The sequence below is a fragment of the Dromiciops gliroides genome, chromosome 5 (assembly GCF_019393635.1).
Source record: "Dromiciops gliroides isolate mDroGli1 chromosome 5, mDroGli1.pri, whole genome shotgun sequence".
NCBI classification, from domain to species: domain Eukaryota; kingdom Metazoa; phylum Chordata; class Mammalia; order Microbiotheria; family Microbiotheriidae; genus Dromiciops; species Dromiciops gliroides.
In genome coordinates this window covers 271,933,849-272,043,468 of record NC_057865.1, presented here as the reverse complement: position 1 = coordinate 272,043,468, position 109,620 = coordinate 271,933,849, and the positions used below count along the sequence as shown (strand labels likewise).

General features: G+C 40.9%; 2 protein-coding genes across 8 annotated transcripts; one reads left to right on the top strand and one right to left on the bottom strand.

Annotated features, from left to right (window-relative positions):
- Positions 1-2,570: 2,570 nt before the first annotated feature.
- Positions 2,571-86,482, bottom strand: VEZT (vezatin, adherens junctions transmembrane protein). Of its 7 annotated transcripts, XR_006353351.1 has the most exons (13): positions 86,347-86,482; positions 57,506-57,640; positions 53,440-53,526; positions 46,073-46,248; positions 44,071-44,346; positions 38,748-38,897; positions 33,529-33,676; positions 23,773-24,104; positions 22,014-22,207; positions 10,819-10,919; positions 8,939-9,146; positions 6,297-6,659; positions 5,550-5,685 (listed from the first exon to the last, which is right to left on the bottom strand). XR_006353351.1 is itself a non-coding variant. In XM_043968741.1 (12 exons), the coding sequence occupies exons 1-12, from the start codon at positions 86,380-86,382 to the stop codon at positions 5,099-5,101; spliced, it is 2,430 nt and encodes an 809-aa protein (XP_043824676.1). In that variant the 5' UTR covers positions 86,383-86,482; the 3' UTR covers positions 2,571-5,098. The 7 variants fall into 7 exon arrangements, 6 of the variants coding, with proteins under 6 accessions (XP_043824676.1, XP_043824677.1, XP_043824678.1 ...); XM_043968741.1 differs by lacking the exon at positions 6,297-6,659 and having other exon boundaries at positions 2,571-5,685; XM_043968742.1 differs by lacking the exon at positions 6,297-6,659 and having other exon boundaries at positions 2,571-5,685; positions 38,748-38,885.
- A 284-nt stretch (positions 86,483-86,766) lies between these two features.
- On the top strand, positions 86,767-101,075 carry LOC122729036 (FYVE, RhoGEF and PH domain-containing protein 6-like). The gene is made up of 2 exons (XM_043967703.1): positions 86,767-87,121; positions 98,608-101,075. Exons 1-2 carry the CDS (start codon positions 87,094-87,096, stop codon positions 101,073-101,075), a joined length of 2,496 nt encoding a protein of 831 aa, XP_043823638.1. The 5' UTR covers positions 86,767-87,093.
- Positions 101,076-109,620: the final 8,545 nt, after the last annotated feature.

The following is a 109,620-nucleotide window of genomic DNA, read 5'->3' as shown; positions in this document are numbered from 1 at the left end:
CTTAAGAATTAAGAACCTGTGTTCAAATCCCACTTCTAACTCCAGCTGTGTGACCCTGGCTGGGAACATCACTGACGGTCTCTTGACCTTCAGTTTCCTCATCTCTAAAATGGGAACGATAATAACTAAGTGTAGCACCTACTTCAGAGTTATAAAGCTTCAATGAGGTAATAAATGCAAAGTGCTCTGAAGAGTTTAAAGCAATATACAAAAATCAGGTATTGACATTCAGCTATGTTTTGAGAAGAATGGAATATATTTTAGAAAAAAATTTCTGTCTAAAATAGTTTAAAAAATCTGCGATTAAGGCAAAACCTCTGCTATGTAGACCATCTGGCTGCCTAGAATGACTCATTATTTTAGGGTTTCCATTAGACATACAATGCACTATATAATGCTTGTATTTATTTTTCCAAATGGATGGTCTACCTGTGGACACTAAGTAGAGATAGAATGACTTACACAAATGAAGACGCTTGTGGGTCTGTCTCATTAAGAACAAAGCATCTGACAAGAGTGCAATGTATCTGGATGTGTTTTACATACATATTTTATAAGGAAAAGCTCAGAGTTCTAGAACCTTGTTTTCAGAGCTAGCTTAAATAGTCACTTGTCCAAAAGTGGGCAAAGCGAGATAGCCTTTAAGGCTACGGCACAAATTGCCTTAGTGCCTGGGGCTGGTCTCTAAGATCATGAGATGATGTCACTCTGTATTGGTAGAGAGAATTTTTTCATCCAGGAGATCCCTATGCCAATGAAATCATAAGTCTAGTCTCTATCCATTTCCCTTATTCGGATATCTCACCTGTCTAGATTGCAGAAGAGAACTAGAAAGCAGAAAAGGGTTGGAAGTCAAAATGGATATCGGGAAGGCTCAAATCTATGCATTCAAGTTCACATTCTCCATTCAGCAGGGCTCATGTGTAGTGTATTTAGTTTTATTTAAAACACGATCCCAACGAGGTCCAGCATCTGGCTTCTGGTTCCACAGAAGAGCAGAAGCAATGTACTAGTATGTTGTGTGGGTGGGCTCCGCTGGAAGCCAGCAACAAATATTGACAAGTCACAAGCAGGAAGAACTGACACCAAGTTAGAAGACAACCACAAGATGCAGATACACATCCTCAGAAAGGACACTGGTCCTTTTGTGTTGGAACAACAACCAGGCACACCTCATTAACCTTTAATGCATATTATAGCACACTGTAGTAGCTGATGCCCCAAGTTATGGAGAAGATAAAGGTTTAACTCTGCTCCATATGCTCTGTTTGAGAAGATGGGGACACATGAAATACATCTTAGAAAGAGTTAACAAAAATAGCTCGAATAGATTTGATGCTTAAAAAGTCAATTGTCGGGGGCAGCTAGGTGGCGCAGTGGATAAAGCACCAGCCCTAGAGTCAGGAGGACCTGAGTTCAAATGCGGCCTCAGACACTTGACACTTACTAGCTGTGTGACCCTGGGCAAGTCACTTAACCCCAATTGCCTCACTAAAAAAAAAAAAGTCACTTGTCAATTATCTGAAAAATTTCCTCAAATATGAATAGCCTCATTCTCCAGTGATTAAGGATAAATGAGGAATACTGCCCTTAGGACAAGGAGAAGACAAGTAACTTCAACAAAGCTTGTGAGGTGTGGCTTCATTGTAATGATGAAATTATTTTGTGGGCCACTACTGACTTAAGCAAATCCTATTTGGCACAGAAAATATGTGTATGCTTACAAAATAAGTAAATTAGAAAAACAATTTTCTATAACTAGTACTCAGTTCTCATTAGGTCTCTATTTAACCCCCCAAAATGTGACTGCATGTCAAAGTAATGCATCTTATTTGTTTTTTTAGTTGCAATAACAATGACTTCAAAATTTTTGAGTTTAATTATTTCAACAGAGGTAGTGTGAAACTGGATTCAGAAACTATATTTTTGTGACTAGTTCATGTGACTAGTTCACACACACACACGTGTATATATCTGAAAGTCAGGCCTTCTAGTCTAGTTCAGTAACATCTGTATGCTAGACGTCCAGTTATAGTTTTAAAAGTTCTATTTCCTATAACTACATTCTGATGAAGTTAGACACTGTATACTATCATAACTCAAGTTTGAGAAAAGGAGTGTTTATCTCAGTTTATCCCATGGAGAATTTATCTCAGTGTTGGAAAACAGTAGAGAGATCGAGAAAAATCCTTTTTTGGTATTAAAATCTCAAATCTGGAATCTCTAAATGCCTGAAAGAATCATTAGTATTTTTTTTAATGTTTCCTATAACTGAAGATATCAGACTTAAGTCCAATGTTTAATTCTTAGAGAAGCAGAGATGTAATCATTAACACTTAGATTTGATGACTTCTTATTCTATAATTTCTATTTAAGAAATAAAGTGACTAGTCAAACAACATCATCTCATAAATTTAGGGTCTAAAAACATCTAGTGGGCATATAGGAATTGTAACTGACTTTTTTTGTTGGGCAAGAATGTTTTTTTTTTGTTTGGTTGGTTTTTTTTAGTGAGGCAATGGGGGTTAAGTGACTTGCCCAGGGTCACACAGCTAGTAAGTGTTAAGTGTCTGAGGCGGGATTTGAACTCAGGTACTCCTGACTCCAGGGCCAGTGCTTTATCCACTGCGCCACCTAGCCGCCCCAAGAATGTTTTTGAAATTTAGCAGAACAAGCTATCTAAATAATTTCTCCAATCAGAACCACATAAATGAAAGGCATAGGATAAAGTCTATTTTCTGTTTTTTGACAGTACAATCACAACTTGTATGATGAAATGGAAGAAGTGGTGTCTCTGGAGTGCAGGGAGTTGGGTTCCAAACCTGCCTCTGCCCCTTGCTTTGTGTGTGATTGTGGGCAAATTACATAACTGCTGTGGCCCCCAGTTTCCTCTATGCCGAACTGAGGGGGTTGGTCTAGGTGAGCTTGAAGAGTCCTTTCCATCTTTAAATCAATGATCCTTTGGTCTTAAGGGACTTATATTGTATAAGACTAGAAGAGAAGCTACCACCCTTCTTGATGGTAGTTACTGACAGATAAAAAGGTCTTCAAATAATTAGGACATGTACTTTTAGAGAAAAATCCAATTTATTAAAAGAATAATTTATATTGCGACAAAGATGCTACTGATTCTAATGGAGTCATTGTATAATCTAAACATCTGCCCCTTTCGTTTATAGCTTGTTACAGATACACTCTGTGGCCAAGATTTCTCTTTAGTTTTAGGGAGACTGAAGAAATGCCATGTCTGTAAAAACTGTTGGGATATCTTTGTAGCAAAAGAGTCACCTTGTTGAGCCAGGAGGTGTAGAAGTCTAAGTTTTCTCCCTTCTATCCCTCTCTCCCAATCGAGGCAAACAATCACTGGGTAAGGGATGATGGTCTAATGTCCCTCCCCAATAATTTTAGCACCTGTAGTGGCTAATGGACTAGCTGGGAACCAAATAACAGAACAAAGATAACTAGCCAAAATGCTTCTGTTGTTCTAGTCTATATGGTCTATGTAGGGGATATATGGTAAAGTGAAACGGTATTACTATTAAATCTTCAGAGAAGCATAATCACCGACTACTACCAGAGAAGATGACATTCACATGTAACTGAAATGATTTCAAAAGATGAAAGATCAATCTTGGAAACTGTGCAGAAGAATAAAGAAAATTAAGAAAATCAAATAACCTTCCAAGACCCAATATCATGGTTGCAACAAATAACATTTTCACATGAAAATTGTTAACGGTGAATAAAAAAGGGCCAAGTAGGAAAGTTAGCAACCCTTGATTAAATTTTCTGAGAATATTCCACACTGAAAACAAAACCACGTCTAGGCAAACATCAGAGGAAATGGGCAGTAACATTAAGGACGTGTTTCCTAAAGCGATCCTTTTCTAATACCTTGTACCACAAGGAAACAAATGCTGCTCACAAGAGGATGACAAACATTAAAAACTAAGAGAAAAAAGCCAATAGTTTATATGGGAATATATGATGACACAATACATAGAAGGCATTTTTCTCTTAAATTTCATTAAATATTTTTAAGAAAATGCAGCAGGCTCCCAGATATACAGTCACAGTAATTTCCTGATAGGTCCTAGAATTTTGGCCAAAACAAACATTTTACTCTTCCTAAAAGTATAAAGGATCTCAACCATCTGCGTAGAACAGTATGATGACTTTTGAAAACAATCAGCTTCACTTAAACAGTTAAGTAGCAGAATCTGAATGTGTAATTTTATGAAACCCAAAGATAATCTACACTATATCATAATGCCTTTTAACCTAGGGAATAACCAAACTGGATTGTGTTGTTCTTTTGATAGCCAACAGAAAGCAAATTTGATAACCAAAAGAAAGGAAATTAAAGAAATAACATACACCAAGAGAAAAATCAAAAGGTTTTTCACCTAAATGTTACACTAAAAAACCCACAAAAGGTCATTAACCCACCTGACAATTTGCTAATCAATACACACACAAATAAAGAAACATGGACAATCACAAAGGTGGAACTCTAGTTATCTTGGAACTAATTTTCCAACCCCAAACCCTAGGACACATAAATTATATGGATAGTTGGATATTTTTATTTAAACCTATACTCTTGTTCTAGGATTGTAATGAACTAAAGCAATTACAGATGACTTTCCATGAACACACACGTACTACAGTTACTAAGTGCAAAGGTAGTAATAAAGTGGTGGAGAAGGCATCATAACAAATACTCATGTTCTTTTAGTGTGATTCCAATTACCTTTTTCAATCGCAAATTCAGGCCCAGAAATAGGAAGTACACGTTTTGTATTAAAAGTGATAAACTGACAAAATCTTGAAATTGTCTCCATAGTATCAGTCAATGTCATAATAATAAAATAGCAGTTTCCTCTAGGGAGACATATCCCCACATATGCAAGAAAATGGAAACATTCTCCCAATGCGCCATTTAAGAGTAAATAATTTAGATCAGTTTTTCCAACTATGAATTTCTCTGTGAAGCCTTATAAAGTAAACTCCTTACATTCACCATCCCTTTTAATGGAACACTTTAAACTTCTTTATCCAGCTAAGAAACTAAGACAATGTTTCATAAGTGCTGAGATTATATTCCTTTATTTTCTACATTTGTTTCTTTGTTCTTGCTTTCTTCTACCTCGTTTTCCGTTTCTCCTCTCGTTTGCTGTTCTCCTTCTTCATCTTCCTCCTCTATCTCACTATCTTCAAAAGTCTGTTCCTCCATGTTGGTAAACGTGAGAGACCTTGCAGCCACTTGCGCAGCAAGACCAGAAGTGATGCTGAAATCTGGTGCTGGGTGGAGGCGAGCCAGCCTCTCTCGGATGGAGGCCTGTAAAGAGTCACTGAGTGCCGGCTGAAGTGTCTCCACGCCACCCTTGGTGGTGTGCTCAGGCCCATCTTCACTCTCGCATTGGTAACATATTCTTTCTTCAGCCTCTGCCAAACAGCCTGCCTTCACGGCATTGTCTTTATTTGGACAGTCCGAAGGATTGTCACATAAATACTCAGTCCTACTTATTTCAGTGTCATTTGGGGTAGGGTTTAGTTCACTATTTCCCGCTTCGGGGTCACCTTCCCCTTTAGGACCATCCTTTTTCTTATTTGAATTCACAGATGATTCTGAAATATTTATGGGTTCCAATGGTTCTACAGGAGACAAGGGTTTCATCACAGCTTAAAAGAAAAAAAAAGAAAAAATAACTAAGGCAATCTCTTAATGATTGAGGGATTGGGTCTACTAAATGCAAGATCTCAATCTGGATTATAACAAACTTCTCTCAAACAACAAAAAAATCCAAGTTAAGCAAAATCAGGAATACTTAGTGAAATGGTGAAAATTATAAAGCCAGAAACCTTTATAAGCAACATATAAGGAATAGAAAAAGAAATGAACTAAGCAGATGACTAGGATTTTAGAGAGATTAGAGATACGATGTTGCTCAATGCTGAAAATATCCGAAACTAGATTCTCATTGTTTAGAAATAAATAGCATGGCTTTTCCTAATTATGGATCAGAAACAGGCTTGATAGAATAATTTGGAAAACACTAATCTCTCAAATGAACGTATGTTTTGTACTAAAACACAGCGTGGTAAAGATGCAAACAGATAAGCCAGTGACCTGACAAACCCCTGATGAAAACAAAGCATGTGTATGCACGGCACTAAATCCTGCCCTGCTCGTTTTAAACCAATGAAAAACAGAAATATTAACGAAAGAAAATCTGCATTCAAGATCAGCCACTGTACAAAACACAATGCATAGATATGATGGATATCCATACGGCAGGAGAAGTTGTCCTTGCAAGGGAAATGTAGTTTTATTTAGCCCCTCTCGATGTTAGTAGGTAGTGGGTCCCATTGCCAGCAACGGGGAGCTTGCCAGGCAGTCTGTCCTCCCAGCAGGAGGGGGTTAGTACAATACGATCTAATGAAGCATGGCTGAAGACAAAAACAATGTGCTTCTTGAAGAACTGGAGTCTGTTAACTTTTTTTTTTTTTTTTTGCAAAGCAAGTGTCCATTTTCAAAAAAACAATCCCTAAGCTGCAGTCGTTTCACTAGAGTAGCAGCAACAACATAGACAAAAATGGCAACAGCAGGCTCCCGGGGTGGAATTTCCCTTTCTAATTCCATTCGGACTTTACCCCTGTAAGCAGAGATGAAAATAACTCTGGAAGATGCGCAGAAATTTTTCATGGGAAAGCAATTTATGGTACTAGCAGGTTGTTGTTTTTCTATTTCCATTACTATTTGTTTCCATATGCTAAACAAAAGAATGTTATACTTTCAAATGCAAATAAACATCAACAGCACATGCTTAAAAATGACAATCTTATTGCTAGGTCTTTTCCCATTATGGCAGCAAGATAATACAAGCTAAAAAAAGTTCCAAAACGCCCAAGAAAAAGCTGATGGAAGGTGAGGTGCTAAGCTGTTTTTAGACTTCATGGAGGTTTTCGTGACACACCTGAATTAGCCAGTTCCAGCCCGTACCATTTTGTTAGGCTATTGAACTGCTCATTGTGACCTTTTCCACAATGCTAGTGGGAGCGGTGAGGAAGGTCGCTTCAGACAATCTTGTCTTTTAAATTACCGAGAAGATGGAAGGCATCTGACAATATCAAACTCCATCTCGGAGTCTCTCCCTTCTTCCTTCCTCTCTGCCAAAGCTAATCTTCCCACCCCAGAGGTGAGCCTACATAGTGTTTTCTAGTACCTCATTTCACCAATCATTCCTCTATTTTTAACCTCTCTCTGTGGGATCTTTTATTTACTAATAACTTCTCTTATTAACCTGGCCAGTCACCCCCTTAAATTACTGTTCTCTCCAATCAAATTTCTTGGAAAAAGTATAAACAGTGAGCACAGAACATTTCTGCTGTATTCACCTATTTTTCAAACCTGGCTTCCATCTCCCAACTCTATGTTGAATCCATCTGCTCTCTTGAAAGTCACCAATCATCACTTTATGGACTAACCCAGTGGCCCTCTAAGTGTGGTCTACTGACCCCTGGATGTCTCTGAGACCCTTTCAGGGGGTCTGCAAGGTCAAAACTCTTTATTAACTTTTTTTACTAAGCTTTTAATTAATTTTAAAAGTAAATTAATTTTTAATACTAAGACATTTTTTAAATATAGTCAACAATGATAGATATAATTCACATAAACAAAAGCATTTTGGGCCATTCTCAATAATTTTTAAGAGTATAAAGGGGTCCCAAGACCAAAAAGTTTGAGAACTGCTAGACCAACCCCATAAGCTTTTCTCAGACTTGATTCTCCTTTCATGTTCTGTACTATGAGCTCTGTGACATTAAGTATTTCTGGTACTTTTCCTACCCCTCAAGCTTATTTCCTGCAGGCTCTTTTCACCCCTAAATGCAGGTGCTCTTACAAGTTTGGCATTCAGTCCTCTTATCTTCTGTTTCATCCATTCCTATGGCTCCAACTCTCCTCTCAATGCAGGTCAGGTGATTCCACAGTCTATACCTCCAGCCTGAATCTCACTACATTTTCAATGATTTGCTAGACAATTTCACTTGGATATCCCACCAGCACACTTCAATCTCAACTTACCCCAAACTGAACTGCACCATATTTCTGCAAGACCTGCTTCCCCTCCCATAGCCTGGAAACCTGGAAAGTGGTAGTGTTATTGGTGGACACGGAAAATACAGGAGGGGGACTTGAGTGGACTTTTCATTCAGTATGGGGAATCTCCATGGCTCAGAGAAGGTGACAATTTTCAGATTCTCCATAAATATAAGTAGGGAAGTGTCCTTTCTGCCTCTCCAAACATTCTTGGGAAAATCTCAGCTGTAGACAGGATGCTCTGTTATGAGGCTACAAGAATACATTTCTTCAGTTTTGGTTGGGGAAGAAAAAGGGATAAAGTCAATTCTCTTACAGCTCCAGCTTGCAAAGGAGGGTGTAGGGAGGGTATGGATGGAGGCCCCTGACTACAGGTTGCTGGCATTAAGCACACAGGTGACTTCAGAGATCTGATCTCAACTCTTTTTGTTTTGATGGTAAATGAGATTAAAGACCATGTATCTTATACTACAAACGGTTACCTTAACACATGGAAATTTTATGGGATTCAAGACCTCATCCTCATGCCTATAGCTGAAAATGAAGTTATAGCATTTAAAAATCTACAATTCAATGCCTGACTCCTCAACCAAATAATTTCTTAAGTATGAGAGTAATTAGTGAAAACATGTCAACTTGGATTACATATGCAATTATGCAATAACTGTTTTTTTTTAAACTGGGCATTGCAGTACTGCTCATGTATATACATACTGGTAAACCATCAAACTAAGGTCATATTATCATCAAAAAGACTACAGTTTAATAAAGAGACTATGGCATAGGAAAAAAAAGTTTGACAAACTTAAATAACTTTTAAAATTGAAAACTTACCATGATCACTAAAGAGAAGCTGCTTCCATTTTTGCCTCTCCGATTCTGAGGCTTTAAATCCTAACACTGATTTTAATTCCTGTAATACTCTTTTAGATTCTTCCCGCTCCCGTTTCTGCCTCTCTCTGTCTTCTTGGGACAAATAATAAAAGTCTTCCCTTCTGAAATCGCTGTCCATGTCTGTATCATCCACATAAGCTTCTAATTCCTGCAAATATACACAAATGCACTTTACACCAAGGGAGCATTTTTGTTATTCCAAGTAAGCATTTTTTGGTACTCTCATTTAACTTCAATTTTGTGTTTAAAAAGATAGCCATTTAAGTGGACTGATGTCAAGTGAAGTGAGCAGAACCAGGAGAACGTTGTACACAGTAACAGGAACATTGTGTGATGATCAACTGGGAGAGACTTAGCTCTTCTCAGCAACACAATGATCCGAGACAATTCCAAAGGACTCATGATGGGAAATGCTCTCCACATCCAGACAAAAGAACTATGGAGTCTGAATGCAGATTGAACCAGACTGTTTCTACTTTTTCTTTTCTTTTTTGAAGTTTTCCCCTTTTGTTCTGATTCTTCTTTTGCTACATGACTAACGCAGAAATATGTTTACTATACATATATCGTACTGTATCAGATTGCTTTCTGTCTTGGGGAGGGGGGAGGGAGTAAAATTTGAAACTCGAAATCTTATAAGAACAAATATTGAAAACTATCTTTACATGTAATTGGAAAAATAATAAAATACTTTGAAAATTATAAAATAAAATAAAAAGATAGCCATCTGAGAATACTGAGGGTTTGTTTTGAAGTTCTGATCATTAAGAAACCATTTGGGGGGGCAGCTAGGTGGCACAGTGAATAGAGCACCGGCCCTGGAGTCAGGAGTACATGAGTTCAAATCCGGCCTCAGACACTTAACACTTTACTAGCTGTGTGACCCTGGGCAAGTCACTTAACCCCAATTGCCTCACCCAAAAAAAAAAATGCAAAAGAAACCATTTGGGGGAGGATAATATTTAGCATTTTAACAGCCTTAGTTGTGTTCCTCAGCTTTGATGTCACCTTAGAGGCTGGCTGAAGGTCACCAACACTAACTACATAATCGCCAAGCAGTATGACAAAAGCTGGAAAGCACTTGGGGAATTGGTTACCTTTGGGAACTTGAGAGCTTTCCCCCCACAACCCATCTTTAAAACTTTAAAGATTCATTAGGAGGAATGCCAATTACATTCATGAAAAAAAATTAAATCATTGATTTTACACTTAACATTAAATGTAATCATAAATATATTTTTATCTAATGATGTTCCATTTTTTTTTTTTTAAGTGAGGCAATGGGGGTTAAGTGACTTGCCCAGGGTCACACAGCTTGTAAGTGTCAAGTGTCTGAGGCCGGATCTGAACTCAGGTACTCCTGACTCCAGGGCCGGTGCTCTATCCACTGCGCCATCTAGCTGCCCCGTTCCATTATTTTTTAGGACTTCTTTGAAAATGGCTTTTAAAAAGACAGAGCTGTTGAGCTGAAGACTTAAGTTCAAAGAAGTAACAGCTAATTATATTGGCACAGTAAGCTCGATGCGCTCTGTGGGAATTCTGGAGCTCAACAAAGGATCAGTCCAGCCCAGCTCCTACCACTGCAGGAGCCCAGCCTTGGGGCACTGAGGTCATCGACTTGCCTGTGGCCACTGAGCCTATAGGTGATAGACACAGAGGCTACATCCAGGTACTCCTGCCTCCAAAACCAGTGCTGTACTCAGGACACCCAGCACCGCTCTGTGGTAATGACACGGTTTTAACAGCTGTGATGGGGCAGAAATGGATTCTGGCTTTCTACACTCAGGCTCTTAATGAGCACAGATGTCTTTGTTTCTTACCTGCTCTTCAGGTATTGGGTCCTTGTCCTCGATATGCAGTGCAGGTTGTGGCAAAGGTACTGTGGTACACTGTGGGGTTTCACATGCTACTTCAGGTTTGCCTTCAGAAGGGCACATGAGGAAAAGAAATAGGTCATTTGGAATCTGGGTCACCTCTAATGACAAACAGACTCGGGGCATTTCTATGGATCAAAATTCACCTTCCCCCAAACACCAAGGATTTGGAAACTGTCAACCCATGCATTGTGTATGGGAGTTTTTCTTCTTTCATATTTGATGGAACACCTGCAGGCTCAAACATTCAACACTGTTTAGAAAAATCATCAGCACAACATTTAAAATATTTATTCCTATGGAATCAAAGTGCTAGAAAAAAGGATTCTGCTTCACGTTTCTTCCCATAGGCCAAAGCACCCTTCCTCCAGTAACTACATGGATTGGTGATTTCAGAAGCCCTCTCTCTACTAATGCAAATAGCAATCCTCTATGTCTTCTCATTTGGGCAATTCTGGCCCATAAGTTAATATCTGAAAAATGTTTAGCACAACACCTGGTACATAGTAGGTGCTTAATAAATGCATATTCCTTCCCCTTTCTTATTTCTAGCCTCTCAGAGGATATAGCCAACCTACTGGAGAACATTTTTTGGTGCTTTAAATTATCTTGGGAGAGATCAATGAGTTCCATTGATTGTTGTCTTTTATTAATAATACATGAACCTCAACCCTCTTTTCATTCCATTAGAATTTCATACAATGTCTCTTTAGTGCTTTCAAAAGAAAATGAAGGAAACGGGGCAAACTTCTGGGAGGATGGGAAGGTATGGAAGGACTGTAATCTGCATATTGCAACAGACTGCAAGGACTGCAATCTGCAGTCTGTTCAAGTGAATTTCCAAATTGATGAGGTCACAGATCCCTTGGTACATTTACAACAGCTACCACATAAATGAGTCAAAGAGAACAAGTTGCCAGCTATAGAAGCCCACCTTGTACCTTTTCTTCACTGTCCTTTGGGGAGGCTGCTTGTTAGTTCAATGTTTCTAATTTCCTTGATTCCCAACAACAGGACTAGGTCCCACATTATACCGGTGTTAAAAGAGATGTACTTCGGGGCAGCTAGGTGGCACAGTGGATAGAACACCGGCCCTGGAGTCAGGAGTACCTGAGTTCAAATCTGGCCTCAGACACTTAACACTTACTAGCTGTGTGACCCTGGGCAAGTCACTTAACCCCAATTGCCTCACTAAAAAAAAAAAAAAAAGAGATGTACTTCATCAACTGGGGAATGGCTGAACGACTTATGATATATGAATGGGATGGAATACTATTATGTAGTAAGAAGTGATGATGGGGATGGTTCCAGAAAAACCTAGAAGACTTCTATGAGCTGATGCAAAGTGAGGTGAGCAGAACCAGGAGAACAATTTATACAGTAACAGCAATATTCTAAAGATAATCCATTCTGAAAGGCTTAGAAACTCTGATCCACATAATGAGCAATACAATGACCGATCACAATTCCAAAGGACTGATCCATGCTGTCCGTTTAGAGAGAACGGGCAGTCTCAGAGGACTAATTAAAGCATGTTCTAATCTTCCTTCCTATTTATCGTCCTTCCTTCCTTCTTAGACATGGACAAAGAGGAACTTTGTTTTGCATGATTATTAAAAAAAAAGGGCTGGGCTTTTACAGTGGGGAGCAGCTCCTGGCCACAGCGATCAAGTGATCGCTGAGCAGTTTTCTAAATGCTGGAAACCTAACTGCTCTTAGCTCACTACACATCTGCAGGCTGAAGAATCATATACAGATCAACATACATATTCAAATATGCAAACAAAACATGGATAATATAGAAATGTTTTGCATGATTTCACATGTACAACGGATATATTGCTTGCCTTCTCAAAGGGCAGGGGATGGGCAAGAGGGAAGGAAACAATCTGGAACTGAACATTTTTTAAAAGTGGATATTAAAAAATAAGCACAAAGCACAAAAGAGAAGAAATCTGCAAACAGGAGTCAAAAAATACTGTACATGAAATTGTAAACTTTAAAAATGCACACACACAAACTTACAAAGTAGTAAAAAAAATCATCCTGTTACTATGAGCTTTGGGAATCTGATCTAACAAGCACTTTGCCTATGATGTTCAAGAATAAGTGCTAGGGATACAAGAACAAATAAACAGGGCCGATCTTTGTTCTCAAAGACCTTACAGTCTATTAGGGGAAAGCCACATACACAGGTAAGTATATACCCTGCGAGAAAAAGTATTAATCAATATCTTGGGGGGAGGATTGAGTGCTCTCCTCTTCTTTCTTAGTCCTCCTGCCCCCCCCACCCCCCCAAGGTCCGGTTCTCTTTGTAATGCCTTTATTTTATTTTATTTTTGCGGGGCAATGAGGGTTAAGTGACTTGCTCAAGGTCACACAGCTAATAAGTGTCAAGTGTCTGAGGCTGGATTTGAACTCAGGTCCTCCTGAATCCAGGGCTGGTGCTTTATCCATTGCGCCACCTAGCTGCTCCCTGGTTCTCTTTGAAAATAAGGTTACACTGAATCTCTTCATCCTGGTCAAGCCCATCCAACCTTTCCAAGGTTTGCATCAGTTCGGCTAAATCTTCCTGTGCTCTATATTGATCACATTCATAACTTCCTACATCACAGTAATTTTTCCGCTGCACTGACAAAATGGAGTCTTCATCGGCAAAAAGCCTGTTGATTCTCTTCTCCAGCTTTCCCTCAGATACCCTTGGTTGGTGCCCTGACCATTTTCATGAAGGTCTCCCATCTTCAATGCTGAAGAACAGGTCTGCACTGGAAAAAGCAGCTAGCTACCGTGTACGAGTGAGGAAAAACTGGTGTCTTCTTGGTCTTTTTTTTTTTTTTTGTATGAGGAAGGAAAGAGGGATCAAGCATCATCTGTGCTATTTTCTACTGTTTTGGAATCACCCCCGTTTTGAGACATTTTGAAAACCAATGCCTGAATGTCTTTGACACTGTGTTTCCTCCAGCATGGATTTCTTCTGTATTTATTTATGTCTGGCTGCTTTTTCTAGTATGTTCATCTTCAGCATCAAAGCTGCTTCCCTCCTGCAGTATATTAGTCACTGAGGTAGGATAGTCATAATGTGGCAGATCGCTACTGGCAAGCTTTTTTGCTTTTGCTTTTGTTTTTTTAATTTTAATTTTTTCCCAATCTTAATAGTATTTAATTTTAGTTTTTTAGTTTCAGACTTGTTCATTTTAATGCTTATATTACATCCCTTTCTTTCTTTCTTTCTTTCTTTCTTTCTTTCTTTCTTTCTTTCTTTCTTTCTTTCTTTCTTTCTTTTTTGTGGGGCAATGAGGGTTAAGTGACTTGTTCAGGGTCACACAGCTAGTAAGTGTCAAGTGTATGATGCTGGATCTGAACTCAGGTCCTCCTGAATCCAGGGCTGGTGCTTTAACCACTGCGCCACCTTATTTTATTATTTTTTAAACTACAAAACAGAGGCCTACTAAAACACTTTGCTAAAGGCCAAACTAAGACTTTTTTAAAAGTAAAGGGATGGGGGTGGCTAGGTGGCGCAGTGGTTAAAGCACCAGCCCTGAATTCAGGAGTACCTGAGTTCAAATCCAGCCTCAGACACTTGACACTTACTAGCTGTGTGACCCTGGGCAAGTCACTTAACCCCCATTGCCCTGCAAAAAAAAAAAAAAAAGTAAAGGGATATGAATATACTGATTCATGAAAACTGGGAAGAGAGAACATATGCCTAATGAAAATTCCAAAGTCACAGGACCTCAGATTTAGGATTCCACCAGAATTTTATAGAAATGTCTTACATAACCTTCTTTATCTGAATGCCAGTGAATTTCAGACCGTAGCAATAGCAGAACAAAATGACTTAGGTAAAAATGTTCTTCCAAATCTACCTTAAATGTGACGCTCTGATCCTTTATCCAGAAAGTAAATAGTATGTTCAGATGCTTTACTGATTAATACTTTCCAAACAGAAATAAGGTATGCTTGCACTGATTAAACTAGCTTGATTAATCCTGAATGCAGGATCTAGCATCTTATAAGAGGGTAGTTTCAGAAATGTTTCTTACTATATATCATTAGTAACTAATTATACACACTTTCACAGAAAAGGTGACAAATTCCCAACTTCCCACTACTCTCTCACAAGAATTAGGAAGCAGATTTGGGAAGAAGCTTTTAGGAAATATTCAAGACCAACTTATTTACGTGGAATCCAGCATAAATGACCCAAAGAAAGAGACAATGCAGAGAGATTCACTTGGTCTCAAGTTTACTTTTCTATGTTTCATCTTTAATACTTACAGACTGAGCTATGATCGTTTGAGCTTCCTTGAAGATATAACAAAAAACAAAGGAATGATGACCTCTAAGTATATACATGATCCAACATGTTAGTATTTCAGATTACATTTTAATTCTCTTCTGCCAACATTAGCTGGTCCGTCTAGCACTTCTTGAAAAGGTTGGTTGTTTCCCATGTGTCATTGAGAGAGAACAAAAAGGGAACTGATTCTACTTAACTTTTTGATAATGAGAAATATACCACTCCCTGGGGATATTTTGACGGCAAATCACCTCTGAGGGAACTACATATGAAAACTCCCAACTGAGCTCATTCTGAGGTAACATAAGTCGGGGTAAAGAAGATGGTAACAAAAGGCTCCAGTCATATTTTCGGCAGTGCTAAAAGTGCTTTGTCTTAGTAATAAAACAACCTACTTGACCTATAATGTTTCATATTTGAGTTACTCATTATAGGTCAAGCAGGTTATTTCCAACACTGAATACAACCTTTTGCTCCACTGCTGAATTACATATAATGTTTGTAGAAATTACCAATAAAAAGTAAGTAATGAAAAAGCTACGAGGTAAAAAAGGCATAACGTTAATAAGGCAGAAAATAGTTAAAAATATAAATTGTCTATACACATACAATGAGTGGGGCCTACCAGGGTAAAGAGAAATTCTTCTTCTACTGATTTAAAGTTAAATGCAAAATGGAAAAACACTACTATCTGTAAAATCTCTCTTATACCAGATATTCTCTAAATAACTGAGTAACACTGCCATTTTTCTAGTAAAAATTTGGAAATATTTAAGAATATCTTGACAATAAAAATATTTGAAATTTCTGACTTGATGTGGTAAAACAGAGCATGTTAGCTTCTTGGGGCAGGGGACATTATTTATTCATCTTTGCTCCTAGGAGAATACCTTTCTGAAACGGGCATTCAGTAGACATTTGTTGCTTTAATGTGATTTTAGCAGTACAAACACAATATGTTTACTGAAGTAGGAGACCCATCAGCATAAATGTGCAATATTAAGCAGGAAGTAAGGGGGGGCAGCTAGGTGGCGCAGTGGATAAAGCACTGGCCGTGGATTCAGGAGGACCTGAGTTGAAATCTGGCCTCAGACACTTGACACTTACTAGCTGTGTGACCCTGGGCAAGTCACTTAACCCCCATTGCCCCACCCCCCCAAAAAATGAGTAAAAAGAAAAAAAGGGAAGGGGAGGTGAGTTTTTATCTAATGCTGTAAAGAATGAGAAAATATGAGAAACAAGCATGTTTGACCATGAAAACACTAAAAGGGTTACCATAAAAACTTCCCAGTCTTCACTTTAGAAGACAGCAAAATATATAGATACTAATTAAAACTGATCCAAGTGCTCGAACATACTCTTTGTTTCAAAACTCTAAGATTAGATTGTATCAGAGAGAGTGTAAAAAATGTCTGCTAGGCTTCCAGGTTTATAGTTTAGGGAAAAAAATGCATACGTAAAAGATTGTAAATAAATGTTCTATTAAAATATATAGAAGAATTTCCTATAAAAAACGGTAACAATTTATAAGCCAATTTTCTTTGGTTCACCTCAGCAGTACTGGTGTCAAAACTATAAATAATAATTGAATATCTCAAACAAATAATTGGATATTTTCTGGACATTAAAGCTTAACATACAGTACTTTGAGTTATGCCAGATTTTAGGTTATATCTGTTTGTAACAAATTATTTCTGAGGGTTGATGGTATCACAGTAATTACAGGGTCTCTCCACCCCTATATGATTTCAGGGTCCTTTAGCACCCACTTATTACCAAACCTGTCTCCTGAACAACTTGTTAAAAGGCCTGAAATTCCCATCCCAAACTCAGGGAACATTTAATAAGCACTGGGGATAGGACCAAAAACACAAGAAACAACTTTATCCACAAGAAAAGTCACTTTTTAAGATGATTACATCTCTCTCTTCCCATCCTCACCCCCTGCCCCCAGATCAAAATGCTAACATTGACATGAATTCCTATCACACGAGTAGAAAGAGGGGGCCACAGCCTGGCGACACATGAAAGTGACGGAATGGAACTGCAGCTCAAGAAGCTGGGGGGGGGGGCACCTGAGAGTAGAAAGGGCAGAAGGGCACAAGATAGACACTCCCCATGGTCACAGTTTTGCTTAGGAATAGTCCTGAGTCAAATTCTGAGAAAAAGATGATGACTCCTCAAATCAGATACATTAAATTACTGGAGATAAGGAAAGGTTAGAGCACAGATAAATTTTTTTTTTCTAATACTGAACAATTTAGTAGTAGTAGTAGGCCTCCACCAGTCGAGGACAACCATGGATCAGCGCCTTGAAGAGCCACAGGCCACAGTGTGGCTGTGCAGTCCGATACGATAGGGGAGCCGCAGCTCCTGAGTGACTTATAACCGGTAACTGCCACATCCCGTGTTGTATCTACCCCATGAGGAGTAGCTGGAGTGTCCTCTCCAGGGAGCTGGCCTGGGTGGGTCAATATGGAGAACAAGCTGTTGCCCATGCAGTAGGTTTTCCCTCTCCGCGACATTGGTGGATCCAAAGGAGAGGCAGAGCCAATACGGTTTGGCACCAGTGCCACCACAGCAGTTGCCAGAGGGATGTGATGTCCAACATCCAACTGTCTAGGGGACTCCAACTCCTGATTTTTCCTCGGGGTTAACTCCCGAAGCCTTTCCCATATGTGGGTATAGCCACAAGGCAGTGGAGGTTTAAAATCAGGGTTTCCTTCCCTTTAGTAATTTAGTAATGTCATGGTAACATGCTTTTTACTATAATAAACTAAAGTGGATATTGAGTAATTGAGGAGATGAAGATGAAAATGTAGATGAGCCTGGAAAACCCATGGCTATATTTCACTCCATAGAATCTATTTCATTCAACAAGCAGTTGTTAAGTTCTTAAGGGAAGCTAGGTGGCGCCATAGTGCACAGAGAGGCCTGGAGTCAGGTCTTCAAGTTCAAATCTGACCTCAGACATTCACTGTGTCACCTGGGCAAGTCACTTCACCCGATTTGCCTCAGTTTCCTCTTCTATCAAATGAGCTGCAGAAGGAACTGGCAAACCAGTCCAGTGTCTTCGCCAAGAAAAACCCCAAATGGGGTCATGAGGAATCCGACATGATTGAAAATGACTGAACAGGGGGCAGCTAGATAGCGCAGTGGATAGAGCACCGGCCCTGGATTCAGGAGTACCTGAGTTCAAATCCGGCCTCAGACACTTAAGACTTACTAGCTGTGTGACCCTGGGCAAGTCACTTAACCCCAATCGCCTTAATTAAAAAAAAAAAAAAGAAAATGACTGAACAGAACACGGTGGCAAAAATGTTTTTCACTTTTTATATTATATAGTGATACTGCATATTATATATGGTTTATATAACATATTTTATGTTATATATTTATATTGTAGAAATAAAATGAATAAAAATGGTTTTCCAAAGGGAAAAGTAAAGGTTCCAATGTTATCTTTGGCCAAGTGAAGATAGATGAAAGAGTATACTGACTTAATACACCAAAGGCATTCTGGCTTCCACAAAATGTAATCAAAAGCTCCAGGACTAGGGTCAATCAATATATCTAATAGTGAAAATTTTTAGGCATGTTAAAAGATCTGAGCAAATGACAAACTTTTGCCTTAGAGGGAAAATGGTTTACTAATTCTATTTTGGATATAAACTAAAATAGTCACCTCGAAACATGCCAAGGTACTAGTTTCTTGTGACAAATTTATGACAGGTTTTCTGACTATAAACTTATTCAGTTTGGTGAAACATTAAATCTGGTGATACTGAATTACCTGCAGACAAAGTGATGATTAGCAGGAGATGACAAAACCCTGAGTAGTCTTAATAAGGGACTGAGATACGTGAGCCATCAGGGGCCACATGAGTCAGACCAAAATCTCCTACTAACCAAATACAAAAGAGAGAATCTTGATGAGTCATCCTAAAAGTAAGTACAAATCAATCACATCTTAAAAAATGAAAATAGTCAAATTTAAAAGGCAAGGCTTCAATACTTTAATGGATCCATGATCTCATCTGTGTGGATACTCCCTCCTCTGTGTACTTCTTATCTAGGCCTTTTTGTAAATACTTCACAGGCTAGCCATGTAACACATACCGGTGGGCTTCACGTGGTCCTTTTTGGTATTTTGTGGCTACCCTCACTCTTACTACCTAACCAACCTAGCTCCTTTTCTAGTTTACAAAAAAAAGAATTCTGAATGGCTGGCAGAAATAAACAGAAAATAGCACTAATTACACGTTAGATTTGAGTAGATGTGGCTGATGTGGTCTGGGAATGTTGTCTTGAGCTATTTTTCCCCCTTTAAAATAATGTTTCTCTTTTCTAAGTCTTTTACCACCAAGGGGTGGTAAAGAGATCACAAGTCTATAAAATATAATAATTTAGATTCCTACAAGGCATTTCTAAACAATTTCTTTCTTAAACATCATTTAAATAGCCAAAGTTAACATATCCAAAGAAAAACCTCACTCAGAAAGCCTCTCACCTCCAATTACTGAGCCTTTTATATACAGACTCATTAGGGAACTAGAAATCTCTGAGAACACAAAAAAGGCATGTCAAGAGAACCTAATGCTTCCTTCCTAAGTTTGGAGAGGCTTATCACCAGAAGGTTGGGCATTAAGTGATGAATTTTTTGTTGTTGTTGACTGAAACTAAGAAATTGAGAAGTTATGATTTGTGTCAATGGGAAGAACCATGTTAGTGAAAATTAGAGTATTGATAATGTACACACACACACACACACACACACACACACACACTCCTTTCACCTCCCTCAGATGAAGATGGAAATATGTACTACATTTTTACTGTGGAAGGGGTCAGAGAAAAAAATTATTTATGGTAGAAAAGCAGCTTGACATAGTTCTGAGGATAGAAGAGAAAAGAACCCTCAGATAAATGTACTGGAAGGACCTCTTTGAAAATATGTCAAAGGTACAAGTGGGGAATGGGTATGAAGCATCCTTGTTCATCCATCCACTCACATACAAATTTTTTCTGGATTTTAAGGGCTAGAGATGAGAAAATAGAAATCATACAAGTGTTTGGGAATATGAGGAAATTACATATTGTTTGTTATATCTGACTTAACTGTGGACTTTGGTTTTTTTAATCCTGAATTTGACATAGGACACTACTTCTGAGGAGCCCCTGATCTGAGGTTATTTAAGATTTAAGAGATGAGGGGGCGGCTAGGTGGTGCAGTGGATAAAGCACTGGCCCTGGATTCAGGAGTACCTGAGTTCAAATCCGGCCTCAGACACTTGACACTTATTAGCTGTGTGATCTTGAGCAAGTCGCTTAACCCTCATTGCCCCACAAAAAAAAAAAAAAGATTTAAGAGATGAGAGGAAAAGAAAAATGAGAGATTAGAAGAATGAGAAGACACAGTAGCTGCCTGGAGAGGCTGATGACAGAGATTATCTTCTGCTGCCTCAAAGAAACAAGTGAGAGGAGAATCAGAAGGCATGAATAGAGAGAGCTGCCTGAAACCTGGCTGACTGTGGGTGCTTGGAGCTCCCTGGAAGAGTTCTGTAAATGACAGGAGTCAAGCAAAATCCTGCTGCTGAGCTGGATTTAATGGCCTTTAGCCACCTCTGTAGTCAGAGAGAAGGGAAATTCCTTATGGACCTGACTCTAGCACCCTTTCCATCCTGAGGGAGAAACCCCTTTGAGCCCCATAGAACAGATCTGGGTTAGTAACTGCTTGTAACTGAAAAAGCTTAACTTCAGCACCCATCCAGGGAAACAGACCCAGAGACTTAGAGGCCCCAGGCTCAGGGCTGCTGCTGCTTTTCTAAGTAAGCTCAACACTGCATCAGTCACTCAAGAACAGAGAAGGAGCTTTTCCAGCGGGAGAGCAGAGAGGGTTAGAAGAACACTTGGTATAGACCAAAAGGACGACCAACATTCAGGCTTGCAGCCCAGAGCTGTGAGTAGTTCCAGGCACGGGGGCTTCCCTGCTCATCGAGGACTCCTTATCCTTCATGGATAGGATGTGAACTGGGGGAAGGGTGTGACGAAGGCTTGTGATTCTTGCTTCTGTCTTGTGTTTAGTGTGTGGCCTGTTATTACTGATCCCGCTTTCTTAGTCAGGGCTTTCTGTGTAAATGAGCACACTGCGGAGGACTCAGCAGCCACAGTGGCCAGTAGTAGCATATGTCTTCTCTACCCCAACAAAGATCACCCTCAGTATTAGCAGAGCCGAATTGTGTTAGTGGCTGATCCCCAACTCCGGCTTCATCCCTAACGCAGTCAAGTCCCTGACATCTGCCAGCACGAATGCACCCTGGAGTAAGGTGACTAGCCCACAGAGAGAGAAAGGAGACCCAGGTGCTATCATTAGACATCATGTCCAGAGACCATGTTGTCAGAGTGAGTGGGTCAGTACATAAGCAGGCTAAAAGTTTATATGTAGACATGTATATAGATGTATGTACACACTCTATCTATAAAAGAAGGTATATACTTATTGGCCTTGTCATTTTTGAATGCCTCCTTGTAGGGAGAAGGCAAAGATCACATCTTTATATATTCTGTTTGGTTATATCATAATTAAGTGCTCGATAATATTAAATGAGGCTCTTACCCTAATCTATCACTATGTAAAAACCCTTTAGTCAAATTTTTGTCTGCATTGATGACATCACATACATAGGGCAAATTCAACACTGTGGAAAACCAGGAAAATCTACGAAGTCAGCTTCAGCCTGAATCCAGTAAACTAAACTACATATCTGAGGGATGGAAGCAGCGTTAAATAAACAAGACGGCCTGCCTACCAAGCGTTTGCCAGGGAACCTCGCAAACATACCTTTTTTATCTGAATTTCTTCGTACCAGTTTATCTACTTGAGAAAGAGCCTCTTCCCAGCAACTGTTGCTAGCTTGAACTCGAGGCTGGAGCAACTTTAACTTCTGCTCCAGGACTTGATAGGCCTCTGATGCTAGTGCATGTGCTTCCTTCATACCAACAAGCTTTTCAAGTTCATCCTCCAGAATTATAACCCTAGGTAAGAAAAGAAAGCAGAAACAAGTATGTAAACAGGTATGTAAAAGTTTACAAGCACGTAAAAATTGTTCAAAAAGTGTATTCACAAAGTTAAGCAGCACTGCATTGTGTATGACAGTAATCATGATTCTAATATAATCCTATGTTAGCATATATGGTCACAAATGGTCATAACTTTTGGTGATTCAGTACACCCTTCATTAAAAATGCCTACACTCAGGGCAGCTAGGTGGCGCAGTGGATAGAGCACCGGCCCTGAAGTCAGGAGTTCCTGAGTTCAAATCCGGCCTCAGACACTTAACACTTACTAGCTGTGTGACCCTGGGCAAGTCACTTAACCCCGATTGCCTCACTAAAAAAAAAACAAAACAAACAAAACAAAAATGCCTACACTCATAGAGTTCCCTAATGTTGTGTGTGCACTGAAATTTGTGGGGTTTTGTGTGTGTGTGTTTTTTAAAGCAGGGAGAATGTTTCTCTGTCTTGAGACAGAATCTTATTGCCCAGCTTGAAGTTTATAAAGAGGTTTTCAGTTAACTGAAGGTATATATAAAGGGCATGCAAAATTCCACTATGAATGTCAGAGTATCAGTGTTTCTGTGCCAAGCAGAAGACCAGAAAATGCCAACTAGGGGTCCCATACCTCATTCATCTTTGAAGTTTGAAATCAGGTAGGTACTTTTAAAGAAAAGTAGTGTAACGATTGGAATGCCGCCACCTGCTGGAGACTTACTGTAGAAGAGTTCCACCCATGAAGCGAAGGTCTTTGAGGGCAAGACCAGGAGTCTTTTCTTTGGCGTCAGGAAGTGACATTGGGTAGTGGGAGGAAGAAGGAAGAGACTGGCGCTCGCTCTGGGGCTCTTTCCTTTGGACTCTGGTGGAGAGCGGAGCTAGAAATGTGCTCTCCCTTTAATAGATAGGAATCTAGGCCTTTTTCTCTCTCTTTACCAAATTCTTATTCTCCTTAATAAATGCTTAAAAGTCTAACTCTTGCTAAAGCTTATAATTTATTGGCGACCACTCATTAGATATTTTAGACAGTTTAGCTAGAATTTTAGCCCTTAATAGTAGTGAGAAGCTGTTAAATGCTTGAAATAATTCCTTGTTCTGTAATAAAATCCATTCCTTTAAAATGCTAGGAGGGTTTTCTTTTTTTAATAAGTTGAGATTTCAAATCACTTTGCCACAGCGAATTATTTTCTGAATTTGTGGGTGCCAATTTAACGAGCTTAATTTAAAACAGCTAGAAGAATGCTGTTTCCCCTCTTCACTCTTACCTCGTGCAAATTCTCCAATACTGTGTCATTTGTATTATCTGTCATTGTGCCACGTTCCTTCCTAGTCTATCCATTAAAATTAGGCAAGCACCGCTGATGGATGACCCAAAACAGAACAAAATCCTATTTCCCCTCCTACATTTGAGATCATAAACCATCTTTCAGGAACTTGGTTTCAACTTTGCATTCTTCTTTTCTCTAGCCTCTAAGACAAGCTCAAAGCGAAAAAGCCTGTGAATCTTGGACGAGGCCCCTCCCCCCCCTCCTGCAACCCCTGGTACTCACTCATTCAGCAATGCTTTCAGATGGAGCTGGAGGCTGCGCACTGCTGTGTGAAGACTGTTCAGTTCTTTTGATTTCTGCTTCGTTTTTGACAAACGTTGTGCCTCGGACCGATGCTGAGTTTCAAAATATCTATAGAACTCATAGCTGCGCTTCAGTTCTTCCAAACAGGCAGCATGTGCATGAGGTAGACCTTGAGTCACATCATACAGGACACGATGAGAGGAAAGAGTAGGTGTGAGGAAGGGCCCCCGGGGGGCATTCACAGTCGACAGGAGCAGTGCCAGCCTTCGGAAGAACTCTGAACTCTGTCCTACCCAGAGCTGGAACAAAACCTAAAGGAAAGGAGAAAGGGGCTGGATCCAATTTCTTAAAGTGCTCCATGACCAGAGAAAACCTGAATTCAGTTTGCCTTTGATGGGACATTTTTCTGTCTCTGTAAAGAGGGTGACAATTGCACGATTAGCCCTAAAATGGGGCAAAACAATTTTATAGTCCATTCTATAACCATGGCACTTAGGAAATTCTGATGAGAGCACAGCAGGTACCAAGGACACTTTATAACTCTTAGCTCCCACCCCTTAGATCATCTCTGGATACAGGCCATCACTGAGCATAGTCTTTAAGCAAATCAGGGGAGGTGGGAGTCATACTGACCCATCCAGAAAGTCACAAGATTTCTCTTAGACTTCTCCAAATGTACACTTGAGGGGAACAAATCTTTCTTTAAAAGGCACTAAAGTTGCTATGAAAACACCTGTATAATCACTGGGCCAAACTCTCTTCAGGGGAAGCAGGGAGGACCAAAAAAAGTGAAACGTGATGCATGGTGAAAGAGAATGTCTTTATTCCTTCCTCGGCTGGGGCAGACTGGCTGGCATCATACTTGTTTGTTCATTTTTGACAGGTTAATACAGATATTTGGGAAGAGCAGGTCCAAGCAGACATACGGAGAAAGGCAAAAAGAAAAGGGTGACAGGAAGGAGGAATGAATAATGTCCTTATTCCTTTCCCCAACATTGTTTGAGATGAAGTTGAATTTCTTTTGTTTCAATTCACCTGTTTTCCTAAGCAACATTCACATTAATTATGCCATTTTCAAAGGTACAAACACCTGGAAGGGCAGAACAGAAATCTAAGATAACATGATGAGTCAGAGGGACAGGGATCCAGAGAGGAGAGAGAGGGGAGTGATAGACACAGGGCAAGGTGGCAGGAAGTACTAGCTTAAGTATTAGTGAAGAGTACTGGAGTTAATTAACATCAGTGGAAACAAAAGGGATGAGTGTTCACACTTCTGGGCAGAAAGAAGAAACTGATGGGGAATTCAGGAAAACATCAGGAGCTGAGTATGGAGGCACAATTCATAAGCAGAGGATCATAGGTCCACAGACTTAAATCTGGAAGGGGCCTCAAATAACATTCAGTCCAATTGCCTCATTTTACAGATGAGGAAACTGAGACCCAGGGAGAAGTGACATGCCTTTGGTCTCAAAGGCAACCAGTCGCAGAGCTAAGATTTGAGCCCAAGTCCTATGATCCGATGATGCATTCCTCTGCGTTACACAAGGCCCAAGAGACAAAGCCAGTGGAACAGAAGGCTTTGGAGAGATAATGAAGATGCAGAGGAAGGTAGGAAGCACCAAGAAAACTAACAGTGAGTGGTGCGGGGCATGCCGAGAGCAGAGGAATCACAGAGGGCTTCAGAAAGGAGTGTAAGAGCTCGTGAGGGAGTCTGGGGGTGCTGGAAGAGAGGAGCTTTAATTTATTAGCTTGTTCTTCTATCACCTGGTGCCTAAAAAAGAACAAATGAGTCACCGGGTTAAGAGGTCATGGCGATAGCTATTAACGGATAACTTACCCAGAACAGCTCTGGATTAATGCCACTACCCTTAAAAGCTTGAGTAAACAACTCGATGAAGAGTCCTAAAAGTTTGAAACAACTATAGGTCTCAGTATTCCTTTAAATACCATTATCAATTGAACTGCCACAGTATTTCCACTTTAAGAGAGAACAGAAGCAAGAAATATTGCAGAAGAGGGAACAAAAGACCTTAACTGACTGGCAAGGGGGTGGGAGAGAGATGCCAACTGCAAGGAAGGAGTAGAGATCCATTTAGCTGACATGGAGCATGTGAACTACATCTAAAAAGGCAGGCTGGGGCCCAGTCTGGAAGGTTTTTTACATGGCAAGTCAAGGAGTTAGTAGTTCATCCTAGAAGTAGGAGGGAGACACTAGAGATTCTTGGCAGTGAAACGGCCTGGTGAGACGCTAGTGTCTAAGGCATACTACCTACCTACAAATCTGGCATGTTACACAATCAGGAAACAACATAGAGACCCTGGGAGAAAAAAGGGAGCAGTGGAATCCCATAGAACTGGATGGAAGCTGAGACATCATGGGCTCCCAGACTGTTTTTTTTTTTTGAATATTCTGCACTGCCAAGACAGAAGGCTGCCCTAGCAAACACTCATCACATTTATCAGGTATGATTTTGTCAACTGATTCTCAAAAGAAAAGAATGACAGAAAACCTCATATTTATTGTTTTCCAGAGTGAGAGTCCGTAAGTTAGACTAGGAAGGGGAGGCAGGAAATGTGCAGCTGGACACAAGAAGCCAAGCCAAGAGCCTGCCATGGGCTTTCCTGAGAAGAAACATGGGACCTGTAACATAAAAAAGGAAGTTCAGGCCATGTAGGCGTTGAAGGTCCACCTCTAGGCACCCCTCCCCCCCAAAAAAAGATCCTTTGCCATGTTTACTTGTTAAGCATCAGATGGTTGTGTCTCAGTTTTTCCATTTTAATCCGGCAGATCTTCCGAGGGAAAAGATTTCCTTGTGAAGATGACATGTTCTGGATACAGCTGCTGTCACTGGCAGCTCACAAACTCTTCTCACCTGCTGTGGATAACTGCTTCTTCTTTTCTTTTTTTTAATTTTTGGTGAGGCAATTGGGGTTAAGTGACTTGCCCAGGGTCACACAGCTAGTAAGTGTTAAGTATCTGAGGCTTGATTTGAACTCAGGTCCTCCTGATCCAGGGCCGGTGCTCTATCTGCTGCGCCACCTAGCTGCCCTGGATAACTGCTTCTTTTGGTGCAGTGTCTTTTACAAAACGCAATCAGAGCTTAGGTTTATCTGCTCACTTCCAGCATGAAGAGGAGGGCCAAGGATATGGATATTATTCAAATCAACTTGGCCTAAAACATAATGAAAAATAGGTGAGATGAAGGGTGTATGATAGCAAGAGAGGCGTGGCGGAGATACCTTACACATCACAGTCCACAAATGAGATGCTGACCACGTGAGGACAGGGAAGACGAACACTGTGATAGGTCAGATGAAACTGGAGCTTAACAGGCAAAAACAAAAAATGGAAGGAGTCTAAACTCTTTATTTACATCGGAGGCAGGAAGCTAACAAGAGAATTAGGGGGACCATTTGACGGTCAAAATCGGAAAGGTACTGAAGGGTAAAAAGGAGAAAGTCAATGAATTCTTTTCTTTGATTTTTGTTAAACTGCGGAGGAGGATAGGACGATCCTTCCCCTTCCATTTCCCTCACGTTTTGCTATTAGGGGAATGAGAATAAATCCAGGTAAACTTCCCTTTTCATGATGGGACAGCTAGGTGGCACAGTGGGCAGAATCCTGGGCCTGGAGTCAGGAAGACCTAAGTTCAAACTCAGGCTCAGACACTCACTAGTTGGATGACCTGGAGCCAGTCAATTCACCATCTGCTTCAGTTTCCTCATCCGTCAAATGAGCCGGAGAAGGAAATGGCCAACCGTTCCAGTATCTTTGCCAAGAAAACTCCAAAAGGGGACATGACTGAAAAATGACTAAGCAAAATTATAAATGTGCAAGGATCTGATTTTATCAGACCCCAGTCCTGGCTGTTGATGCTGAAGGTCTCAGATTACATCCACATCTGGCCACAGCAGAAAGGTAAATTGGGCGACTCAAGTGCCAAGGCTTTGGGGCTGCTCTACAGCGGTCCCTCTCTCCTCAACAATCTATGTCAGGGGATGCACTATCTGCTCCATAGCCAAAGCAGCAAGCCACCTTCTTCAGGCTACCCATACAGGCTTCTTCTTACATTCCGACTACGTCTGGATGTGATACAGCAACTGTGTGCATTTCAAAAGCACATGGAGGGCAACTAGTGGTGCAGTGGATAGAGCACCAGCCCTGGATTCAGGAGGACTTGAGTTCAAATCCAGCCTCAGACACTTGACACTTACTAGCTGTGTGACCCTGGGCAAGTCACTTAATCCCAATTGCCTCACCAAAACAAAACAAAACAAAACAAAACAAACAAAAAAAAGCACATGGAAATGAAATTCTTCCCACAGAGGAAAAACATATAAGTTCTAGACCTGACATGTTATACACGGTATGTGTTTATATTAAACATATATAAATAAATTCAAAAGTGAGGTAGCAAGATTGCTGGTTGAAATATATGACCTGGTAATTTTGTTAAGAGGACTACTGATGTACTAATATAACTCCAATTCCCAAGGAGACCAAAAGAAATTCTGGTATAGGGTCCTATCAGCATGGAGAAATATTAAGAGTGAGGTCTCCTGAGTTGTGCCTATTAACAGTGTTTCATGACCCCACCTATCTGTCATCACAGGCCCAGGGGAGGAAATGCCCACTTCTATGAGATCATAGGTTCATTTGAGTAAGTGAATGCTAGAAGCCGGAGGCAGGATGGAAATAGAGGCAGACCAGGGAGAGAGGGCCTGGCTGCAGCTGTCAGAAGTCTATTCCCAAGAACCACCCGTTCCCAGGACCCTCTGATCCTAGGGAACCAGGGACTTTTCTCCTTATGCCTCTGTGCCCCCTCAGTCCCACCTGGTCTCCCTCAAATCCTATTTCCTGTCTCAGAGTAATCCTTTGGTGGGCAGCAATGAGGGAGAAACAGGCAGAATCTACAGATCGTATCACTCTGGGTATGTGCCTAAAGAATGTATGTTTCTTTGAAAATTCTTTTCAGCATTACAAGAAATAAGGGCTACAATTGTATGTGTAATTAAAAACCACAGATGTTAACAACGTTTATAGATACTAGCCAAATAGCAAAAGAAAAAAAGCTGCCAAGACCTATCCAGTTCTGTAAAAGCATACCAATCATGGTCATTTCTAGGAATACTTTGGCCGATGAATCTCCCTCACGTGTCGTTATGACGTTGTGGCTACCAATGCTTCCTGAGCAAAAAGCAAACTCTTCATGACGGGCATTTAAGGCCCAGCACAGTGTGGCACCATCCACCCTCTCTGGTCTTTTCATGATATCTTTTGCTTCACAGACTTGACTCTCCAGCCAAGTCAGGCTCCAAGTTGGGTACAAGGCCCACCCTGGGCGGGCATCTGGGTCTCTGTTCAAGCTGCTCCCTCTTTTTCTTTGCCTGGTGAGTTCCTGCAGTCAACTCTGGAAGCTCAGCTTACATATCACTTCTTCCACAGAGCTTTCTCTGATCCTTTTAGATAGTTAATGTCCCCCAACCACCCCAGAGCTCACACAACAGGTGGCTTATAACTCTGAGAGGAGATGCCATATGTGATTTTGTATTATAGTAGTATACAATCCACACATATCACCTTCTCCCAGAAGGCTGACCATCTCATCTAAACTTTCTCTCTCCCCCAGCCTAGGACTGTACCATGTATGGAGAAGACATTTCATGTTTGCTGATTTGAATGAACATTTTCAATTCTGTCTTATGTTTCGTTTGTGAATAATAAAATCCTACTCTACTGCCTGATTGTGGTTGGGAGATGACCCTCAGTTCTCACAGGGCACACCAATGAAATAAAGGCTGTGGCAGACCCAAGTGACACAGGAAGGCTCTGACCATGGGCCTGAGGATGGACTGACCGTGAGTCTGCTGTCCAAAGGGGAGACGAGCTCTATTCAAAGAAGTCATCACTTCTTGTTTGGCTGCCAGATGATGAATACTTCTGGTCAAAAAAACTCAGAAATACGGTCTACTAAACCCATAAGCTTCTCTCCCTTCTTTGAATGACCAGAATTACAAGGAACTGCCTCCTTCTTATGTGGACAAATTTAACTGCTGAAACGAGCAGAGGAAGGCAGAAAAACCCCAGAGAAAAGCCTGGCACATAGCACGCACTATGCAAATGCACATTCCCTTCTCCCTCTTCCCCTGATCTGTGTAAATGGACAGAACACAAATGGGGACTCAGGAGCTATAGTTCTAAGTAGCAGATGCATATTTCCACCACACCAGTGTTACCTAGGACCCTGATCGTGAGGTGTTACTACATGGCAGCAACCCTGAAGAACCATCCTAATCTGCGGGAGTAGGTGGAGGTGGGGTAAGTGAGCCAGCTCCAGCCAGGAACAAAGAGAGCTTGGAGAGAAGTGGGGAGAAGAGTAAAGACAAAGCGCCATACTCCCTATACCCAGTATAGAGTTAGTGTCTGTATCCTCCCCTTAGTCATTAATAGGAAGCTTCCTCATAATTGTGATGTTTCCTGCATCATCTGTCATGTATTAGCTAGACTGTAAGCTCCTTGAGGGCAGAATCTACGTCTTCTATTCCTACACATTCAGTGGAGGGCGGCTGTATTAACTACCTATTATTGAAGACGTCTGTTCAGTGTATCATGAGGAAAATAAACACGCCACACAAATGAGTTTAAATAAGCCAGGCCCACTCAGCCAGCACCTTTGGCCAGACACATGGAGGAAGTGAGAATACTGAAGCACATTGATTAGAAAGACGTCTACTTCCTTCAGAAAGAAAGAAGGAAAAGCCACGAGAAAGGTAAGATGCCCTAGCAGGTTATTTCTCTGTTGCCACCTGAGGAAAAGGACAAAGAAAAGGCAGGAGGGGCAGCTAGGTGGTGCAGTGGATAGAGCACCGGCCCTGGAGTCAGAAGTACCTGAGTTCAAATCTGGCCTCAGACACTTAACACTTACTAGCTGTGTGACCCTGGGCAAGTCACTTAACCCCAATTGCCTCACTTAAAAAAAAAAGAAAGAAAGAAAGAAAGAAAGAAAGAAAGAAAGAAAGAAAGAAAGAAAGAAAGAAAGAAAGAAAGAAAGAAAAGGCAGGAACAGGCAGAGAATCAGAGAAGGCTGCACCTCTCTCTTTCCCCTGACTGACTCCTCCTTAGGCATATGAGAGAGCTACAAAAGCAACAGAAACAACTCTTGAAATAGTAGAGAGGAGCCTTACTACCAAGCTGGTCTAAAATTTGGAGATTCAGCATAAGCAAGATAAGGTTGAACAGGTAAGGCATCTCCTCACCAAAACCTATTGAGAGAAATGAAATAGTGTCACACCAGAAAAATTATAGAAAGGAGGCCTCAAAGCTGAGAAAAGAGTCCTGCAGGCAACTGGGGTAAATTATAGAAGGGGTTTCAAGGCCAGCAGTCTAGCCAGTCCAAAGTGTGCCAAAGGATAAAGCTAGTTTGTACTGCACTTGCTTAATTAGCTTATGCATATTAACTGCCAACACCCCAAAGGCGGAGACTGCTGCCACTTTCAAACATGCAAAGTATGTAATGGGAGGGGGGACATGTTAAGGGGATATATATAGAGGCATTCTGGGAAGACTGTACACCTCTTAGTCCTCAACCAATGAGATGAAGCAGGGAGGACTATGCGTTAGACTTAGGGATAAAAAGAGTAATGTGCTGTGGCAAAGTGCACCACTTTTCTTTAGAGGGCATGCCCATTCTTAGGTGGCGCAGTGGATAAAGCACTGGCCCTGGATTCAGGAGTTCCTGAGTTCAAATCCAGCCTCAGACACTTGACACTTACTAGCTGTGTGACCCTGGGCAAGTCACTTAATCCCCATTGCCCCGCAAAAAAAAAAAAAAATATTAAAGCCTTCACATAGTCACCAAGATGGAAAGTCCTGTATATTTATGTCTAACACTATGTATGGGGTTGGCGTACGCTTGGTAAGGTCAAATTGGGCTTGGTAAGGAAGGTATCATTTTACTCTGAGATCTTGTATTACAATGTCATCTTTAAAGATTGTCTAATTTTTTAAAAAATACATGTTTTTTTAAAAAATTTTTTTGTTTGTTTAAAAAGGGAGGAAAAATGAACTTACTCTCTAAAACATACCTATGTAGTGAAGCCTTACTAGGTAAACTGAGCTGCTGGGATGGAGATATGCAAACTGCAGGTTCAACTATTGGGGGCGGGGTGTCAAAAAATTAGTATTTGAGAAGAGAAACAATGTCAGTGTTTATGTTATTGAGATGCAGATCTGAGGTACTTCTATCTGAAAAGGCCTCGCTAACCACATCCTTATTAACACCCAAGGAGGCCTGAGGCAGTCAAGGAGAGCATCTCTAGCAATAAGACCATGGACAAATCTTGTTTTGCTGCAACATTCTGACTGAATTCTGTTCTCTTTCTCAGATTTTTAAGCTCCTGGAGAGCAGGAATCACCTTCATTAAAAAAAAGAAATTTCTTGCACCAAAAGCCATGTATTCCTGATGACATTACTAAGAGGCACTGGCCTGTAAGTAAGCAAATGGGCTTGAGTCCTAGGTCAGCAAAATAAATGGAGGTCTTCAGCAAGCAAGTCCTTTCTTTGCTTCTCCGGTCTCAGCCAACTGACAAGATTTGTAATAAATGAATGGTTCTCAATTTTTTTTTTTTGGCATGGGCAGGGTACAATATTATTCTCTGTCATAAAGAATCCAAGCAAAGAATTGGGGAAGTGAAGATTCTTACACGCACATGGAATTTGCAATTATAAGTTTCATATCATTTGTAGTACACACATTTGAAAACCACTGCCCTAAATGAATTCTAATGTCTGTTCCCTCTGGCATGAACCCCCAGGACCTCCCAACCCCTGCTACTAATGACTACATGCAAACAATCTTTTAGGATCAGGAGATTGGATTAAATGACCTTTCAGATCTCCTTCAACTTTAAGAGTCTCTGGCGTTGGGGGCAGCTAGGTGGCACAGTGGATAAAGCACCGGCCTTGGATTCAGGAGGACCTGAGTTCAAATCCAACCTCAGACACTTGACACTTACTAGCTGTGTGAACCTGGGCAAGTCACTTAACCCCCGTTGCCCACCCAAAAAAAAAAAAAGAGTCTCTGGTGTTTGTAATGGTTTATCCTTAAAACTGGTTAAAAGTAAAAATAGATGTTGGAGGAAATCACATGAATAAATATAGTAACATCTATTTTAAGCCACCCCCCCTCAAATTAAGGGGTCTTTCTAAGTTCTTAAGGTTCACTGATATAAAGATGGAAGCTAAACTACCATAAAGTGATAGCAATATTAAAGTAAATTTTAAAAAAGAAAACAAAAGGGAGGGGAGAGGGAAGAAAGGTAGAATGAGATTTAGAGTATGTTTTTAAAAGTTCGAAAAGAAAATGGAACTTTAAATGTACATTACAAGAGCACTGAGGAGTACTGAGCTACTAATGCATATATTGTGGATATTAGCAAGTTTTCCACATCTACTGCCACTGCTCCTTCTGGTTTGATATTAGGGGAATTAGATCAAATCCAGGTAAACTTCCCTTTAATGACGGGACAGCTAGGTGGCACAGTGGATAGATAGAACCCTGGGCCTGGAGTCAGGAAGACCTAAGTTCAAACTCAGGCTCAGACACTTTGTTATTATAGTGGGGGCATTTAAGAAGGTGAGCAGGTGCAACTTTTTTGTTTGAGAGACCCCGTGGCAGGCTATGTACATCTATCCGCGTGCCCAGCAAGCATCTTTTCCACAAGGGACAAATTACCTTCAGTGCAGGCAGGCTGAAGCCATCTGTTAGGTTATGGGCCTCTTCTTCTGACACCTGCTCTTCACTCAGTCCCAGGCCCAGCTCCTTAAAAGGTACCACACAGATGTAGTTGGTCACGTTGTCACTCTCCGAATTCAGAGGGTAGGTTAAGTGAGAGTTAAGGAAAACACCAACTGAGTCTCTGTACTAGGAGAACAGAAGAGGCGATGAAACATCTGGTCCCAAATTACCTTTAGCAGCCACTGTGTTTAACACTTTTTGAGAAGGGCAGTCTGACCTCAATAGATATTAGTCTGTAACACTAGTAGTTACTTGGAGTCTAAATAACAAGTAAAAAGGCCAGATAATTCACATGTTTAGCCGGATAAGCACTAAACACCCTCCTTTGGTCCCTTCCAGAGGAAATCTTCCTAAGATGTGTGGAACGTGGCCCTGACACAATGAACACATCACATACAATGAACATGCCCAGTGTTTCCTTGGGGACAGGAGAGATGTAGACCAGGTGGTATGGAGCCCAGGAGATACCTAGGCACTGGCTTTCTTGAAGAGTCCATGAGGACAGCATGATTCGGGGTCATCAGCATCTCTAATTAAAGCAAGTGAAGGATATGAAGCTGTGTGATTGTCAGGGCAGTCATATAACATGGCTGCCTGTAGAAAATTCTGAATGAATGCTGATTTAATGCTTTTCTACCCTTTCTCCAAGGGGTTACTCAACCTTCAGGAAAACCCTTCTCATCTTCCCTGTTAATAATATCCTCTAATTCAGCAGTAGCATTAAAATAATATTTTATTAAGGCACTGCTAACACAGAGTCCCATAGGAACCTGGCCAGCTTCTGATCACTTAACCAGTTAATTCCATGAGAGAGCATGAATTATCCTTCTTCATTTTAAGAATATGAGCCTGGGGGCAGCTAGGTGGGGCAGGATTCAGGAGGACCTGAGTTCAAATTCAGCCTCAGACACTTGACACTTACTAGCTGTGTGACCCTGGGCAAGTCATTTAACCCTCATTGCCCCAACTAAAAAAAAATGAGCCTGTGCGACCTCATCTCAATATTCATACTGAGCAGCAATAAGGGGTACTGGATAGAAGGAGTCTTGGGGTCAAGAACCCTGGGGCTCGGTCAGCTAGGTGGCTCAGTGGATAGAGCATCGGCCCTGGATTCAGAAGGACCTGAGTTCAAATCCGGCCTCAGACACTTAACACTTACTAGCTGTGTGACCCTGGGCAAGTCACTTAACCCCAATTGCCTCACAAAAAAAAAAAAAAAAAAGAACCCTGGGGTTCAAGTCTAGCCTCTGACCCACACAAACCGGACTGAAAGGAGATTTCATTGTGCTCCAGCACCAACGAAATCATGGATCCAGATCAAATTAAAACTCTCCAAGTTTATGCTTTCTTCATTCCTTGTCATCATCAGAACATACTTTTCCCAATTTTTTCTAAGCCTTTGATGTTTGGTTTGACAGAATTCCAAGGTTCAGTAACATCAAACATTTAAATATTTAATGTCAATTTGTATATAGTGCCTGAAGGTTGAATCAACTGAATGATGTGACATTTCATATTTTCACTAATACCCTGGTCCAAAGGCTGCATCAATGAGGCAGCAAGCACTGTTAGGGAGAATGACCATAACGCCACCAATAAAGCAAGCCATCCTTCCCTGCAACTGTACATCAACAGAAGAGCTTTACTATCTATCCTGTGGCTCTAAAATTACTTTTCACTGCAAGATACAAAAAGTAATAAAAGCAGTCAGAAAAAATGGATTTGTTCATTGACAGAATGCCTGAATGATGGAAAATGGAATCTGTATCAAGAGCTTGTACAGTGTAAGAGTCAAATGTACAATATTTTTAAAGGTTCTAAAGTGAATAAATTTTCTAATCCCTGTGGTTTTCTTTTATGTTATAATAAAATTTATTGATTATATTAATCTTTCTTTTTTCAAATTTCATTAACACTCATGTTATTTGTCACTCAAAGAAATATTAGAAAGATAAAAGTAAATAATTTAAAAAAATAATTTAAAAATGCCAATCATTAAAATTAAAAAAAAACATTTCTATTCAAAATTTTGATTTCCAAATTCTATTCCTCCCTTCTTCTTTTCCCTGCCCACTCCCTGAGACAGTAAACAATCAGATATAGGTGACACATGTGCAATTATGTAAACCATTTCCATGTTAGTAATTTTGTATGAGAAGACTCAAATAAAAGAAAGAAAAAAGAAAGTGGGAAATAATATGCTTCAGTCTGTATTGAATCACTATAAGTTCTTTTCTTGGAGGCAGAAAGCATGCTTCATCATCACTAAACTAGTTATATCTAGCTTTCCAGTACTATATCTTACTTACAAAGACCAAAGCTACTGTTCAGAAAATACACTGGCTCCATTCAAGCACATTAACTTACAAAAATCTTTGCAAATCTGCTAGAAATTGGAGCACTCTCTGTTCCTTTCATTGAGAAACCTTCACGGTCCAAGATGGATTGTTTGAATGGGAATGGGGAAGTGGGGGTGTACAACTTTATGTGATTCAATCTGTAAGGATTCTGACTGTGGGTGTCCTTACAGTATCTTAATGTAAGAGAACCACACAATCCCAGAATCTTACTGTTAGGAGATACTTCACATCATCTGGCCCCATCTGTAGCTCTGTGGCTGAATTCCTGTTATAAATCACATCTAAGGGGCAGCGAGGTAGCACAGTGGATAAAGCACTGGCCCTGGATTCAGGAGGACCTGAGTTCAAGTCTGGCCTCAGACACTTGACACTTACTAGATGTGTGATCCTGGGCAAGTCACTTAACTCCAATTGCCTCACCTCCCCCCCTCAAAAAAATCACATCTAAGTATTATTGACTTATTGGAAGTTCTCTTATTTTTGAGTTGTTTACCAATATCCATTTCTGCTTTCTTGTACAACTTTCCTACACCTTTTCTTCTGTTAAGGGAAGGCTGGGAATAAGAGCATAAGATGACTTCTATAACACACTCCTCTCTAGAGGAGACTGCTGTATGCCGACTTAGGTTTACAGGACTTGGATCCATTATGGCCTGTCTTGTCATGTACTCCTGGCTGGTCTACCTTATGGAGGGTATGCCATGTTGCACGTGACACTACCTGAAACAACGTGAACCCCCTTGAAGGCTACTTAGCTTGCCTTTGCCCTGAATTTCTCAAACAACTGTACCATCTTGTCTTGTCTTTCCCTCTTCTCTGTATTTGTTCTCTGTTACAGGGCCTGCTTCTCGTTGCCCCAGTTAAAAGATTCATTTGGCTGCTTCCATCATCTACCTTTTTTCCTCATCCATTAGATTCTCACAGTCAGTTCAGGCCAAACAGCTAGAGCACGGCTCCTTCTCTCCTGGCTAAACCAAGCAGTCCCATGTTCTGGAGTTCTCGATGCTCATGCTCAAAAGGCTCAAAAGGCCTTTACTTCTGTGTTGCAGTTTTCTTTCTTGCTTGCTTATGTTTTGTGGATGCTATTTCCTTTTTTATATCACCAGTGACTCCTCCCACAAAAGGACAGATGAGGATAATCAATCAAAGCAATGTGTAGGATTTTTCCCTGATGGTTGAGAGAGGAGGTTGAGACTGTGATATTATAGAAGCCTACAAGAGAAGTGTGCAATAACTTTCCACACTGAATTCCTGTTTTAAAATTTATGGTCTTTTTCTATGCTTACTGAAGGTAATGTGATGCAATGGAAAGAACCCTAAACTTGGAACCACAGGACATGAGTGCAAACCCTGGTTCTACTACGTGTATGATCTTAGAGAAGTCACTTATACTTCCTGGGCTTCAGTTTCCTCCTCTGTAAAACAAGGGGTTGGATAATATGACTTAATTCTCTTCTAGCTCCAGATCTATGATCTTTTGCATCACCTTCCCCTTTACTTAGTTGTCCTGTTTAATCCCATGCTTCAATATTTAGAAAACATCCTTATACCCAATGCTATAAATGGCCTCATTCCTCCCCTTTGCTTTTGAGGCACAGACTCTAATGTGGGCAACTTATCCCTTCTATTATCAGCCTGAGTGTTCTAGTGGTTCATTCTCTGATTTAATGATTTTATAATCATGAAATACGGCACCTGTTACTGCTACACAGATCATGAAAGGGAAGCTCACTTTTTTTTTTTTTTTTGGCAGGGCAATGAGGGTTAACTTCCAATAAGTCAATAATACTTAGATGTGATTTTTTTTTTTGGGGGGTGAAGCAATTGGGGTTAAGTGACTTGCCCAGGGTCACACAGCTAGTAAGTGTTAAGTGTCTGAGGCCGGATTTGAACTCAGGTACTCCTGACTCCAGGGCCGGTGCTCTATCCACTGCACCACCTAGCTGCCCCAGGGGAAGCTCACTTCTTAATGTCACCTCAATCACCAAGATGCCAGGTTCTGTAAGTGTGCCAAGAACTCAAACCCTAGCAGTACCAAGATCCTTCTGTCCTAGTCCCAGTCACCTCAAGCTTTGAGAGAGGGGATATGTTCTTCCTTCTAACACTGAATTAGGCAGTGAGGGCAGAAAGAAGGTGGCTCCTATTTCTAGACCTTGCCTCTCCTGCCAGCTCACTTTAGAATTCATCTTTAATTTTATAATAATCAAAGGGAAAATAAGCTTCAATACATAATTATTTAATATATGTATGTATAGGCATATATTTGTAACAATTGGAATGACGCCACCTGCTGGAGACTTACTGAAGCAAAGCTCTGCCATGAGGAGAAGGTGTCTGAGGGCAAGACATCTGGCTCTTTGGCATCAGGAAGTGACGTTTGCTTGTGGGAGGAAGAGGGGGCGAGGCTGGCACTCTCGCTTTTTTTCATCAGGACTCTGGTTGAGAGTGGAGCAAGAAATGCGCTCTCCCTTTAATAGATAGATGAATCTAGGCCTTTCTCTCTCTCTTTACCAAATTCTTATTCTCCTTAATAAATGCTTAAAAGTCTAACTCTTGCTAAAGCTTATAATTTATTGGCGACCACTCATTAGATATTTTAGACAGTATAACTAGAATTTTAGTCCCTTACATATTCTATACGTGTATATGTTATGTATGTATATATGTGTATATATGTATACACACACACATACACACACACACACAAGCCAACCTCTAGAGGACACACCTGAGTCACATATCAAGAATACCTAAACACAGACCTTGATGTTCATTGATACAGCTAGAAAAGGATATTTTTTCAGCATATAGAGGGTGGCTAGCCTCGCAGCTCGGAAGTTGGCTCTTACAGTTCGGTAGACAGCTTTCCGAAGGCCGATGAGATGCTGACTAGGATGCTGTCCGGCTTTGTTGAATGGGCAAGCAGCACTGACCCTGTCAAGCAAACTTGAAAAGTAAAATGTGATACAACTGTACAGATGTCCTAAAGTTTTTGTTCTAAATCTACAACAAATTAATTTTTAAAAAATCTTTCATTATCTCTTCATTTGAAACATAATTTAAAAACCCTCCCCATCCCAATGGGTTAAAAAAAAACCAATAAAAATCCATTTCATCAGCAAATTTTGTCTATAAAAGGAAAATGGCAGAAAATGAAACCCCTTGCGGCTGTGATCACTACAATGATAAAGGGATTCCAGCAAGTATGCAGTGGAAATCACCAAGCCACTTCAATAAGCATCTTTTTGCACATGCAATCTCACCATCTCTAAGATACAGGCACATGTCTGCAAGTATCTATTGTCTGTAAAGTTTCCAAACTTATCCATATCAAGAATACTTTGTGTTACTTCAGGACTTTGATAATTCGAAAGTGCTTGAAAAAGACCCAGAAATGGAAGTGAAAGGGTTACAGAAGTTATTGGTGACCTCTGTTCTTTAAGGAAACAGACTACCTTGTGAAAGCCTTAACCATATTTAGCACGTTTGTGACCTCTCTCCACATTTATATTCATTTATAGTTTTGCTCCTCTGCAGAGTGAAATACACTACAGAAACATTAAAAACAAAAGAAATGCCAAGTGGCAGGATAAATACTAGTTTAAAGGCAGGGTTAAAATATATACCAACGTGTTCTGAAAGGCATCAGCCTTTTCAATGACACAAGCAAGGAGGATGACAAAAGAACCAGTACACAATGAGGAATGCATTGTAAAGACATGTTAAGCACCCTACCATATCTCCAATACTCCTCCAACTTCTGAGGGGGAAAACACCTAATATCCTATGAAATTTAACACAGTTAAACACTATAATGGAACTTATGGTATATACTGCACTAGTTGGATGTACTTGTAGCTAAATCTTGCCTTTTCAGGTGATATATTTAGGTTTGAATCAATCAAAAACTTATATCCCTTTAGTCTATTTCAATTAGCCTATGGCATTATCAATAATGTAAAAATATTTTAAATCAAATTCAAAACTTTTCCCCAGCAAATCCAGGAGCCCATCATAAAACCAGAGCTGTTGAAAACAGGGATGTCTTTTTTTTTTTTTAAAGTGAGGCAATTGGGGTTAAGTGACTTGCCCAGGGTCACACAGCTAGTTAAGTATTAAATATATGAGGCCGGATTTGAACTCAGGTACTCCTGACTCCAGGGCTGATGCTCTATCCACTGTGCTATCTAGCTGCCCCCAGGGCTGTCATTTTTAAAAAGAAGATTTCAGGGTCACTAAGGAAAAAGCAGTTTTTGAAAATTCTTCAGAAACTGTTTTGGGGCAGCTATGTGGTGCAGTGGATAAAGCACCGGCCCTGGATTCAGGAGTACCTGAGTTCAAATCCGGCCTCAGACACTTAATACTTAACTAGCTGTGTGACCCTGGGCAAGTCACTTAACCTTCATTGCCCCACAAAAAAAAAAAATAGAAAACTACTGTTTTTCCGTTTTATCGTATCTTGTAGAGCCTGTTAGAAGGCAGAAGCACTGTCCATAAGGCTAATTCTTCCAAAGACCAGCTTGCTGGCAGGATGGCCAAATGCACAGGGGCAGCTAGAGGACAGCACAGTGCACCGACAACCAAATCTGGAGTCAGGCAGACCAGAGTTCAAATCTGCCTGTAGTCTGTTACTAGCTGTGTGACCCTGGGCCAGTCACCTCACCTCTGCCTACCTTAGTTTCCCCAACTGTAAGAGGGGAACAATACCAATAGCACCTACTTCTCAGGGCTGTTCTGAGGATTAAATGTGCTAACATAAGCCCTGTTTAAGTCCCTGAGGCAGCTGGGGGGCCCAGGGAATAGAGTGCTGCCTCATGTGGGACTCCAGTCAAAAACTTAACCTCATTGGGCCAGTTTCCTCATCTGTAAAATGGGGGCAATAATAGCAACGAGGTCGAATGAGAAAATAATCATAAAGCACCTGGCACACAAGAAGGTGCAACAGAAAAGTTAGTTTGGAGGGTGATGGGATTGGTGTGGTGCTGATTTCCTGCTTCTGGGGTCAGGATCTGACACTTTCTCCCTGTGTGACCTGTGGGCCTTGGTTTCCTCCTGTGTAACACAAAAGGGTTGGCCTGGGTGGCCCCTGGAGTCCCCTCCATGATCCTGTGAAATTTAGTCACAAATGTTGCCTTCAGGTGCCAAGTTTATCTGCATTTTCCCATAAGGTCTCAGCACAGCAGACACTTTCCATAGTCACACCAATAAACTAGTGTTCAAGTTTGGAATAAAGGTAAAGAATGTGTATGTGTATCTCCGTATGATCTCCAAGAACAAGAGAAGATGAAACAGAATCAAATGACTAAAGATGGTTGTTTGAAAAGACAAAGCCTAACTGGCCTGGAATCTGCCAGATTCTGAACTGGTTTGTAAGAAAAGGTGCAGCATTTCTTCCCAAGAGACCAATAATAGCTGAGAAATCACTCCATTCGGCTTAAATCTTGTCTGCAAGGAGCACAATATCGGTGCTCTGTAAATGTATTTGTTCAGTAACATCTGGAGATTTCGTCTCTTCTTGTCTGTCTATGACATTACAGACCAAATTTAAAGTAGCAACAACAGCTTTATTTCACTTAATACTTTTCCTTCGTCTAAATGAGATGATCAGATGAAATAATATTGTGTCTGGCACAAAATCAGTGCTATGTAAACGCTCATTCTCTCCTCCCTTACCTACACTATAACACTGACATCATTAACTAAGCATATTTTAGCATATAGCTTGGTGAATAAGCAGCCTACAGCCTCTGTTCCTTATAACAGGGTAGCAGATATTTAGTTAGTTATAAACATGTTTACCTTCAATAAGCAGGCATTAGTTACGGCGTGAGGTGGTAGCAGAGGCGGTTGGCTATACAGTATCTATCAACATTTGGAAAAGGTGATTTCTAACATGTCTTTCACAAGGAAGATAAAGTGTGTGACCAAGACAGTGAAACACTTACTATCTCAGTTCCCTAGAGCTAGCGAAAAGGTATCTTAGGACCAGAGATGAGCAGACACCTTCCTGATTTTCAAAAACAAGAAGATACCAGGGCTTGAAAACTATGGGCCCCGAGGCATACCTTGGATTCTGGGGTGGGGGGAGGGGAACCCTAGAAGAGATGAATAAAGAAAGAGCTGGTAAATATCCAGAAAGGAAAGTGAAAATCACAAAGAACTTCATGGCTTCATCAAGAACAGGGAAGGCCACACACACCTCATCATTCTGTTCTGGGAAGGTGATAAGTAGATAGCGGATGCGGGACTTATACTTTACCCAGATTTCAGCAAAGTTCCGGATGGAGCATCTCATGGTGTTCTTGAGGAAAAAGCAGAGAGATGAGCACCATGGGAGGGATCAGCTGGATGGCTGAATGGCCAGACTCTGGGCGACTGCCCCCAGAATAGGTGCATTGCCCTGTGCTGTTGAACTTTTTTTTTTAATTAATGATTGGGAGAGAGGCACAGATAAAAGATGGAGGGCAGTTGGGAGGGAACCCAATGCAATGGCTGTCACAGTCAGCTTCCAAAAGGGGCTTAACAAGCTGGAATACTGGATAGGGTGAAATCTAACAGGGACATGTATAAAATTCTTCTTCACTTTGGGTTCGTCTTCCCAAGATGGTTAGTTAGTCAGTGAGTAAACTAATGCTTATTAGGCACCAACTATGCTGTGCTTAGCCCTGGGGCTACAAAGAAAGGCCAAAGAGTCTGTGCTTTCACAGCTGCTGCCAACAGTTATGGACTGACGATACAGACAGGCAGGGAGGGGTGGGGGGGTGGGAGCTTCCGGGGGAAGGCACTAAGATGAAGCAGGACTGGGAAAGGCTTCTTGCAGAAAGCAGGACTTTAGCAGAGACTTAAACGAAGCCAGGAGGGTGGGGAATGCCCAGAGGCAGGAGGCAGAGCATCATGTGTGAGGAAGGGCCAGGTCAGTGGATCACAGAGTATCTGGAGTAGAGCAAGCTATGAAGGGCTCTGAAAGCAGGCAGGGATTCTATGTTTGCTCCTGGAGGTGAGAGGGAGCCACTGCAGTTTACTGACCAGGGGTGACCAGCACTTTGGGAAGGTCACTTTGGCAGTGAATGGCGGATGCACAGGAGTGGGGAGAGACTCGAGGCAGGCAGTACCCCCACAGCTACGGCAATGCTGCAGGGGTGAGGGGTAAGGGTCTGCATGAGCAGGGGAGGCATGATTAGCTCTCAGTCTGCCTGGAAAAGATCTGGGGCTTTTGAAGGATGGCGTGTTCCACAGAAGGCAGTGGTATGATGTAGCAGCCAGAAAGGCTGCTGGGACACATGGCTGCAAGGGGGCCACAGTCCTATTATGTTCCCTGCCGGCCACCAGTCTAGGAAAGGCTGGAGCCCCTGTAGGGGAGGCAAACATCCTGGTGAAGGGTCTTGATTCCATGCCATAGGAGGACCAGTCAAAGAAGCTGGACAATTCCATCCTCCAGAAGGACCTCATCACAGCCCAAGAGGTCTGAGGGGCCACTGCAGACAAGAGAGGGCAGCCTAGCTCTGCTGGGCCCAGAGGGGCAGAAGCAGGAGTAACAGAGGGAAACGGCAAAGAGGCAGACATCATCTTTATGTGAGCGAGTGGAAGACAGCGCCCCATGCTCTTCCGCCTCCTGTACATCTGTGACGAGGGGCATGGCCGCTGGCCTGGAATGCCACATGAGGCTCCTGCTCTACATGGTGCAGGGCTACGTGGCTGCTTAGGTCTCTTTCAACTCTAAAGTGCTGTAATTTTCCCTTTATAGAGTAGAAATCACAGTAATGATCTTATTCTTCAAATGCCCCTTAGGTAATGTTCACAGAATATTCTGGATCCTCAAATGAAATACAATGCATATACATGCAAAATATTATTCTACCATATAATTAAATTGCATAGTTAGCATATTTTGCAGTGGTTTTGATGTACAAGTGTAGATCCCTCCACTGTAAAATTTATGGAATTAATTCAGTAACTGATAAAAACGTTTCTTAATTTCTTCTAAATGATACAGGTTCTGTAGTCACCGCAATGGAACACAGAAATGAATACACTTTTCAGATTGTATGACAAATATCAATATTTATCTCTAAATGATCCAAAAGAGTTATTTATAAAAGGAAATGAAAAATGGACTCACAGGGTAAATCCTCTGGAAATGACTTCAGTCTCTTGAATGAGTCGTAAAGACTTTCTTACAAGGTTGGTAAAAGCACGGCTATTGGCTACTGTATCTTCTAGCTGGACGTTGTATTTCCTTAGAGTCATTTGTAATCTGGCTGTCCTCCACCAGCCCGCAGCTCTTATAACCAAGTAAACAATGAGAATTAGTGCCCACAGTGGCCACGAAGAGATGTCCCACCAAGCAGGAATCATAATGAAGAAACTAACGTAGCCTAGCAGCATTGAGACATCCCTAGGAACAGGCACAAAGAAAAGGGATGTGCATTAGGGAAAAGTAATAAAAAGTGAACAATAATGTTACCATTTCAATAGATGAAAATAATAATACAAGTTACCAGTTAGAAAAGAATAATATTTGACTTCTCTTTAAAATAACAAATAAAAATATTTAGTGAAGTATTTAGAATCAAAACAAGGGTAGTTGAGTATCAAAACATCTGAAGTTTTGTTTTTCCAGTCAGCAAAAGGACAGTAGGAACATGCTTCTTGAATAATTGAATTTTTTTTTTTTTAGTGAGGCAGTTGGGGTTAAGTGACTTGCCTAGGGTCACACAGCTAGTGAGTGTTAAGTGTCTGAGGCCGGATTTGAATTCAGGTACTCCTGACTCCAGGGCTGGTGCTCTATCCACTGTACCACCTAGCTGCCCCTGAATAATTGAATTTTTAAAAAGATTTTGATTCATCTCAAAAAATATACTGTTAGCTTTAAAAGCTAATTTCATCTTTTTAAAAATTAAAATGCTGGTTCAGGGAGGCTAACTTCCTTTTTCCAAATTTAGATTAAATTATTTCCCTATAAATGCATTTACTTAGAACAAATTCGCTTTAGATAATTAACATTTTTTCTAGTTAGAAATGATTTTCTTCAACTAAGTAGTTTTATTTTTTCCTCTCTCTTTTTTGTTTTGGTGGGGCAGTGAGGGTTAAGTGATTTGTCCAGGGTCACACAGCAAGTAAGTGTCAAGGGTCTGAGTCTGGATTTGAACTCAGGTTCTCCTGAATCCAGGGCCGGTGCTTTATCCACTGTGCCACCTAGCTGCCCCCTCAACTAAGTAGTTTTAAATAATTACTATAAGTATTCAAATTTTCTATTTTGGAGTCATCCTTATTCACTTTATATTCTGGCATTAATTTTTCAGTTCCATTTTGCTACTATCAAAGTAGAGTTCTGTATAGAAAACATATCATTCTTTTGACTAATCCCAGATTAAGTCAATGAAAGCTGGGATTAAAAGTACACCAGAAACATCTAAAGAAAAATGACCCCAAAGATAGTTGAGAGTCAGTTTTACTGTCCAGTCAGTTACACTTAAAAACCATTCTGAATAAATATTTACTCTAGTTCTCCCTCTCTAACTATATATAACCTGAATACTTCCAAGAATCAGTCACTTTCATAATGGTCTTAAAACTATCACCAAACCAACCAGTAACATTTGTATCATCAGATTTTCAACATGACTAAATACAATAATTGTTCGTAAAACTCACTTCCTTAATCCTATTCTTATCAAAGAGGACAAGGAGAACACTTTAACAATCTGAGTAACTGCCTAAAAGAGAGAGATGACTTATTGATGATGATGTTAGAATGACTAATCAGTTTGAACAAATTGTGTAATTTGATTTTAGCATCTTAATGAAGCTGAGGCAAGTGAATGGGTATGTCATTTTACTTTCAATGGCTCCTAGTAAAATCTCTCTTACCAATCTGAGAGACAAGGAGTGCAATGAAATCAAGAGAGTTTCTTTAAAATTCACCTTTGGTTTGAATGTATATATTTATTACTCACTTTAGACAGGCACTTTTGTGGGTTATCTCAAAATGTAAATTGTTGCACACGAGATAATATAGAAATTTTGTTTAATGCCTCTTACAGTGAAGAATATGGTGACAGTTTCCTCAGATAGTACGGTATATGTAAAGAGGCATAGGATAGGTGTTTTCTTGACAGTACCAAATATTAGGAGTTGCTAGGGAGCGGAGAGTTGGAAGGTGTCCATCTTCCTGTTGCCGAGGCTGCCCTGTAGACAGGATACTGGGGTCAAGGAGCTCAATCAGTTCCACATCCTCTTGTAGCAGGACTTCCTGTTGCAAGATGGTATGGAGGGAGTCAAGTCGGAATCCCACATCCTTGTTACAGAGAGAATGGAAGATGGGTATTAATACTCACATACACAATTTTCAAAGTGAGTGTTAGCTTTCCCCAATTATTTGGGGGAGAGTGTTTATTTTCCCCCCAAATTTCAATATTTTTTAAAAATCACAGTTTACCATATCTTCAATACATTTGTGTTTATAAAAAAATTTTTGCATGATAAATTATGAACCTAAAAAATATTGCCAACTGGCATGAATTACTATTTCAAGACTTTGACAGATATAACTGTAGGTGAATAAGTCTATTTAACAAAATTCAATCAAGGCTGTTTCTGTAACAAAATACAGAAAAACCACAATTAAGTAACCTGCCAAGAGCTGAATACAGGTAAGACCTGTAGTGTCTGTCCTCAGTCTACAATTTTATAATGCTGAAATGAATTTAAGTTTGATTTTTGATTATAATTCAGTCTTTACCTTAGACATTGAAGTTATAAACAAAGTTAGGTTTGCAGCAAATCCAGGTTATGGGTTTGCTTCCACATATAGACTGTTTAGTTTTTCACAGTGAAAAAACCCTGTTCCAAGGGTCACAGACTGAACCCTTACAAACATCCTGGTGAAGGGTCTCGATTCCATGCCATAGGAGGACCAGTCAAAGAAGCTGGTATTATTTATGAGTCAGGTTGTGCAAGCATTTCTTTTCTTTTTCTTTCTTTCCTTCCTTCCTTTCTCTCTCTCTCTCTTTCTCTCTCTCTCTCTCTCTCTCACACACACACATTTTTATTTAAAATTTTGAGTTCAAATCCTATCTCTCCCGCCTTCCCCTTCCCTGAGATAGTAAGCAATCAGATATGGGTTATAAAATTATGCAAAACATTTCCATATTAGTAATTTTGTACAAGGTCACTCGAATAAAAGAAAAAAAGAAAGTGAAAAATAGTATGCTTCAGTCTGTACCCAATCAATATCAGTTCTTTCTCTGGAGATGGATAGTATGCTTCATCATTAGTCCTTTGGTATTGTCTTGGATCACTGTATTTCTGAGAATAGACATTCACAGTTCCTCATTGAACAGTATTACTGTCTCTGTACACAATGTTCTCCTGGTTCTGCTCACTTCACTATACATCGGTTCATGTAAGTCTTCCCAGGCCTTTCTGAAGTCACCCTGCTTGTCATTTCTTATAGCATAATAATATTCCATCACCATCATGTACCACAGCTTGTTTAGCCATTCCCCAATGGATAGGCATCCCTCTGATTTCCCATTCTTGGCCACCACAAAAAGAACTGCTAGAAATATCTTTGTACAAATGGTCCTTTTCCCTTTTTGGGATGTCTTTGGGATAGAGACCAGCAGTGGTATTGCTGGATCAAAGGGTATGCCCAGTTCTATAGCCCTTTGGGCCTAGTTCCAAATTGGTGCTAGCATTTCTATCCCCATTTTACAGATGGTGACACTGAAGCTACAGAAAAGTGAAGTCACTGCTTGGGGTCATAATTCATTCAAATTCAGGTCTCTTGGCTACAAATGCTTTACCATCCTGCCTTAAGGCAGACTTAGAAGAATTGCTATCAACTCGGAGTTAATGCCCAGTGTTAAAGAGTCACTGCCATCTTTCTATGAGAAAAGCACTTTTACAACTGGGCACATTTAGTGGATAAAGGGAAACCAAAATGCCTCATCACTGCTTGGGGGTAACAGTGGGTTTCCAAAGGCTTCAAAGCCTCCCAGGTTGGAAAGGCCTTGACTGTAGGGTGAGGTTTGCTAAGTGCAAAGGGGATCAGCCCCAGGAAGTGGCCAGTAGATCACGTGTCCTTTAGTCAAAATGACCAGTGAAGGGAGAAGGGGCTGCAATCTGCACCGGTGAATGGAGTACCCATTGTTGAAAGCAGAGGGCTCAATGTAAAGTTACTTCTCCTCCTTCTCAGTTTCCCAGAAAGGAATTTCTCATTTTGTAGACTTGTGGAAAACTTAGCCCTGTCTGGCTTTCTCACCTCATGATGACTCCTTCTGCATGCTGCCCCGACCTCTCTTCTCTCAACTAGACTCAGACATCAAGAAAGGCATTTAAAGAAAACAAAATTATCTCCACATGGAGAGAAGTGAGCTCTAGGGTGGCTCATGTCTGGGGATGATACCATCTCTCCCCAGCAGAGAAGAGCTAAGTGTTGGGTGGGGCAGGACTCTGGAACTGGGCGTATTGCCAGTTAACTTATGAATTAGGTCTTTATAGCTTGGCTCCAAGAGGTATGAATTCCCAGAAGAGATAAGCCTAGTCTCAAATATAAGCACTACAAAGACAAATATATTGTTAAACAAAACTAGAAAATTAGATCGCTGCTGCCCCCTTCATTCCCATGGACAATGACATACAAGGTGAAGGCTCTGTTTGAATAAACTCTGTAAAAATTCTTTCTTAGAATGAAAAGTGTTAACTCATCAAATTATTAATTTATTGCATTTCTAAGCCCTTACTTTTTATATTTTTAAAAAATTTATTTTAAAAGTTTTACTTTTTTTTTTTTTGGCAGGGCAATGAGGGTTAAGTGACTTGCACAGGGTCACAAAGCTATTAAGTGTCAAGTGTCTGAGGCCGGATTTGAACTCAGGTCCGTCTGAATCCAGGGATGGTATCTTTCTTTTTAAAAAAAAAAAATCATAAATGGATTTTATTATTTTCCAGTTACATGTAAGATAGCTTTCAACATTTGTTTTCATAAGATTTTTGTTCCAAATTTTTCTCCCTCCCTCCATTCCCTCCCCAAGACAGAAAGCAATCTGATATAGGTTATATATGTACAGTCACATTAAACATATCTCTGCATTAGTCATGTTGTGAAAGAAGAATCAGAACAAAACGGGGAAACTTAAAAAAAGAAAAAAGAATAGAAACAGTATGGTTCAATCTGATTCAGATTTCACGGTTCTTTTTTCTGGATGTGGAGAGCATTTTTCATAAGGAGTCCTTTGGAATTATCTTGGATCATTGTATTACTGTCTAAGCCCTTTCTTAACACAATATCCACTAATATAAATTCTCCCTTTTCCCTCCCTAATCCCCTTACTTGCTCAGGGACATTTGTAATGGTCTGGGAGCTTTCAATTCAAATGGGGGTCAGCTAAGTGGCACAGTGGATAGAGCAGGCCTCTAGTCAGGAAGACTCATCTTCATGAGCTCAAATCCGGCCTCAGACACTTATTAGCTGTGTGACCTTGGGCAAGTGACTTAACTCTGTTTGCCTTAGTCTCCTCATCTGTAAAAGGAATGGAGAAGGAAATGGAAAACTGCTTCAGTATCTCTGCCAAGAAAATCCCAAATGGGATCATGAAGAGTCAGACACAACTACACAACAACAACAACAACAACAACAACAATGGGGGCTTTCAATAAGAGCATTGGCAGTAAGGACAAAATGCTAGAAGTCAAATTCATGGTATACTGGTTTCTTACACCTAAATAACTAGCGTGCCAAGCAGGTTTATAATTATCTATAAAATATTATGGACATGGGGCAGCTAGGTGGCGCAGTGGATAGAGCACCGGCCCTGGATTCAGGAGGACCTGAGTTCAAATCCAGCCTCAGACACTTGACACTTACTAGCTGTGTGACCTGGGCAAGTCATTTAACCCCGATTGCCTCAAAAAAAAAATATTATGGATGCACAAAGGATGTAATGTCATTAAACTGATATTGTAAAAGTAGAATCTGAGGAATGTTAAGATGATTGTAGTCAGGTGTGATAGTGAATAATAGGACTGACTAATATCACCTCACAGGATGCATTTCTAATGAAATTTTGGAAGCTACAGGCTCCAAAGTAGCAACCAAATCACCTGGAAAATGAAAACATTTATAAGAAGCTTAGGAAAACTATCACAACAGCCCTCCTGGGCTCTAGGAACCCTAGAGATAATTGGCAAACAGCTGAAAAAAATCGATTCAACTGAAAATAAAAATCGATTCAACTGAAAATAAAAACAATGAGCACCTACTGTGTTCACTTTTTTTATTTAGTCCCTGCCCTCAAAGAAAAATAGAAGACAAGGTAAAGTAAATATAATAAAGTACAAAAACTTATTATACAGAAAGTAAGGGCTATGGATTGTCAAGGAGAGGCGAGATCAATGTTAGGTGGTGCTTCTAGGAAGACTGGAACAAAGGAGCGGAGACATGAAGTATGGCTAAAATCATGACTCAAGAGTATGGATGACAAAGCATGCTGCCCATTGCCTGAGAGAGAAGCAAAATAAGGTAGACGTTTTTGGACAAGGTCAAAACAGCGATCTGTCGTGCTTTTCTTTGTATATTTGTAACTGTGACCTTTTCTTTTTTTCCCCAGTGAAGAGGGGAAGAGGAAAAAAGAGGGGAGAGAGATAGGGTAGCAAAAAAAAAAAAAATGGCAAAAAAGGATAAGTGAAGCATTTTTTTAAAAATGCAGAGAAGAGAACGCCAGAAAGAACCATAAACAGACCAGTTTTGAAATTTACGTGTTCAATTTATTTTATATATATATGTGTGTATATATATATATATATATGTGTGTGTGTGTGTATATATATATGTGAATGTGTATTATGTACGTAGCAAGCCATAAGTAATACAAGCCATAGTTTCATGTACAGTCTTCTTTCTATTTTATTTACAAAAATATCCATTTTATTTACAAAAATATCCATTTTATTTGGGGTTTAAGTTTAGGATAAAAACAATTTTAAGGGTTGGAAACTTAAATAGGAGGGGAAAATGGGGTGACTTTCAGGAGCGTGGGGTCTGGAGTCAGGAAGACTCATCTTCCTGAGTTCAAATCTGGTCACAGACACTTACTACCTGTGTGATCCTGGGCAAGTCATTTACCCATTTGCCTCATTTTCCTCATCTATATGATGAGCTGGAGAAGGAAATGGCAAAGCACTCCAGTGTCTTTGCCAAGAAAGCCACAAATAGAGTCACAAAGAGTCAGACATGACTTAAAAAGAGCTGACAATTTCAGGAGCAGTGTGAAGATGAGCATCAACATTTGAGGAAATTGAGGGTATTTCATCTTTGACCCACCACATATTCAAGGGAAAAGAAGACTACGTTAGCTGTCCTGGTAGGTGTGACCTGATGATGGAGCAGATTCTACGCCAGCAGGAGAAGTTTGCACTTGAAAGAGCAGACAATGGGAATGATCTGATGAAAGCAATGTTTTGGAAAGCCTGGTCTATCAGCTGTGCAGAGGACAGCTTAGAGAAGGGTGGGAGGAAGAAGGGGTGCAGGATGACCAGCCGGTATTGACAGCTAAAGACACACCTCCCCTCATCTACAAGAGATACAGGGACCTGCGGCACCCCAGAAGCTAATGGCATCTGACAATGGAAGGGCCAATTCTGAAGGTTCCATAAAGAGAGGATACTGAGAAGCTGAAGAGGACCCAAAAGAAGGTATCCAAGCACTGAAAGGTCTCAATATTTTGCCATGTCAGACTACGATGAAGGAACAAGGAATGTACCCGGGGTGGGGGTGGGGGGGCTCGGGGGCAAAAGTCACTGTGTTTTCATAACTTTTTGAAAATCATTTTTTCTTCATTTTTCATCATTTATGAGATTTTCTTTTTGTTTTGGGGGTGAGGCAATAGGGGTTAAGTGACTTGCCCAGGGTCACACAGCTAGTAAGGGTCAAGTGTCTGAGGCTGGATTTGAACTCAGGTCCTCCTGAATCCAGGGCCAGCGCTCTATCCACTGCGCCTCCTAGCTGCTCTGAGATGTGATTTTCCACATGTAATGTAAATTCATTTCCTATACATATTGCAGACGATGCCGAGGTATTGTAAACTAAAAACAAAAAAAAAAAGGAGCTATTAAATATTGAAGCCCCTTTGGCCTTTTGGCCCACCCTGTAGTATTCAAAAGGCAGTCAGCCGCATGGAAGGATGACATTTGTTTCCCAGAGGGCAGAACTAGGAATGATGGATGGACACTGCTAAGAAGCAGGTTTTTACTCAATTTAAGTTCTCTAATTAGAGCCATCCAAGAGCAGAAGGGACTTTCCTGGGAGGGCATGGGTTTGTCTACACTACAGGTCTTCAGGCCAGGACTGGATGACCCCTTGTCAGGTACAGTGTAATAGGAATAGGCTCAACTAGATGGTCTTGGAGGTTCTTTCCAACTCACATACTGTGCTACGTGCAGATGGCACGACACTATAGTCATCTCAGTAGAATCTACCACAATCTTGGATCAGGCTATAAAAACAGGTTCTTCAGGGCAGCTAGATGGCTCAGTGGATAGAGCACCGGCCCTGGAGTCAGGAGGACCTGAGTTCAAATCCGGCCTCAGACACTTAACCCTTACTAGCTGTGTGACCCTGGGCAACTCACTTAACCCCAATTGCCTCACTAAAAAAAACAAAAAACAAAAAACCAGGTTCTTCACATAGACATCAGCTATGCTGTTCTATGTCTTGCTGATTCTTCTTTTTCAGAACAGAAGAAAATCCATTGTATTTGCCATTCGGAAACATATTTTGAAAACTGCATTAATACAGAGACACAGAGCTGAAGTGCATAACGGTTCTTTGTGTGAAGGGCATAAGAGATACATTGTGACCGGAAAGAAGAACAAGTAACCAATACCAGGAAAGCCTCAAAATGGAGTAACTGCAAGTCTTTGAGAAACTTGTATGATCTACACCTTAATCATCACACTGAATTAAAATGAAATTTTCAAGATAATTTATGAACCCGGGAGAAATACCCTCTTCCTTCCCCAGGAACCCTAAGTTCTTGGGGGAGGGGGAAGAAGTGGGAGAAGAAAGGAAGGTGCCAAGGGAGATGATGCTGGTGATTTGCTTGGTACTCTAGGATTATGGGCAGTTGGGGCTCAAAGGGAGTTCAGAAACCGTGGAGTCCAAAGTTCTCACTTTACAGCTGAGACAACTGGCCTAGAGAAATAAAATCATTTGCCTGATGTTGAAAATAAGGCTGTAAAGCCTGGAGAACCTCTGGCATGATTTATGTCCAATATTTGGAGAATGAGTTTCGTGGCATTTTTCAGCCAATCAGAATCAGTTTACCCTCTGGAAATTCAGAAGGTATTTAGCATCACAAGCCTGATTCCCAGCCCAGGGCACCTTTCGTTATATCAATCTGTAATATAAAAAGTGATTCAGAAGTCACTTAGTGACAGATCAAGCTTAGAAAAGGGATCTAACAAGAACTCCAGGAGAGAAACTTACCAATTTGTGGAGCAAGTCATCATTCCTACAGCACTGAAACAGTGACAACCACCTGTTGAAGCTTTCAGCCAAGTTTAACAGGATACCCTGGGGAAGGGAGGTAAAGAGCACAGAATTTAACAGGAAGTCCGAACCTCTGCTCAAATTTCACTCCAAAGCCTCTCCGTGGAGGGCAGATGCCATTGGGTTCTGGAAGCCTGTCAAAGGGCAGGGTTGGCCCAGGCTGACTACAGGGGATGAGCCTTCTGGCCACCACCCCTGAACACTGCCTATGAGGTTTCTGAGGTGCTGCAATCTTCAGCAGTGCAAGGAACACACATACCGACCAAAACATGGAGCAGAGAGGTGCTGAATATTCAGTTCCACCCAAACTGGAATAAAACTTCAATTAATGAAATGCTCAAATGACTGGAATTGTCATTTCTGTACTGTTCTGGGGTTGGATTTTGGGGTATTTTGGGGGGGTGAGTTTGTTTTGTTTTGGTTAAAATGGAGGCTGGGGGCAGCTAGGTGGCGCAGTAGATAGAGCACCGACCCTAGATTCAGGAGGACCTGAGTTCAAATGCGGCCTCAGACACCGACATTTACTAGCTGTGTGACCCTGGGCAAGTCACTTAACCCTCAATGCCCTGCAAAATAAATAAATAAACAAACAAACAAACAAATAAATGAATGAATGAATGAATGAATGAATGAATAAATGAATAAATGAATAAATAAATAAATAAATAAAATGGAGGCCAATGCAAAGTGAGCAAATATCAAATATATAGGAGAAAAAAATATTACAGACTATGTCTCATAGTCAGTCCCATAGCTTACACTGTAGATCCCCAGCGCTATATGACTTTGACAGTGCTTTTAAAAATTTTGTGTATTGAAGATTCAATTCTTAACACTCTTCTATACTTATACAGCCAGGAAAGCTGTATAATGCCATTGTGGGGCAATGAGGGTTAAGTGATTTGCCCAAGATCACACAATGTTAAGTGTCTGAGGCTAGATTTGAACTCAGGTCCTCCTGAATCCAGGGCTGGTGCTTTATCCACTGCACCACCTAGCTTCTCCTGTATAATGCATTTTAGAGAAAAAAAAATAACAAATAAGAAATGAAACAAGATTTATCAGGTTAAAAGGGGAAAAAATCAGTTCATTAGACTATGCGATTCCCTGAGCACACCACTTAATCAAAGTTTTACTCTATCACTCCATCTATTTTTTCCCCCTTTCAGTCCCTCTATTACCCTTCTTTCATTTCCCTTTCCTGCCAAACTTTTTGAAAGAATGTTCCACTCTCAGAATTCAAGAATCTTGGCTGACTGGGACTCTCATCTACTCCGACTCGTACTGGACTGGGAATCCTTTCTTCAGCGTCTCTAACAAGTGGTCTTCCAGCCTCTGTGTGAAGACTTTCAATGAGCCCTGGGTCAGCCCATTTTCCCTAGGATCTTCCTAATTGTTAGCAAGTTTTTTCTTACGGGAGCCAAAATCTACAACTTTTCATCTCCCTCAGTTTTGCCCTCGGTCACGAGGCAGAAAAAGTCCAAGCTCTTTTCTATAGGACAGTCCATTAGACACTTAGAGGGTGCTCGTGTGGGTCCTGTTTTCACCACTAGGCTTCTCTTTTCTAGGCCAAATATCACCTGATCTTTGTACAGCATCGTCTCATTTACCACCCACTACTTTGCCTAATGAAAGCTGGCTTCTGCAGCCCTCACCAAGTTACTCTTTTAGCAGTCACTGGTGAACCTCCCTTCAAATCCCAGAGTTCTGCTATGAAGCATCTGACACTATCCCTGACAGCCTGTCTTTGAGGCCCTCTACTCCACGGGCTTCTAGAACATACTTTATTGGTTATTTTCTTCTCTCTTAGACCAGGGGTCTTTAACCAAGGGTCTCATGAGCTTGCTTTTTCAAATATTTTGTTAACTTCCCCCCATATAATTGGTCTCTGTTATACTTCTGTTTATTTTATTTTCTGCATTTAAAAACATCCTTCTGAGAAGAGGTTGGCAGCTTTGCTGCCCAAGGGGCCCATGACCCAGAAAGGTGAATAATTCCAGTACTGCTTCTCTGCCAGCCTTGGATGGTTTCTTTTCCTCTTCCGACCCTCTCTAAAGCAGGTACTTCTCAAGGCTTTGTCTTCACTGCCTAGGTTTTCTCTCTGAGTAATCTTATCTACATGCACAGTTGTGTCACTTCTCAATTTTACATCTCTGGGACCTCTCTCCTGAGCTTTGAAACTACCTGTCCAACTGTTTTATGTGTTAGATGTCCTGCCAGTACCTCAGTCTCTCTCTTTTTGTTTGTTTGTTTTGTTTGGTGTTGTTGTTTTTTTTTTTTTTGGTGAGGCAATTGGGATTAAGTGACTTGCCCAGGATCACACAGCTAGTAAGTGTTAAGTGTCTGAGGCCACATTTGAACTCAGGTCCTCCTGAATGCAGGGCTGGTGCTCTGTCCACTGTGCCACCTAGCTGCCCCACCTCAGTCTCTTTTAAAAAAATGTTTTTTAATTCACTTTTATTTTCATTTCTAATTTCTCTCCCTCCTCACTCCACTGAGGCAAGAAAAATAGAATCCATTACAAATACAAATAATCACGCAAAACACATTTCCTCATTAGTCATATTTCCTCAATTACCCCCCAAAAAATCAAGAAAAAGAAAGCAATGACGACACTTACTAGCTGTGTGACCTTGGGCAAGTCACTTAACCCTCACTGCCCCACCAAAAAAAGAAAAGAAAAAATATTTATAAACAATGATTCTAAATGTCCAATGAGTCCTACGACAATTCTGATGCCATGGAGGTGATCCTGGGATTTAAAGGCTATGGCTGAAATAGTTGGTGGGATTCTTTAAGTCTGGGCCTGGTTGATGACTATGGGTTCATTATCACGGCCAGCCAGCTAAGGGTGAAGAGGCCGAGCCGCAGAAGGCTGGTGGCAGCGATCGGGTGATCTGCAGTTATAGAGGAAACTCTCCTTTCAATGAATAGGTATAAGAACAAAAGCTTAAACAGGACCATTATAAATAGCAACAGCTGGCAGTCTGAGACACATAACAAAGGTGACAAAGACTGAAGCAAAACATATGAAGTAGCTTGTCTTGGACACTCTCCCACTGAAGTTTGAGTGGATAATTAAGGAATTATCAGATAAGATGTGGCCCTTCCTAAGAATATTCATATTTTTAAACAAAATAGGGACAAAGAGATACAAACGCTGCCTACTCTAGTCCTGTTTCTGGGACGGGCCCTATACTATTGCTGGCTGGCCCAGAGAATGAGAAGTCCCAGTGGAAACTGAGGCAAAGCTGGTGATTCCTCCTCCAACCCCTCTATGAGGCTCGTACCAACCCTGTGTTCCCATCCAGAAAGCCCTCTGTCCTAATGAGGATGGGAAGAGGTGGGATGGGAAAGCAATCCCTTTACTACCTGTGTGCAATTCTTCTAGACTGCAATTCCACATAGCAGTTCTGTTAGCAGTAGCTAGAATTCTTCTCGCCGGGTTTCTTCTACCTCCCTTCTCTAAGACTATCTATTTGGCTCCAGGTAACCAAAAGTCAATCCTGGAAATACTGTTACACTCCTGTAACAAACAAGGGTTGGAAAAGGAATAAAAGAATCGTATTCACAGCTTCCTTTCAATCACCAGATCTATTATCATACTTTCCATCCTTGCACATGGCTTGCAAAGTCAAGGCCTGCCTCTTCGATCCAGACCTTTAGCCAGCTTACCTCTGTGATGGGTGGCTGTAAAGGAAGCTCAGTATTTAAGATATAGCCTCATTTCATCACTTTATAGAAGCCACATTAATGCTGGGTTCTGATGAAGTAACAGTATCTGGGAGTCTAGATATCAAACATTTGTATGGAACAAGTGATGAAATCAGAATCAAATCCTTATTTTTTGGTGTTTTTCATGGGGGGGGGAGGAATGGTAGTGGAGTTTAGGGCCTGGAAGGAATAAAAAAAAAAGTACTTATTAATGTGAATAGATTAAAAAAAAAAACAGTGAGGTGATTCTTTGGTAAATGATAGCTCTTAGTAGCAAGCAGGTACTCACATTTGATGGCATCTTGGTAGAATTCTCTTGCTGTGCCTCCTCGGAGGTGCATTGTTCTGCTTTTGGTGACACGGAAGTACATATTTCAAAGTCAGTCTGTCCCAAATCTTGCAAGTACTGGTAAAGTGGAGAATTCTGAAAGATTAAAAGAGAAGTGGCATTAAAGTATGTGCCAAGAGTTTTGTTATTTCCCAGAAAAGACTGAGAAGGTGTGAGATTCAATTTAACTGTAATCTTCAGCTACTGGCAACAAATGACTAAGGATGAAATGGTTAAGCAAATCTATCAACTGAATAGTGACATAAAGAAAATATGCCAGTGAAAAGGATTGGCTTTATCCTAGTGAAGGCAAACATTCAAGAGTTTTAGAGTCCAGTCACTATATCAGGTAGAAAGAACCCTCACTATACTGAAAGTTGGGGGACCCAGTGCACAGGCAGGGTCTGACACTTCCTTAGCACAGGTACTGTCTCTAAAAGTACTAGAAGAGTAACAATGCCACCACCTGCCGCAAAGCTTTATAAGGATCAAATGAGATGCCTGCTTCATCAACTATGGAACATTAAAAATGTCTCATCATATTCCATTCAATGTTGCTGTTTGCTCTCACATGCCCAGGCTCCCCCTTTGGAGAAAAACATTTTTCTATAAAGAACTCTCTGATTTCAAAAAGTACCCTGCCAAATTTAATAAATAATAGCTGCGGGAGCAGAGAAAAGCATCCACTCTTGTGAGTACTGCATTAAAGTATGATGGTGGAGTCCTAAAGAGAACTTTCCCGCTAGCAGTAGGCTGGTTTTCGTTTAAAGGCTTTGGGTCCCTGAAGACAGTCTCTCCTTTGCTCCCTAGATTTGGGTCCCAACAGGACACATCTGGTAAGAATGTGTACCGACTTCTTGGGTTTATAAAGAATGTACAGAACACTACACACATATATCTGCATGTATGTACATGTATCTACGTGTATACATATGTTATGTGAGTCTACGGTGTCATCTGAGAAAATGTAAAACTTCCTGTTAAAACAAAGCACATTAGGCGGCAGCTAGGTGGTGCAGTGGATAGAGCACCCACCCTGGAATCAGGAGGACCTGAGTTCAAATCTGGCCTCATACACTTGACACTTACTAGCTGTGTGACCCTGGGCAAGTCACTTAACCCCAATTGCCTCACACACACACAAAAAGCACATAGAATTAAAATGGAGAGTTCAATATTGTTGTTTCAGCATGCAGCTAGACACACAGATATGCTCTTCATTCAAACAGCATTTTACATTTAGCTTTTGGGCTTCTTTAAACCTCAGACTTGACAGCGGTGTCCCAAATGCCCTCTAACACCTGCCATGGCATCTGCTTGGCACTCCGGCATCAACTTTATTTGGGAGCAAGGAATGGGGTAGAATTGGACTAGTTCTTATCTCTTTTATTTCCAAACGATGATTTAGTGTGAATCAGAGTAGGAGAGGCCACAGGGGGCAGGAGATTTTATCTCATTCCATATCTGATTCTGAGGAACAAGAGAAACTGGGTTCGTTTTGGAACTCAACCCTTCAGACAGGGTTCAAAGTGAAGTGGCTGCTGGAGCTGCCACTAACTGAACCATGCAGTCTACCTGATCAGATGCCAACTCCTTTCCTCACTGAACTCCATTTCCCATCAGACCAGCATCTGATTCCTTACTGGCTCTCCTCTTATCAGAAGTAGCTGTACAATTATGGAGAATTCTAACATTCTAATCTTTTCTTACTCAAGTCCTTCACCTTCTCTTAGATACAGAGCCTAGTGGCTGACAGTACTGAATGTAACTTTTAGGGCTACAAAGCATCTGGTACAATTAGAAGGTGAGAGAAGAAGAGCAATTAGTGAAAGCATCCTACTGAAATCCTGGCGCCTGGGACCTTCCTTTGTAAATCCAAGCCAAGAACAATGGTGCTATTACTCAGTCTTCGGAATTTGACCTGGCAGTTTTGGAAAGGGGATAGTGCTGCTTTAGTAGGATCTTAGAGGATAAAACTGGGATGATCCATTTAACTTGGAAGCCACTCCTTGGGTTTCCAAATTCAATTGAGAATCTCAGTCACCTTTTTTTTTTTTTTTTGCTAGGATTGGCAAAAGTAATTTACTCAAAGTGCTTCTTCTGCACTTTGGATTTCCTGTTGAACATGGCTTCCCCCCCCCCCCCAACAAATTATTTTACCCTTCAGGGCAATCTTAGTGCACTTGAAGGTACTTGGCAAATTCATCAGCCAGATGGGTTGTTTTTGTAATTTTCTGGTACTACTGTTGGTATTATGTATGTTTTCTCTCAGCTGAAATTTACAGGAATAGTGAGCCACAAGGATTTCCTGAGAAGCTCCTACATGCTGTGTATGAGGTTTCTTGTATTTCTTTTGGCTGAAGTGGTTTTCTCCAATTCTACCAAATTATATTTTGACTCCAATGTTCGCTTCTCAAAACAACTTTAACTAACATCTGCAGTTCTATTCTTTATGGACTTAAAAATCATCAGGAGCTAACAAGAGGAGATAGAAACCACCTAACCAGTTAGTTCATCTCCTCCACTCCAACCCCCATCTAAATCACTTCTCCAACTGTCTACTATAAACTTAAGCTGTTTAAAAACTTTGGCACTGGGGCAGCTAGGTGGCGCAATGGATAGAGCACCGGCCCTGAAGTCAGGAGGACCTGAGTTCAAATTTGGCCTCAGACACTTAACACTTACTAGCTGTGTGACCCTAGGCAAGTCACTTAACCCCAATTGCCTCACTAAAAAACAACAACAACAAAAAACCAACCCAAAAAACAAACAAAAAAAAACTTTGGCACTTCCCTGACCCTCACTCTTTCTATCCAAGTCAATGAAGTCCTGCTCGCTTTCCTCCTGCTCCACCTCCCCCATCTGTCCCTCATCACACTCTCCTCTCTTCTCCCCACTTGCTTCCTCTCCACTCTTCCCTCTTCCATCCATCCTTCTTAATGCTGGAAGACTAATCTTTGTTACGCACATATATCAGTTATGCCGCATCAGTTAAAAAAAAATTCCAGTGGTTGTCCACTTCTTCTGGAATAAAGTTCAAACTCTTCTCTCCACCTATCATTCCCTGACTCATCATGTCATAGCACCATATTACCTCTCTCTCATCATTATTCCCCTCTGCACACTCTAGGTCACAGCCAAATTCAACAGATCTCTGCAGGTCCTGAAAACCCACTGCCCATTTTTTGTCGCTTTGTCTTTGCTTGGACTTTGTCCTGTACCTACAACCTCTTTCCCTTCCTCTTTCATCTACTAAATTTCTATGTATCCCTTAAAGCTTAACTCCAATGCCAGCTCCTTTAGGAAGCCTTCCCTGACTCTCCCTTGCATCCTTTAACCCTACCTAATACTTGATTTGGCATCATATGCACTTATGTAATATTGTGCACAATAGCTGTGGTTTTTCCACCCCCCTGGCTAGACTAAGCCTCAAAAAGGCACAAACTGTATCTCTTTGAAAAGTTCTATCAATACCAGTACTCAGCATAGTTCTCTGCTCGCAGTAAATGCTTAATGGTTCTTCAATATTGCTGGAGGTTTGCATTCTTTTAAAAATCAACATCCCCAAGTAAATCTAAAAGTGATTCGAGGTATAAAAATGTAATTTAAACAGAACTTATGACCACATACATAAAGGCATAATTGAAGCAATGATTTAATAGTCACAAGTCTTTCCTTTTTTAAAAATTTGTTATGTCTCATTTAGTAAGGGCAACATACCCAACTTTATAAATTACTAATTCTGCAGAAAAGAATGAAAAAGCTGAATAATGAACAAAGCATTCTCTGACTAACAAAGTCCTTTCCAGCCCAGTTTCAGAGCACAAGACATTAAACATAAATAGCAAAGTCGAATTGCTTTTTCTATGACAAATATTCATCCTTACACAAACTTTAATTTCTAGAGCAGAGATAAAGTCCAAATTTTAATCAGCAAATATTTATTAAATATTAAAATATATATAAAATATTTATTAAATACCTATGTATCAGTTATGTTATATGATGTTACAATGAGGGAAAGATGGGAAAATAATATAATTCCTGTCTTTGAAGCATTTACACTCAAGTAGGGGGAATAGGGCATTTAACAAAAAGCCATAATACAGATTTGAAAACTATCAAGTGCATAAAAGCAATCTGAGAGATTCAAGAAAGGTGGGACTGCTTGGGCAGTGGGGAGGGGGAGAGGAATGTGGGAGGGTGATGGAATCAAGTTAAATGTCCTAGAGAAACTGGCACTTGAATTGTGGCTTGTAAGGAGACATATCTGAGTAGACAGGGGTGGTCTACTTCTAGCTTCTTTAGATGGTGAGTTCCCTGAGGGCAGGGACTGTCTTTTGCTTCTTTTTGTATCCTTACTTGCTTAATCAATACTGATTGGCTAGGAGAGCAATATACACAGAGGAGCAGGGATAGAAAAGGGCAGAACGAGATTATGACAAAGTGAACAGATTGGAAGGAAGAGTGGATAAAGCAAAGAACTACTCAGTAAGACTCCAAAGGGAGGGTGCCCTGCAGCCAGACTGTAGAAGGCCTGGCTTCACCAAGAGATCAGGGTAGAACAATCTCATTTTCTTTTTTGACAGGATCACCAAACTACTGGATAAGGGCAATGCTATAGATGGAATTTACCTTGGAGATCTAAGCTTTTGATAAAGTATCTTTTGGTAGTTTTGTAGTTCAGAAGATGGAAAGATATGGATTAGACCAGAAGTATGAACCTCCCAGCATTCCCAGACCAGTGGCCTGAAAAACTTCAGAGTGAAGGCAGAACCAGATTCTAATTCAACTGGAAAATGTTTAACAAAATTAAAATACGTTACGACACAGATAGTGTTAATTTGAGGTTTTCCAAGTCAATATACACTCCCACAGGGATCCATTTCTATTTGAGTTTGACACCTCTGGATTAGATAATAAACACATAAGAGCTGGACTTCATGAATCATGTGGCCTAGCAGAACACACCCTATAAATCCATATTTTTATTCCCTTCATACAAAGAGGCAAGATTTTTCCAAAGCGGAGAGCAGCATTGGAAAAATGGACACCCGTGGTTCTGAGACTTTCTCTTCTGACCGTTTGGTCCTCCCAGAACCTCCAAGTTAAGGAGGAGACCCAGGCCAAAGATGTCTTCATGCCTCTCTAGGCTTCTCAGTGGACTATCTCCTACCAGACTTTGTATACCATTCTCCCTTCCCCCACCTCCCCTCCCCTTTTCAGATCCCTTTTATAGGGAGCTGTCTAGGTTTCTGTTTGCATTCAAAGCGCTTAGAACACCAGATACCTAGTAGCCACTCAAATGCTTCTTGACTGGCTGCCACCAAATCCCTAGAGTCACAGCAGCTGCCAGAGGCAAATAGCAGCCCTAGGAGGATGGTTAATATTCCACAGCATCTTCTGGTGTTGGGTGGTAGCCATGACAGCTTACTTGATGGCATAAGCCCCTGTCTTCAATACTGGATGGAATGGGGCACTGGTCATCGTCACACCATGCCTGGAATAGTGTCATCAGTCCTGGCTGCCACATTTTTTTTTTTTGGCAGGGTGATGAGGGTTAAGTGACTTGCCCAGGGTCACACAGTTAGTAAGTGTCAAGTGTCTGAGGCCAGATTTGAACTCAAGTACTCCTGACTCCAGGGCCAGTGCTCTATCCACTGTGCCACCGAGCTGCCCCCTGATAAATTTTTTTTTTAAATTAAAAGAGGATATTGACAAACCAGAATGCATCCAGGGGAGAGCAATCGAAAGGGTAAGAGGATTCAACTATGTCATATGAGATGGGATGAGGAATCGGGATGTTTAGCTTGGAAAAGAAAAGACTTCCAGGGAACAGAATAGCTTTGGTCATGTGGCTGATGGTCCATCACGGTCTAAGAGGTGTTAGATTTGATCTTTTCAGGAGTAACAGGTGGGATGTGTAGAGGGCCAGATTTGGGCTCATTATAAAGAAAAGCAGCAAGACAGATGATTTCTCAGACCTGATTAGTTGGGAGATCAGAGAAGGGATAGATAGGAAAAGATGAAAAGTAACTGGATTCTGCTCAAAGGCCCCTCGTGGACAACAGCTGGGGACAGCTTCTGTTCACATTAGAGCTTTTGCAGGAAGTTACTAATTGACAAAGGCATTTATGTAACCTAATAATAAGCTTTTCTAAGAAGAAAAGGCAGGAAGCCTGTGAATAAATAAAACCTTACTCAGGAACCCCATTGACTGAGTCACCCATACTGCAAAGAGGTATGGCAGGTGGCCAGGACAGTTAGCCATGAAAATCTGGCACAAGAGCCACCAATAATAATGGCCAAAGAGTGAGGATCTCACTTGCAGCTAATGTGCAGGGTGAAAGCCAGTGAATGCCAGGTAACCACTGCATATCTCCTAAAGGCAAGTTGGGTGCTTTCTTAAGAGAAGCTAAAAGGAACTGTGATAGACTTGGCCCTTCTCAGCAGTGCAATGATCCAAAACATTTTCAAAGAACTCATGATAGAAGATGTTCTTGGGAGCATCTAGGTGGCGCAGTGGATAGAGCACTGCCCCTGGATTCAGAAGGACCTGAGTTCAAATTCAGCCTCAGACACTTGACACTTAGTAGCTATGTGATCCTGGGCAAGTCACTTAACCCTCATTGCCATTGCTCCACCCTCCCTGAAATGTTCTCCATATCCAGAAAAACAACAACTGTGGATTCTGAATGCAGATCGAATCATACTGTTTCTACTTTGGGACTAGTTTTTTTTTCCTTTTTTTTTTTTTTTGAGGTTTTTCCATTATGCTCTGATTCTTCTTTCACAATATGATTAGTGCAGAAATATGTTTAATGTGATTGTACATATATAACATATATCAGATTGCTTTCTGTCTTGGGGAGGGGGGAGGGAAGAGAGGGAGGGAAAAAATTTGGAACTCAAAATCTTATGAAAACAAATGTTGAAAACTATCCTTACGTGTAACTGGAAAATAATAAAATACTTTTATTTTTTAAAAAAAGAGAGAGAGAGAAGCTAAAAGGACTCTACGATTGCTACTCCTGTCTCCATTTATAAGGAAAAAAATGAAGGCTCCTTGAAAGAATGGCAAGGGGAGCTTCAAAGCAAAATCAGGAAAAGAGGATCTGAAGAGGTGCCTGGGATCCTGATGAATCTGAGCCCTGGGAGTGAGGAAATGCCCACTAAACACTTGGGGCTAAGCATCTGGCCTGAGGCTCTGTCTTCTGAGGAAGGGAGAATGGAGGGTGGATCGGCAAGCACTTGTCAGGAGAGAACAGTCAGAAGGGTGAGCACTGCTGGTTGGTAGCTCTCTGCTATAGGTTCCAGAGGCATCCACTTATTGATAAATAACTGTAAGTTCTCTTGTCTTCCCAGGACATGGAGTATGAATGTGATGCAGAATCTTTGGAGATTTGTCAAACGTGTGGGCATGATGTTGACATTTCTGCAGTACAGCTGGTATTCTTATCACTGCTACTCTCTGAAGGTAGGTGCTCCAAAAGAGGAAGAAGGAAGGAAGAATTGAGAAGCAAATGAACACTTCTTGGAAAAGGGGGCCACTATCATATATTTACTATTCAAGTTAAGAGACTGGATGAAGGAAGGTAGGGATTTTGAACCTGTATACTTATCTGGGATGAATTTGATACTTTTTGGGTGGGGGGGCAGTAATCATCCATTTCCTGTAAATCTTAGTTTTGTTAGCATATTAGGAAATAGAATTCTATCGATATATAAATGATAATTGATACTTAGCCTAAAAAATTTATTCACGACAATTGAGGAAGAAGGAACTCTAATAAACTCCTTTTTGTGAGACAAATATGGTACTCAATAGGTTCTGATAGAAAAGGAGGGTGGAGTAGTGGCTAGAGAACTAGCATCTGGAGAACCAGCATCTGAATGAGAATGACTTGGATTCAAGTCCCATCTGTGACAATATTGGTTGTGTGGCCCTGAGCAAGTCATTTAGACTCTCAGTGTACCTCAATAAGACTAGATATTGTATAACAGGCACGATATGCACTGCTTCCTTACAAGAAGCCTCTTACATGGATGAAACCAGAAGTACAAACCAACAGTCATGACACCCAAACTAGGAATGGATAAAACAGAAAAAGAATTATACAAATCTCACTAATGAACATGGATGCAAAAATTTTAGCAGAATACTGGCAAAAAGACTACAGTAATGATAAAAAAAAATTCTCCAAGGCCTTGATTTATGCTAGGGATGCAAAGATGGTTCACTAGTAGGAAAACAATAAAATGAATCACATAAAGATTAAAACAAAGCATATGAATAAAACAATAACTCCAGAATAAGTATTTGATACAACAGCACTTATTATTTTTTTTAAACCCCAACAATAAAAATTCTAAAAAATAATGTATCTAAAACAAGTGCTAGCATTATTTGCAATGAATAAAGTACCAGAAGTTTTCCCAATAAATGTGTGTGTGAGTGTGTGTGTGTGGTTGGGGGGAGTGTGCATATCAAGGTATCTTGTTTCCTCTTTCCACAATTACTTGACATAGCTCTAGAAATGCTACTGATAACAATACGATGAGGAATTAAATACTTGACAATGTCAAAGAGCAATAAAAGTTATCCCTATTTGTAGATGGCATAATGGTTATTAGAGGAGAAACTTATCAAGACAATTGATAATTGACAACTGACAATTATGGAGCTTCAGTAAAGAGGCAGAATACAAAATAAATGGGCCTTAAATATACCTATATACAATGTTGTCTCTCCCTCTGTTAAAATGTCATCTCTCTGAAAATACCGTGTCACTTCTTTGTAATTATTAGCACCTAGTACAATGTCTGGTACATGGTAGGCATTTAATAAATGCTTACTCACTGATAAATGCACAGATCAACATTTCTAAATAATAATAAAAATAATAGTAGAACCCACAAAGAAATGTTGAGAAGAAATGATATTCAAAACAGCTGCAAAGGTATAAATTATCTGGCAGTCAACCTATCAGGGTATACACAAAACTTATTATACAAATACAATTACAAAACACTCCACAAAAATAAAGACAAATGATTAGAGGTGCTTGGGTTGCACTAATACTACAACAAAGATTTTTGAGTATGCTACTATCAATGAAAAAAAAAAAACTTTGATGTGCTTAGGATCAGATCTATTTGGGTTACACTATTATGTTTCATGTAATTACAAGGAGGGTCCTCTCCCAAACCCAAATAGTCACACTATGCAGAGAGTGGGCTGAGTAAACAGGCATGACCTGGTAGCTTTTGTTTTGTTGGGTTTTTTTGCAGGGCAATGGGGGTTAAGTGACTTGCCCAGGGTCACACAGCTAGTATGTGTCAAGTGTCTGAGGCCACATTTGAACTCAGGTCCTCCTGAATCCAGGGCTGGTGCTCTAACCACTGTGCCACCTAGTTGCCCCAAGACTTTAAATTTAAGCTTCTACATTAAATTACAGAAAGGCTGATTTCATGCCATAGCAAATTACCAAAGGGTTATTTTATAGAATTCTACAAAAATAACCAAAGCATGCATCTGAAGGAAAAAAGGTATAGAACCCTAGGGAGATAATGAGGGAAAAGGGAATGAAAAGGCTATCTTATATTTCTAGGCCTCAAACTCTACTGTAAAAACAATGATCAAAATGATGGGGCCTTGGTTAAAACTGTTTTTAAGGAGATTGGTGAGCTGGAATAGATAAGAAAAGCCCAGAAACAAGAGACCACCAAAGGCCATGTTCCATGAACCTAACATTATAACCATCTGTGGATTTTTCTGACAAATCTAGAAAATACTGGAAATCTAGAAAATATTTTGGCAGACCTAAGTCGAAAACAGCCATGTTTCCAAATGTATGAGAGCCTCACATAAGAAAGTGAGAAAGGGGACAGAGAAAAAGCTAAGAGCAAGGAAGGACTAAGAGAATGTAAGGAGGTCTGTGAGAGAGACACAGGGGTTCAGCAGGGCAGTACAGAGAGGAAAGTTAGATGGTAAGGGGGATCGACAAAGTGAAAGGAACTTGGAGTTAGAAGAAAGGAGCTGAGCAGTGAAAGCACAGGGAAGCTGGAGTGAAGGAGAAAAAGAGTGAAAGCTGGAGAAACTGGAGGCTAACCAGTCCAAGCGGCACACCCTCAGGCAAGAGGCAGCAAGGGCCCTTATTATATTAAAAGCAGACAGGTTGTATAATTTGCATTTCTTAACCCTTATTGTTTACATTGATTTTTTTTTTTTTAGTGAGGCAATTGGGGTTAAGTGACTTGCCCAGGGTCACACAGCTATTAAGTGTTAAGTGTCTGAGGCCGGATTTGAACTCAGGTACTCCTGACTCCAAGGCCGGTGCTCTATCCACTGCGCCACCTAGCTGCCCCTACATTGATTTTTATAAATAAATTCTGCTTTGATTATTTAGTTAAGAGGCTTCTTAATCTTTTGCTTATCAATTTGGGAGCAGTGTGGAGAATTTTTTAAACAGCCCATATTATATTAATAGCAGTCAGATAGGCAGCCAATCAAAAGTCCCTAGATTAGCCCAGCAGTTAGATTAGTCCCCCCAAATTAGTCCTCCAGTCAGATAAGTCCCTCCAGAGGCAGCTAGGTGGCGCAGTGGAAAGAGCACCGGCCCTGGAGTCAGGAGTACCTGAGTTCAAATACGGCCTCAGACACTTAACACTTACTAGCTGTGTGACCCTGGGCAAGTCACTTAACCCCAATTGCCTCACTAAAAAAAAATAAAATAAAAAAAACAAACAAACAAGATAAGTCCCTCCAAATTAAGCTAACTAGTTTACAGGTATGATACTGTAATAAAAAAAAAGAGTCAGGAACACTAAAGGTTAAGCATCATTAACGTGAGCCAACAAGTATGTATTAAGTGCCAACCATTGTGCTGGGGATAAAAGATAAAAGCAAATTAATAACCATGTGAAAAGGTGCTCTAAATCATTAATGATTAGAGAAATGCAAATTTAAAAAACTCTTGAGGGCACCACCTCACACCTATGAGATTAACCAAGGTGACAGAAAAGAAAAATGACAAATGCTGGACAGACTGTCTAGTTCAACCATAATGGAAAGCAATTTGGAACTATGTCCCAAATGTTATTAAATTGCACATACTTTTTGACCCAGCTATATCACTAGCAGGCTTATATCCCAAAAGAGCAAAGGAAAATCCCATATGTACAAAAAATTTATAGAAGCTCTTTTGTTATGATAAAGAATTGGAAACTGAGGGGATGCTTATCAGCTGAGGAATGGCTGAATGAGTTATGGCATATGATTGTGATGGAATACTATTGTGTTGTAAGAAATGATGATGGGGATGGTTTCAGAAAAACTTGGGAAGATTTGTATGAACTAATGCAAAGTGAAGAGAGAAAAACCAAGAAAACACTTTAAACAGTAAGGGCAATATTGTAAAAATAATCAACCTTGAAAGATTTAGTAACTTTGTCCAACACAATGACAAATCACGATTCCAAAGGACTGTGAGAAATGACTATTAATAACCAATAATTTTGGGGAAGATCCAGAGCTCTTCCCTTCTTCTAAAGTCCATTAAAAAGTTCATGACATTACTGATAACGAAATTGCATTAACTCTCATATTGGTCACCCAACCTTGCAAGGAATTTAATCTAAGGTGGGGAAGCCCAATGTGTTCTACTCAAGCTTGGGCGAAGGCAGATTCTTTTGTCTAGATGGCTGAAAGCTGGGGGTGGTCTGCTATAGAGATATTTTACCCAAGAGAAACTCAACCCTTCATTTTAATATAGCCCACCTCCAGGGGCAGCTAGATGGAGCAGTGGATAGAGCACCGGCCCTGGAGTCAGGAGTATCTGAGTTCAAATCCGGCCTCAGACACTTAACACTTACCAGCTGTGTGACCCTGGGCAAGTCACTTAACCCCAATTGCCTCACAAATAAATAAATAAATAAATAAATGAATGAATGAATGAATGAATGAATAAATAAATATATATATATATATATATATATCCCACCTCCAATCATATTAAACAGTTAGATTTGACTGCTGTTTGATGAACCACCTTACTGTTTGAAGGGTATATAAATTATGAGTTGGCAGTCAGGATTGTTTTTGGTCTAAAACAGATGGCCAAATGACCATCCTTTTATTAATAAACTGCTGGCCTTATTAAACAATTAAATGATTAAATATATCTAATTTTTTTAATTGTCACAGGACTTATGACAAAACATACTATTCACCTCCAAAGAGATAGCTGATGGAATCAGAGTGTAGTTTGAAGCACATTTTCTTCTTTTTTGTTGCCTTTATTTAAAAAAACACACAAAACAACAGCTACTGTCGATTTTGTTTTTGCATGACTATAATGGGTTGAGAGGGTGGTAAGTGGAGAATTTGGAAATGAAAGCAAAGTTAAATAAATAAAAAAGCAAAGTTAAATAAATTAAAAAAAAAAAGATAAAACCAAAACACTCCCTACCCTCAACAAGCTTAACTCACCATCACTCAAATTTTCTCTACCTTGCAAAACCGAAGGTGTTTTAAACATCTTAATGCAGCTTTAAAAAAAAAAAATCACTAGCTCTGCTAATTCCCAGGTCCTTCCTGTGGGTGATCCTGAGAAAGGTACTTCATGTCTCTGGGCCTCAGTTTCCTTATATGTAAAATGAGATCAGACTAGGTATCTTTCAAAGGTCTCTGCTACTTATGGTCTATGATTCTATAGCTACAGGCTTCTGTACACCTGCTGAGGCAAGAAAAACCTAATTGTAGGATCACAGATCTTCTAGCTAGAAGGGACCATAATAATTGGTCCGAGTAAAAGTCTGAACATCAAGAAAATAAAAGCAAACGTTCACAGAGAGGCGATGCCTACTTTGCCCAACTGCCCAAGATCATAAATTCACTGCCTCTTTGGGTCCAATACAAGTCTTTCCCTCACCTTGACAGTTTCCACTCAGTTCTCCAGAATCACTGACAACATAGTAACTAAATCAGAGAAACTGCACCTACACAATTACAAGGCATTTTCCTGACAATACAAGAAACATCTCTTTTGTGAAATATTAGGCCATAATTTCTATAATGGTATTATACTAAATGACTACATAAGAAGAGAATGTGCAAAGGGGTTTTTTAAAACAATAATATAATAATTTTCAAAGGATTACTTCATGTCCATGACTATACTATTTCAAAGCTCTTTAAATGCTTCTGTTGTCAACAGCAGCAGGTGATTTCATAAATGTTTTTGACTTAGCAACTTAAATTTTCTGAATTCATGGACCGTGTATTATAGTACCACGAAATATTATTAACAAAGTGGGGTGGGGGAGGAAGCACATCTATGGCTGACTTTATACAGATTTATTTTTTTCATTTATCAAAAATCTGTTTTCCTCCTACCCTCATTGAAAAAGAAAAACAAATCCACCCAAAATTCATAATCAGTGCAAATTAATTCTAGCATTGATGATCTCCAAAATATATATCTCAGTCTCTAACCCGAGTCTGTCATTTGACCCTTGGTGGTAACAAGTTTCATCATAGGACCTTTGCAGTCATGATTTTTAAGTATAACTGATTTAAAAACAACATGGAAACAATTACAATAGCATATAAACTTTCAAAATATAGTGTACAGTCAACAAAAACCACTAAAACAACATATATTCAGTGGATTTATGGCAAGAAAATAATAAATAACCTAGGTAGTTCTTTTGCCTCTCCCTGTTCTTATACTGTCCCTTTCTGTCCATGAGATTTAGGACCACAGGATTTACATATGGAAGAAGTCTTATGAGGTCTAATCCAACTTCCTTTACAAATGAGGAACTCAGAGCATTGAATAGTATGTTGAGTATCACGCAGGTAGCAGAGCCAAAATTCAAACTCAGGTCTTTGACTCCAAATCTAATGTGCTCTCTAATAGTCTATATTGCCTGCCAATCATCATCTAGTGAGAGTGCTAATATGAACATAACAAGAATACCCGGAGCAAGTAATATTAATAAATTCATTTGTGAAATTCCTCTAGTAAAGTGTTTGATGAGAAACAATGATCGTTATCTCAAATATAGTAACCTTTCTATTATCATATATCAAGAATTGATAGTCTTACTCTATACATGGCTAACTGGAAGAGAGATCTTTAGTGAAAGAAATAATAATGACCAATATCTTGGGGGGCATTCAGTGCTCTCCCCTTCTTAGTCCTTTTTCCACCCCTGCCCCCAGGTCCAGTTCTCTTTGAAAATAAGATTACACTGAATCTTTTCATCTTGGTCAAGCCCATTCAACCTTTCAAGGAATTTAATCTAATTATTTTATTGTGTTCTACTCAAGCTTGGGTGGGGTTTACATTCTTTTTCTGATGTCTTTTTTTTTTGGAGGGGGTGAGGCAATTGGGGTTAAGTGACTTGCCCAGGGTCACACAGCTAGTAAGTGTCAAGTGTCTGAGGCCAAATTTGAACTCAGGTCCTCCTGAATCCAGGGCTGGTGCTCTATCCACTGCACTACCTAGCTGCCCCTGATGTCTTTTTTTTTTTTTTAAAGCAAACATTTTTATTAAAAGCTTTGAATTCCAAATTCTATCCCTCCTCCTCTCCCTGAGGTGGTAAGCAATCTGATTTCTTTTTGACAAAGATTTGAGTGACCTGAGTCACATAACCTATGACTTCATTTAAATATAACCCACCTCCAATCATGTTAACCAATTAGATGTGATTGCTGTTAACCAATTAGATTTGATTACTTTTTTTTTTTTTAGGCAATGGGGGTTAAGTGACTTGCCCAGGGTCACACAGCTAGTAAGTGTCAAGTGTCTGAGGCCGGATCTGAACTCAGGTACTTCTGAATCCAGGGCCGGTGCTTTAACCACTGCGCCATCTAGCTGCCCCCTGATTTGATTACTATTTGATGGACCATCTACAGTTAGGATATATCCAAAATGACTAATATAGTAATGTTTTACATAATTGCACATTTATAACCTATATCTGATTGCTTACTGGCTCAGGGAGGGGAGGGGAGGGAGGGGAGAGAATTTAGAATTCAAAACTTTAAATATAAATGTTATAGAAGTGTATATAAACTGTGAGTCCACCACCATTTTGGTCTTTGGTATGAGAGAGACGTCCTGTCATTCTTATTAATAAAAATGATTAAATTATCCAGAAACTATGTCTTTCATATTTTTAACTGTCACATTAGTTACTTCCTTCTTTTACTATCATAAAGTCAAAGTGTAGATTACTAGGTCAAGAAAGGAAAACAAGATAATGGACAAAAATGATGAGACAAAATTCATTGTGACATACTTGTCACCCATAGCGGATCGTTTTAAATAGCAATATAAAAGTTGTGGTAAGCTACCCAATAAAAGTAGGCTGGCTGAATTCTATTGTTGAGCTTTCTCAACAAAGATACTAGAGTGGTTTGTCATTTCCTCCATGAGCTCATTTTACAGAGGAGCAAACTGAGGTAAACAGGGTTAAATGACTTGCTCAGGGGCACACAGCCAATAAATATCTAAGGTCGCATTTAAACTCTGACTCCAGGCCCAGGGCTCTATCCACTGTGTCACCTAGAATTTCAGTTGGAAGGAACTTTTACACCCAGCAAGTGATCAGTCATTACTTGAAGACCTCCAGGCTCCTTCAGACCACGATCTTTTGAGACAGGCCACTTGTAAGGAAAATTTCCCTCACATCATGTCTAAACTTGATTCTTTTTTTTTTTTTAAGTGAGGCAATTGGGGTTAAGTGACTTGCCCAGGGTCACACAGCTAGTGTTAAGTGTCTGAGGCTGGATTTGAACTCAGGTACTCCTGACTCCAGGGCCAGTGCTCTATCCACTGCGCCATCTAGCTGCCCCCTAAACTTGATTCTTTGCAACACGCACCCATTGTTCTTTGTTTTGGCCTCTGGCAATCAGGCAGTATACTCTGCATTATTAAAATAAGGTCATTTCAAGTGTCATATTTCAATTAAGGGCTTCTAGATATTATTGTGTTCTTTGTGGAACATCAGAAAGTTCCAGTGTAGATTTTTTTTTTTTAATGTATGAGGTATTTTATTTTTTCCATTACATGTAAAGATAGTTCTCAACTTTTGTTTATACATGCTTTACAATTTCAGATTTTTCTCCCTCCCCCCCTCCCCTAGACAGCAGGTAATCTGATATAGGTTATATCTATATATCTCTATACATATACATATAGATATATATATATGCACACACACATATATATACACATAATAACATTAATCCTATTTCTGCATTAATCCTGTTACAAGAGAAAGAATCAGAGCAGTGATGCAAAACCTCAAAATAGAAAAAAAAAACAACAACAGCACCCAAAACAAAAGAAATAATATGGTTCAATCAGCATCTATACTCCACAGTTCTTTCTTTCTTTTTTTTTCTTGGATTTGGAGATCCTCTTCTATCATGAGTTCCCTGGAACTCTTCTGTACCATTGCATTGGTGAGAAGAATATAGTCCATCACAGTAGGTCAACACTCAATGTTGATGATACTGTGTACAATGTTCTTCTGGTTCTGCTCATCTCACTCATCATCAGCTCACATAAGACCCTCCAGGTTTCTCTGAACTCTTCCTGCTCATCATTTCTTACAGCACAATAGTATTCCATTGTATTCATATACCACAACTTGTCCAGCCATTCCCCAATGGATGGGCACCCCCTCAACTTCCAATTCCTTGCTACCACGTAAAGAGCAGCTATAAATATTTTTGTACATGTGGGTCCCTTTCCCCCTTCCATGATTTCTTTGGGCAAAAGACCTAAAAGTGGGATTGCTGGGTCAAAGGGTATGCACAGCTTTATTGCCCTTTGGGCATAATTCCAAATTGCTCTCCAGAATGGTTGGATCAGCTCACAGCTCCACCAACAATGCATTAGTGTTCCAATTTTCCCACAGCCTCTCCAACATTTATTATCTTCCTTTTTTGTCATTTTAGCCAATCTGATAGGTGTCAGGTGGTACCTCAGAGTTGTTTTAATTTGCATCTCTCTAATCATTAGAGATTTAGAGCATTTTTTCATATGGGAATAGATAGCTTTGGTTTCTTCATCAGAAAACTGCCTGTTCATATCCTTTGACCATTTCTCAATTGGGGAATGACTTGGATTCTTATAAATTTGATTTAATTCCCTATATATTTTAGAGATGAGGCCTTTATCAGAAGCACTGGCCTCAAAAATTGTTTCCCAGCTTTCTGTCTCCCTTCCAATTTTGGATGCATTGCTTCTGTTTGTACAAAAATTTTTTAATTTAATATAATCAAAATCATCCATTTTGCATTTTATAATATACTCTATCTCTTGTTTGGTCAAAAACTGTTTTCCTTTCCAAAGATCTGATAGGTACACTATTCCTTTCTCTCCTAATTTACCTATGGTATCACCTCTTATGTCTAAATCATGTATCCATTTTGACCTTATTTTAGTATAAGGTGTAAGATGTTGGTCTATGCCTAATTTCTGCCATACTATCTTCCAGTTTTCCCAGCAGTTTTTGTCAAATACTGAGTTCCTATCCCAGAAACTGGAGTCTTTGGGTTTATCAAACACTACATTATTAGTGTCATTTACTACTGCATTTCCTGAGCCTAGCCTATTCCATTGATCTACCACTCTATTTTTTAGCCAGTACCAGATAGTTTTGATGACTGCCGCTTTATAGTAAAGCTCCAGGTTTGGTACCACTAACCCACCTTCCTGTGAATTTTTTTTCATTATTTCCCTGGATATTCTTGATTTTTTGTTTTTCCAGATGAATCCAGTGTAGATTTTTGAAAGAGATGTTACACTAGTATAAGAAACCATGTAGTACTCCATCAAATTGTTGCACCGAGAGACCAGAACATAGCCTTTTGTGTGTCTGCCCCTCTGGAGTAGATTGAGGCTTCGGGATCCTGTCCCACACTTCTATGGACACACAGAAAGAGTTGCACTCTGGGATCTCCCAAGCAGAGGCCTCACCCAGGCACAAACAGTATTTGCAGAAAGCCTTAGACCTGACAGAAGTTTTTTGGTCTATTATAGATCAATCAACAAGCATTTATTAAGGACCTACTATGTGCTAGGTACTGATACAAAACAAAGTCTCTACCCTCAAGGAATTTATATTATATGAAGGAACAAGAGGTGCATGCAAGAGTAAACATATATGTACACATATAGAAAATATAGTATACACACAGTTGTTTCAGGGCTGAATTAGTGATAACAGGAAGAATGAGAAAAGGTGTCATTTAAAGGATGGCATTTAAACAAGGAGCAGGTGAGAAGGGAATGTATTCTAGGCAGAGGTGTGGCCGGGGGTGAGGTGGGGGGTGAGGCCTGTGTACAGACTCAGACACAGGAGATATAAGTCATGCATGTGTAAGGCCAATTTGGCTGAAAGATAGCTTATGAGAGCTTTTAATAAGCCTCAAATGGTAAGTTGGAGTCAGGTAGTAAAGGGCTTTAAATGTCACAAGAGTTTACATTTTATCCTGAATGAGGGTGGGGCTCCTGGGGCTTTGAGCAGAGGTGAGGCATATTCAGATCAATGGTTTAGAATGATCACTTAGAAGTGAGCAGAACCAGGAGAGAGCATTGTACACAGGAATAGCAATGTTGTGCAATTAACTATGATTGACTTAGCTTTTCTCAGCAATACAATGATCGAAGGCAATTCCAAAAGACTCATGATGGAGAATGCTCTCTGCATCTAGTGAAAGAGCTATGGAGTCTGAATGCAGATTGAAGCATACTACTTTAGCTTTATTTTTTTAGTCTTTTCATTTTGTTCTGTTTCTTCTTATACAGCATGATTAAAATGATTGCACATATATAACCTATATCAAAGTGTTTACTATCTTAGGGAAGAGGGAGAAAATTTGGAACTCAAAATTTTACTTAAAAAAGTTAATGTTAAAAATTGTCTTTGCATGTAATTGAAAAAAATACTATTTAAAAAGGGAAAAAAAGAATGATCACTTTGGCAGCTGTGTAGAGAGTGGACTGGGGATGGGGGTGGAAGGGTAGAGAAATCTCTTTAGGTGACTTCCTGCTGATGAAAGCTTCCTTATGTGATGCTTCACTTTGGACTCCTAAATGGTCTAGGGAATGGCATATAACCCAGGTGTCCAACGTGTAGGGAACAGACCCCTTATAATGAGGCTAGAAGATATAGGAAATCACCCCTCAATGTTTATCACACCATTCATTGGGTTATAGGTATGCTTCAGAGTGAACTCAAAAATCAGACTGTAGGTATTTGGTGAAATGAAAAAGCAACTTACTATTCAAACCTAGTGGGATTAAAAAAACAACCACATTCCAAGCCCAGTTAACTAACTAACCTGCTAGGAAGCAAAAATCACAGGTTCCAATAGTACTCATTTTCTAGTATTTCTCCCCCTACCCCCCAAAAATATTTCTAGTCACCCTAATAATGCTTAACTGTAAAGTCCCAGAAATAAAGAACCTCATAGACATTCATACTATTTAGTTTTATAAAACATTAATCCACTAAGTTAAAATTTAACTGATTTTTTTTTGGTGGGGCAATGAGGGTTAAGTGACTTGCCCAGGGTCACACAGCTAGTAAGTGTCAAGTGTCTGAGGCCACATTTGAACTCAGGTCCTCCTGAATCCAGGGCCAGTGCGCTCTCCACTAGCTGCCCCATTTAACTGATTTTTGTACAGTACTTTTGCTTTCCCCCTTTATGGTACAAAAGAAGCCATGAAAAGGTTAAGAAAAATTTTTTCAATACATGACCTTAATAAGAAACCTTTTAATATAAAAAAAATTAGATTGGCATAAAATGTGAAGAGTTCCAGATAGGTACTATTTAGCATTTAAAGTTTTAAACATAATTTAATATTAACATTGATGTGAATAATATCATAATAGATAGCATCTAAAACAGAACAAAGCCACTGTCTACAATCATAAGATACTGCATCCTACTAAAAGAAACATGAAAGAATACATAAGAAAACAATATAAGAAAGATATTTAATACCCTTTGGAATGTTAGGATAAAAAATTTATAAATTCAAGCATTTCGGTGCCCTGAAGAAAATAATCTGAAATGGAAGACAACATGAAAAAACTAATAACTTATTTCAGAAAAGCAATGCCAACTCACACTTATAAAGTGTTTTGGCCAAAGAAAACATAAAAATGTAATTTCATGTTGCATTGTGGGAAATGAACTGCTCATGCTTAGTAGTCAACCACCTATGTGAGCAACAGGGTTCTGATGACTGAAGACATCCCACTAATAAATAGCTAATATAATATTCCTCCAACTAAAGATGTTTTATAAAAGCCATCCTTGAATTCACATATCATGTTTCTGGGTTTTTTCTTGCATACAGATGTTGAGGAAAATAAAATAATTTTTTAAAGCATACACCTATAGTTTCTTACAGGAAAACACTTAAAACCTCCCCAAAATGTGTAATTTCCTTAGCATGACCCCTTCTTCCACTGATAAATCTTAACTGTTGTGTGGGTTATTGTGGCCCAAGCCTCTTTGAACTTGGCTAGTCTATCCCTTTGATGATTTGTAGACACAAGGTATGCTACCCAGCTCCCACTTTAAAGCCTTTCAAACTTTATTGGACTGGCCAGAGCTCATGCTCTGTAGCACAGTCTTTAAGAACCCAGGCTCACCCTGCATCTTCAGAGAGCAGAGAGGACTTTAGTGGAAGAAAATCTCTCTATCTTCTTCCAGCAGGGTAATCTTTAAATGTAATACTCCTAATCTTTTAACTAGAGACAACAAAAAAGAGCCTTGAGAGCTTTCAATGAATCAACAAGTATTCATTAAGCACCTACTATTTGTTAGGCATTTTGCAACAGGCAGCTGATACATTAAATGATATACATCATTCACACTTCCATTGTGATCATATAAAACTCCGTGAAAAAATGTAACTAGAAAACCACAATGATTTCGCTTTGACTGTGAATACTCAAACCAAGCAAAAATGTACATGTTCAAAGGTGTTTGATATCGTCAAACTGGTGATGTCCTGTGCAATTCCAGAAGGGAAAAAAGGGCTTTCCTACTTCTGGTGAAACTCTCTAAATATTCATGTCCTACTCAAGAGAGACTCTACTGATTGCAATGTGCAAAGTGAAGGCACAGAAACAAGAGGAGGCTGACTGATTTGGGGCAATACCTCATAAACCAGTTTTGCCATCCATGACAGTGTATTACAGGGGACATCGGTAAATAAGTCTGGGAAGGTAAGCTGGAGAGGACTGGGATGAGCTTTAAATGCTAAGATGAAGAGCTTGTGTTATGCTTTAGAAGCAATAAGAAGGCACTGAGGATTCTTGAGTAGGGCATTCTAATGGGGGTAGAGGCAAGTAGGTTCTTTCCAGAAAGGCCTATGTTAAAACAAAAGGTATTCCTAAAGCATGAAATGCATTTCTAAATGGCTAGAGGTCTCACTCTTAAAGCATTAATTCTTTATCAAATCAATTAAAAAGCAATTTAGCAAACATTTATGAAGCATCTGCAATGTGCAGAATCATTGCTCTGGGCTCTGAGATCCCATTCTCTACTTATAGAGTTTCTGATCTAATAGAATCAAAACCATGTATACACTCACACACACACACACACACACACACACACACACACACACACACACATACACACACAAACATGCAACTACCACAAGGGACAATGGAATAGGTTCAAGACAACTGTCAGGGAAAAAATGTCTGGAGAGTACTAAAGAGGGAAAGATCATGTCCAACTTGGAAAACCAGGGTAGGTTTCGTGGAAGGCAAAGCACCAGGTCTGGGCCCTGAAGGACCAGGGAGATTTTTCACAAGTGCAGTGAGCACTTGGGGATGGAGGGTAGTTCAACTTGACTGTAACAAGGAGTAGGTGACCCTTCACCAGAGTCCTGCTGTGATGCCTTGTCATAGCACAGAGGTGATCCGGGTTTCTAGAAGACTACGCCAGGGAAGCACCAGCTCCATCGGTTTCTATCCTGCTGGACAGCACAGTGCCTGGTATGGAGTACTTGCTTACTAAATGCTTCTACTTGTTTACTGGCTTCTGGGACCTTCCTCCTGGCAGACAGTAGCTACAATCCTGAAGGATGGAGAATCTCATCACTAGTAAGACTAATCGCCCTTTCACAGGAGAACCCTTCAAATAGTTGCCTTCATGTATTACATTCCCCTTCCCCATCTCTACCAAGTCTCTGCTTCCTCAGGATAAATATCCCATCCCTTTAGCCAATCCTCATCCATCACAGACCCCAGACCCTTTTCCGGACTGACAAGTCTCATCTGCATGCTCTCCAACTTATCCATGTCCTTCCTAATATGTGATATCCCAAAATGAGCAAGTGCCACATTTGTGATCTGGCTAGGGTGTGGCCAGCACTTCCTTATTTCTGAAAACAATGCCTCTGAATGCAGATGAAAATGAGTTTTCTTGGCTGCAACATAACGTTGATACGTTTACTGAGCTTCTCCCTCTCCAAGTGTGCAGTTGATCCCGTTCCCTCCTATCTTCTCCAGAAAGTACATTCTCATTCATCCCAGCCTTCTTCTCAACTCTCCCTATCAACGGGTCCCTTCCCTTGTCTCCTCTAGCCTTAAAAACCTTCACTACAGGCCACCATCCCCTCAAACTGTCATCTTATGCTTCTGCTCCATTTCTCAGCCAGACTCTTGGAAAATGTTATCTACATTTGCTGCTTCCATTTCTTCTCCTTTCAGTCTTCAACCCTTTGTAATCTGGCTTCCGATGTTGTCACTCAAATGAATCTGCTTTATCCAAAGTCATCAGTGATCTTTTAATGGTCACATCTGGTGGTCTTCCCTCAGTATTCATCCTTCTTGGAAGGCCATACCCTGCCCAGACACCTTTCCCACTCTTGTCTTCTGTGACACTACTAGGAATGGCTTGTTGGCCAGTTCTGACTCCACCAACAGTCCAACAGCATCCAACCCACACCGCTCCATTCTGACCCCAAGAAGAGGACAAAAACCCATTACATGCTTTAATAGAACCGGGCAGTCAGTTAGTAAGCATTTATTAAGTACCTTCCATGTGCCAGACACTGTACTAAGTGCTGGGGGTACAAAAAAATGTAAAAGTCCCTTGCCTCAAGAGGTCACAATTTATTGGGAGAAACAATATGCAAACAAGCTTTCCGCAGGATAAACTGGAGATAATCAACAGAGGGAAGGGACCAGAATTAAGGGGGATCAGGCAAGGTTTCTTTTACGTGGTGAGATTTTAGCTGGGACTTGAAGGAAGCCAGGGATGCCTAAAGGCAGAAGTGAGAAAGGAGAAAACATTCCAGGCATGGGGGACAGTCAGCAAAAATGGCCAGAGTTGGGCAATGGACTGTGCTCTCTGAGAGATAACAAAGATGCCAGTGTAATCGAAGAGTATGGGCAAAGGGGAATATGTAAGATGTAGATGTAGTTTAGGAAGATAATTTCAGCATTTGATGATCTATCAGTTTAGTAGTCAAAAAAGGAAATCAGGCTTGTCTGACACGATTTCCTGATGAAGGCTTGCTGGTTTTTTGGGGTCATCATTTCTTTTTCTAGACACCCCAGTAAGAATACCAAAATTCTACCAGAAATTCCAAGTTAATTTCTTTTTTTTTTTTTCAAGTGAGACAATTGGGGTTAAGTACTTGTCCAGGGTCACACAGCCAGTACGTGTACGTGTTAAGTGTCTGAGGCCAGATTTGAACTCAGGTCCTCCTGACTCCAGGGTTGATGCTTTATCCACTGTGCCACCTAGCTCCCCCTCCAAGTTAATTTCACCAGCCTACACTTTCTAAGATCCATTCTCCTCCCCTTTGGTGAAGATTGCACTCCTCTGTCCTCCTTCAGCAGCAACAGTTCTTTCTGGAGCCTAGGAGGAGATTGTCCTGAGTTTAGTAACAAGAAGGCTTTCTGAGCAGCTAGGTGTTCCTGTATTATTTCTCTAATGATCTTGTCTTTGTCACTTTTGTTCTGCCCTCTCATCCTGTGGGGTTCTGGGCACTACATCAGCTCTGACACTACCCTTGTGATCTTGGGTTAATGAATTGATGCTCACTGAAAATTCAAGATGGAGTCACTCATGTCAAGAGTGCTCCTGTGACCAGTAGTCCCTTAATCTCTCTGGACTTTAGATTTCCCATCGGTGAAATGAGTAGATTGGACTAGATGACCTCTAATACCCTTTCTACCTCTGAATCCAGCCAAGAAAAACCTACAAAACCTCCATATAGCAACCACTCAAAGCACAGGCACTCTCTCCCTAATTAAAAAAAAAAAAAAGCATGCATATAAAAGTATTCAAACTCCTAATCTGTTATTCCTTACTTGAGATACCAGCTCACTTTCCCCCCCAGTTAAGTAGATCCTCGATAATGTCCTTTTTACCTCCAGAGAAGTGCTCTCTGTATGCTTTGTTGTGGTGTGGAGACAATCCCGGATTCTCCAAGGCTATGCCAACACAATTCAAACTCTATAGTTTCTAACAGAAAGACAGTATGATGTCTGCAATCAAAGGTTTGGCCTAGCCAAAGAGAGAGAGAATGATCACCATAATGCTGCCCATGCCTACCAAACTACATACCCATTGGTCCAGCAATACCACTACTAGGTCTGTATCTCAAAAATATCAAAGAAAAGGGGAAAAGGACCTATATATACAAAAATATTTATAGCAGCTCTTTTTGTGGTGGCAGAGAACGGGAAACTGGGGGAATGCCCATCAACTAGGGAATGGTTGAACAAGCTGTGCTATGTGACTGTGATGGAATATTTCTGTGCTATAAGAAATGACAAAAGGGATGGTTTCTGAAAAACTTGGGAAGACTTACATGAACTGATGCAAAGTGAAGTGAGTAGAACCAGGAGAACACTGTACATAGTAACAGCAATATTGTAACAATGATCAACTGTGAAAGACTTAGCAATTCTGCTCAACGCATTGATCGGAGATAATTCCAGAGGACTTGATGAAAACATGCTATCTAGCTCCAGGGGAAAGTGATAAACTAAGAGTGAGACTGAAGGATAGTTTTTTTCACTTTCTTTTTCTCACATGGCTAATATGAAAATGTTTTCCATGATTTTACATGTATAATGGGTAGGTGCCATTGCTAACTTTCTCAAAGGGTGGGGAAGGGGCTGGTGGATGTGGAAAATTTGGAACTCAACATAAAATACATGAATATTTAAAAAAAAAAAGAGTACTGCCTATGGCAATCCCATGAAATATATAAAAATTGCTTTTAGTCTTGAATGGCTCCCTTCCACTGCCATAACAGCAGTGGCAGAAAAGGGGAAAGAGGTCAATAAGAATCAGCTTTCATGGGGTTAACATTCATTTACCTCTTGTTAAAAAAACAAAAGGGAACCCCCCCCCCACCCCAGGTAAAAATAGTATGCTTCCATCTGCATTCAGACTCCATAGCTCTTTCTCTGAATGTGGAGAGCAGTTTATAACACAAGTCTTTTGGAATTGTCTCGGATCATTGTATTGCTTGAGAAGAACTAAGTCAATCATAGTTGATCACTGCACAATGTTACTGTTACTGTGTACAATGTTCTCCTGGTAAATAAGCAAACTTTTCTAAATAATTTCAGAAAGAATTTTCAGGTATGAAAATCTAGGCAAAACTGAGCTTAGGTTTAAAAGAGGCCTGTTTCTGTAACTGATAGTTCATCAATACTTCAAGGATCCATGTTTTCACTAGTATTATTACTACCTATAACCAAACCCTTTATATCTTAGTAGCTAGTTTTCAAATGTTGCTGTGGTTAAACATTTCATTAACTGGAAGCCAACGTTCTAGCAGTAAGTTTCTCCCAATTTAGCTAGGGTGGTCCTCAGGGAACAGGCATGTATTCTTTGGTAGGCCCTGGGCTTAAAGTCCTTCTATGTGAAAGGAGAGGTTGAGTTCTGTGGATTCTGCAGTCATATAGAGACACTTCCACCCCAGCAAAGGCATCTGAATAGGACTTTCATAGAGAACATAATTAAGATTAACAACATATTAGAACTTTATGCATCATTTTTATTCGTCTAAACTGTCCATGGAATTTTCTAGAAGTTTGATTTAGAAACTAAAAGAAACTAGCATCTTCTGAGTCAAAACCCAAGTTATTTATTCGTTTAAAGATTATAATTGGATTTCTTGACATACAGTATCTATCTGTGTATAGATATCATTATCGAGGAATCAGGATTCTTTTTTAAAATTTTTTATTTTAATCAGATGGATGTTGAGGTCATCTTGTTTAGTGGTGTCAAACTCAAATAGAAACAGGGACTCCTAGGTGCCCCTAAACCCAGCCTGCATATTGACTTAGAAAACCAAATTAACACCCATATTCTACTGCAATTTTTATTTATTTTGTTAAACATTTTCCAATTACATTTTAATCTGGTTGGAGGAAGTATTGATAGGTCCCACATTTGACACTTCTGATCTAACCTATTCCCCCCCATCTTAAGGCAGGGTTGCCTTAAGTAATGTATCTTAAACTGTTTTTTTAAATTAAAAAGATGCTCAGAAAGAGCAATTCTAGAACCTTTTTTTCATAACACAGTATCCATAAGTTCCAGTCATGATATTATTTTAGTTCAATTCATAGGCTCAGGAGTAGTATACTACAAAAGGCATTAGTACAAATGCCTTGCTATGTGGGTATTGAAATAATTTTTTATTTTGATTTAATAACCTATTCTGTTCATGACAGTTGATAGCCATTTTTGTGTGATCATCTTTTACCTATATTTATTGTTCTCTACCAGTTTTGTCTATTTTCTTCAGCTAACATTCCCAATTTCTGACACCTTTCATCACAGGTTTGACTTTCTCAATTCTAATTATTTTTAGTGGTTTTCTGAAATTTCTCCAAGTTCTTCTTATCTTTCAAATTGTGGATTGATCCTTGAACAGAACTCAAACATATTGAGAGTCCAGTCACAGTGAAGTGAATGAATGAATATTCTTGTTCTTATTTCTACAGCCTATATATAACTGATCTTTTTGAACCAACTCTAATAAATATGTATGTCCTTTAAGTCACAATAAACTTTAGCTTTGCTCTATGGAAATATGTTAAGAGATATTAAACCATACATACATATATACACATTTAGCCTTTAATATCATTCATTACTCATATCTATGAAAGAAGACAAGGTATTAACACAAATTCAAGAGTGCTTTTGCTGTATTGTAAATGGTAGTTATATAACAGGCACACACAACTGACTCGTTGGAAAATCATTGAGAAGATAATACATTATAAAAAATTGCCTTATGAGCATTAGTGCTTAAGTGTTGGAATTGATATGCCTTAATAGTTAAACGAAGGAAGATCCCTTACTTAGCGAGAGCATTTATAAAGCTTTAAACATGCCATCCATCTGGCTATAAGAAAGGAGTCTTTGGGCCTGTGTTCGGTGGAAAACTGGCAACAGGAAATCTGCCTCCATTTTTTTCCCCTTTATTATGTCAATGATGCCTTTATGACATTCGTTCCCAGGGACTCGAGAAGCTTCACATAGAATGACCCCTGGTCACCCTTTCCCATTGGTCAATCACAACGGGTTAAAAAAAGCAAAAGCAAAAAAAAAAAGCACGGATCCCAAAAGCCTGTACTCCTTTCTCACTTCTGCCTTTAGGCATCCCTGGCTTCCTTCAAGTCCCAGCTCTAACCTCATACTTATTTCCCAGCAAACTTCTAATGCCATAGGCAAAAAGGCAGCAACAACAGGACCCAGGGCTTTCCAGTATAATTTAAGGCCCCAGAGGTCAGAGACCTATTGTTTTTCGATTAGCATCACTAGCGCCCGGCTGGAGTAGAGGTTTTAAGGGAGGCTTTAATAGCTTCCACCCCCAACCTCAGCCTAGCCCTAGGCAATAGATCTGGGCAGAAAGGTGTGCAGAGAAGAGCCCATAGGCGACCACGGATGCGCCCTGAGGGCAGGGGCTGATTTGTCGAGGTGGGGTTGTGCCTTAGCACAGAACCGGGGACCACTAAACCCAGAAACATATCGACTTGGAAAACCATGTATCGACATTTATGTTCTACTGTATTTTTATTTGTTATGCTAAATGTTTCCCAATTACATTTTAATCTGGCTGGGCTGGTCTAACACGGGTTTATGATACACTGGCAGCTACAGTAACAGTGGCCTCCAGGCACAGGGGACCAGCTGCGGCGGAGCATCCTTAGTCCCAAGGGATCTCCTCCACCCCAGCATCCCTGCATATTGGGGAGGATCCCATGGGCAGCCAGAGCTGGGGAAGGGCCTGGGGATGGGGGAGGGGGTGCTTCCAGGGAATCGCCCGGCTGGGGGTGGTCTAGGATGCCCAGAGCTGGGGGAAGGCCCGAGGGCGCGCACAAGGTTGGGGGTGGTCCAGGGCTCCCAGAGCTGGAGAAGGGCCCAGGGGCCGCGGAGGGCGGGGCTCCCGGGGGCGCGCATGGCTGGGGTGGTCTAGGGCGCCCAGAGAAGGGGAAGGGCCGGGGGCGCGCAGAGCCGGGCCGGACCTGGGGAAGCGCTGGGCAGGGGTCCCCGGACCCGGATTCCCTCGGGCGAGGCGGGGGAAAGGATAGAGGCGCGCCGCCCTCCCCTCACACCTGTCAGCCCAGCCCGCCCCTCCCGGCCCCGCCCCGCTCGGCCCCGCCCGGCCTCTGGGGCCCCCTGCTTCGCACCCCCCTTCCGTGCCGACCCTGGGACAGGCTCCCGTTCGGGCGGAGCCGCCACCTCCATATCATCCCCCTACCTCAAATACCACTTCTTCGTCAAACTCCGGTGTCATCCTTCTCCGCCATGCCACCCGCCCCGGCACGATGGGAAATGAAGTCCGTCAGCCCGGGGGGCGGGACGTGCGGGTCCCAAGCCTGGCTCCAGAGCGGCTCCGAACTACAGTTCCCAGAATGCCCCGCGGTCCGCGGTCCCTCTCTTCCGGCCAGCTGAGGGGCGGGGGCGAACGAATGATTGAAATCCTGAGATTCCTCTCCGCAGGACGTTTAGCTGTTATCGCTGCCACCCTTAGGGGGCGCTGAGAGGGTCGGGGATTCGGGTTTGTTTTTTTTTTTTTTTCTGGAGCGCGTGCCGGGAGAGCGCGCTCGCTCTTCGGAACGCCTACCTCGGAGCTCCGCCAGCTGGAGTCCGCACGCGCCGGGGGTGGGGGACTGGAAGGAGCAACGCACTCGCGCTCTGGGAACCTTCTCCGGGAGCTGGTCCGGGGAGGCGCTCGAGCTTTCGGAACCTTCCCCGGGAGCTCGGCTCGGGGGCGCTCACGCGCTCTCTGCCCCTCGGCCGGTCAAGGCGGCTGGGCTCGGCGGGGATCGTTGGGGGAGAGAGCCCCGGGAGCCGGCCCGCTGCCTTTGTACCGGCGCTCCGCAGCTGCCGGACGTGATGCGGCTGCCGCGGATCCTGATTCCCGCACCCCGCAAACTGCAGACAATGGATTAAAAAGAAGAAGAGGAGCAGTGGGGAGCAGAGAAGAGCGAACGAACGAGCCCGCATGGGAGGAATCATGAACTCCAGCGCCGGTAAGTGCGTGCCTGCAGATTGCAAAGTTTGGAGCGAGCGCCGCCGCTCCAGCCGAGTCCTGGCTCCTGCAGTGGCTGCGGGCTCGGGAAGCCTGGCGTTTCCTGCCCCTTCCCTTTCCCCGGAGCAGACGGTGCAGGCACCGAGGGAGGACATCTGCAAGTACTGACCTGACCGGGGTTACGCTGCCAGACACAGTACAATAGTCTTCCTTCCCAGGCCGGGCTGTTTGGAAAACGGGGGCATCTCCCGGCTCCTGTCTGCAAAGGTTTGGGGGAGGGGTGGTGCTGCTGCTGCTGGTGGGGTCCTCCTTGGGCCCAGGGGCTAGCCCCAGGCCACTCGGCTCTCGGGGGGATCGGCGTAAGGGCTCCTCTTGGAAGTGGGGGGCTGCTGTACCCCATTGTGCGCCACCGTCCCCCTGGCCAGAAACCACGTTATTATAGGATGGGACTGTGCTGAACCGGGCGTCCGTCTCTCTCTCTCTCTCTCTCTCTCTCTCTCTCTGTCTCTGTCTCTGTCTCTGTCTCTGTCTCTCTGTCTCTCTCTGTCTCTGTCTCTGTCTCTGTCTCTCTGTCTCTCTGTCTCTGTCTCTCTGTCTCTCTCTGTCTCTCTGTCTCTCTCTGTCTCTCTCTCTCTCTCTCTCTCTCTCTGTCTCTCTCTGTCTCTCTCTCTCTCTCTCTCTCTCTCTCTCTCTCTCTCTCTCTCTCTCTCTCTCTCTCTCTCTCTCTCTCTCTCTCTCTCTCTCTCTCGGAGTCTTGGGAAACTCTGGGATAGACCAGAAACTCTTTATCTGCAGAGGAGAGAAGTTTCGACATTGTTTCAGGAGCTGTTGTTTTCTTTCCACACCCTGTTTAACCGGAGAAGATTGGGTCAAGGGGCCGGGTCCACATCGGTAGCTTGTTAAACTAAGTATCTCTTGACTTCCTTTCAGCTCCGATTCCTCCCAGTCAAAATAATGCCATCGCTTTGGCTCCTATAGAAGAACCTTGCATTAAAGGGATTATAGTCGGCTCCTTTTGTTGTTGTTTTTGTTGGGTTTTCCTCCCCTTAATGTTAACTTTTTAATGACTAGTAATTTCTGGGATGCTTCTTTTATGTTCTTAAATACTTCATTTTGCAGGTACTTGGCCGCTGCTAATGATGGTCCAGGCAAAAGGTTGCTGTTCATTTTCATTAATCTTGGGCATTGTTTTTAAAAGGATTTCTATAAATGAGTAAAAAAGTCCACTTGCAACTTAGTTTGAAAATTGGGATTTTAAAAATTAATTAATTTTATTAATGAATTTAATTAATTAAAAGTTGCAAGTTAATTCTTTTATCGAAGTTTTGATCATATTATTTCCCTTCAAAAAAAGTTTTCATGCTTTGCTGGAGATGAACTTTCAGTTTAGTGATAAAATAGCATTTTGCGAGTACCTTCAATTCAGCAAACATTTCCGCAGCCCCTTAACTCTATGCAAAGGCTTTCAAAGCCATCATTTCTAAAGTCAACCTAAAAGTATCAGGTGAAAAGTTTCTCTGATCCTTCTGGCTTTTGTTTAAAATCGTTGAAATCTGAAACCATCACACAGTTCTATTGATTTTCCTGATGTGTGTTATCTCAGAAGTTAGAGATACTTCTGAGTTTAGCACCACCAGGTGTAATCAGATTGTCTAGAAGAAATCTGAGTTTAGATAGGAACTTTCTTTTTTAATTAGCTAATAGCATGCTTGAAAAGTCACAGCGTTTAAGCCTTGCTCAGTGTATAGGTTATTCCTGTAGGTGTCTCAGACATTTCCTCTTTGATACTTTATGAATTAGGACTCATAAAATAGCACACTGTAGTGGTTATAGGATGTGTGTAAATATCCTCTTACTGACTCTTGCCTTATTGAAGCCATTACTTTTTCCATCATCTAGATTAAGTCATTAAGCCTTAGGTCATTAAAAAAAATTACTGTACCAGTAAAAAGAATTTAAAACCATAATGATTGGGAATTAAGAGACTTCCAACTCTTTTTGGTCATCTTTTTCAATCAAACCAAGTTGTAAAATATTAATCCCTTAACTAGTAGTGTTTACATTTTCATTGAAGCAAGGTAACATCTAACTGAGCAGACACAGAAGAATTTAAACCTCAAAGATCTCAAAGCTAATGACATTCTCATTGATGGTAGTTTGGTTGAATCCCACTGAAATGATGTGTTTGGTGTGTGTGTGTGTGTGTGTGTGTTTTACTCTTATCAGCTTCATAAACAGAAAATCCACAAGCATTTTTGTGGTGTTGAAAACAGGAAGGTTTCCTGTGTTTAACTTAGTTATTACTCAGTCGTTTTGTATAGCGAATGATACAGAGAAGCTTTGAGACTCCTTTTTGTTCAGCCCATCTGTTGGGGCAAGAGGCTTCCTTCATTGTGCTGGAGGGAGCAACATGGAAGAGAGCTACTCCTCCCGCTCCATTTCTATAGAATAATTGATATATTGTGTTGATCAGCTGCTTTGGGGTGTGTTTTAGAGTAGCAACAAAATTAAAACCTTTAAAAAGGTATTTCCCATATGGACAAATGGATGATTCACTTCGATGTGTTTATGAGCATTGTGGGGAGGGGGGTTTTATTTTGGTAAGAAAAATATACAGAAACTCAGTACTATGACCTGAATTTGGAATAATGTTAAACAATGCATTTTTAAAATTAAGTATATTAAAAGCAAAGGATCATCATGATACTGTATATAGGAGCAATTCTGTTTTATTGTTTTCTCCATCCATCCATCCATTGTTACTTACCAGGAGTACCTGGGTTCAAAGCAATAGTTAGGGAGCTCCTTGTGAGCAGACACTGTCTTACTTGATCAAGATACATAGCTGGGGCTTATTACATACATAGTGATGGATTGCTTAGATCCATGCCTCAGAACTTTATTAGTTGTGTGACTGTAGGCAAGTCACCTAACCTTTCTGAGCCTCGGTTTCCTCATTTGTAAAAGGGGATTAGTACTATTAATCCATGAGCCAAAATTTATTAAGCAATCAAGCTAAATCCAAGAGTTGAAGACAAAAAGGACAGAGTCCCTATCCTCTTATTGAGTTTTCAGTGTGTTTGACTCTGTGACCCCATTTGGGTTTATCATGGCCTGGAGTGGTTTACCATTTCCTTCTCCAGCTCATTTTACAGATGAGGAAACTGAGATAAACAGAGCTAAGTGACTTGCCCAGGGCCACACAGCTAGGAAGTGTCAGCAGCTAAATTTAAATTCAGGTCTTCCTGGCTGCTAGGCTTGGCCCTCGATCCACTAAGCCACCTAGCTGCCTCCTGGTACATAGTCTCCTGGCTTATTGCATACTTGTTGATGGATTGCCTACATCTCTACCTCAGGGCTTTGTTAACTGTGGTTGTAGGCAAAAAGCATTGGCAAGTTATCCATCTGTCTAACTAATATCACGAAACAGCTGGACACTGAGTCACCAACATTACCAGCATGTAGAAGCCTACCCTGGCCATCTGCAGAGCAACTCCGTACAGTTGCTGACTAGTCCATTTGCACTATTTACTTATATATTTCTGGTGTTCTTAGCTTCCTACCTTCTTTTCCCCTGGAGTTAAGCAGCTGTATAAATAGAAGGTTTGCAGCATCTCTTTCAGAAGATGCCATAGAACTGAATCCAGGATTTGAGGTCCCTGGGCTTGGCCAACGTCCAGATGCTGATGAGCAGTTATTTCAAGTGTTTTCGGCTCGACATCATACACACCATACTCTTGATGGTTTTAATGGTATTGCTCAGGGTTGGGAAACAGCTTCAAAGGCTCCCTCCCTGTGATTCTCTGGGTCTCAGCACTGGGGAGGAAAGCCCTGCAAATTCTGCTAACCCAGTTAGCATGTTTGGTGGTTTGTTTGTTGTTGTTGTTGTTTTGGTGGGGCAATGAGGGTTAAGTGACTTGCCCAAGGTGCCACACAGCTAATAAGTGTTAAGTGTTTGAGGCTGGGTTTGAACTCAGGTCCTCCCGAATCCAGGGTCAGTTCTTATCCACTGCGCCACCTAGCTGCCTCCGGTGTGTTTAAAAAGCCTATTTTTTAAATTATGAAGGCATAATATTCTAGTCCTATTCAAGGTGATATACCTGCTAACTTTACAAAATATTCTGCACTTTTAAAATGCAATTTATTTCCCCTCCGTTCACCCTTACCTGAGTTTAATTTTTTGTTTGTGCCTGAGGCCAGACTTGAACTCAAGTTTTCTTGGCTCCATTTCTAGCATTCTGTTCACTGTGCTTTTGTTGTTGTTCATTCGTTTCAATCGTGTCTGACTCTTCATGACCCCATTTGGGATTTTCTTGACAGAGATAGTGGAGTGGTTTAACATCTTCTTTTCCAGCTCATTTTTCAGATAAGGAAATTGAGGCAGATAGGGTTAAGTGACTTGCCCAAGTGTCTGAGTTCTTCCTGGGCTCTATCCATTGCATCCCAGAGCTGCCCAAGTGAAAGAGTAGCCTGTGATAAATGCTTTACTGACTGGATTTTGTACCAGAGTACAAAAAGTTTTGTTGTAGATGAAGGCACAGAAACGTAGTGAGGTGATGAAATTTGTGCCAATTTACAGAAAAAGTACACAGTTCAAATTTCTTGACCACAGTAGGCTAAACATTGCACCAGGGCTTGCCATTCAGCAAATATTTATTAAGTACTCGGTAGGTATACAGCACTACACGTGAGATACCTTTTCATTGTTAACCATTGGGGCAGTTCAGCACAGTAGCTAGTGCAATGGACCTGGAGTCAGGAAGATCCAAGACATTTACTAACTGTGTGAGCTTGGGCAACTCACTTAACCTCTGTCTGCTTTGGTTTTCTCATCTGTAAAATGGGTTCCCAGGGTTGTTGTGAGTATCAAGTTAGATAATATTTTTAGAGTACTTTATAAACCTTTAAAATACTATGTAAATACTATTATCATTAGCAATAATAATAAAATATTTATATGACTTCTAGGGATCGGTAACACAAAAGGCAGCTGTCATGTGAAAGAGGGATTAGAGAAATCCTGCTTGGTTCTCCGTGGGCAGAGCTCAGAGCAGTAGGTGGGAGTTGCTGTTTAGTCATTTTGAGTCGTGTCTGACCCTTCATGACCTTATTTGGCGTTTTCTTGGCAAAGATCCTAGAAGTGGTTTACCATTTCCTTCTCCCGCTTATTTGACAGATGAGGAAACTGAGGCAAACAGAGGTTAAGTGACTTGCCCAGGGTTACACAGCTAGTAAGTGTCTGAGGCAGGATTTTGAAGGGTCTTCCTGCCTCTGTGCCTGGTGCTCTACCCACTGGGCCACTTAGCTGCCTCCTGTGAATAGTTCTGCCTGCCTCTAGTCTGTCTCCTCTCTAATGCAAATATAAAAGGAAACATCTGTGCCCTATGCCCAAAGAGCTTCCATTTTAAGGGCAGAGATGATGTTTACATAAATGCATATGCATACAAATATGTGTATATACATAAACTATATATATTTAGTATAAATAAATGTATTACTGAATATATGCAGAATGAATAGGAAGGAGTATCATCCTTTGTAGCTTTTGGATTGGATCCCTCCTTTGGCCAGAAGCCTTAGTATAAATTCTCCTGGCCCTGGCATTCATACCATCTCCAGATTATCTTTCCAGCCTTCTTTCATGTGACTCCATTTCACAGGCTCTGTGTTCCACCGAAACCATCTGTGTCCTCCCCATTCATCCCATCTCGCTGTCTGAGTCTTCATTCACACTTTCCTCCTTGCTCAGGTCAGTGCTGTGTATGAGGAGGTACTTAGTCAAATACCCAGGAAATTGAATGCCTTTAAACAGCCTGGTACTGATATACTTTTCCAAACTCATCTCACTCTACTGTCCAGCCAGACTGGCCTTCTTGTTGCTCCTCACGTGGCACTGGTTTTCATCTCAGTACCTTTGTGCTGGCTGTCCCCACCCCCCTTCCTGCAACAATGCCTGGCTCATCATCTGTCCTTGATAGATACTTGTTGAATGAATGAATGGGACATATCCTTGCCACCTCCTCTTAGAATAACACCCCATTTCCTTCAAAGCATCTTTCTACAGAGACCTTTCCTAATCTCCATAACTGCTAGTGCCTTCCCCTCCTGTCACTGTATTTCTCTTTTTTCCCCATAGTATTTTATTTTATTTATTTATTTTCCCAATTATATGTCAAGAAACACTCATTGTTTCAACACTCATTTTTACAAGATTTTGCATTACAAGTTTTTCTTCTGGGGCAGCTAGGTAGTGCAGTGGATAGAGCACCAGCCCTAGAGTCAGGAGGACCTAAACTCAGATCCAGCCTCAGACACTTAACACTTACTAGCTGTGTGACCCTAGGCAAGTCTAACCCCAATTGCTTCACCCCAAAACAAAACAAAAAAACCCAAGTTTTTCTTCTTCCCTCCTCTCCCTTCCTAAAATGATAGTTAGTTAGGTACAGTTTATACATGTGCTATCATGTAAAATATATTAACATCTTAGTCACAGTTGTGAAAGAAGAAACAAAAGGAAAAAAAACATGAAAAAGACTAAAGTAAGTGAAAAAATGCTTTGATATGCATTCAGACTCTATCAGTTCTTTATATGGATGTGGCTAGCATTTTCCATCTTCCTTTGTACTAGCCTTGGATCACTGTGTTGCTGAGAAATAAGTCATTCATAGTTGGTCGTCACAGTGTTGCTGGTACTGTATATAGTGCTTTCTGGGTTCTGCTCATTTCACTTTGCATCAGTTCATACAAGTCTTATCAGTGTATTTCTTATCTTTTCTTTTTGTCTGCAAATTTGTCCTGTCCCTTTACACTGTCTCCTCCTCTCCCTCCCCCCTTTTTATGTGAACGTGTCCCTTCTCCCCCATTCCCTCAAACCATAAGCTCTAGGCTAGAGTCACATTTATTTTTGTATTCCTGCTGCCTAGCATGGTGTATGTTTTAGCTCCTAATATTCATTTGTTGAATTGAATTGAACATGACTTTTGTCTTTCAGATTTTTTTTATCCTTGAGGGTTGAGTAGAAGAGGGAAAAGAGGACTAGAATTTTGGTATAACAATGCAGTATTTTCACTAGAGCATCACCTAAGCTGAATTTGAAGATTGTTAGCTTGAGAGCCAGAGTTGGGGGCGGGGCAGGGAGGAGGGGGGGAGTTCCTAGAGGCCATCTGGTTCAGTCCCTTTATTATCTGTTTTGTTTGGTTTTGGTGAGGCAATTGGGGTTAAGTGACTTGCCCAGGGTCACACAGCTAGTAAGTGTCAAGTGTCTAAGGCTGGATTTGAACTCAGATACTCCTGAATCCAGGGCTGGTGCTCTATCCACTGTGCCACCTAGCTGCCCCTAGTCCCCTTATTTTAGATCTGAGGAAACTGAGGCCCACTCAAAGTCATATGTAAAGTAAGCACCACAGATAGGTTTTCGATTCTAGGGTTTTTTACTACAAAGCAAATGCTTTTTCAGCTTTGCCCCATTGCCTCCCGTAGCTTTCCTAATTTTTACATGAAATACATCAAGAATAGGTCACACACACACATAACACATGAGTAAATATATAAAGGTATAAGTATATACATATATGTATACATACAAATATGTATACATAATGTGTATATATAAACAATACATTTGTGTTATTTATGTATTTATTTACTGTTTACCTGCTTATATTTACATATTTTTATATTTATTATATATGTATTTTAAAAGTTGACTTTGGAAATTCTCATGAAATTCTTTTTCAAGTATTTGTTTCCCTTGCATTTAGTAAAGCAGCTAGATTGTGTGAAGCATCATCTAGTATTTGGCTACTTTTCGTAAGCATTTGGATTTTTGGTTGACCTGAGAAAGAAAAGGACAGTATTTCTTCCCCTTGTTTCTTTAAATCACTGTGTACAGTTGGAGTCAGGAAGAACTGAATTCAAATATGGCCTTGGACACTTACTAGATGTGGGACTCTGGGCAAGTCACCTAACCTCTGCTTGCCTCAGTTTCTTCAAGTGTAAAATTGGGATCATAATAGTACCCACCTCATAGTTTGTGTGTGTGTGTGTGTAATTTCGGGGAATGACTAAAGGGCTGGGTCCTAGAGTCAGGAAGGAGCTAAGTTCCAGTACAGCCTTAGACACTAGCAATGTGACCCTGGGCAAGTCACTTAACCCTGTTTGCCTCAGTTTTCTCATCTGTAAAATAATCTGGAGAAGGAAACGGCAAACCACTTCCATATCTTTGCCAAGAAAACCCCAAAATGGGGTCATGAAGAGTCAGACATGCCTGAAAAACAACTGAACAACATAGAGTTGTGAGGATTAGATGAGATAGTTGTAAAATGCTTAGACACATATTAGGCTTAAAAATAATTATTAATTGGTGCAGCTAGGTGGCACAGTGGATAAAGCATTGGCCCTGGATTCAGGAGGACATGAGTTGAAATCTGGTCTCAGTCACTTGACACTTACTAGCTGCGTGATCCTGGGCAAGTCACTCTAATTGCCTCACCAAAAAAAAAATTATTAATTAATGGAAATTATTAATAACTTAATAAGTGCTTGTTCCCTTTTTCTTTCCCTAAAGTCTGTGGCCAAGCAGGACTTTGATCTGAGGTTTCCTGGTATAGGAATTCTCTTGTTGACTAATATGTCTATTGTTTGGTCTCCAAGTCCAGGGGAGATACATGGAAGTGCTTGTCCAGGACCAAGTTGCTAATAATTGTCAAAGGTCATGTTTGAACATTCATTTTTTTTTTTTTCTGCTCTCACCTCAACAATTCTATACACCACTTCCAGAGTATAATGACTAACTTCCCTTTCCCGAAAAGAAAATCACCAGCTAAAGGTTTCTAGAACAGGCTGTAAATGTTATTTTTAACAGGTAGTAGTCATTATGGACTTTTTTGGGGGGACAGGGCAATGAGGGTTAAGTGACTTGCTCAGGGTTTCACAGCTAGTAAGGGTTGTATCTGAGGCCCGATTTGAACTCACTGAATCCTCCTGAATCCAGGGTTTGGTGCTTTATCCATTGCTGTCCCCATCATGGACTTCTTCATGAAGATTATCACTGTGGGAAGTAAAAAGGGAGGATAAAATAAGCCTGTGGTCTTTGCCCTCAAGGAGTTGGGGTGATCACTCTTAGATGCAGAAAGTACAGTGTCTGAGCGCAAGAGGCTAAAATTAGCCTCGGGCGCCCCAATGGGTCCCTGTGCCCTGTCCAGCAAGCCTCGGGTGCCATGCCCAGCCCACGCCCCCTCAGGCATGCCCCAGCTTCCTCCACCCAGCCCCTGGCTCCAGGCGCCCATCACAAATTCTCCATGCCCCAAGCTGACTTTAAGCATGGCCTGGGGGTGCCAATGAATTAGCTTGGGGTGCATGGGTGCGCCCAGCCTGAGTTTCAGGGGAGAGAAGGGTTTTATAGCCTGGGGGGTAGAGGACTGAAGGAGGACTGAGAAAGGAGACGCAGGCCGATGCTATGGAGAAAGGCGGGTGCAACCGAGAGATGGAGGAGACAAGAGCAAGCAATGAGAGGGGGGCAGCGGCAGGAGAGAATCTGTTGGGGTCAAGTTCACAGGTCTTATATTTCTTTTCTTTGTCCTTGTTGCTACATTTATCTCTAGGTTTGTTCTTATCAATAAACCCTGTTTTTGTTGTTAAATTGGAAAGGAGGCTCTTTAATCTTGTTTCTTGTTAGTTTGGGAGAAGCAGTTGGGAAGGGGGCAGGCCCTTAGATTGGGTCCCCGTACGGGGCTTAACAAACCTGGGGGACTTTTAAAACCCCCAGGCAGATAGGAGCTCACAGACTGGCTGAGGCAGATAAAAGCTTTCAGATACCCAGCCAGCTAATTTGAGCTGTAGAAAGTTACACATTAGAAAGCCAGTTATATAATTTTTCGGATTGGCCAGCCAGCCAGTAGTTTACAGATTAGGAAGCCATTAATATTTTTTTTCATGACTCTCCATAACCATTTAAGAAATGCTTAAATCGGGCAGCTAGGTGGCGCAGTGGATAGAGCACTGGCCCTGGATTCAGGAGTACCTGAGTTCAAATCCAGCCTGAGACACTTAACACTTACTAGATGTGTGACCCTGGGCAAGTCACTTAACCCCAATTGCCTCACTAAAAAAAAAAATAAATAAATGCTTAAATCCAATTGAATGGATGGTAGTCTGAATGGTAAAGTGGTTATACCCCAGTTGTATCTGAGGAAAAAACCTGCCTTTGGACAAGTGTTTTCCTGGTCTGTTGTAAAGTTTCTGTAAGGTCTGCTTATAGAAATGTAAGGCAATTAGTTGTTCAATAACTACTTTATAGAATTCACCATTCCAATTCAGTGATTCTGTAAGGTCCACACTGGACTTGCCCTCAGGGGTTTAAAATCAAGCTTGTTGATGAACATTTGCTAAACTGGAAGTTGTGGTTTAATGTGTTAATACACTATGGTTATCCAAATGGTGCAGCAAATAGAAAACAAAAGTCAAAAAATGGATTTTCAGCTTGGAAAAAAATTATTTCTTTATACTACTGAAAGTTAAAAGGTGGTCAAAGTGATGGAAATGTCTGTTAAGAGAATTTGTCCACTTTTTGTTGATGAATGTCATGGATGAACATGGACTGCCGGGATTGTTAATAAGAGAAAGTAACTATTTAGGAAAATCAAAATGCTAGAAGATTGCATTTTTAAATTATTTTGTGCTCTGGTTTGACCTGGAATAAGTCCTGCTTTATGAATGAATGAATAAAATATTTATGAAGCATTTGCTCATTGTATAGCTATATGTATGCTCTGGCAATAGTGCTAGAGAGGTAAGACAGTCCATGCTAGGAAGACAGTTGGGGTTAAGTGACTTGCCCAGGATCACACAGCTAGTAAGTATCTGGGGCCAGATTTGAACTCAGATCGCCCTGACTCCAGGGCTGGTTTATCCATTGCTCTACTTAGCCACCCCAGTCACTTTATCTCTATGGGTAAAATAAAGGGTGTTGGATTAGGTGACCTCTAAGGTTATCTTACATCTCTAGATTCGTGATCCTGCCATTCTGTGAGGGAGGATGCATTATCTGCCTCAGAAGAGGTAGCTAAATGGTACAATTGATATAGCACTGGACTTAGATTCAGGAAGAGCAGAATGCAAATCTGGTCTCAGACCAGCTTAATTCTAGCACCTCCCTTCTGTTGTTTCTTCTTAACTCACATATAGCTCGTTTGTAACTAGTTGTTTGTGTAATATCTTCCCCATTAGATTGTAAGCTCCTTGAGGTTAGGGACTATCTTTTGCCTCTCTTTGCAGCCCCAGTGCTTAGTATATTGCCTGGCACTTAATAAATATTTATTGACTAACCTACTGACTTCCTTTCTCTCAGCCTGTTTCCTTTTCTGTAAAATGGGAATAAAAGCACAGACCTCACAGATTTATGGGGACACATGCTTTTCGAACTTTAAAAACATTATGTAATTGTGAGTGAATTCTTTCATTAAAATTTTTAACTTTCTTTCTTTCTAGAAACTAAAAAGCCACCCCTGGCTCCCAAGCCCAAGTTTTTGGTGGGGAGCAAGCCTGCACCGCCTCCTATTGCACCTAAACCTGATGTTGTGGTTTCTAACACCCTCCTTTCAACAAAGACCTCAAAACCGGTCATTGCCCCCAAGCCGAAAGTCCCAAAGAGCTCACCGGTTCCTGATGCCAGGCTGTCCCCATCCAGGAAAAATCTCGTTCCCCTGGAGGAACATAAGCAGGAATCATTGGAACTCTTGGATAAGCTTAAATGTCAAAATGGAGAGGACAAGAGGACTCCTTATATCCTGCCGGTGTACTCATCTAATACAGAATGTATCTACAACCATGGAAATGGAGACAATTCTTGCGTTAAGCACATTGTTTTAGAGCATCTCGAAACACTTGAAAACTTGGAGAACATCAACATCGGGGACTCTCTGTCAGTTCCAAAAGTTAAGAAAAAGTGCGATGTGCGTAGCGAAAAAGTGGGGAATAGTAACCAAATAGTTTTAAAATCCAACCTTCTGGAAGAGAAGTTGAAAGATGTTTTTTTTACACCCTCTGGGTCCTCCCCTACAGCTTCCACTTTTAAGCACAGACCTACCAACAGCCTGGCAATAGATGGGAACCGTGATGCCAATGGACAGTTCAACATTGAAATTGCAGCTTTATCACAGTCTCCCTCTGGTTTTGATGAGGTTCCACAGACCCATAACTGCTATGTGAAATCTCCTGCGGATGGGATCCAAATGTTAGAGACCAGTCAGCATTGTCCAGAAGTCAGCATCAATGGTATTTGCTCATCTGACCAGAAAGCTGTGGAAAATGATATGGCAAACAGTGTTCAGTTTCTAGAGGGAGGCAGTCAGAAATCGGAAGCTGACAGCGGCACTCCCTCAGGAAGGCCCTCGGCAGCTTGCAACAAAAGCCTCCCAACCCCAAAGCCCAGAATGCCCCGGACTGCTCGTCTGATTCGTCAAGCCTATGTTGATGGTCCAGGTGAAAGCACTGAGGAGCTAGGTAATATGCAGGGTGATTTCTCTCCTATTGAACAACATGTGAAAAAATCAAATAAAATCACTCTTCTAGGGACCAGCATTTTATGTAACCAGGAAACTGTTGAAACAGAAGAACAGGGAAGCAAGAATGAATTGACTTCAGACTCTGGGAACAAAAAATGCACAAATCTAACAGCTTGCGATGGAGATGTGGCCATTTACCAGAATGCCCGGTCTCCTGAAACATCTCACGAGGTTGAAAGTGTCGAAGATTGCCCACCTACAGATTTTAGCTTCCGTCCTGAAGGTAACATAGTAGCTGACGCAAATGTATCACCAAATGCAGACAGAAGGGCTAGTTTTACAAAATGTAATAAGCAGTCGATGAGTCTGCCAAAGCAACTGAAGCTGACTTACAGCCAACGTTTGCCTGCCCCCAATCCCCTGCGTGGCTGTCCCCCTAAAACTGACAAAGAGGCTCCTATCAGTGATGAAAGTCCTATAAAAGTCGCCCCCAAAAAACCTCAGAGGCACAGCTTGCCCGCTGCTGGACGTCTTAAGAAAGCCGCCTCTGAGGAACTCTTAGAAAATAGTTCTTACCCTTCTGAAGAGAGGATCTCAGAGGGGATACTGGACAAAACTTGTCTTAGGCATTTGGCCGCCAAGGAACATGGTATGTCATCTTCCTTTGACATGCCCAAACTCATCAAAACTTCAGAAAAGCCAGTGTGGAAATTACCTCATCCTATCTTGCCCTTTCCAGGAAACCCTGAATCCTTAAAATCCTCCAACCTGTCTTCCAACAGTGAATCCTTCCCTTCCCTCACCAAGCCTAGAGCGAAGTCATTGTCTGCCGTAGACATGGACAGATGCAATAAGCCTTGTAAAGACCCTCAAAAGAAAAATTCCCTGAAGAAGTTGCTTAACATAAAATTGTCCATCTGTTTCATGAAGAGTGACTTTCAGAGGTTTTTGTCAAAGGGGAACCTGGTTGGAGAAACCCCAGGTCGTCCTTCCAGTAGGGAAGGCAGAGGGTTTGATAACGGTCAACAGAGCACACCCTTGGTAGATGAAAAGAGGGGCAAACCAGTCAAGGCGTATTCTGCTGAAACCCATAGCCCGGCATCCAACAAGAAGAGGAGGATGTATCGGAGTCAGGTAGACCTCCCCAATGGTCCCAAGGCTGAATCTTTGGATGACCAGATGCTTTCCAGGGAAGGGACACCAACAACCCCTTTTCATTCTGGAGCAAGTAACTGTGCCCCAGAGTACGAAAACATATGTCGCTATGAGGAAACCCCAGAGTACGAGAATCTGCCATTTGCCTTGGCTACAAGTAATAGAACTACGGATTCTGAGTGGCAAAGTCCTAATGCTGTCGAAGACTCTGATGCAAATGTATATGAGATTGAAGATCCATACATAGCTTCAAGTAGCGAACTCCAGCAAGTACAGCGACCTCTGCATTCCAGGTAAAAATGAAAATTGCCCTTCAATTTAACTATTATTGTTGTTCTGGTTATTTTGTTTCGTCTTTCTGCTGAATTGATCTTGGTTAGGGACAATGTATTGTCCTATTTATATTAAATGTGTTTGGTGGGCTATTACACAGGGAGATAAAATGATTTTTGCAATTGAGATGTAAGTAAGAAGGGGGAAAGGAATAAGCATTTATATAGCACCTACTGTGGGCTATGCTAAGTGCTTTTACAGATATAATCTTTTGGGGGGGGGCAGGGCAATTGGTTAAGTGACTTGCCCAGGGTCACACAGCTAGTAAGTGTTAAGTGTCTGAGGTTGGATTTGAACTCAGGTCCTCCTGAATCCAGGGTCAGTGCTCTATCCACTGTGCCACCTAGCTGCTCTTACAGATATTATCTTATTAGACCTTTGCTACACACCCCTGTGAAGTTAAGTGCTGTTTATTTCAGGAAACTGAGATAGACTTGGGTCTTCTTGACTCCAAAGCTTGCCTTTTAGCATAACATGGCTCTTTTATGGGAGTTTAGGGTTTGGGGCTTTTTTGTTTGGGGGAAAGAAGCACAGAAGACAGGATCTGTGATTTCAGGGGTGAAGAAACTCCCCCTATCAAAGCAGATCAGTACCTTCTCTGTAACTGAGTCTTTTGGGGAAAGTTTTGTGTCAGAGGCTGACCTTGAATCAAAGTCTTCCTGACTACAACTCCATTTCCCCATGGTTGCCTCTCATTGTCTTAATTGACAATGTTGTTGTCTTCTGAGAAGTAGGTTGGTGTTAGAGAGGCAGAAGGTCCTCCTTGTGGGGAGGGACCTGTAAGCTCAAGGTGCCTAGCTGCCTATAGTCAAACAGCTGGTTAATGCCACCAGGATTTCCTCTAGCATGACACCATTACACATAGTAATTATCTATGACATATTTGTAATATTAATGAAAAAAATCAGCAAGGGAAAACAAACCTGTGGAAGTCCTAGCAAAGGTGATAACCATTATTGGCTGCCTCCTTTTTTTTTTCTTTTCATGAGCTCCCCCCACCCATCCTAAAAGCCTGTATATGGTACAGCAGATCTGATGGTTTTCATTTAACAAGAGTTAAGAGGGTCAATTGCCATAATATCTTTGACCTTTTAAAGACTATAGGGTATTGCTAACCTCTCATGCCATCCCTTTGTTCTCTGTCTATGTGCTTCCTTAGAAACTTCTGGCTGATGTTGTTTGTTTTTTCTCTGTCTGATTTCTTTTCTTTTTTTTTTTTTAATACCATTCTGTTCTTGGAAATACAGAGAGCATTGCTGCTGGGCATAGGCATGGTGGGATTTCATCATTATCTAGGTCCATTTCATCATTGTGTGTGTGGTGGCCCTAAAGAGTACCTGGCTTCACAACTAAAATCCTGTCTTTTACTTTTACTTCTTAATTCTAGTACTTTGTCAGTTATTTTTTACTTAACCTGTCTATAGCTTGCTTTTGTTTGCATTTTGTCTCCCATATTATATTATAAGCTCCTTGAAGACAGGGACTGTCTTTTTCCTCTTTGTATCCCTAGGACTTTGCACAGTGCTTAAATGTTTTTTTGATTGATTGTCTGAATGGAGTAACTGAACATAGTTCTTCCTCACTCCAAGCCCAGCATTCTCTTCAGTTCTTTTTGCTACCCCTAGAGTCAAATACAAATTCCTTTTGTTTGTTATCTTAATCCTTTCCACCTTCTTTCCCTTCCAGTCTTCTAATGCACTTGATTCCCCCTCTGTGTGTTCCAAGGCTTAGTGAACTGGCCTTTGGACTGTTCACCCATGTGGCTTCCAACCACTGTCTGCCTTTTGTACCAACTCTGTCCGCCATGCCTGGAATCCTTTCTCCCCGCTCCTTCCATGTCTTGAAATCTTTGGGTTCCTTCAAGGTTCCCATACCCCTTGCTGCAGGATGCCTTTCCTGATCTCTGCTTAGAACAGATCTGCATAATTTAACCCTTTCATGATGATTTAAAATCATCTTTTTATACATCGGTTGCAATTTATGTTTATTTGTTTACTTTGCACAGTACAATTTAACAGTAGAATTTAAGCTCTCTGAGGACAAGGACTACTTTGCTTTTCTCTTTGTGTATCATTTAGTAGTTTGTTTTAACCCAGTGGCTGGAAAGTGAACTATGGGGAGGTGCTTAATAAGTGCTAGTTGATTAATTGATTAAGGAAATAATTGTACTACCTTTATTTTGTTACTGAACCTATTAATCAGTCAACCCCTAAGCATTTACAATTTATTAAATTTTTTTTAAGTAATGAACATTTTAATTTATAGTTTTGAGTTCTAATTTTTATCCCTCCCTCCTCCCTGAGGTGGTAAGCAATCAGATATGGGTTATACATGTACAGTTATGTAAAATATTACCATATTAGTCATTTTGTACAAGAAAACTTGACTAAAAGGGGAAAAAAAGGAAAGAAAGTGAAAAATAGCATGCTTCAGTCTGTGTCCCATCAATATGAGCTCTTCTTTGGAGGTAGATACTATGTTTCATCATTAGTCCTTTGTGTTTGTCTTGGATCTTTGTATTGTTGAGAATAGCCAAGTCATTCACAGTTCTTCATCAAATAATATTGCTGTCTCTGCACAACGTTCTCTTGGTTCATGTCTTTCCAGGCCTTTCTAAAATCATCCTACTTGTCATTACCTATAGCACAATAATATTCTGTTACCATGATATACCACAGCTTGTTTAGCCGTTCTCCAATCGATGGTCATTCCTTTGATTTCCAGTTTCTAGCCACCACAAAAAGAGCTACTATAAATATTTTTATACAAATAGGTCTTTTTCTCTTTTTGGGGACGTCTTTAAAAGGATATAAACCTAGCTGTGGTATTGCTGGATCAAAGGGAATGCAGTTCTATCTATAGTCCTTTGGGCATAATTCCAAATACCCCTAAGCATTTTTTCAGGCTCTGTCTTACTTAAAATGCTTACCTAATTATTTTATCTGTAAATGGCTGATTGTTAACTCAACTTTTGTTTCTAATTGTTGAGGTATTGAAGGGCAGCTAGATGTTGTAATGGATGGAACACTGGGCCCAAGTCAGGAGGGCCTGAATTTAAATCCAACATTCAGACAGTTACTACAGACAGTTACTAGCTGTGACCCTGGGCAAGTCACTTCACTCTGTTTTCCTCAGTTTCCTCCTCTCTAAAATGTGCTGGAGAAAGAAATGGCAAACCACTCCAGGATCTTTGCCAAGACCTGAAACACTCAACAACAAAGCTGAAGTATTGACAAGATTCTGTTGTTGATCTGATTCTTTGAATCAAATCAAATCAGATTAAATTTTTTGAATTTGATATGATCAAATTATTGTTTAATCAATCAATCAGGTTTTTTTTTTGGGGGGGGTGAGGCAATTGGGGTTAAGTGACTTGCCCAGGGTCATACAGCTAGTAAGTGTTAAGTGTTGGAGGCTGGATTTGAACTCAGGTCTTCCTGAATCCAGGGCTGGTGCTCTATCCACTGCACCACCTAGCTGCCCCAATCAATCAGTTTTATAAATAAAGCACCTACTATGTCTTAGCCCATGCTAAATACTGGATTAAATTGCATTCTTGATTTTTATTCCCCCCCCCCCCCCCCCCCCGCCAGAATTAAGTTTCATACTTCATTTTCTAAAAGCACTTTGAGGAATGATTAGGTTTCTCCCACCCCCACCCCCCAACCCCATTTCAGTAGCTGCTGATAATTGAGGGGCTGGCTGGCTTTAGTCTTGTGTTCCCGCTAATGGATAACTTTAATGGTTGTGAAGTGGAAAGGTCACAAGATTGGAAGCTACTCCATCTGCATTAACCTGTTTGTGTCTCAGTTTCTTATCTTTAAAATGACAATGATAATAGCTATCCCTTGGGGTGTGAAGATCAAAATAGAGAAGGTCGATGTATTCTCTTTGTTTGGTCTGGGCAAGAGCAGTTGGCCTCAGTGAGGGGACAAAAGCAAGAGGGGAAAAGGGGGTTAACACCGGCTAATAATGAGGTGGAGTCGGGCAGGCCGACTGGCAATCCGAAAACAGGACAAAATAAGGAAACAAGGCCTAAGGTAGGCCACGGTCAACCAAGAAATATCTAGAGTAGTTTGAGCCTTTTATTAAATGTATTTTTTTTCCAGTGTGACTCATTCATTGCCCTCTCTCTGTTTGTTTTCCCTGAAGAAGCTTCAGCCATGGATAGCTTTTCATCCAAAGGTGGAGTCCCTATATGGGAAACAGCCATCTTTTCGAGCTAGCAGACCCAAATAGGGGGACATAAGTCTAGTGTTTGTGATCCCTGTGGATGTCTCTCCCCCACTGAGAGAGATGACAGCTGTCTCTGCCGTATTGGTAGAGGGGATCTAGATCTGTTGCCTGTGAACTTGTTTTTTCTAATAACCATATTTCACTTCAATTAATTTTCCATTATAATCCTTGTGTATTGCTTTGTATATTTAAAACCATGATTCTGAGAAGGCTTCACCAGACATGACACCAAAAAGATTAAGAACCCCCTGCTCCAGGGCAGCTAGTTGGCACAGTGGATAGAGCATGGGCCCTGGAGTCAGGAGAACCTGAGTTCAAATCCAGCCTCAGACACTTAACACTTACTAGTTGTGTGACCCTGGGCAAGTCACTTAACCCCAATTGACTCACTTAAAAAAAAAAAGAACCCCCCCCCCCCCACCACCACCTCTGGGCCTGGTGTCCACTCAAACGTCTATCTCATCATTTCTACTCAAGTCCTCTTCCTGGCCCCTCCTCTCCATTGGGCTGAATAGTATTAATTGTTCAACCAATACTGAAATGCTTGCTGTTCAGATAGCTATTCCCGTCATTGGTTATCTGGACAGTATTTCCCAAGGCTTTGCTGTTGCATGACTAATTGCAGCTTCTCTGCAGGTATTATTCCATTTTGAAGTTGAAATGATGAAAAAAAACTATGTGTTTGGAAAACATGGAAGGAATGCATCTCCAGACTGGGTGGGGTTTTTGAATGTCATCATTCATCAAAAAAGCAGCTGTTAATAGTATTTCTTGCATTGTTATTTGATCTTGAGACAGTTATTTTTATGCCAAATTGGTTCTTTTTGTTTATCTTGAAGACTGGGTCACCCAGGCCACTCACAGGCCATTCCCACTACTGATCACTTGTCCCTTCTTGGGCAGCCTAGTGCTTCCTCCCTCTGCTCCCCCCCTCCCCTCAACCCCCATTCCTCAGGGTGTCACCATATTGGTGCCTGACCCCATTTGGATGCCTGATCTGCAGCACAGAGCTCCTCAGCTCCAGGAAATCCATCAGCCTCAGCCTCCCCAGAAGTGGGGATTACTGGCTTGTGCCACTACCCCAGCCGGAGATACTCTTAACATGGGTGATTAGTACACTAATCATGTCATCCTTTCTGTGTGGGGGAAAAAACCCTGCGCCATACTATCCAGCAAATCCCTTGTGGTCTCATAACAGGTACAACACACAATGGCTTCACAGGTTTTGGATAAAAGGTTACTGAAAAGTAGTTGAGTTGTCATGGTAAAGAATGAATGTATGGGGAAAAAAACCCACACTTTTATTAGTCTCTTACTTTGCAGTGGGTGCTGTGTTAAGCTTTAAGGATACAAATAAAAGCAATACTAATAGCTAGTATTTTACAGTATAAATATCAATATGGCTTTTTATAGCTTCAGGGTTGGCAAAGCACTGTATAAATACTAACCTCGTGATCTCTACAACAACCTGATGAGGTAGGTGCTGGTATTATTCCCATTTTACATATGGGGAAATTGATACACAGACAAGTTAAGTGACTTGCCCAAGGTCACATAGCTAGCTAGTAAGTGTCTGAGGTCAGATTTGAACTCAGATCTTCTAGGTACAAAGCTTTAGCCACTGTGCCACCTAGTTGTCTAGTAAGCAAGACAGTCTCTGCTTGTCTTCTCAGTAGGTGAAGACTGTGTGTGTGTGTGTGTGTGTGTGTGTGTGTGTATGTATGTATAGGGAAGCTAGAGTTGGAAAAGGGAGAGTATCTGGGGGCAGCTAGGTGGCTCAGTGGATAAAGCACTGGCCCTGGATTCAGGAGGATCCGAGTTCAAATTTGGTCTCAAACACTTGACACTTAGTAGCTGTGTGACCCTGGGCAAGTCACTTAACTCTCATTGCCCTGCAAAAAAAGAAAAAGGGAGAGTAGGGCATGCTGAGCCATGGACTAGATAGGAGCTGGTTGGGAAATGGTGGTAGGCGGTCTGACTCCCACTTCTGGCCAGAATGAGGCATGATTTAGAGCTGGCTTTGGATTTGGAATCATAGGAACTGAGTTCTAATCCTGACTCTAAGATTTCCATCTGTGATTTAGGGCACGTCACTTAAGATGAACTATAGAATGGTGGAGTGGGACTCGAAAGATCCTTTAGGAGGAACACTTCCATGGCTACTGTGTTTGGTGGACAGTGCCCCAGGTTCTTCTGAGTCTTGGCAGGCTGTGGATATAGAATCTTCAAGACAGTGAGTTCAAATCCAGCCCCAGACACTAGCTCTGTGACCCTTGGCAGATCACTTAACCGCTCTTTGCCTCAGTGTCCCCATCTATAGAAGGAGAATAATAGCACCTACCTCCCATCATTGTCATAAACAACAAATGAAATCATGTTTGTAAAGCACTTTGTGCCAATACATAGTAAGCACAATATAAATGTTAGCTGCTGTTGTTGTGATTCCAAAATGAGGGGGGGGGGTCCACTGCCCTTAATTAAGGTTTAAATTCCATGATCATCCATCTGGATGAGAAACCGCTAAAAGGGGGGGGGATAGTCTGAAAGAATGGTAGAGAAAGACCGTCAGGTTTGGTGGGTCATTCCTACTTGGGACCATCATCAAGGGAAATGGGGTCACCCATGGGTTGGTCTAGAAGGAGCTGAGGCAAGATTTGTACCCAGGTCTTCTTCCCTCCCTGCTTTCTCCCTGGAGTTCAGCCAGGGACATCAGCAACTTAAATGAAAATATTCTTCCTGAAAAAAAAAAAAGACTCCACAGTCCTTATCACTGTGGCTCAATTTCTTGAGAGCCTAAGTGGAAACTGGTCCTATTAATCTACTTAGGGGGTGGTCGCCTGATTATCTAATGTCTTCTTGGGAAATTAAAAAGGCCTGTGGTTTGGACTGATGACAAGTCCTGGAGTGCCGCTGAGTTCTGCTTAGGACCCAGCACCGCTGTATTTATTTAATGAATGCACTAATAGTAATTGGTGCATCCTGTCCTCTTGCTTGGGGCTTTCAGCAGCCTGTCTGTCATTGAGATGTCTTCTTCACCCAAGCCTGGGGACACACTTTCTCTTCTTCCCACGGTTTCCTCATGCGGAAATGAGAATTGCCGCTTGCTCGCTGCATCATTCAAGATGGAAGGCTTGTAGATAGTGTAAGAGCCAGAAGGGACCACCAGAGTTCTAGTCCAATCACCTCCTGCTGTTGTCCTCTTCTCAAAGACCAGTCATGAGGTAATGCCTTGCCTTGGTGTGAATGGCATTTAAGTGAGGCAGAGTTGGGCACAGTCGTCATCCTCATTCTTTCCTCCAGAGTCATCTGGAGGCGAGTCCAGTGGCAAGATACAAGTCAAGATGACTGGTGATGGGCTCAGGTTTGTTCCCTCCTTCCCCCACCCTTTTTTTTGGGGGGAGGGGCTAGGGGCAATGAGGGTTAAGTGACTTGCCCAGGGTCACACAGCTAGTAAGTGTCAAGTGTCTGAGGCCAGATTTGAACTCAGGAATTCCTGAATCCAGGGCCGGTACTTTATCCACTGCATCACCTAGCCGCCCTCTAGAGCCAATATTTTTAAAAAACATGTTTCCTGACTCCAAATAGAACCTTTCCACATTGAAACCAGAATTATAAATGTTCACTTAGATACCAGGCCATGTATATGTGTGTGTGTATGTATATCAATCAGTAAACATTTACTAAGCACCCTACTATGTTCCAGGCACTATGTTAAGTGCTGGGGTTTCAAAAAGAGGCAAAAGACAGTCTTTGCCCTGAAGGAGCTTATAACCTAATGGGGGAGACTACCTGCAGATATAGACCAAAAACAGGAAGTAATTAACAGAGGGAAAGCAACAGAGTTAAGAGGGAAGGCTTCCTGTAAAAGGTGGAATTTTAGATGGGCCTTATAGGAAACCTCTAACTATATTTAGATGTATATATTTATTCATAAATATATATTTATATATCTTATCTAGCTGTAGATAGAATTTTATCTCATATAGCTTTTTTCCATATGGTTATATCTCTATAATTGTACATAGAATTTAATATCTCATAGCTTATATTTCTATATAGTTATATTTCTCTGTCTATATATATATTATATCTATAAATATTTTTATTTTAAAAAAGATTATTTTTTTATAAATCTTACATCTTATACAGGTACATATCATCTCTCTATGTAACATATCTATAGATATGGAGAGATATGGAGAGATATAAATATATCTTTATAGATATACATTTATATTCTCTTTCTATATTTGTATCTCTATAGATATAAATA

What these genes read in the sequence shown, in the direction of transcription:
- VEZT (XM_043968741.1), bottom strand. Translation starts at nt 86,382, where the DNA reads ATGACACCGGAGTTTGACGAAGAAGTGGTATTTGAG. An exon ending in ATGACTTGCTCCACAAATTG is followed by an intron (nt 46,249 to 53,439) that starts GTAAGTTTCTCT and finishes CTCTGTAACAAG; the next exon opens with GATGTGGGATTCCGACTTGA. An exon ending in TCAGCCTGCCTGCACTGAAG is followed by an intron (nt 24,105 to 33,528) that starts GTAATTTGTCCC and finishes CCTTTCCTTTAG; the next exon opens with GTTTTGTTCCAGCTCTGGGT.
- LOC122729036 (XM_043967703.1), top strand. Translation starts at nt 87,094, where the DNA reads ATGGGAGGAATCATGAACTCCAGCGCCG. An exon ending in AATCATGAACTCCAGCGCCG is followed by an intron (nt 87,122 to 98,607) that starts GTAAGTGCGTGC and finishes CTTTCTTTCTAG; the next exon opens with AAACTAAAAAGCCACCCCTG.